Raw genomic sequence first — 144,179 nt, forward strand, 5'->3', positions numbered from 1 at the left:
TCTATTGGCCAGGAGAGCTGTAACTTCAACTTGTTGCAATTTTAGATGATCCTCTGCCAGCCATTCTTGATTTAGCAAAATGGAAGGAGGAAGAGAAAGGAAAGGCAGAGAATAGCCCTCCTGAATGATCTGCAAGAGCCACGTGTCCGATGTTATGGATGTCCAGTGGCGGAGATGAAGATGGATTCTCCAACCAACTGGAGTGCAGAGTCAGACTAGGAGTGCTTAAACCCACGTGTCTTCCTTCTGAATACATCATGCATCCTGCCCTCTGAGCTTTTGGGGACTATATTAGAGGGGGCTTTTAATTTTTTTAAAGGAAGGTTTCCACAGCCCTAGGTTAGAAAGAGAGTCAACCACTCGGGAGCGTCAGGCCGGGGCCAGGGGCCCGGAACCTTGATTATGCATAGTCAGAGAGACAGTTATTCACTGCTGCGCAGCTAAAAGCACTTTAACATCATGCCTGACAGATTTGGGATTTTTAGAGCTAGGTACTAGCCCTCTAATCTACACTGGTTGTAACTTCGCCAGTTCCATATTTGATGACTGTAATGGCAGCACTGTTTTACATCAACCTGATGCTGATAGTCTCAGCACAATGTTTAACACTGACTGCTGTACCTCTAAGTCATCGAGCGGCTCTGTTCATGTTAGAGAATTTGATTTTTTTTGCATGAACTGCCGGTCTCTTTCAAGACATCAAAAACATCATTTTAATTTTCTATGGGAAAACGCCCCGGAAGCCTTGTTTCTGAGACCTGGATACATGAAGGAGCTCCACCTGACATAATTGTGGCTCTCCTGCCTAACTACACTATAGTCAGGAAATATATACAGGAGAGGATAGGCGGGGGCTTGCCATCATTTATAAAGATAATTTTCATTTCAAAGTTGAACATTTCTTTGCTCCTGCTTGATAAAATGTACGTTTTGCTCTCCCACTTAGGCATATATTTACGCTATCAGGTGTCTTGATCTATCACCACCCTGGGTCTGCTGGAAATTGGTGGACCTCTTTTCTGGACTTAAGAGCTTCCCATCAACTTTACGCTACTTGGTAGTATTTACCTACACTTGGACGACTCCAAGTGCAGCCAGAGTATTTCCTTTATAGATGATTTGGATGTCCTCATCATTGGGCTGCGTAACTCTGCACCCACACATTCAGAAGGCCAACTTTTAGATCTGGTCTAATCCCATGAAATGGAGCTGGTTGCAGATCATCCCCTTCCTGTTACTGTGGTCTGACGGTTTTTCAGTACCCTTTAAGTTTAGCATAGGGCCGGCGCTAGGAATGGACAGTGTGTGCAGCTGCCCAGGGCCTCGCGCATGGCTGCAAGACAGGGGGCCCCCACCGCTTCACTGTGAAAGGCCACACTTTCGCAGATTGCCCATCTGCTCCTGTTGGGCCCCCTCTCCGCACAACCACAATACAATACACATTCAAGGCTGGAGTCGACCTTGCTGATCTCGGTGTGTTGGCATTCCTGGGGGTGCAGAGGTGGGGGGATGGCAGAGCAGCTCGCCAGCATCAGTGTCAGGGTCGGGGGAGCACCTGCGTTAAGTACCGGCCATTCCCTTTCTGCATTTTGTTGCCAGGTGACAGAAGGCCCCTTTGTTTCCAGGACCAGCCGGACACAGGTAAGGGAGGTGGGTGAGGGGAGGAGGGAGCAGGCAGATCAACTGGCTTTTGTTAGCTTAATGTATGTAGAACTGCCAGTGCTAGGGCAGTGTTTTACGAAATGACTCACTGCTTCAAAGGCCATGGGGAGGGGGCCCCCTTTCCCTGGGCCTCTATGCACTATAGAAAGCTGCAAGATCCAGATGTGGGGGCCCCTTTCTCTGGGCCTTGTAGCCAGTACTCCTTTATTTGTTCTCCAGTGATGAATCCAAAAAATAAAAACTGTTGCTGGAAAGGTCGTCTTTTTTCTGACATTTTTCACTTCCAACCTTCAGCATTGGGATGGAGAGAAATAAAAGGTTCAAAATGTAAAAAATAACTAAAGCGAGACAGAGTGGGTCGAAAAAGGGCCAGATTGATTTTATTCACACCCAAAACACATTAGTGCCACTTTACAGATTTTGCCAGTGAAGCACTACTTTTGTTTTCTTGTCTTTCTCTGAACAGCATTGTTTTCTGGGGTTTGGAAGTGCACCATTTCTGGATGTACTGCAGTACCTGCTTGATGGGCGGATTGGAAAACAAAATGCATGCAGAGGCTCTGTATTCACGAATGTGGTCTTTTTGAACTATATTGCTTACGTTTTGTAAGGATATAAGCAATGGACATTGAAACTGGCCCCTTCTGGCCCTGGAGTCATGGCCTTAACTTTTCATGCAAAAGCACTCATTGATTTCTGAATAATAAGTGCAAAAGGGTTAAGGTAACCGTGTTGTTTCCTATTACATTTCACATGCTTTTAATTAATCTTACATTCTTTATGAGTGTTTGCTTTTTCCAGGATGTTGTCACTTTTTTTTTAGGCAACATATTGCTCTTGTCTAGTGCCTAATTTGAATTGGGTCGCCTCCAGGTGTTTATAGCGGGCACAATTGGATTTGTGATTGAAGTCAGTCCGAGTTTCTCCCAGTGGGGCAGTATGGTGTTCAGTGAGGGAGAGGATGTGGCACCATGGTCAGAGCTGCCATATTTGGAACTAGGGAACCAGGGTCAGCCGTCATGACCAGTCCACCAGGCCACTCTCCTAAGATAGGCCCTGAAAGACCTTAGAAGAATGGTGTCTGAGAACCAGCAGGTGGACCATAGCGGTGGCAAGTGTGGGTTAAACTTGAAAGCCTGTCCATTACAACCCTTATTGAAGCTCAACTTGAGTCTTTTGGGCAGGCCTTCGAAGCAGCACACCTTAGTGACTCTGTCATTGAGGTCATAGGACCCTTGAGCAGGAAGGCTCTAGGGTGGTCCGACCTATGAGATCGCACTGAGTGCTGACTTCGGGTGGGGGCATAATGTTTGTGAGTATATTATGTTTCTAAAAGCACTTGTTGCCTCCTTCCTGGCCTCCAACAATTTTGGCCACATTAAAAATGTCATGAATACTCCGATGATTAATGTTCTTCCTAGAGAGAGATGGAGTTTTGTCAAGTGGAACTTTTGACTTCTTTAAAAGGTAGCGCAGAGGGTTAATGTGCCTGCTGTAAAGAACATGTACCATGCAGATCACTAAATCCACATAATTTAAATAGGCCAATGGGTTATTGCTTTTGTCAGAGAGATGCTATTGTTACTTGCAGTTTAGAAGTCAAAATCCTAACATTGAACAATGAGCTATTAACTGTCATATAAGAGCTGCATGCAAACTGCAAGGTATAAATTACAGCGTTATGGTTTTTTCCCCAGTCTTTGACTATCCCAATGTTGCAAAAAGGGATAATTTGGACAGAAATCAATTCTAGTTACTAAATAGAACCCTGAACCATGGTATTACATTCTAAATTCAGAGTTTGTGTTTATCCAGATCAATCACTAATACACCATACTGCCTACTAGTATGATTGTAATGTGACTCCTGGTCCTTTGTCTTATGTAACATTACCTATTGTGATTTACACACCTAGGATTGATTGTCTCCATGTAATGTGTGATATAAAGTTCTTTGACACCCTACACTGCTATCAGTGGTGCTGTAAATCAAATTAAATGCATCTGAGTGAGAATTTGGTTATGGAGACTTGAGTGGCACTGTTAAAGGGTGGTAGTGAGGGAATCCGTGCCAGAGCAAGTCATTGAGGGGCACCAACATTGTCGCACAGAGCTCAACCAGTGCTAAAGACGGCCACTTCTACTTCCTACAGTTCTACCACCAAATCAAAAACGTTGATTTGAAAACCCCTTGAATCTGAAGTTAACCTTCAAGTCAATGTATGATTTAGCAGTGGTCTTGGTTGTTTCAAGTCTTTTTTTATTCATGTACAATCTTTATTTGTTTACAATGGTGTCTTGTAATTTTGTACTATGCGTTGTGTTTTTGCACTTTACATAATTCTGGTGAGTAAAGAGCCCACACACAAAAAAGATTGTCCTACATCTCTTAGCATGTGTATGCGGGATACTGGTGAGAGGATTTATGTTAAACCAAATTACGAAGTATTAATGTCATTCTTAGGTAGCACAATAATGGCAACGAAAGATAAGGGAACCTTTTCAAATTTGCAATTATTTCCATGGTGTGAGAGATTTTCTCTTGTGTCATTTTATATTTTGAATGATCCCGCCCCTCATTACCTCAACAGTATCTCCCCCTTTTATGAGGCAGAACTGGAAATTTAATCTTGCACTCATCTGGAAACAATCAGTTAACGAGGAGTAAATAATATACATTTTTGTGAGAACTGCACCTAGCTTTTCCATCCAATGTGACAAATGTAATCCATTTAATAATTTTAAAATATATGGACTTATTTTATATGTATATTTATCTTTTTGTCCATGTTACTGATATCCACGTTGAGTCTCTTTGGGATGCCAAATAAGATAAATTGTGCTGAGATGTCAATTTCTGTGATGTCACTTCTTGTGATGTTACCAAAGGCGGCTCCTCCACTAGGGCTGAGGAGCGTCACCCTACTGCTTTCTCACAGTGCGAGAAGCAGAAACACAAAATTCCAAAAACTCCCATTTTATGTTCCTGCTTGTCGCACTGCAAGAAAGCAGAAGTGTTTGGTTGGGGGTGGGCTGGTCTGCTTTAGGGCAGGGGAGGGGTCCCTTGCCCACTGCTAAGGGTGCTGACTGTTTGGTACGGCCCTGGGTTAGCATACCACACGGCCCTTAACAACACGACCGATACTCTCTTCTAAATCCAGGAATTGGTCAAAGTTTCAGCCCTGAACCAGAGCCTTAATAGCCCTCAGCCTATTTTAAAACAAGAGGCTGACATGGATCAGGACCTGGTTCACTACTGGCTTATGGAGGTCGTGGCGAAAACTCTACCACCCACTGATACACGCTTTGGCTGGTGTCTTTCCGATTCAATGGACTGCTCAAACAGGAATACAAAAACAGAAAAACAGTGTCAATTGTTGGAAAGGCTCTGGAGAAAGGCTTGTACGGAAGAGGCTAACATTTATTACAAAGTTGCTCCAATTAAATATCATTGGCTCTGCAAATCAGCTCATGCAGCGTTTAACTCTGTTGAGATATAAAGTATCCAAAACGGTCCTAAGACACTTTTTAAGGTAGTGCAGGAACTTTCCAATTCTTACCCCCTGGAATTCTACCTTTCTCAGACCCAATGTGAGGATCTAGCTCACTTCTTCACCTTTATAGTGAATAATATACTGTATATGTCATGTATATTATATACATGACCAACTGGCGAAGGACTGCACAATTGGATAACCTACGACAGAATCTGTTGATGACATTTGCAACCCCATACTAAACTATAACAAGCATTGGCATAGCTAATAGGTCTTGCCTTTGGGACATTATAAGTATTTACTTATGCAGCACAATATCCTTACTGCAACAACATTAACTGTTGCATGGCTAAACACTCATAAGGTCCCAAAGGCGAGACCTATTGGCTATGCCAATGCTTGTTTTTCTTAAGCAAGAAAGACAGCTTTCAGTGCTTCTTCCTTCTTGTGCTTGTTAAATATTGCCACTAGAGGGAAGCATTACTCCACATTTTATTAGGTGACCTGTCACATGCTAGTACTAGTACTGTACAAAACCAGTTTGCTAAATATAAAGTTACAGAGTACTAAGAGTGCAAAATAGAGATATTTCACTTTTTACCCAGCTATAATTTTTTGTTAAATATGGCCCGACATTATCTGCTTCTAATTTCAACTGCTATGCAGTGGCAGAGAAATAATGGAGAGCTACTATTAACATAGTCTCGCCTTCCTTTCTTGAGTGTAACAAATGTAATGTAAAAAATACAGAATACCAGGCCTCTTGACACCCACACACGCCACACTATGTGCTTTCTCTCCCCCCATCTTTGCTGTCCTAAAACTGTGCTCTGTTCTCTCCTGGGCAGCAGTGCTATGCTGACTGAATTCTCAGAGATAAACGTTTCACTTTGTTGCAAATCACCTATATATTGATTTGCTAATATGGTCCACTTTTTTAGCTATCGTTTCAGCTAATGATGGCCCCTTTTATTTTGATTCCTCGTCCTATTTTCTGTCTGGAGTCTGACCCTGCTCACCAGGAGGTGGTATCAATCAATCAGGTATCTTGTGAAGCGCAAATACTCACCCATGAGGGTTGCAAGATGCTGGGGGATGGGGCTGGTAAACCGTCGAAGACAAAGTGGTTCAGTCGAAGAGCCAGGTCTTGAGGTCCTTCCTGAATTGAGGCAGTGAAGGGGATTGCCTGAGGCGGAGAGGCAGGGTGTTCTAGGTCTTTGCTGCGAGGAAGAGAAGGATCGTCCTTGGCTGTTGTCTTGCATATTCGTGGGATGGTGGCCAGGGCTATTTGGGCAGAGCAGAGGTCTCTGGTGGGTGCTTGGAATGTGAGGTGGTAATTGAAGGTGGTAATTGAGTACGCCGGTCCTGTGTTTTGCTGGGCTTTGTAGGTATGTGTGAGGAGCTTGCAGATGATTCTTTTGTTGACTGGGAGCCAGTGGAGGTCTCTCAGGTGGCTGGGGATGTGGCGGGGGAGGTTGAGGATGAGTGTGGCGTAGGTGTTGTGAATGTTCTGCAGTTACTTGAGGAGTTTCTTTGGTGATGCCGGCATACAGTGTTTTGCCGTAGTTGAGTCTGCCGATGATGAGTGCTTGGATGACGGTCTTTCTGGACTCACTTGAAGATCTTTCTTAGCAGGCATAGTGTGTGGAAGCAGGATGATGAGACAGTGTTGATCTAGCAGTTCCTGATGAGCGAGGAGTCCAGGATGATGCTGTTATTTCGTATGTGATCTGTGTTATAATGTACAATCCTCCGCAATTCCTTGCGTGCTCTGAATGAGGCACATGAGGAATTGTGGTTCTATTAGAATAGAGAATGTAGTGTTTACAAGACAGAAATTCTGAACCAGCTACAGGATGGAGTCAGCTATAAGAAGATAAGATGAGACCCTTCAAAGGACCTTGCAGAGGATATACTCACTCTTACCACATATGGCCTTGAAAAGGGGTTTCTGACTAACCTTGAATTCTAGTACCTCAATCAAAAACACCCTCGGCTCCCTACCCTGTACACCCGGACATCACAATCAAGTGTGAAGAAGATCATTTATACACAACTCTATATCGGAAGCCGGCTGAGAGAAACTCCCTTTTAAGATACAACAGTTACCATCCAAGAGGATTTAGAGACAATCTACCCTTCAGACAGTTCTTGCGGATCCGCTGGAATTGTTCTAAAAAAAATGATTACTTTGTCCAAACAGGGGATCTGAGCCTACAACTGCTGGAGAGAGGCTACCCAAGGAAGCTGATAAGAAGAGCACAGAAAAGGGCATGGTATAGACCTCACGAGAATTTACTGACACCCAAAGATCGGGCAGAAGAAACCATACAAAGGATTATATGTGTGACCACTTTTTCAGCCCAAAGTCATGCCATCAAGAAGGTGATCAACGGATACTGGGGCCTGATTTTAGAGGACATAGAACAAACCAACCTCCAGATGCACTCTTATAAGAAAGCCAAAAAGTGTCAAGGACCACATCGTACACTCTGTCCTAGAAACCCCAGAGGCGCCATCTATTCAATCAATGTGGAATCTACCATCTACACTTGGGCACTTCAAGTGCGGACAGTACAAAGCATGCCAAACAACAATCCGAACCAAAGAATTTACGTACAAACACCATGTGATTAATTTGAAGTACTTTACGAATTGCAACTCTACAAATGTCATCTACGGCATCGTATGTCCAAGTGACCTCATATATGTAGGTCAAACGCAACAGAAAGTGAAGGCCCGGATCCTGCAACATTGCAGCCGAATTAGGTGTGGGATCCAGAGGGCACCTTTAGTTGAACAAATTTGAGAACTGCAGACCACAGCCCAGATGAGCTACATTGGGTGGTACTTGAAAAGGCCTTTGGCCATGGGGAGGGAACATTGGAATGATCCTGGATGTAAGGGAATGTACATGGGGGCCCCATCTGGACTCCATCCAGAATGGTTTGAACGAATACGAGGTTAGTAATGCCCAATTAGCATGTCTCACACGAGAGTGACCTTATAGACAACTGAGCACTGATATCTATACATGAGTCTAATGTTAACATTACCTGTGTATTATGCACATCTGATACACTATCTCTTTTCAAATCAAGTACAACACGTGTCCTGAGGCATTTTTTACATATGGCTGAATTCAGATAACCCATGCTCAATGTGTGAACCTGAACTTTTATCTCCACCTAATTTGTATTCTTTTTTGTAAACATATTGAAACTTCTTATCATGAACATGTGGCCATTTATTATTTAACGCTTGAATATGTTGTATATGTAACATGTTGTGGGTTTCTCCATGTTTAGGTTAGTGAACTGTATAGTTAGTTCAACAACGTTAAGAATCTGAGTAGTACAAATGGGCGAAATTCAAATTACAGAATAATGTAATGTTCCTAGGCCATACACCAACACTGTATTTTAATAACACAAAAACATATACAAACCTGCACTCATGGAGTGGCTTTGGCTACGTTGAGCAAAGCGCAAGCAAAGGGGCGCCTAGCAGTGCCAGATATGGAAAGCAGTGCCAGATATGGAAAGTTATTATCTAGCGGGACAGCTCCAACGCTTCACTCAGTGGGTAGCAGGAAGTCTAGATCCGGACAGGAGGGCAACCCATTCACCCCGAATAGAACAGATGTCCTGAGGACTCTCATGGGTACCATCAAGCAGCGCACATTTAAATCCTCTGAACATAGGGTTATAAGGAATTGCTGGGTCAGGTGTCTTCAGAAAACCAAATCTAAACGTCCTTACTCCCCAGAGATGTCAGTGGCGCTATTGGAGACGCTCCCGCACGGGGGTCAGTGGAGAGGGTTGGAGGAATGGGCGCAAGCGGAAGTCACTAAGGTAGGAGACTTTTACGGTGATGGGGAGCTTCTCATTTTCGCAGCCTTCCAAGCAAATTGGGATATTCCAAGGGCCATTTTCTGTTATATAGGGCGGTCACTGGGGCTTTGCGCAGGCACTGGGGCCAGGGGACAACGGAACCTCCAACACACTCTACATGCGAATACATCAGCCTGGCAGGGGGTGTCATTAAAGCGGTCCCATGTATCTATAGAGTCATCCGGAAGGACTCCACAGGGCCACTGGAGAGCCTGAAGGATAAATGGGAGGCAGACATTGGGAGTCCTATAACAGATAAGGACTGGGAGAATACGCTGCTCCGAGCCACAAAGGTGTCCCGCGACGCGAGATTTCAATTAATCAGTTTTTACACTCTGCATAGGGCATATATGACACCTGACAGAATGAACCGCTATTTCAATAGGGAGGATGCGAGCTGCCCCCGCTGCCAGAAGGTAGGGGCTAGTTATATTCACATGATGTGGAGTTGCCTACGGATAGAGGGATATTGGCAAGAAGTGGTTCGGGAGACAGCGCGCGTCACTGAGAAGGAGATCCCATGCACCCCCAGTCATGTGCTGCTCAACCTATTTCCCCATTCCGCTAAAATGAAGGTCACGGCCAGGTTTCAAGATCTGGCATATATACTGGCAAAGTGTGAACTCACTAGCAATTGGAAGGCCTCAGCAGGGCCGGGGGTAGGCAGCTGGAAAAGGGAGCTAGTGAAGTGGGCGAGTTGTGAATATAGAATACTGCTTCGGAATGCAAAGAGGGGAATAGGGCGACTGGAGAGGGCGCAGGCCTGGGTAGGGTTGGTGGACGACCTGAAGCATGAGGACTGGGAGTATGCGCCTAGCACGCCACAGGCAGGATCTCAACCAACTAGCCCTAGGGGATTGAATCAAGGAGAGATTGAGGGAGAGGCATGAGCGGGCCATCTCATCCTAACATCCGTGTGAATGGTGTGATATATACGCACGACACACGCACAGACAGCTCTGACTGAGTCCCAGAGCATGTATACAGCGAGAGACAACTTGGCGGGTCGTTCGGCAGCAGGGGAGGGGGTTTGTGGGGAGGTCATGGGGGGGGGAGGGGAAATGTTAGGTTATCAAAGTTGATGGCATTTACATACCGCTTAGTGCGGCAGGCAGTCATAGAGAGGAAGGAGGTATGGAGGGGAGACATGATACCCGGCTGGCTGGACACTTCGGAGGATCCTGCAGACATTCTATAATTGAATAATATTCTGTATGTATTAAGTATGTATTAAGTATGTATAAAAAATGGCAATAAAGTTTGTTTTTAAAAAAAACCTGCACTCATGTTTTTTTCCGATCTAGGTGCAACACCTGTGTCTGCTATTTATGCCTGGACATGTGCACATTCATTATCTAACGCTTTAATATGTTTAATGAGTAATATGGTGGGAGTTTTCTCAGGTTTATGTATATGAATGATATCATTATTTCAACAACATTAATATTCTTACAAAATGGGCGTAAGAATTCTGAATAATGAACAATGAGACAGTGGGTTAAGACCACAAACCAACACAATATTTAGCAGTACACTGGGGCTGGTAACCACTTTTTTGTGATTGGGCACGTATTTCTACGTACAGTCATACCACTGCTGATTATGTGTGACTCTTGGTGCCCTTTTTTATTTATCGCATCCCTGGGACTTGCACTGCAATAGGTACCATTAATACCTTCCCACGCAGACATAGAATTCTCTTTCACATCCAAGTTAATTTCCTCCCAGTAAGAACAATAATTTAGAAGCCCCCTACAGGGCGCACCTTCTCATAGTCTGTCTTCCCTCACTTCTGCAAATTCCAACATGACAGTGAGCATCTGCAATTTGACACATACGCTTGTGGAATTGACTGGTATACAACAGCGTATTTAAAGAGCAGGATTCAGTCATCCGGTTCCCCTTCACGGACCGAGACGTTTCCTGAGCAAGCGGTAACCTTTCACTGCACTTGTTTAACCTCTGCTATGTGCTCAGCTATTTATAGCCCATTTTCACCTTAATCCAACACATAGTGAGCATCGGTGAGCTGACACGGACGTGCGTTTATTTGTTAGTTTAGTTTATTGGTTTTAAACAGCAGGATCTGGTTCTCGGGTTCCTTTTCACGGACCGTGACATTTGCTGAACAGTGATTAGCCTCACGCTGAGCATGTTTAGCTTCCAGCACGCGCACACTAATTCTTATTTTTAAGGTCTCGCTGAGTCTGCGCATGTGCTCCTCTGCGAGAAATGTTGTAAACGGGGCTTTTAAAAGTGCTACCAGAGGCTGGCCTAAAGCTTGCGTTCAAGAGCGTGTGCACGCGCACAGCAGCAATCTGCCTTTCATGGCTCATTAAGCCTTACAGCATGCTCCTCCACCCCCCCTCGTGCGCGGGCCTCGCTCTGCCTCTCCCACACCACAGAACGTGCCTCACAGCCGGCACTTTCACGCGCACCACTCGCGTTGTTTTTTTTTTATTTCCTTTTTTAGGTCTTGCCTACGCAGCATGCATGCACTGACATAGGATAGAGACCTAATGCCATCGGCACAGCTTTCCCTGGAAAGACGTGCATGCGGTGCATTGCTTGTAATGGCAATGCATGCACGTCTGGCGATTTCCTTGCAGTAGTGCGCTGCGCCATATGGTGGCGCCATATAGTCGCACGCTGCCACAAGGGAATTGCGCAGGCCCCCTCCCCTTCTGCCACGCGCTTGCTCTTTGTTGGCTCGAGACCACCTCAAAAGTAATGACAGGAGACACAGAGATAATCGCAGTATCTCGTTGCTCAAATTTCACAAGTGATTTTTAGCCAGCTGGGTGAAAGAACCAATGTGAAGAGTGCTTTTAACACTTATCAAAGATACTACTACAACCTATGTCCCAAATTAGAAGAAGTTCTCGGTTCCGCGCAGCACTAGTCACTCACACACCCGCCCAGCTTACACTTTAACAACTATCTTGTCTATCGCACAAGCTGCGGTACGTGAACATCTCTCTGCCATGACCATGACTACAAAAACAACAAGTTTAGTTGAAGTTCTTGCCCAAGATTCCCCGAATAACGGCCTACTTACTGTTGGGCAGTCACTTCCGAGGTGGCCGCTTCCTGGGTAGATGGGGGAGGAATTTTTCTCCGCTTTGTGCTCATCTCTTAGGGGGCGGCTGTCAGTTTCAGCTTCTCTAAACCCTCTCTTCCGGGAGAGTCATTTCCAGTTCTAACCCATTGCAGGCTCTAATGTGCTGGTTCTAGCCACTCAGGCCGGTCTATTGTTGTTCCTCACTCAGTCACTCAGTGTAAACTAGCTTTCCTCCCGACTGCCAGGGAAGCAATAGTACGTTGCTCTCGGTCCTCTCAATGCCTCTCAGAGGGCGAGGTGGCTGGCAGCTGCCTTTCTTCCTGCAGCAGTCGCGCGGCTAGAGCGCCTCTCTCAGGATAGTCTGTGGCCGACCTGACGAGGGAGGCTGCAGCGTAATTCGAACCCACACATGAAAGCGCTGGAAAGCCCTGCCAGATCCGCCTTTGTAAATGGCCCCCATTGTCCAGAGGAAGTGTTTGTTTTGGAGCCTCAGTGTCCTAGCCACAGATGCTCTGCTCGTCAGAGTAAAAGGCTCCTTTCTAGTCGCCAGTCTCTGTAAATGCCTGTGGTTCCTGAAGAGATACAGCCCTAGTGTCTTCAGACTCATCAGTAAAAGTAATGTAATGACAATGGTGACTATTTATAGTACAGACCACAAACAGAATTGTGTCTAAGCACTTTGATAGGTGTTGTCAGAGCATCAGTTAAAATTTGCGGAGAGGTAGCAAAATAAAGGCGTGAGGAGGCCAATGGGACGCACAAGAACATGGATGTAGGTAACCCTTTGGGACATTATACATGTTCAGCCATGCAGCAGTTGATGTTGCACCAAGGATATTGTGCTGCATAATTAAATACATATAAGGTCCCAAAGGCGAGACTTATTGGCTATGTCAATGCTTGTTTTATTTCCCACTCCCGGACTTGTTTTACTTGTCACTGCAACTTCTGGTCTCGTTGCTCCATTTCAAATGCAAGCTAACTCAGGTCTTACCGTTCCGCACATGTTCTTGGATGCATGTAACTCGAGCCTAACAAACCACAAACATCTGAGGTTCATTTGCAGCGCTGTAATTGCAAAAATTCGGGAACACTTGAAAATAAAAGACATGATACAATGTGAATTCCTTTAATTTAACTACGGTAAATTATTCTGACCGGCGAATGCACTGCTCAGGAGCTCGAAATGTCACGTTTCTGAGAGGCAGCAAGAAAACAAAATGGTACATACATCTGAGTTAATGGCAGGGCAGACACGGACTTCGCGCAATAAACAGACCACGCAGAGTCAGCGCTAAAGGCCATTTTATTAGACTAGAACTGCGTAATCTGTACATAACAGTAACATCAACATAGTAATAACAACAAACCCCCACTCACACTCCCCTCTCATTCGTTTCACTCGTTCCGCTCCATCACCAAGCCCTAGAAGCTCCAACCATGCCTTATTCTTGCCCCTTCACTTGTCATCCAGCCCACTCCTTGCGTCCTGCCATTCATGCTTCTATCCGCCCTACGAACTCCCCCCACAAGGGATGGGTGTGCCCTCTCTTGACCCCCCTGTCCCTTCAAATCCTGCCTACAGCAGCTCTGGCCTAAACTGGCAACCCAATGGACCGACCCAAACACACCTCCAGCTGCTGGGTGGGTGGGTGGCCTTTTTAGCTCCCTCCCGATGGTGCCAGGCGCAGGAAGAGGAAGTTTCCTTCCTCCCCTGTGCCTAAATACCCACCCTCTCACTCTTCCCCTTCCCCTACCTGGCCTATCCCTGCGCGAATGACCCCGGGGGAAGACTAGTCTGCGACTCTGCTTCCCCCGGGGCCCGGCATCGCGCAATAAACAGACCACGCAGTGTCAGCGTAAAAGGCCATTTTATTAGACCAGAACTGCGTAATCTGTACATAACAGTAACATCAACATAGTAATAACAACAAACCCCCACTCACACTCCCCTCTCATTCGTTTCACTCATTCTGCTCCATCACCAAGCCCTAGAAGCTCCAACCATGCCTTATTCTTGCACCTCAATCACTTGTCATCCAGCCCACTCCTTGCGTCCTGCCATTCACGCTTCTATCCGCCCTACGAACTCCCCCCCCAAGGGATGGGTGTGCCCGCTCTTGACCCCCCTGTCCCTTCAAATCCTGCCAACCAGTGAACCCCCTGTAGGGCGGTTCACTGCCCCACCCCCCTTCCAGGTCCGCCAGTCCGCAACACACACTCCCGCATTCACTCCCTGCGACACCAGATAGCCTCATTCCACAACTTGCTCACCACATCTCTCATCTCCATCATGTAATACGCATTGCCCAGCTGGGACAAGTGCACCTCATCGTCCCTGAAAACCAAAGGCTCCTCCAGTCGTATCCCACCATGTGCAATAACCTTAATGTCTTTGTCACCACAGTAGAATCTCATTGCCCTATTGAGCTTCCTTCGTGCTTTCTCGATGGCCCCATGCTTCATAGCCCCTCTCCACACTTTCCTGGGGACCAACTCAGTCCAGGCAATGCAGGTCCCTGCAAGCCTCGCTTTCAAAACCTCCAGGTCCCGTTGCATGAGTTGTAAAAGTGCCAATCCGGACAGTTGCACCAGGTCATTCTCCCCCAGATGAATGATCAACAAATCAGGACATCCCCTCTGTGGGATCATCTTCGCGAGCCAGGGCAGTAATGCCCCCCATCGCATGCCACTTTTGCCCCACCATTGTACCTCGTGCAAGTGTCCTTTCAGTCCCAGGTTACGTCCGTAAACCTTCTGCTCCGCATATTTGGATGCCCAATGCACGAAGGAGTGCCCAACAATCCAAGTCACCGTCTTACCGCCCGGTCCACCCACGCAACCACGAAGAAAAAGATGTTTGAACAAGAAAAACAGTCTGAATCAACCAACATCCTGCCTGGGGCCAACCTACTTCCTCACATACCTCTCACAACAGCGCGACTTCCATCGCCCAAGTCTCCTAATCCTATCCCAGGACCAACCCAACCTGGCCGCCGCTGTCGCAGCCCCAATCCGGAAAGAGTGGGTCCCAAAACCAGCCTCATCCATGCCCAACCGCCTCAAAGCCTTGCGCAAAACAGCCAACAACTGGCCCGCCGTCACTCTCGCGCCAGATGCATGACAAAAAATCTCCCCACAACGCACACTCCCCGTCCCCAGGAAAGTTCGCCATTCCAACACTGGGCAAACCGCCCCGCCCGACTCATTCAACCACACCCACTTGCCCCTGCCCAACTGATCAGTCTTGGAGCACCGCAGCCAAATACCCAAGCGCCCCCCATCTACTCGAACCTCCTCAAACAACCTGCCAGCCCCTCTCCTCGTACCCAAAAGCTCAGACACCCAAAATGCCCCGAAAAACATCCACACCATACACAAGCGAAAAAGACCCACCTCAACCAGGTCATAACAACATTCCGGCAACACCCCAACGAGCCGAACCAACAACTCAAACGTCACCGCCTCCCTCAGCCTACCCCCCCCCCACTCCCTCGCTCCCTGCCCCAGCCCCGCAACATTCTGCTCAGTATCACATCCTTGGTTGGGTCAAAGCCCAGGAACAAAACACAGTAGAAAGATATCCCCGCCAATTTACCAGATATCGTAGCCGCAGTCAAACCCCGATCTATGCAATCCAACACATAACCTCTCAGCCCTTGTTCCACACCCACAACGCCAGTCACCGTCCAGCCCATGAAAGCACTAAATTCAGACCATGCCAAACGATAAGTCCTCCTCGTGGTCACAGCCAGAGAACCCTCCACCAGTCCAATCATCCTCATTCCCCCAAGGCCCAGATGCCGGCCGGCAGCTCGGTCTTGCATGTATCCGCTCCCGGTGCCAGGTGTCGAAACCGCTGCCACTGCGAACGAGACAAAGCATCCGCAATGTCATTATTCGCCCCAGGGACATGCTTAGCCCGAAACACCACATTCAACCGCAGACACGCCAACATGAACCTCCGCAACAGCCGCAACACTCTCAGGTCCCTTGCCCTCTGATGATTCACAAGCTCCACCACCGTCATATTGTCTACGTGGAAGAGCACAGACCTGTTTCGAAATTCCTCCCCCCACACCACCAGCGCCACCAGCAAAGGGAAGAACTCCAAGAAGGCAATGCTCCTGCCCTGTTTGATCCAGGAGGCCGACCAGCTCTCCGCACACCACCTGCCATCCCAGAAGACACCAAACCCTGCTGACCCAGCCGCGTCAGAGAAAATTTGGCATTGCCAGACCGCCCTCTCCTCGTCAAATTCCAAAGACACACCGTTGAAGTCCTGCAAGAAAGTAATCCACGTCCTCAAGTCCGTCCTCACTCCCATGGAAATCCTGACCCTGTGATGTGGAAGCACTGCCCCCGACATGGCCTTGCCGAGCCGCCTGCAGAACGTCCGCCCTGCCCGCACTACCCTACACGCAAAGTTAAGGAAACCCAGAAGTTTCTGCACTGCCCGCAAAGGAATCCGCAGTTACCCCACAGCCCACTCCAGACATGCCAGGATCTCCGTCACTTTGGCCGCAGGAAGGCGCGCCAGCCACTGCACTGAGTCCAGTTCAATCCCCAGGAAGGTGAGGCAATAGCTGGGACCAGCCGTCTTCCCGGGGGCCAGAGGCACCCCAAACTGAAAGGCCATCTCCTGGAATAGCGACAGGGCCCTGCCGCAATCCCCGGTATCCGACCTCCCCAGGAAGAGGAAATCATCCAAGTAGTGGGTGACTTCACGACACCCACTAACACGCACCATGACCCACTGCAGAAAAGTGCTGAACAGCTCGAACAGAGCGCAGGAGATGGCGCACCCCATGGGCAAAACCTTGTCCACGTAGATGGCCCCCCCAAACTGCATGCCCAAGAGTGGAAAATCCGCCGGGTGAATAGGCAGTAAACGGAAAGCAGACTTGATGTCACACTTCGCCAATTCCGCTCCCGTCCCACACACCCTCACCAGGCGGATCGCATCGTCTACCGACGCGTAGAGCACTCTAGAATCTTCCACTGCAATAAAATCATTCACTGACTGGCCCTCCGGCCATGACAGATGGTGAATCATCCTGAACTCCCCCTCCTCCTTCTTCTGCACCACCCCCAATCGGGATATGATCAGGTCCTGCAACGGCCAGTCAGTAAACGGGCCAGCCACCCTTCCTTCCTCTACCTCCTTCGTCAACTTAGCAGACACTACACCCGGCAATTCTTTAGCGGATCTCAAATTCTCGGCCCAATGGCGCTCCCTAGGACCCTGGTAGCCCACCCTAAAGCCCTCAGTGAAACCCCAGAAAAGCCGCGCCGCAGCCTCCTGATCCGGGTAGCACGAGAGCCACGGGGCCATCGCCTCCACCCTAACCGGTGTAGGCGCCCTTCGGTCCAGGGTGGCCCCGCCCTCTGGCGTTCCTCCATTGCCCCGAGGGTGTGCTGAGCGTGAGGCACTGCGTAAGGGCATGCTTCCCGCCGCACTTCGAGCACTCGTGTATGAATTTACAGGGATACCGGGAACAATACCCCTTATTGTAGCTCCAACAGGCCCCCGTGGAATAACCCCCCGGCTTGGACTGCTGCCCTGAGACAATGGTGCTGGGCACTGTTCCACCCTCTGCCCCGCCTTGGGCGGTACGCGGCGGAAAAGACCGATACACCACCGGTAGGCCACTGGCCGTGTGTGTGGACGCAGTGGAGTGTGAAGACGCCATCCACTGAACCCAGAGTTTCTGATCCACCTCCCCCCAACTCTTCTCGGGATTCGCGCTAACCCTAGCTCGAAACTCCTCATCATAGCTTAGCCAGGCAAAACCCCCGAACTGCATCTGGGCCTTGCAAATGATATCCATGTATTTGAAAAGCGCGATCGCCCTGTCCAAATACTTCTGGCAATAAACACTGGCATAGATCAAGAACGCCGACGTCCAGTTCTCCATTGTCACCGGCACCCTAGGGCGCCTCGTCAGATCCCACTCTTCCTCCTTAGACCCCTCCTTAGCCTGCACCTCCCTGTGTAGCAACTTAAAGACATCCACAAACTCATGTTTCCAGATCCGATCCTTGAGCTTCTCCGAAAGATGTGACCCCAAAGGCATCGCCAGCCCCATATATGGTAGCTTCTTAGGAACCTCCACTCCCTTCGCCTCCTTACCATCCCCCTTGTCCGTCTGCACCCCCAACGTCACCAACTTACCATCCACCTTCTTACCATCCTCGGGTGGACCGCCCGATGGCTTCTCGGCCTCCCGCACCGAACCATCACCCACTCCCACCGACCTGCAAGTCCTCTTCCGCCCCTCCCCCCCCCGGGGAACGTCTTCCCAGGCCGCCCACCAGGCTCCCTCACCTGTGAGTGCCGTGGTCTGCTCCCGGGGCCGTCCTCTGGACTCCGTCACCTGGACCGCCGCCGTCCCAGCCTTGGTCTTCGTCGCCGCCTTGTCCTGCAAGACACCAAGGTCGCTATTGTCCGCAGCACCTCCTAAGCCTTCCAAGTCATCCTGCACCTCCCCGTCCTCCAGCTCATCACTCTCCGCACCATAATCCAACTCAAGCTCCACACACAAATTGTCCACCTCCTTCACCGCTCGCTTCACACCTTTCTGCACACCTCCCCGCCCACGCACACCAGCCTCCACACGCGCTGCAGGAGCCCAAGCCCTCGGTGGAGGGACAGCTGCCGCGGACTGCCCTACTGCTTCCGTCCTGTGTCTTGGAGCCGTCTTGCACCCCGCCAGTCACCCCCGGGCTCTGCTGACAGCCGCCGGCTTGGATCCCCTCTCACCCCTCAGGTCGCTCCAACCTGAGTGGGCCCCAGCACCATCGGGCCTCAAAGCCGTCCTGGCCGTCCCTACTCCTGCCATACTCCCCCTGAGGGGGTATCCTGCACTGCCTTCCTTGCCCTGACCCTCCTTAACTCTTCCTCCCTCTCCGCTTCCCTTTCCTCCTCAGAGGTCGGGGTGGGAGGGCCCTCAACCTCATGACCCACCCTGGCTCTGGTCTCCTCGGCCCACCTGACCTCTTGAATCTGCTGCAGGATCCTCTCACCCCAGGCCCTGTCTTCCCAGGAAGTGGCGCCCCAGATCTGGGGGGGGGAGGGGGCGGGCAGTAGCCAAAAAATTCAGCCCACGGGGGGAAGAAAGCCACCTGCGGAAAACCAGGAACCCAGCCAGGCCCCCCCATGGAAACCAGGGTGGGGAGCCCACCCCGGCCCCCCAGGTCCCCCGCCGCCACCTGCCTTGCTGGGGCAGGGGTGCCAGCCCTAGAGCTGGTAGACAGGTCGATGGGGGCCTCCTTCTCCAGCCCGCCTGCTTCCCTCGTGATGTCCCCAGTCAAGCCATCCCCAGGAGCAGTGAGAGCCGACTGCCCGGCAAGCCCTGGGGCCCCCCTCCCCACCCAGGGCTCCCTTTAGCTCCAGAGCAGGCCCAGAAATGCTGCCTGCCTGCCCCTCCCCCTGCACAGCGCCGGCCGGCACCTGCAAAGGCCCTTGGGGCGGAAGCGCGGGGGGCGCGGCCCTCGCGGCCGCCCCCGAGGCCCCAGGCAAAAACTCGATCGGAGGGTAGGCCCACAGGGGCAGGCTCCTGCGTTTCCCGCCCCTCGCTGGGTCCCCGGGCGCTCCGCCCCCCCTCGGATCGCCATCATGGCCTGCAGCGTCGGGCTCGTCTTCCTGGCAGGCCACCACTGCGGCCTTAACCCCGGCCGAGGCAGCGCGTGTGCCCCTGGTGGGCCACACCCACGCCTGACCTAGGACCCCCGGCTGAAGCAGGTCCTCCCGCCCGGCCCTTGCTAGCAGTAACAAGACCTCCTGGACCTCTTCAGGCGACACCCCCGACATCTTGCCAAATGCCACGCTACTGGCGGAATAGAGCTGAACCGGCTGCCGTGAAACAGCCCCCGACGCCGATCGGCCTGACCCAGAAACCTGCAAACTATGCTAAACTAGTGAAAAAACACAGCCCTAAACTAACCTTCCTTTTTAGCTCCCTCCCGATGGTGCCAGGCGCAGGAACAGGAAGTTTCCTTCCTCCCCTGCGCCTAAATACCCACCCCCTAACTCCTCCCCTTCCCCTACCTGGCCTATCCCTGCGCCAATGACCCCGTCGGAAGACTAGTCTGCAACTCTGCTTCCCCCCGGGCCGGCAGAACTCGCCCGCCTTCCGTGGCCCGGAGCTTGAAGAGAGGCCCAGCTGCCTGCAAGTTCTTGAAACCAATTTCGTGTTCTTGAAACCAATTTCAGGACACAACCAATCCGCCTCAAGTTGACAACCTACTCCTTTCAAATACAAGGACCGCCAACCTTAGTCTCACCCAGGAAGCAAAAGTGCCTCTCTCCAAAAACACAGCAGAAACGAAAACAACCAAACGAAAGTCTGCCTTTTTCGGTGAAGGTTTTTGTAATTAGCAGGACCGCCAGGCACACAGAGGACTATTTGTATCAAAAACCTGATAAAGCCACATGAACGGGTAAAACTGGAAATTCGGACTCGCGACTGCCGGAACAAGAAACGGGCGCCATGGGAAGGGTCTGCTGACATTCGGAAGCCTGCGTCGTTATATAGTATGCATATAGAGAAGCTTCAGAGTTTGGTCAGCTTTGATCCAGTGCTTAATTTGAGTCGGTGGTCTCTGTTGCTCAGTGTCAGCCAGCACTTAATTGTCGGGACAGGCTGTACTGACAGTCCACCACATGGCGACACTGCCTGTCAGATTTTGAGTTAAGTACAACAGTATTTAAAAAGTCAATCTAGATTAAAAATGAATACCATCTGTCGCTCTTACCTTTTAGTTGTGGGTGGCCTGTGATAGTTTGAGTTGCTACACGTCAAGCAGTGCCATGGTTAATACTTGTATTGGTTCTGTCACGTGCAGCGCTGGTAGGGGCAGTGAGTGGTGCACACTGCAGAGAGCTCTTCTGAGGGGGACTCTGGCACTTACTTTTTTTTTTTTTTTTACTAATTAAGCACAGCATTGATCACTCATTCACGTGGGCAGGCTCAGGATATACTTATTTGAATTTTTAAAAGATTAACAGCCTGATTCATCAAAGACCCGTTTTGTGAGTCTATAATAGCAAATCATAAGGAATCGCTATCACAGACTCGCAAAACGGGATTCATGTAGGAATCGCAAAATACAATGCGATTCCTACATATTCCTTACTTGAGATTAGCAAGTTGCTAATCACAAATAAGGAATAACTCTTCATTCATTCCTATGGGCCAAAAGGCAAATAAGGCAAATAAGATAGCGAATTAAAGGGTGCCAGGGGTGTCCAAAGGACACCCTGTAGCACCCCTTAAATGCAAATTTAAACAGGTGTTGCGCACACACATGTCCAAAAGTTTTCGCTATTTACCACGAGGTTTGACCTCGCGGTAAATAGCGGGCCGAAATTGCGAATTTGCTATTTAAAAATGGATGATGAATTGCATTTAAGGAATCTCAAATAGAGATTCCTTAAATGTAATTCCTCGCAAAATAGCGAAATCGCTATTACCGATTTTTGCAGTTAGGATGATGAATCCCAAATGCAAAAATCGCACTCGCAAAGGACCAAATTCTCAGAATCTGGCCCTTTGCGAGCGCAATTCAGCTTTATGAATCAGGCTGTAAGAGATTCACAGGTACCGCAGATGAGTTTCTAATCCAGAACCGCTGGAGGGCGCTGTGTTGAAGTGTGCTTCCCATCCAGGTCAGTTCTTTTGTGAATGATCCAAAAGCACACAAGGTAGTGGCGGTCAAACTAGTCGCACTTCAAAGCATATTTGTTAGATACAGGTATTGTCAGATTAAGCGTCAAATAGGTGTAACTATACACCGAAGAGTCTAATAGGTGTCAATCGGAGTAAGATACCCCACTACCTAGGGCATCATTAGTTACAAAACACAGAGTGAATTGTACAGTAATATACACAGAGCAATTACCCTGGCACTCTAGTCATTTACTATGGTTTAACAAAAATAGTCATTGGAAATAAAACCAACACTACAATGATGAGTGAAACTTTCTAACACAGGAATTATGTATAGAGACAGATATTCTTCATTTCTTTCAGGTGTTTATTCGCAAGTAGGTATCAAAGAAAAATAATTCTTCCTCACTAATACCACAACCAAATTTTTAAACATTCACAAAAAACAAAATTAGATTTTGTGATGTATTCTTTGTTTCATTCCCTAGTCAGACAAAGTAAGAAAACAGCCAACGCGTGTTTCGTCACCACCGTGACTTCCTCAAGGCTGCAGAGATAAACATATATACATACAGCAGTTGGCACGTGTGTTAGACATTTGTTTATCCACATTGTACTTTCTTATATTAGCTAAACACTGTCCATATAGATGCCACAAATCGTGATGCAACGGTAAATAAAAAGAAAGAAGAGAACTCAGGCCAGAAATAAGTCAAATGCAAAGCATATTACACAACAGATGTATTGTGTCAAAACACAAACACAGTTATGTGTAGCGATACTTATCTAAACACGTTCTATTGTGAAAAAATCATCTCAGTGAAAATACCAGATTTAAAAGGGAAGTCAAGAGAAAAGAAAGAAGAACCACCTGTGAGTCAGAAAAGAGTAATCCTCATAATTTAGTGCACCCCAAGAAAAGGAAATATAACGTGAAGAACAGAAAAAAAGTTTTGGGGGCTATTAACCTTATGATGTATAATCTGCGAGCCCTAAGATCAACTTGTTTGGCTCTGCTATCCCAGAGATTGCTAAGGATTCTTGGTCCCGATTCGCAAATAAACAACAGATGACAAAACTAGAACAGAAGAACAATATAAAATAACAATTAAGATCAGAGTAAAATTGGTGTCCAAAGACCCTTTCTGAAATGCGTTCGGAATTAAATACATATTTTAAGAAATCTCACTTGTAGTGGCTGATAAAGATTCCCACGTCTTTTAATACGTTCCGGGCATCAATGGCATAAATTGCACATCTATTTCCAGCACCGGAAAAACCTGATAATTATAAATGTTTACGGTCAAAAGTTTAATATGGTAACAACACCATAGTCTCTAGAATGTTAATTTCCCTGTAATTTAAACAATTTACACGAGTCCCATTCAAAGATACTTGGCCCGGCTGGCGTTGAAACAAAGTATATATGTTACTCAAAAGAGTCGTTTGGACAAAGATCCTGGTCGATAAAGTATCTAAAATACACTAGGTATCATACATAGAAAGTAATTGTTCCACTACCAAAGTTTCCTTAATATATTCATTAATAAGAATAGTGCACGTAAAATATCTAAAAACAAAGTCACGCTTTTATTTTTTTTAAAACGACACTTACTGACAGCAACGAAAAAGTCTATTTTTGCAGAGTCTTCACACACATTAGTGTCCTCGACCTTGAATTGTCATGACCAAGCTCCTACAAAATTACATTTTGCCATTATTTTTGAAGTTCTCTACTCTCCAAACGAATACTACTGGTAACCTTAATGTTCTCAGTATTACTGCATCTTGGAATAAATGCTTCTCTTTTCATCTTCAGTTGGCACAGGAGCTGATCCAGAATTGGTAGTGAGCAGAACTACACAATGAAAACTCAATCCTTCCTTGAAGGACAAGGATTAATTGGGTGTTCTTTGCTGCAAGTCTACGGACTGGGGTACAAGCCCACACCTCATCCCCTGAGTAGGCAGGACTTGGACAGCTCTGCCTCGCTACCCTGAGAGAGTCAAGTTCTACAACAGGCTATTTGGTTCACAGTAGATGGAAGATTGCAGATGTACTACTTAAGACCGACCCACATCCTTCCCAAATAAAAGCCCATTTTAACCTTACTCACCAAAACATCAAAAACAGCCCCTCATTAATAAAGCACCAAAGCTCAGACTTAGGTCAGTCCGTTTCAAAAGGCCAGGAGGAAAAAAAGTTATAACAAATACACAATTCTAGTGTTTATTTCCAGGGAGGCATGGAATATCATCATTTTGTTGGCTCACATGGAAGTTTGAAGGGAGAAGAGGAAAACAAAGAAACAAGCGGAAAGAACCAACAGAATCAGGCACAAAAAAACCCTACATTCCCAGCCCAAAGAAGCAGCACAGCGGAGTGCACTCAAGAAGAATCATTCACAGATCTATATCAAGTCAAGTCAAAAAGGCTTTATTTCGATAAAAATTATCATAAAAGCTTCACTTAAAATACATAAATTCATTTAAGAAGCTTATCTATATCAGTATGGCCAGAGTCATCACACAGTGCCCCACTCTTAGAGTCAACCTTCACCTGGATTAAACTTTTCCAGAAATGCCACAAGTGAACCGACTTGCACAAACATTTGTTTCTCAATGTGATCCATCACACTATGGACAAGCCCACAGATTCGGAGACACCCTGTGCCTCGGATTTGCATGCAAATTCCTGCAGACTGCAGTGCCCTCTTACTGGCCAAGGTGTTTGCATTAGAATCAGAGAAGAACCATCACCACTCATCAAATACCACAATTTTCCTCTTTGTATAACCCAATCTATCCAGTCCATTGAACTGCTGACCGTCTACCACCCTACCTCATTCCAAGGTGTCTAAACTTTTGGGGATTATTTTAAGACCTTCAGAATTATGTCTTTTAAATCCTCTTGCTTCCCATTAAGTAAATATGACCGATCATCAGATGGAATACCCACTGGTACACCTGGCCTCCCTGCAAGTTGTCAAGCACTTATTACCTTTCATCCAGCTTCAACAGAGTGTCAGCCTCTTTGCTGGATTGGACTTCGTGCTACTGGGACCTTTGCTCTTGGACTCCTGGTTCTGGGCTGCTGACCTGCTTCTACACCACTGCTCGCCGGGTCCCGCTTCGCAGGGGAAGCCGCCGGGGAATCTGTGGAGCTGCTGTGCTGACAAAGGAGTGTTGGGGCATCTGCTCAGGGCTGTGAGCGTTCTGCAGGGACAACATCTCCCAGGAGTCCCTGCCTGGCCAATTTAGATCACTTGGCCCACTCTCCCTGTTAACCCCGCCCCCTGTGCACAGATTGTGTAAAAGAGACTCCCTGCCTCTCACGTGTGGGACCCTTTGCTGGATTGGACTTCGTGCTACTGGGACCTTTGCTCTTGGACTCCTGATTCTGGGCTGCTGACCTACTTCTACACCACTGCTCGCCGGACCCGCTTCGCAGGGGAAGCCGCCGGGGAATCTGCGGAGCTGCTGTGCTGACAGAGGAGTGTTGGGGCATCTGCTCAGGGCTGCGAGCGTTCTGCAGGGACTACATCTCCCAGGAGTCCCTGCATGGCCAATTTAGATCACCTGACCCGCTCTCCCTGTTAGCCCTGCCCCCTGTACACAGATCGTGTAAAAGAGACTCCCTGCCTCTCACCTGTGGGACCCTTTGCTGGATTGGACTTTGTGCTACTGGGACCTTTGCTCTTGGACTCCTGGTTCTGGGCTGCTGACCAGCTTCTACACCACTGCTCGCAGGGGAAGCCGCCGGGGAATCTTTGGAGCTGCTGTGCTGACAGAGGAGTGTTGGGGCATCTGCTCAGGGCTGCGAGCGTTCTGCAGGGACTACATCTCCCAGGAGTACCTGCCTGGCCAATTTAGATCACCTGGCCCGCTCTCCCTGTTAGCCCCGCCCCCTGTGCATCACACCTAACCTATAATAGTGGTGTCAACTTCCGCTGCGCGGGAGCGTCCCGGGAGAAGCCCGGGACAAGGGCGGGACCGTCTGTGGCCGTCAGGGGCCGAAGGAGGCCAGGCTGGGCCTACCCTCTAACATTGTGCCTTTATTTTACATGATATAGTCGGTTATCAGGAAATACCTGGTGTTTGCATATATATTATTGTTAATCCTATAGTTCCTTGACTGTGAAGTATGTCTTTGAACTCAAACCCAACTGCTCTGATCCCCACTCAGGCCGAGGCGGGCCAGTTATCCTGGGCCCTTTAGACAAATATTTCAGTAGGGCAACCCAAGATATTGACAAAGAAATAGCTTTGGCCGAGAGGCGCGCCGAGCGTAGGTTATCCATTGAACTCCTTAAAATTCCCTTAGAGAAAAGGCCACCCCAAGACCCTACTAAGGATGGAGTTGTTTCGGTTAGTCCTGCATCTAATACAAATGTCCCTTCGGCGATGGGATTGGCTGAGACATTATCTTCCACTCCAGTTCTGCTTCTCGAGTTGGAAAGGTTAATGAGGTCTCTCCTGAACCCTATCGAGGAACGAGTTAAAAAACTAGCTGATCGATTAGATCATTTTGAGCAGGCAATCCTAGATAACTTCTTTTCTACCAAACCCCTAATCAAGTCCCATCCCAGGACTGGGGGAAGTACCAACTCTTTGAAACCAAATGTCCAGGCCAATGGTGTGTCCATTGTAGTGCCCTCTCCGCCTATAGTTAGCATTGCTAGCAAGCCTCAGTCGAAGGGCAAAACCCCTAAGACTAACTCAGTTTTGTTGGACCGCCCAAGTAGTAATACTAGCAAACAAACCAAGCTGCCTGATACCATGGCTATGGGTAACAAGGAGAGTTCTAAAAATGGTAATCCTGTCTTTAATGGTTCGCAGCCTTTACCAAGTAGCTTAAAACCCCATTCTGGTGTCCCAGTTAGGGGTAACAAAGACAGTTCCAATATCAAAAACACTGCATTGAGTTGTTCCCAGCCACTACCAAGCATCTCAACAACATGTCCTGCTGCTCCTGATATAAGCCGGCATATTACCTCCCGGTGAGAGCTCCGCGTAGGATACCTCCCATGAATCTCACCCCGGACTCTTACCCCTATGTGGTTGTCCTCACTAATGTACCACCTCTGTTGGCCAGGCAAAGAGAATCCTTCCAGATGCTAAAGAACAAGGTAATGCACTGGTTGAAGACAAATAGACCATTGCCCGGGGAAGTGGATGGGCTGATTATTGGAGTGAGAAGAACAGATTGGATAGGTTGCACTCCTAAGAACCTGGGGGGGGAGTGTATAGTTGTTAACTTTCACGATCCAAGGTGAAGGACTGGGTTCTTTGGACCCAGCGGTGCCAGGGCACAACACCTGAAACCTTCGTGGGTAACCTGCTCCGGCGTACAAGTCACAGAGACACGGGACACTTCCTTCGGCGTCAAAGAGTCAAGGTTTATTTACTGCAGGGAACACAGAAGTCACAAGAAGTACATCGAGTGTAGTTCGGGGAGACTGCTTCAAATTGTATTTGTGGATCGCTCCTTTTATACAGTTTCTACCCATAGGATAACATGATACACAATAGTTTACAACCTGGTTCCCACAAGTCGCTCTCAGAGGGGTCGCTTAGATCACTTTGAAACACACAAGATCCGGAACATAAGTGCGGAAACATTTGGCGGTTCCCAACTGTAAAAACCCATCTTCCCACCATTAGCAAATTCCAATCAGCAGTAAAGTAGATCGAAACAGGAACGAAGACAGGTGCAGAGGAAGACGGAGACAGTGGGGAGATCGGAAAGGGTGTAAAAGGGGAGTGTCGAGAAGCACGAGATACAGGCATCAAAGGGACGTGCCTAATGAGATGCACGGCTGAGACAATAAGCCCGTGCGGCAAGATGAGCCTCGAGCGGCGCCATCTGCCTTACAGTAGCATCCCCCTCGTCATAAAGACACTTTCAAAGAACATGTGTCTTCCGCAAATATCTTGGGAGTCCCAGGGTCGCGAAGCGGACAGCGTCCGTTCGCTGGCTACTTGAGGGCAAGAGACAAAATGGATGCCGTATCTAAGATGGAACCCGTGGGTACAGATGACAAACCCACATAACAAACGAACGGTTTAAGTTAGCACAGCGAAACTGCGCACACTTGCTAAACTCGTCATTTGCGGTTCATAGATACTAGACTCGACCATATTCGTGTGAGTCGAAAACACCACTTACAATTGTCACGGAACCTCAGACGCTCCTTTTGCCCTCATGTAGGCAAGCACTAGTCGGAATCATACTCGATATTCATCAGACCATCAAGATGTCGTTGTAGCATAGCTCTGTCCAACCGAGTCCCCTTGGTAACAGATGGTTGTCTCATACACGTTGTAGCACAGAGGCCACATAAGGCAGGACCACACTGCACACAAAGGCAACACGTGAACAGGAACACTACCACAACCCCGATGATCGTCAGAATCTTCCAACCCCAAGTCGACACCAGGCCCCAAAACCAACCAAGTAGCGTCCAATCCCCTACATCCACGTGTATGGATTCGGAGATCTTGTGCAACTTCGAGATGGCTTGATAGACAGTAGGAGCATTATCTGGAATGAAAATGCAACAGCTCGAATGGATCACTTTACATACCCCACCGCGATCTGCTAAGACAACATCTAAAACCATACGGTTTTGTAATGTCATAAGTCTCTCCGCCTGAAGTTCTGTGGTGATATTACCAAGGGCACTGGCAGTAATGTTAGCTGTCGATTCTACCACTCGAGTCAAATGTCTCAGGTTCCTACTATTAACCATAGGTCCCCAAAACGGGAGGAAACCCTTGAAAAAGTCTCCTGCCTCTTGACCGGCAGTATCCTCTTCATTAATTACGCCTCGTACAACTCTAGTCTTGTGGTAATCGGCATCTACAGTAAACGTCGGAGGCAACAGATTTGCAACAAAACATGAGCCCATGAAGTCTGCGGGCAACCATGTGTATGCACGATCATGACAGATGAAGTACGTACCCTTGGTAGCCAGAAGCACAGGGATCGGGGACATTGACAGAACGTAACTTTCAGTGCAAGCACTTACTCCAAGTGAGGCTTGCGAGCCACGACCCACAAGACAAAGATTACCAGTGTGGGGTACGACCCATATTGGAGACGAGCTTTTAAGCTGCTTTTCATTAGTGAACGTACTATATTCCCCTCTATTCGGTGCCCTATAGGCTTGTACCTCTGCCTTAGGGATGAGATAAGCATCATGGATCTCATCTTCCAAATCCTGTATTGTCATCGATACCACCCACTGCCATGAGGTAGGACCCGGTTTGGGGGAACGTTCTGGAGAGGGGTGGAAACCTAGTGCGCTTCGAAGCATTGTTTGGTATGCTCGAGCTGACCCTTGGGAACTATACGGTAACACCAGATATGGAATTCCCTTACCCGTAGTATGTGGCATCAACCCACACACCCAACAATTAGTAGTGTTAACCACTAACTGATGCTGATGGAGGAGCTGGATAAAGGAATTGTTGCGGAATTCTACACGTCTAGCCTGTTCGTGTTCTGGTAACATATGAAAGGAATGAGGAGAAGCAGTAGAAGTAATGTTAGGGTAAGGAATAGGAGTAGGAGTAGGAAGTAAGAAGTAAGACATAGTGTAATACACCCCACCCGCCAAAAATGCAGAAGCAGTTAAAAACAGTACAAACAATTGGGATACAAAACATTTAGTACGACTAAGTTTCTGCAGCTTGACTCTATACGCCTGCGTTCCTTCCAAATCATTCAGCTTTGAAAATGCCATTTCCCTATGACCGTCCGCAACGTTTCTTGACGCACTTCGTTCTGTGCAGCAATAGTCAATTCCCAGGAGTTCCTAGGAACCGACGGCCTTTAACCTAGCGTCAAGACCTACTGTCCAGAAGGAAGTACGCGCGCGGCCCTACGGCCCTCAATACACAATATGTATTTATTTAGCACAAATAATTCAGCTGTGGAAGGAAAAAGATACAAGAAAAAATCTTGATATATGTACAAAACAATTTTCAGTGATACGAATTGTTCACAGTTGATCAGGGGAAACGAAGATATTGCAGTTATCAATTTCAGCAAAGCAAGGAAAAAATTTATTTGTCCTTAGTATGAGAACGCAAAGAATATCGATGTTTCCCAGGACGTGTCTGCTCGTCAAACAAAGGATCTGTCGAAGAGACAGCGTCCTGCTGATCAGTTCGTTGGTCTGGTCTTGAGTCTCTTGCTGACAATGTTCCAACAATGGCTTTCTGCTGCACTGAGTGTTCACCAACAAGTTGTGCGTCACTGAAAGGTACAAACGCCGGCAATGTCGCTGCTTCTGTTGACGCAATGCCTTTCCTCACCCACGGGTCTGCCGGCAAAGGAATAGGGACTCGCTTACAATGGGTAGCATGTACCCAGTTCTTCCGTCCCTCAAGACGAACGGCAGTCCTCGTGGCCAAAAGCACCTGGTGAGGTCCAACAAAGCGGGGGTCCAGATTCTTCTTGCGCGAAAAATTTCGGGTGACAACCCAATCACCAGGCTGGAGCTGGTGGCCTGGACCCTCCGTCTGCGTCGGCAAGGCGTCGTAAACCTGTTGATGAATTAACCTCAGTTTAGCAGTCAAGTCATGTAAGTAGTCAATCAACATCGGGTACTCAAGATCAACGAATATACCTGGCCTAGGAACCCCCCACACATTCGCAGGACGGCCGAACACTATTTCATAGGGACTAAGCCCTATTCGGGAGTGTACAGTCGCCCTAGTTGACAGTAATGCTAGAGGCAAAGCGTCAGGCCACGAAAGTCCAGTCGTAGCCTGGATCTTCGCTAATTTCAGTTTAAGGGTGCCATTGTACCCTTCAACCAATCCAGCTGACTGGGGATGATTGGCGCTGTGGAATTTCTGATTAATTCCAAGGCCCTTACACACACTCCTCATCACACTTCCAACAAACTCACTTCCGTTATCTGACCACACGACTCTAGGCATTCCATACCGAGGAAAGTATTCCTTCAGTAGGATTTTCGCAGTAGACAAGGCAGTATTATCTTTGAGGGGATAGGCCTCGATCCATCGGGAGAATGCGCAAACCACAACCAAAACGTATTTCAGGTTATTGCATCGCTCCATATGGATGAAGTCCAATTGGATCACCTCAAAGGGATACGAAGGAGGAGCAAAACTGCCAGGGGGAGTTGGGGTTCCTTTGCCAGGATTGTACATTATACACACCATACAATTCTTCACCAAACGTTCAGCACACTTAGTAATTCCATCATTCTTCCACACATCAGCCAACAACTTGCAAATACCTTTCGCGCTAATATGTGCTAACCCATGTGCCATTTGCACAACGGCCAGTACATACGCATCAGGCAACATCCATCTTTTCTGATCTGACAAATCAATCCAGCAACCATTCACATCCAACCTTCCCGTACTTTCTTTCCACTTCATCTTTTCAGTGTCGGTGGCCTCATTCTGAATTGCTTTCACACTCTCTATAGTATTCTCACACATACTTGATTCTGTAGGCCACCTAACCGAATTCGTCACATACATTCGAGTGCTAAGGTTCCGGGCAGTCTCCTTAGCAATCTCATCTGCAAACGCATTACCACGACCAACATCATCCGTCACCTTACGATGCGCACTACATTTAACAATTGCAACTTGAGCAGGCAAAGTCAATGCATCCAAAAGATCGTTCACAAGCTGGCCATGCTGTATTTTCGTGCCATGTGACGTCAAGAAACCACGTTCTCGCCACAATCGTCCGAAACTATGCGCTACACCGAAAGCATACTGACTATCGGTGTACACATTCACGCGTTTACCTTTTGCTAATACACATGCTCTAGTAAGAGCGATCAGCTCTGCAGCTTGGGCAGAATTCTGACTCAATCTCGCAGTCTCAACAACAGTATTCAATGTCACCACAGCATAAGCAGTAGTCACATCACCATTCGGCAATTTAAAACATGACCCATCCACATACAGGATGCCATCCGGGTCTTCCAATGGGGTGTTTTTAAGGTCCACACGACCTTTTGTTTCCTCCTCTGTACGCAAGTAGCAGTCATGTTCTGCTACTACATCTGACTCTGCACTAATTGGTAACAAAGTTGCCGGATTTAGGACATTACAACGTTTTATCTGAATGTGGCTTGCCAAGAGCGTCAATTCGTACCCAGATAACCTCGCACTCGTCAAGTGCTGAGTTTTCGTACGGTTCAAAAGAGTATCGACTGCATGCGGAACCATCACCGTAAGCATATTATCCATGACCAATCCTGCTGATTGTCGGATGGAGACCGCAGCTGCCGCAGTTGCTCTCAAACAACTCGGCAATGCTCTAGCTACTGGGTCTAAGGTCGAGGAAAAATATGCACATGGACGTTGCTTACCACCAAAAGGTTGCGTTAAGACGCTTAAAGCACAACCTTCCCTCTCGTGAACATATAACGTGAACGGCTTACTGTAATCAGGGGTACCTAACACAGGGGCCGAACACAATGAATCACGTAATTCAGAAAAACGTTTCTGACATTCTTCCGTCCATGGTAAAGGAATCGAAACATCCTTGCACGTAAGAGCCACCAATGGTTTCGCTAGCAATGAAAAATTAGGAATCCACTGCCTGCAGTACGATGTGATACCTAGAAAGGCACGCACATCTCTTTGGGTTTGTGGCACAGCCATGCGCGCAATCGCTGCAATTCTCTCTGGGGTCAATCTCCTTCCCTCCTTTGACAATAAGTGACCTAGATAGGTTACTTCTTGACAACAATATTGGAGTTTAGAAGGTGACACCTTGTGATTCAACTCACAGAGATGTTGCAGCAACGACACTGTAGCAATTTTGCAAATGTCCTGAGTATCAGCAGCCACCAATAAGTCGTCGACGTATTGGATTAAAGCCGCACCAACCGGCAACCTAAACGCATCTAGTTGACCCTTCAAAGCTTGACTGTAAATCGATGGACTTTCACAGTAGCCCTGAGGAGCGCGTTTGAACCGGAAGCTACGTCCACCAAGAGAGAAACCGAAAAGGTCCCTGCTCTCTTCGGCAATCGGGATGCTGAAAAACGCATTTTTTCAAATCAATCACCGAAAACCATGAAGCCGTAGCTGGAATCAGAGTCAGTAGCGCCGTAATGTCAGGCACAACAGGGAATTGAGGAACCACAATTTTATTCACCTCCCGTAAATCAATAACAAAACGATAAACAGGCGGTTTGGTAGGATCAGTACGTTTAAGAATGGGCAGTACAGGACTATTGCACACGTTTCCCCGAGTTTCTTCAATGACATCTTTCTCGATCAAATCATAGATGATCGCTAACAAAGCTCGTTCACCATCCAGGGAGATACGATATTGGGGAATACGTGGTAATCGCACATTCGATTTCAACTGAACAACATAAGGGGAGATATCAAGTAGGCCCACGTCGTTTGGACCCGTCGCCCACAAAGATGCAGGAAGAGAACTCAATTCCGGTGGAAGCTTATCGAGGGACAAGTACATGGGAGAGACTACTTTCTCTCCGAACGTAAGCTTTATACCCGCAGGAGAACAATACAAAGTCGCATACAAGCGTTTAAGCAAATCCAGACCCAAAAGATTTTCACCACAACCAGTGGTTAAAATCAACGGAGCTTCGAGCTCACGAGGCCCAATTTTAAGGGGCAAAGGGCGCGAAACTGGATTGCTAACGGGGGCGCCAGAGAATCCAACAGATACATTTGTTAAGCCAGACAAAGGTGCGCCAGGGAGTTTCGAATGCATGATAGAACTTTTCGCTGCACCAGTGTCCAACAGAAAAGGCTCAACGACGCCCGATGTAGCAACTGCGACGTAAGGCCCTCTCTGATCAACCGGAACTGATACCACTCCCTCTCCTTGTCTTCGGCTGTCCTAGTAATTACTATCGTCAGTTCCCTGATCGACGTAATAATCGTCTACATTGTACTGCGCAGATCGTCCTTGCAATGATCCACGTTGGTCGAAACAATTATTAGAATTTAACGAGTTATCAGAACAGTCGTTCTGAGCACCACGACCTCTACCACGTGATGCGTGCTGTGCACCACCACGACCTCCTCTAGACGAATTACCACCACTACGGTCATTTAAAGCAGGACAATTAAATTTAATGTGTCCCTCCTGTCTACAATAAGCACATTGGTTGTACCCCAACGAAGATCTCTGAAAAGATGAATCAGTACGCGGCTGCGATCGATTCGATTGCAACTGCGATCTATTCTGCTGAGGCGCATTCTGATTAGAACGCGGCGGATATACTTGTTGTAACAACACTTTAGTTTTCAGCTCTTTCGTCTTTTTATCGGCACGGTCATTTTCCTCCTTTTCTCTATTTTCGTAATATTGTGCCGTAGCCAGAATCTGAGCTGAGGTAGAAACGGCCCACGCACTTTCTGAATTCTTCAATTTATTGCACAAGTCGGGCAATAAGTTCGATACAAATTTATCCACAAACAGCCTTTGTCCACCCTCAGTACCCATATCCTGCCCACTATGATCGACGAATGTTTCCTCGAACCTCGTAAAGAAGTCTGAAACACTCTCATCTTTCTTCTGCTTACAGGCTGACAACTTGTCCCAATTTACCCTCATAGCTGGCATAAGCGTTTTCATTAACGTAATGATTCGCTGGGGAAGAAGTTCAATCAACTGATCGGGTTTAGTAGCAGCCACTTGTCCAGCGTCTGCCGCTGTAATGGCAGCCCAATCACCACCTAATTCATTCGCGTGATCTTGGTGACGAATCTTGGCCCATACCGGTTGCGGTACGACATTGCCAAACAACATGTCGATATCGGCCAGATTCATTATCGTAGCGTCTACGAGCTGCGATAATTCTTTGTAATACCCCGCAGGATTTTTGCGAGGATCAGGCAAAGTTTGTTTCACCTGAAGCACTTCCGATCGTTTCCAAGGGAGGTGTATCCACACTCTCTGGAAATGTGCTGGTATTGGAGCATTAGCATTAGTATTATCAGCGGGTACCCAAACTGGCGGAACTTCTCGCATAGGATATTGGCCAGACCCATCTCGTTGTTCAATGTCCTCAACGAACAATGCATGAGGAATAGGAGCAGGACGAAGAGATAGCAACCGTTCAATAGCACGTCGGACATTAGTATCGACTATCAGTCCAGTTGCGAACTGAAGCCGAAGATTAGACAGGGCGGTCAGCACCTCGTCAGGCGCAACAGCCGCTATCTGATCATGTAAGAACTTGCACATTTCATCAAACACATATCTCTGAGTAGGTATGTTGAATTGATCAAACGTTTCGAGGACAACACGAGGTGGATTTCTAACAGGGTTTATCATCCAACCCATCGCCATATTGTATAGCGCAACACGTTCTCTATTACCAGGAAGCTGGCTACGTCTCTGTGGACCATCAGAACCAGCAGACCCAAAAACAGGTCCGAGCGACTGAAAGAAGTTTGTCGCAAGGGGAGAATCACGATTACGAGTAGAGGGAGAAGAGTAAGACACAGGACTAACAAGAGAAGGAGTAGAGACATTAGCAACAACAGGGGTTAACAACACAGGAGCAGTAGCGTGAGTAGGAGTATGTGGAAGCGGAGGAGCAGTAGGAATAGACACAGGCACAGGAGCAGGAACAGTCGGAAGAGCAAGTGCAGGTTGAGGAACTGGTGGAACAGGTACGGCAGGGACCACAGGAGCTGCGGTACCCTGTACGTACGGAGGTGGCGACTTCATAAGATAGGACATTAAAGAATCCTCAACTGCCTCTTCCTTCTTATCCGACTCCGTAGACAAAACAGGATAGCATTTGTCTATGGACATACGCTGTAATCTCTCAAACACTTCCTTATCCTTATCCTCCTTATCACGCTGAAACTGCTCAGCTTTCTTCACTATAGTAGCAACAGTATCTCGCTGACTACGTTTATTTTGTCTGATCTCTTTCTGTCGGGCTTCTTTGCGCCAGAACCGAAAGGCATCAAACATGGCCGGCCTAGATTTACGTTCGAACAACTTTATTTCCAAATTATCTAAGATCGACGCTTCGAAGCTACCGTGAGGTGGCCAACGAAGATCGCCGTCTTTCTTTGTATATTTGATCCAATAATCGTTAAAAGCAATCGGGCCTAGCCCATGTTTGCTATATAAGTCATATGTAGGAGTTCCAACCGGAGGTATCGGACACGAGTCCTCCAGCAGGGAATCCGCACCACAAGGTCTAAAGCAACTGAACAAAGTACTGCGACCAGGCATCTTGCACACTAGCCGAGTTTCACAAACTTCAAGGGTTACGGGATTTCGGGATTTACCAAGTCCCAGCAAAGAACTAAACCCTCGGTCTTTGGCGGCTGCAGTCGTCAAACAAATACAACAACAACAAAGTACGCTAGCAAAGTGTCACCGACAAAAACACTCACACAGCGTGTACAACAAAGACACCCGCTAAAGTGTCTACAACAAAAACACTCGCTAAAGTGTTTACAACAAAGAACTCTGGGAGCGACCCACAAATACTTAACTCAAAGATCAATGGCGTCCTCAGGAAGGCCCGTCAATCGTCTCGCTATACCAAGGTCTACGCCAGGCGCCAAAACAGGTCTACAGTCAGGGTAGCAGTCCGTCGCAGCCGTTAGGAGGCGGGAATCTTCGCGGGAAAAGTCTTCGGGCCACTTATTTCGACAACAGGATCGATGAAGCGGGGTGCACCTTCCCTCGGAGATTTCACACGAAGTTCCTCACGATCGTCAGGCTTGGACCGGTACCACTGATGCAGCCCCACGTTGGGCGCCAACTGAAGGACTGGGTTCTTTGGACCCAGCGGTGCCAGGGCACAACACCTGAAACCTTCGTGGGTAACCTGCTCCGGCGTACAAGTCACAGAGACACGGGACACTTCCTTCGGCGTCAAAGAGTCAAGGTTTATTTACTGCAGGGAACACAGAAGTCACAAGAAGTACATCGAGTGTAGTTCGGGGAGACTGCTTCAAATTGTATTTGTGGATCGCTCCTTTTATACAGTTTCTACCCATAGGATAACATGATACACAATAGTTTACAACCTGGTTCCCACAAGTCGCTCTCAGAGGGGTCGCTTAGATCACTTTGAAACACACAAGATCCGGAACATAAGTGCGGAAACATTTGGCGGTTCCCAACTGTAAAAACCCATCTTCCCACCATTAGCAAATTCCAATCAGCAGTAAAGTAGATCGAAACAGGAACGAAGACAGGTGCAGAGGAAGACGGAGACAGTGGGGAGATCGGAAAGGGTGTAAAAGGGGAGTGTCGAGAAGCACGAGATACAGGCATCAAAGGGACGTGCCTAATGAGATGCACGGCTGAGACAATAAGCCCGTGCGGCAAGATGAGCCTCGAGCGGCGCCATCTGCCTTACAGTAGCATCCCCCTCGTCATAAAGACACTTTCAAAGAACATGTGTCTTCCGCAAATATCTTGGGAGTCCCAGGGTCGCGAAGCGGACAGCGTCCGTTCGCTGGCTACTTGAGGGCAAGAGACAAAATGGATGCCGTATCTAAGATGGAACCCGTGGGTACAGATGACAAACCCACATAACAAACGAACGGTTTAAGTTAGCACAGCGAAACTGCGCACACTTGCTAAACTCGTCATTTGCGGTTCATAGATACTAGACTCGACCATATTCGTGTGAGTCGAAAACACCACTTACAATTGTCACGGAACCTCAGAGGGTGGCACGTTTGATTACGAAGCAAAATTGGGGCCCAAGTAGTGGTGGAATTGGTGTTGTTGATCTTACATTTTTTTACCCAAGACAAACAGGTATACAATTTGGAATGATCAGTGAACCAGGTTGTTTTAATAATTTCCCCTCCCAAGGGTTTGCACCTTTTACTATACCCTCTCAACGGGGCAACTTCCATAACGGATTAAGGTATAATCAGTTTGAAGTAATGAATGATCTAGGGTGGAGCTATTGACCAAGTTCCGATTACTGCCAGAACAACAGGGAAAGTATGTCCCGTAGGGAGATATGTGGGAAACCTGTGTTAACTGTTTTGTCCAAAAATGTGGTATCAAATGAAATGAGAACTTGTGGGGAGACTATGATTTTGGATGAAACTTGTGGGGAGTGTATTCCTACTTCCGGGGACTCCGAAAGAGAGGTATCAATTATATTAAGTACCGTGGACACCCAGGAGGTTGATCATAGCATGGAGGATACCACCCGAAGGAGGGGGGATGGGCGAAATGGAACTAGGGTGTACTGTACAGGAGAGTTATCTATGGACAGCCCCGGGAAGCTCCTCTCATGGAACATCGCGGGGCTGAACAGTAAGCTGACGTCCCAAAATTGGATTGATTTCATTAATGGTTTCGATCTCTGTTTATTCCAGGAGACGTGGGCTTGCGACCCTATATTTCTTCCTGGTTATTTAAATTTTTTAATTCCAGCCATTAGAGGTTCTAGGGGCCCACCGATTGGAGGCCTGACTATTTGGGTTAGGCAATGCTTTCAGTTGACAATCAAAGGGGTGGATCTGGGTTGTAAAGACATCCAAATGTTAAGAATAACCTCAGAAAAGCCTGGAGGGATAGATTTGTATAACATTTATGCCAGGGGTAGTACCATTGCGAGCTCTCCAATTTTAGAGGCACTGTCCACTTCCCTGGAATCTCAGTCTTTGGGTAACAAAGTTGTAGTAGCTGGTGACCTAAATAGGACCTTTGAACCATTGGATAGTTCGGACGATCCCCTAGGGCATGAAGAAGATACACAGTGGGGTGTTCCGACTTTACATCTGGTTCCTGTCAAGCGATGGACGAAAGATATATTACAACTAAATGCCATCTAATTGGAACATGGTTTGAGAGCCCTAAATGGGAGAACGAAGGGCGACAGGGAAGGTGCTTGTACATTCGACAATGGTCATGGTCAAACTCGGATAGATTATGTCCTTTGCAGCCTTAACTTGTGGCAGTTGGTATGTGACATGAAAATTGAGGGTAGACTAGAAAGTGATCATAATCCCCTCTGTGTGTCTCATGATTGGTGGATGGCCACACCAAGGAACCCCCAATTAAGTAATGGCCTAATGCCTACTATGGCCAATGACATGCGCAGACTTAACTGGCCGAGGGCACTAGCGAATGCAGAGGCTATGAACTTCATAAGTTCTGAAGTGGATACTGCAATCGCTGCTATGGAGGCTGCAAATCCTGTAACCTCAGGTTCAAGGGAAATAACGGACATACATAACAAGCTCTTTTCCACTCTAAAACCGCATTTTTTGAGGTCCAGTAATACAAAAAGGAAAAAACAACCTAAACCAGCTAGTTGGCCAGGCTAAGCTTGGTATGTGCAACTAGGAATAGGGATAAGGTAGCGATTGGTGAGGCCAGGAAGCACTATAAGGCTTGTGTATTACTGGCAAAAAAAAACATGAGTTGAAAACTACTGGGCTGAGCTAAAGGAGACCGCAGGGGCGAAGGATTCCAGGTTGTTCTAGAATATTGTCAAGTGGGGTAGAGGAGGACTTCCAAACAAACCTGATAACAATGTCGCAGAGGGTGCCTGGGTGGATTATTTTGAACCACAGTACTCTGAGTCAACGGAGTTTAATGACGTGAAGGTAGTTTCAGCTGTCTTCCCTACAGGGAATTTATTTTCCATCAAAGAAACTGAAGCTACAATAGGCGCTGCCAAAGGGGGAAGGGCCCCGGGTTTAGACGGAATACCCTCTGATGTTTTTATAAATGACAAGGCGAGGTGGGCTAGGTATATATTTCTCCTAGGAAATGCAATTGCAAAGGGAACAGTAGTCCCGGAACTATGGAAGGGAGCAACTATTATACCCATATATAAAAAAGGAGATTGGTCCCTTTCGGCCAATTATAGGCCGATAAGCTTGATTGCCACTATCCAAAAAGTAGTGGGGAGAATGGTGGTAAACAGGCTAATGGACTGGGTAGATGAGGAAAATGCCCTGTCCCCATATCAGGCTGGATTCCGGCGGGCAACAAGCACCGTCGATCAGGTGTTTCGTTTTGCTCTGCTGCAGTGGGGGACGGTGGTGCTTGGTGAGGGCAGCCTGTATGTCGCTTTTGTTGACTTGCGGGCTGCCTTTGACCTGGTTCCAAGGAGAAAGCTCTGGGCAGTCCTGAGTCATATAGGCCTTCCAGGTCAGTTTCTCACCCTGATAATGAGGCTACATGAATGTAACTTCGCCAAAGTCCAGTGGGGCACGAATGGCGAATCATCTGCCGATTTCCCAATTGGATGTGGAGTACGACAGGGGTGTGCTATGGCCCCCCAGCTTTTTTCCCTTTTTATTAACGGAATTGTGGCTAGGATGCTGGATGCCAGTGTCGAGGCACCTTCGTTGGCGGGCGTCAGGGTTCCGATCCTGATGTTCGCCGATGATACGTTGGTTTTATCTAAAACACCGGCAGGCTTGCAGCGAGCCCTAAACATCTTTGATCTCTTCTGTGGGGAACATGGCCTGGAAGTTAACGTGGGTAAGACCAAGCTGATGGCCTTCTCATCTAAGCCTAGACCCCGGCCCAAAATACCTTTGAATAACTGTGAGTTAGAGGCTGTTTCTGTATTTACATATCTAGGGGTACGGATAGCAAATAATCTAAAATGGTCCCAGCATGTTGAAATGGCGGTATTGAGGCACCAACAGAATTCGGGGGTACTCCGGGTGGAACACAAAAAGTCAAAATCAAAGCCCATAAAACCAGTCCTAGCAGTATATGACGCTAAGGCTATTGGGTCTGCTCTATATGGGGCAGAGTTATGGGGCTTTGATAGGCTTCTCCCTCTACAGATATCGGAGAATAGGTTCCTAAGGGGAATCACAGGTCTAGCCCAGAGTACACCACTGATCCCGCTTGGTCTTGATCTAGGGAGAAGATTAGTTAGTGACTGAGCGCGATTGCGCCCGATCCTTTACTGGAGACGCCTCTGGACTACCCCGGAGATAAGGCACTACGCAGAGGCGTTCCTTGCCATAATCAAAGCTGACATCTTCCACAAAATAGTGTGGTTAAAAAATCTTAGAGCGGCTTTAGGGGACCTCGGACGCTCTAAACTATGGGACAATCCATCTGGAGAACCCTTTCCAAGTAAAAATACAATCAAAAGTGTATATTGGGATTGGATAGATGGTAAACTTTGGAGTAGAACGAGGTCAGATACAATGGCGGGGCGCTTCCTAGAAATCACACTGTGTCCTATACTGGAACTATATTGGGACAGTATTACAAACCCAGAGGATAGGAAGCTTTTCTTCCAGTTGAGATCAGGTGCCCTCCCTCTGAGATCATTGACGGTGAAGGACTGGGTTCTTTAAGACCCAGCGGTGCCAGGGCACAACACCTGAAACCTTCGTGGGTAACCTGCTCCGGCGTACGAATGACAGAGACACGGGACACTTCCTTCGGCGTCAAAGATTCAAGGTTTATTTGCTGCAGGGAACACAGATATCACGACAAGTACAACTCGTGCAACTTGGGGAGACTGCTTCAAATTGGTTCTGTGGATCGCTCCTTTTATACAGTTCTTACCCATAGGACAACATGGTACACAAAGGTTTACAACCCGGTTCCCACCATTATCCCCCAGAGGGGTCGCTTTGGTCACTTTGATACACATAAGGTCCGGAACATAAGTGCGGAAACATTTGGCGGTTCCCAACTGTAAAAACCCATCTTCCCAACATTAGTGCATTCCAATCGGCAGTAAAACAGATCGAAATAGGAACAAAGACAGGTGCAGAGGAAGACGGAGACAGTGGGGAAATCGGAAAGGGTGTAAAAGGGGAGGTATCGGGAAACACGAGATACAGGCATCAAAGGGACGTGCCTAATGAGATGCACGGCTGAGACAATAAACCGGCACGGCGAGATGAGCCTCGAGCGGGGCCATCTGCCTTACAGTATCATCCCCCTCGTCATAAAGACACTTTCAAAGGACATGTGTCTTCCGCAAATATCTTGGGAGTCCCAGGGTCGCGAAGCGGACAGCGTCCGTTCGCTGGCTACTTGAGGGCAAGAGACAAAATGGATGCCGTATCTAAGATGGAACCCGTGGGTACAGATGAAAAACCCACATAACAAACGAACGGTTTAAGGTAGCACAGCGAAACTGCGCACACTTACTAAACTCGTCATTTGCGGTTCATAGATACCAGACTCGACCATATTCGTGCGAGTCGAAAACACCACTTACAATTGTCACGGAACCTCAGACGCTCCTTTTGCCCTCATGTAGGCAAGCACTAGTCGGAATCATATTCGATATTCATCAGACCATCGAGATGTTGCTGTAGCATAGCTCTGTCCAACCGAGTCCCCTTGGTAACAGGTGGCTGTCTCATACACGTTGTAGCACAAAGGCCACATAAGGCAGGACCGCACTGCACACAAAGGCAACACGTGAACAGGAACACCACAACAACTCCGATGATCATCAGAATCTTCCAACCCCAAGTCGACATCAGGCCCCAAAACCATCCAAGTAGCGTCCAATCCCCTACATCCACGTGTATGGATTCGGAGATCTTATGCAACCTCGAGATGGCTTGATAGACAGTTGGAGCGTTATCTGGAATGAAAATGCAGCAGCTCAAATGGATCACCTTACATACCCCACCTCGATCTGCTAAGATGACATCTAAAACCATACGGTTTTGTAACAGCATAAGTCTATCCGCCTGAAGTTCAGTGGTGATATTACCAAGGGCACTGGCAGTAATATTAGCTGTCGATTCTACCACTCGAGTCAACTGTCTCAGGTTCCTACTATTAACCATAGGTCCCCAAAACGGGAGGAAACCCTTGAAAAAGTCTCCCGCCTCTTGACCGGCAGTATCCTCTTCGCTAATTACGCCTCGCTCAACTCTAGTCTTATGATAATCGGCATCTGCAGTGAACGTCGGAGGCAACAGATTTGCAATGAAGCATGAGCCCATGAAGTCAGCGGGCAACCATGCGTATGCACGATCATAACAGATAAAGTATGTACCCTTGGCAGCCAGAAACACAGGGGACGAGAACATCGGCAGAATGTAATTTTCAGTGCAAGCACTTGCTCCAAGTCGGGCTTGCGATCTTCGGCCACGACCCATGAGAAAAAAATTACCAATGTGGGGTACGACCCATATCGGAGGCGAGCTTTTAAGCTGCTTTTCACTGGTGAACACACTATATTCACCTCTACTTAGGACCCTATAGGCTTGTATCTCTTCTTCGGGAATAAGCGAGGGATCATAGATATCGCTATCTAGGTCCTCTATTGCTATCGACAAAGGTTTTTGATACGAGGTAGGACCAGAGTAGGGAGAACGTGGTTCTCGAATGGGGTGGAAACCCAGTGCGCTTCGAAACATTGTCTGAAATGCTCGAGCAGACCCTTGGGAGCTATACGGTAACACCAGATATGGAATTCCCTTATCCGTAGTATGTGGCATCAACCCACACACCCAACAATTAGTAGTGTTAACCACTAACTGATGCTGATGAAGGAGCTGAATAAAGGAATTGTTGCGGAATTCTACACGTCTAGCCTGTTCGTGTTCGGGTAACATATGAAAGGAATGAGGAGAAACAGTGGAGGTAAGTGTAGGGTCAGGGGTAGGAGTAGGTGTAGCAGAAAGTAAGAAGTAAGACATCGTGTAATACACTCCACCCGCCAATAATGAAGAAGCAGTCAAAAACAATACAAATAGTTGGAATATAAAACATTTGGTACGGCTAAGTTGCGGCAGCTTGAATCTATGAGCCTGAGCTCCTTCCAAATCATTCAGCTTCGAGAATGCCATTCCCTACGACCGTCCGCAACGTTTCTTGACGCACTTCGTTCTGTGTAGCAATAGTCAATCCCTAGGAGTTCCCAGGAACCGACGGCCTTTAACCTAGCGTCAAGACCTGCTATCCAGAAGGAAGTACGCGCGCGGCCCTACGGCCTTTAATGCACAATATATATGCACAACAATGTCTCTCAGCTGTAGAAGCAAAAAGTGTAAGAAAATAAAGCTCAATGAATATATACAAAAATAATTACAATAGTACAAATGTTCAAAACTGATCACGGAAAACGGGATAATGTAGTTGTCAATACAGCAAAGCAGGATCTTTTATTAGTCTTTAGTGCTAGATCGTAAAAAGTATCGAGTTTTCCCAGGACGTGTCTGTTCGTCAAACAAAGGATCCGTTGGAGGGACAGCGTCCTGTTGATCAGCTGAATGTTCTGGTCTTGAGTCCTTTGCTGACAACTGTTCAACAATGTCTCTCTGCTGCACTGGGGATTCTCCGACAGGTTGTGCGTCGCTAAAAGGTACAAACGCCGGCAATCCTTCGGCTTCAGTTGATGCAATGCCTTTCCTCACCCACGAGTCTGCTGGCAACGGGATGGGGACTTTTTTTGTGTGGGTGGCGTGCACCCAATTCTTCCGCCCCTCAAGACGTACCGCAGTTCTCGTGGCAAGGAGGACCTGATAGGGTCCGGTAAACCTCGGGTCCAAGTTTTTCTTGCGCGAAAAGTTCCGCGTCACCACCCAATCTCCGGGCTGGAGCTGGTGGCCTGGACCCTCCGTCTGCGTCGGCAATGCTTCGTGAACCTGTTGGTGAATTAACCTCAGTTTAGCAGTCAAGTCATGAAGATAATCGATCAACATTGGGTACTCAAGATCACAGAAAATACCTGGCCTAGGAACCCCCCACACATTCGCAGGACGACCGAACACTATTTCATAGGGACTAAGCCCTACTCGGGAGTGTACAGTTGCCCTAGTTGACAGTAATGCTAAAGGTAAAGCGTCAGGCCACGAAAGACCAGTCGTAGCCTGGATCTTCGCTAGCTTTAGTTTAAGGGTGCCGTTATACCCTTCAACCAAACCAGCTGACTGGGGATGATTGGCGCTGTGGAATTTCTGATTAATTCCAAGGCCCTTACACACACTCTTCATCACACTACCCACAAACTCACTTCCGTTATCTGACCACACGACTCTAGGCATTCCATACCGAGGAAAATATTCCTTCAGTAGGATTTTCGCAGTAGACAAAGCAGTATTGTCTTTGAGAGGATAAGCCTCGATCCATCGGGAGAATGCGCAAACCACGACTAAAACGTATTTCAGGTTATTGCATCGCTCCATATGGATGAAGTCCAATTGAATTACCTCAAAGGGGCATGAAGGGGGAGCAAAACTGCCAGGAGGAGTTGGGGTTCCTTTGCCAGGATTGTACATCATACACACCATACAATTCTTCACCAGACGTTCAGCACATTTCGTGATACCATCATTCTTCCATACAGGAGACAACAATTTACAAATACCTTTCGTGCTAATATGTGCTAACCCATGCGCCATAGTCACAACAGCCAGCACATACGCATCCGGTAACATCCATCTTTTCTGATCAGACAAATCAATCCAACAACCATTCGCATCCAACCTTCCCGTACTTTCTTTCCACTTCATCTTTTCAGTGTCGGTGGCCTCATTCTGGATTGCTTTCACACTCTCGATAGTGTCCTCACACATACTCGATTCTGTAGGCCACCTAACCGAACTCGTCACATACATTCGAGTGCTAAGGTTCCGGGCAGTCTCCTTAGCAGTCTCATCCGCAAACGCATTACCACGACCAACATCATCCGTCACCTTACGATGCGCACTACATTTAACAATTGCAACTTGCTTAGGCAACGTCAGTGCATCCAAAAGATCATTCACAAGCTGGCCATGCTGAATTTTCGTACCATGCGACGTCAAGAAACCTCTCTCTCTCCACAATCGTCCAAAACTATGTGCGACGCCAAACGCATATTGGCTGTCAGTAAACACATTCACGCGTTTCCCTTTCGCTAACACACATGCTCTAGTAAGAGCAATCAGCTCTGCAGCCTGGGCAGAATTCTGATTTAATCTTGCAGTCTCAACAACAGTATTCAACGTTACAACAGCATAAGCAGTAGTCACATCGCCATTCGGCAATTTAAAACATGACCCATCCACATACAATGTACCATCCGGATCTTCCAATGGGGTGTTTTTAAGGTCCACTCGACCTTTTGTTTCTTCTTCGGTCCTCAAGTAACAATCATGTTCTGCTACTACATCTGACTCTGTGCTAATTGGTAACAAAGTTGCCGGGTTCAGAACATTACAACGTTTTATTTGAATGTGGCTTGCCAACAGCGTCAACTCGTAACCAGACAACCTCGCACTCGTCAAGTGCTGAGTTTTCGTCCGATTTAAAAGAGTATCGACTGCATGCGGAACCATCACCGTAAGCATATTATCCATGACCAATCCTGCTGATTGTCGGATGGAGACCGCAGCTGCCGCCGTTGCTCGTAAACAACTCGGCAATGCTCTAGCTACCGGGTCCAAGGTCGAGGAAAAATATGCACATGGACGTTGCTTACCACCAAAAGGTTGCGTTAAGACACTCAAAGCACAACCTTCTCTCTCGTGAACATATAATGTAAACGGCTTGCTGTAGTCGGGAGTACCCAACACAGGAGCCGAACATAATGAATCACGCAGTTCAGAAAAACTTTTCTGACATTCTTCCGTCCATGGTAAAGGAGTCGAAACATCCTTGCACGTAAAAGCCACTAATGGTTTCGCTAGCAGTGAAAAATTAGGAATCCATTGCCTGCAGTACGACGTGATACCTAGAAAGGCACGCACATCTCTTTGGGTTGTTGGCACAGCCATGCGCGCAATTGCTGCAATTCTCTCTGGGGTCAACCTCCTTCCCTCCTTTGACAATAAGTGACCTAGATAGGTTACTTCTTGACAACAATATTGGAGTTTAGAAGGGGACACCTTATGATTCAGCTCACAGAGATGTTGCAGCAACGACACCGTAGCAATCTTGCAAATGTCCTGAGTATCAGCAGCCACCAATAAGTCGTCGACATATTGGATTAAGGCCGCACCAGCCGGCAACCTAAACGCATCCAGTTGACCCTTCAAGGCTTGGCTGTAAATCGATGGACTTTCACAGTAGCCCTGAGGAGCGCGTTTGAACCGGAAGCTGCGTCCACCAAGAGAGAAACCGAAAAGGTCTCTGCTCTCCTCGGCAATCGGGATGCTGAAAAACGCATTTTTCAAATCAATCACCAAAAACCATGATGCAGAAGCTGGAATCAGAGTCAGTAGCACCGTGATGTCAGGCACAACAGGGAATTGAGGAACCACAATTTTATTCACCTCCCGTAAATCGATAACAAAGCGATAAACAGGCGGTTTTGAAGGATCAGTACGTTTTAGAATGGGCAGTACAGGACTATTGCACACGTTTCCCTGAGTCTCTTCAATAACATCTTTCTCGATCAAATCATAGATGATCGCTAACAGTGCTCGTTCACCATCAAGGGAGATACGGTATTGGGGAATACGTGGCAATCGTACATTAGATTTCAACTGAACAACATATGGTGAGATATCAAGTAGGCCCACATCGTTGGGACCCGTTGCCCACAAAGACGCAGGAAGAGAACTCAATTCCGGTGGGAGCTTATCGAGGGACAAGTACATGGGAGAGACAACCCTCTCTCCCAACGTAAGCTTTACACCCGCAGGAGAACAATACAAAGTCGCATACAAACGTTTAAGCAAATCCAGGCCCAAAAGATTTTCGCCACAACCCGTGGTTAGAATCAACGGAGCTTCTAGCTCACGTGGCCCAATTTTAAGGGGCAAAGGGCACGAAACTGGATTGCGAACAGGGGCGCCAGAGAATCCAACGGAAACATTTGTTAAGCCAGACAAAGGTGCGCCAGGGAGTTTCGAATGCTTAATGGAACTTTTCGCTGCACCAGTGTCCAACAGAAAAGGCTCAACGACGCCCGATGTAGCAACTGCGACGTAAGGCCCTCTCTGATCAACCGGAACTGATACCACTCCCTCTCCTTGTCTTTGGCTGTCCTAGTAATTACTGTCGTCAGTTCCCTGATCGACGTAATAATCATCTACATTGTACTGCGCAGATCGTCCTTGCGACGATCCACGGTGATCAAAACAATTATCGGAATTCGATGAGTTATCTGAACGTTCGTTCTGAGCACCACGACCTCTACCACGTGGTGCCTGCTGCGAACCACCACGACCTCCTCTAGATGAGTTACCACTATTACGTTCGTTTAGAACAGGACAATTGAATTTAATGTGACCTTCTTGTCTACAATAAGCACATTGATTGTATCCTAACGAGGATCTTTGGGAAGAGGAGTCATTACGAGTTTGGGATCGGTTCGATTGCGGCTGCGATCTATTTTGTTGCGAATTATTCTGATTCGAACGTGGAGGATACGCTTGCTGAAGCAGCACTTTAGTTTTTAGCTCTTTCGTCTTTTTATCAACACGGTCGCTCTCTTCTTTCTCCCTATTCTCATAATATTGTGCCGTAGCCAATATCTGAGCTGAGGTAGAAACGGCCCATGCACTTTCTGAATTCTTTAATTTATTGCTCAAATCGGGCAATAAGTTCGAAACAAATTTATCCACAAACAGCCTTTGACCACCCTCAGTGCTCATATCCTGACCACTATGGTCGATGAATGCCTCCTCGAACCTCGTAAAGAAGTCGGAAACGCTCTCGTCCTTCTTTTGTTTACAAGCTGACAATTTGTCCCAATTTACCCTCATAGCTGGCATAAGAGTTTTCATTAGCGTTATAATTCTTTGAGGAAGGTCAATAATCAACTGATCGGGTTTAGTAGCAGCCGCTTGTCCGGCATCTGCCGCTACAATGGCAGCCCAAGCACCACCTAGTTCATTCGGATGGTTTTCATGACGAATCTTAGCCCATACCGGTTGCGGTACAACATTGCCAAACAACATATCGATATCGGCAAGATTCATTACCGTAGCATCTACGAGCTGCGATAATTCTTTGTAATACCCTGTAGGATTTTTGCGTGGGTCAGGCAAAGATTGCTTCACCTGCAATACTTCCGAGCGTTTCCATGGGAGATGTATCCATACTCTCTGGAAATGCGCCAATACCGGAGGAGCAGCATTAGGATTAGCTGGTATCCAAACCGGTGGAACTTCTCGCATAGGAAATTGACCAGACTCGTCTGGCTGTCTTTCAATATCCTCAACAAACAAGGCTTGAGGTATAGGAGTGGGACGAAAAGATAACAATCGTTCAACGGCTCGTCGAACGTTGGTATCCACTATCAGTCCAGCCGAAAACTGAAGCTGTAGATCAGACAAAACGGTCAGCACCTCGTCAGGTGCGTCGGCCGATATCTGATCACGAAGGACCTTGCACATTTCCTCGAACACAAATCTCTGGGTTGGTATATTGAACTGACAAAACGTGTCGAGTACAACACGGGGTGGATTTCTAAGGGGGTGCGTCATCCAACCCATCGCCATATTATATAGCGAGGCACGTTCCCTATTACCAGGAAGCTGACTACGTCTCTGAGGACCATCTGAACCAGCGGACCCAAGAACAGGTCCGAGCGAATGAAAGAAGCTAGCCGCAAGAGGAGAATTACGACTACGAGTAGAGGGAGAAGTATAGGACACAGGACTAACAAGTGAAGGAGTAGAAACAGAAACAACAGCAGGGGTTAACAAAGCAGGAGCAGTAGCGGGAGCAGGAGTATGTGGGAGCTGAGGAGCAGTAGGAATAGAAACAGACGAAGGAGCAGGAACAGTCGGAAGAACGGGTGCAGGTTGAGGAACAGGCAAAGGAAGAATAGGTGCAGGAACAGGTACAGGGGGAATCACAGGGGCTGTGGTACCCTGTACGTACGGAGGTGGCGATTTCATAAGATAAGACATTAAAGGATCCTCAACTGCCTCATCCTTCTTTTCCGGCTCCGTAGGCAAAGCAGGATAGCATTTATCTATAGTCATACGCTGTAATCTGTCAAACACTTCCTTTTCCCTAACCTCCTTATCATGCTGAAACTGCTCTGCTTTCTTTACAATGGTACCAGCACTATCTCTCTGATTTCGTTTAGTCTGTCTGATTTCTTTCTGTCGGGCTTCTTTACGCCACAACCGAAAGGCATCAAACATGGCCGGCCTTGACTTTTTCGCGAACAATTTAACCTCTAGATTATCTAAGATCGGGGCCTCGAAGCTACCATGTGGTGGCCAGCGAAGGTCACCATCTTTCTTCGTATATTTGATCCAGTATTCATTAAAAGTAATCGGGCCTAGCCCATGCTTGCTGTACAGTTCATAAGTGGGAGTTCCAACCGGAGGTATCGGACACGAGTCCTCCAGTCGGGAATCCGTACCACAAGGTCTGGAACAACTAAACAAAGTACTGCGACCAGGCATCTTGCACACTAGCCGAGTTTCACAAACTTCAAGGGTTACGGGATTTACCAAGTCCCAGCAAAGAAACAAAACCCTCGGTTTTTGGCGGCGCAGTCGTCAAACAACACAACAAAGTACGCTAGCAAAGTGTCACCGACAAAAACACTCACACAGCGTTAACAACAAAAACACTCGCTAAAGTGTCAACAACCAAGAACTCTGGGAGCGACCCACAAATACTTAACTCAAAAATCGATGGCGTCTCCAGGAAGGCCCGTCAATCGTCTCGCTATACCAAGGTCTACGCCAGGCGCCAAAACAGGTCTACAGTCAGGGCAGCAGTCCGTCGCAGCCGTCAGGAGGCGGGAATCTTCGCGGGAAAAGTCTTCGGGCCACTTATTTCGACAACAGGATCGATGAAGCGGAGTGCACCTTCCCTCGGAGATTTCACACGAAGTTCCTCACGATCGTCGGGCTTGGACCGGTACCACTGATGCAGCCCCACGTTGGGCGCCAACTGAAGGACTGGGTTCTTTAAGACCCAGCGGTGCCAGGGCACAACACCTGAAACCTTCGTGGGTAACCTGCTCCGGCGTACGAATGACAGAGACACGGGACACTTCCTTCGGCGTCAAAGATTCAAGGTTTATTTGCTGCAGGGAACACAGATATCACGACAAGTACAACTCGTGCAACTTGGGGAGACTGCTTCAAATTGGTTCTGTGGATCGCTCCTTTTATGCAGTTCTTACCCATAGGACAACATGGTACACAAAGGTTTACAACCCGGTTCCCACCATTATCCCCCAGAGGGGTCGCTTTGGTCACTTTGATACACATAAGGTCCGGAACATAAGTGCGGAAACATTTGGCGGTTCCCAACTGTAAAAACCCATCTTCCCAACATTAGTGCATTCCAATCGGCAGTAAAACAGATCGAAATAGGAACAAAGACAGGTGCAGAGGAAGACGGAGACAGTGGGGAAATCGGAAAGGGTGTAAAAGGGGAGGTATCGGGAAACACGAGATACAGGCATCAAAGGGACGTGCCTAATGAGATGCACGGCTGAGACAATAAACCGGCACGGCGAGATGAGCCTCGAGCGGGGCCATCTGCCTTACAGTATCATCCCCCTCGTCATAAAGACACTTTCAAAGGACATGTGTCTTCCGCAAATATCTTGGGAGTCCCAGGGTCGCGAAGCGGACAGCGACAAAATGGATGCCGTATCTAAGATGGAACCCGTGGGTACAGATGAAAAACCCACATAACAAACGAACGGTTTAAGGTAGCACAGCGAAACTGCGCACACTTACTAAACTCGTCATTTGCGGTTCATAGATACCAGACTCGACCATATTCGTGCGAGTCGAAAACACCACTTACAATTGTCACGGAACCTCAACGGGTAGGTGGAGGAGTGTAACTACCTCGTCCTGCCCGGTTTGTGATGCAATTAAGGAAAGCACAGGTCACTTTTTATTCGTGTGCAAAGCTTATGCCACCCCGAGAAGAGTTTGGCTAACTCCTGGCTGCAGAAACCTAGGGACATCCAGGGGTGTTGAGGCACTACGAATCATTTGTACCACCACTGATATGCCTATCATTTTAGGAACAGCAAAGTATCTGGGGTGGGCTTGGTCTATTAGACGGAGGACAATCTCTTCCAATGTAACATAATTAGGGTATCAAGGGATATTTGTGCAAATGTGCAAATGTATACTAAATAATTTCTTTTATTGCTCATGTATGTATAAATGTTTTAAATAGTCTTTATAAACAAGGAAAATTTTATTATTATGTATTTTAAATGTATGTTTGTGATTTTATGAGTATATTCCTCGAATAAAGCCTTGAAATCGCCTAAATCGCCTAATACCTTTCATCCATATTCAACAGAGTGTCAGCCTCTGCCAGACTGAAGTATCTCTAGTCACTGACCCCCATCATCTGTTTCTTTATCTTGCCCCTCCAATGCCTGCAGATTATTTTCCATCCCATCCTCCTGCTGATCAATATTCAAAACACAACAGACAGGCCTTCCAGATTATTTTTGACATCCCAAGCTGCTCCTTCCATTGTGGCATTTTTCCCGCAAGTCAGAATCAAGAGAATTCATTGAGAGATGCAGTGTTCCGTCACTGTGTGTCATCTCCAAGTCATCTGGATAGGCAAGTTTTTTTGGCCAGTCTATCACATCGCACCTCATGGTGTACCAACTTCTTCTTTACCCTTCATTGTATGAGCCATGGCTGCTGGAAAAGAGCGCTTTCAATATGATGGAACACAAATCCAGTTGGTCTTCCTCAATCCAGGGCCCTTCCTTGAACCAATAGGAAAGGCATTTTGGCATGCACACCAGAAAATCACTTTAGTAGTGGAGCACACGCAGGGACATGATACCATACAAATTACTGACATATGGCTCGAGACCTGAATGAAAATCAGGGCCTCTAGTCACAGGGGAAAGCAGTGCGTCAATGGCTTGCTCCCACCGGAGTCTGTGGTCTCTCTATGGTGCTGCTTAAACGACAGCCACACAGACGAGGTCATTACTATACGCTCATCTCACTAGCAAGCAAAATACATCTAATGCAGCTCTCATTTCGGGGCAGTCACCAGTGGAGAAATCAGCAGCAACTTCTCTGGTCTCGGTGGTAAGTTTGTGGTGGACTTTACATTTTTTTAGCCCCAGGGACCACTCTACCTGTTCCCTTTGTATCCCCAACAGGGGTGGTGATTTAAATACCAGGAATGTTCAAACCAGAAGCGAAATGAGGACTTGATAAGGAGCTCCAACGGATCATGGCCATCCTTGCACCGTCCCAGCTCTGACTCCCACTTTCAGTTTTAATTATGTCATTTGAAAATGATTGTTCCCACAAAAACGGTGAGCCCTACCAGCTCCAACCTACTACCCACTCTAACCCCAACTAGTTAACTGGGGTAAGTTAAGGAAAACGTTTATTCTAAAGATACTTGCTTTCCATATGCACTTAGTGTGTTACAGACCAACCTAACATGAACAAGAAGAACAAAACAATCTATTTTTTGTTAAACTCTCCAAATCTAATAGGATTATAATTATTTTGTACAATATACTGTTCTAACAAAAGTATCAATGACTGCTAACTAGTAAATGCGTATAGTTTGATCTGGAAACACTTTCTTTTACTCAAGATGCAGCCATTGTGAATAGAAAAGCACTTTTTGGGTAAGAGGCCTTACGTGAAGTTAATAAATGCAAGTTATGGCCTTACACAGCCATGCTTTCTCAAAGTTACCTGCAACGATAAGACTACTACTTAAGGTGACCCAGTAATGTGAACTAATCAAGAAATGTAGCAGTAAGTCCAGGCAGCGATGTTTCTTAAGCTTCACGACTTTTCATTTTTGTTCCGATTTTAGGAAAACTCATAGGCCTTTGTATTTTTTGTGCCTGCTATTCCATATAATCAGTATTTTCCTGATATTATCTTTACATATCGATTTTCATTAGCTATCCACCCTTAGTAAGCCAATGGATAGTAGAGGAAACCAGGCACCCCTTGACACAAATAAAAATGAAACCATAAACTTTACAAACAACTTGTGGAGGGAGAATAAAAAATGTAACGGAGTAGATACCAGGAATAATTGCAATCAAACCGCTGTCGATACTAACTCCCCTAGAAATATTAAATCTGTAAAACAGGGGAAGGAAACAGGTAATCTTGGTATGGTCCAAAATAAAGATATATGTACTTTGATGTTTTGGAATGTGGCAGGTTTATAACTGAAAACTACCAATGCCTCCTGGGAAACTGTTATAAATGGCCTCAACATCTTGGCCGTGCAAGAAACTTGGGCTATACATCCCATACACCTAAACTGCTATAAAACATTTTGCACCCCGGCAGTAGGTGGTGCCTATGGGAGACCTAAGGGGGGCTTAATCACGTACCTCTCGAATTGTTTAATCTATGAGAAGGTACGCTTTTATTCTAGATGTAATTTCTACCATAAATTAGCGATAGATACTAAAACAGGATTGAGCTTCGTCATTATAAATTTCTATAATAATATCCCAGGTAATATGACTCGGGATATTTTGAAAATGTTAGCTAATGACCTACAATGTGAAATAGACAGCAAGGAGAAGGAAGTAATGATTTTATGGGGGGGTGATTTTAATTGTCCATTATGTAAAAAGGGCCAAAAAGGCATTTGTGGTTTAATATTAGAGCAGGACATTAACCTCACACATTTTAATCATACTCAAACTGGGGATTTATTGAATGAATTATTATTTGACTATGATTTGGGTTTTGTAAATGAAATGACTCACCAACCAACGCCATTTGTACCCTACTACTATTGACTTTAGCCTCTGCTCAAATGGTTACGGTCATAAGAAAAGTAGTTTTAAAATTTTGGATGCACCAATGAGCGACCACTTACCTCAAATCCTCTAAATTGAGAACCCTTTCTCGGCACGATGAAACGATCCGACTCTAGCGCCGGCTGTGCCAGATGTGGCGCTAGGGAGGCAAACCGGGTATACACTCAAGTGGAACAAGGTGGTAGAGGAAGAATTTAAAAAATGTTTGGTAAATACATGTGCCGATAGTTTTAAAATTTGCCTAGACGAGGACTCCGATAGTGAACGCATAATAGAGCCCTTTAACATGATTGCATCCACTATCAAAGAAAATCTGAAATTAGCGTTAAGGAATGGGTCTAAGAATACTACAAGATGGTTCTACAGGACTTGCACCAAGACCCTTACAGATCTTAAACATGCAATTCACCAGGTGCCCGAGACACTGCTCAAATAAGAAATCTAAGGAAATGTTACAATCAGGCACTGACAAATAGGAAGAATGCCATTAAAAGGGTGGCATGGGAAGAACTATGTGCAGCCTCACAATCCAAAGATACATCTGCCTTCTGGAGGGTGGTAAGTGCCCCCCTACCTTATGAAAACACCAAAGCTCGCTTGGAAATCGTGATCAATGAGGAGGATTGGGTTGCACGTTTTTCCACTCTTTATATATCCATCGATGATATTGTAGATACAGGCTTAAACTCAATACATGAATGAAATGAAATGAAAATTAAACTTATATAGCGCGTAACTACCCAGAGTCCTCGCAGCGCTTTAGCTAGAACCATTCAGGCGGCAGGGCAGGAGAAAGAAGACGAGGCACAAAAACTGATGGTAACTTTACCCGAGGTCTTAACGAGTTTGGAAGCCACAAAGGGCAGTAAGGCGGCTGGTCCAGACGGGATCCCGGCAGATTTGTATAAAGCTAATAGCGAAATCTGGGGCCCAATGCTTGTACAACTTTTTAATGCTGCCCTAGAAAGGGGACTGAGTCCATCTTGGCTTACATCAATCATTGTACCTATTTACAAGAAGGGAGACAAACAACATTGTGCTTGTTATAGGCCAATATCCCTTCTTGATTCGTCAATAAAGATCCTTGGTAGAGTCATTTTAGCCAAATTACGAAACTGGGCAGAGGAGTTTGGGGTAATAAGCGACCTACAATTCGGATTTCAAAAGGGCATACGAACAACCGAGCAGGGCCTAAATTTATTTATCATCCAGAAGAAATATACTATGATAAAAAGGAAGCGTTTGTATTTTACGTTTGTTGATCTTACATCGGCTTTCGACTGCGTGTCCCATTTTAAATTATGGGACTTGATGTCAAGGCTGGGCGTAGAAAAGCCGATAATTCGATTCCTAAGGGAGTTGTATTCAGGAGCCACTGCTATCGTACGCTATGGAAAAGGGGGGGAATGCAGTAGGTCTTTTGGGATAGGGCGTGGCGTACGCCAGGGGTGCGTTTTGGCCCCCTTTCTATTCCTTTTCTACATAAATGGCCTTGAAAGTTGTCTGTTGCAAGAGTGTGGGGATATGCCCACGGTTGGAAAAAGATCTATCCCTGCACTCTTGTATGAAGACGACGCTGTTTTAATGGCCCGTACCCCCATGGCCCTGCAAAAACTGATAACATCTTTTAACAGGTTTATGCTCAGCTTTGATTTAAAAATAAACTGTAGCAAGACTTTTTCAATGAACTGTGGCACACGCACCAAGAAGCAAATGAAAACTATGTATATAAATAACGCTCCTTTAGAAAGAATATCGTCCTTCCCTTATCTAGGAGTCATGATCCACGAGACTGGCTCTTGGTCAAGTGCGGTGAAGGCAAGAATGCTCCTGTTCTCTAAGACAAAAATGGCCCTAAAGAGTTTCATAAGAAAACTGGGGAAAAAAACGATTAGGGAAATTTTAACTATTTATAATTCAACTTGTGTATCGGTGGCATTGTATGGAGCAGGGCTCTGGGGTTATTCCCATATAAAATCACTCCAAACAGTTGAAAATAAATGTATTTCGGCACATCCTGTCAATACCAGAAGGTACAGCAACTTTTATTTGCCATGCTGAGCTGGGGCTGTCGTATATTTCAGACACAATTAGAATACAGCCCATTCTTCTGTGGCACAGGGTATGGACTGTAAATGAATGTGTATTAAATCGCGCCATACTCCAGGATGTGTTAAAACTTGGAAAAGTAAATGGACTTGAATGGTTAAATTACATCAGAATGTTCCTGATGGAAATTAACCGTTCACAATATTATGATTATCCAGCTACTTCTCCAGCTAGCTGGAGAAGTGTGGCTCAATGGTTAGAGCGGCAGACCTTGATGCAGAGCACTGGCCAGGGACCGGGGTTCGATTCCCGCCTCGGCGGGATCGGGCTTAAATTCCTCTGACCGGATATTCTCGCCTCAGTGCCGATTCTAAGCATGGGTCCCACGCTGCAACTCTGGGCAATAGCTTGCTTAGTCTCCACAAAGGCCCCTTGATACACAAGGGATGCCTGGTTTCACCATGGGATGCCCAGGAGTGGACACCCCACAAGGAAAAGCCAGGAGGGGTTCCCTTGTGGTAGGAGTACAAGCGCCGGGATGCCTCCGGGTCACTGTTCGCGCTATACAAATACGCCACATTTACATTTACATTTACTATGGTACACATTCCTAGAAAAACATTGAAAAAACTGTGCATGGAGTATTTGAGTGAAAAAAGACTGTTAGAAGAAACTAAGAAAAAGACTGTTTCTTCACATCAGCTAATTTTAACCAGAGACAAATTACAGCCATATCTAACCCTCCTTATGCCTAATTATGATAGATTTCTCTTAACATGTTTCAGACTTAACATTGTTTTTAGATTATTTACTTTTCCTGAAATGAACTCTTGGTCAAATGAACTGCCTGTATGCCCTTGTGATGAATTATCTGTACAATCTAATATTCATGTTTTATTTTTTTGTAAATTTTATACTCTGCCTCGTAGGAAATTTATTGTCCCTATCTTAGAAGAGATTAACTTGCGCAGATGTCACCCAGCTTTTTTAGAATTGCAAAAAATTGATACTGTTTTTACTGTTGGCTCATTATCTGAGTTTTTTAAACAAGTTTCTAAATATCGGAAATCAATTTGTTTAAATGAAATTTAATACTGTACATATTATGGAATACATGAAGTCCAATAACTTCTCCTTTCACAAACAGCTGCTTTATTAATCATTGTAAATGTATTTTTTTAATCTGTTGCTTTTATGGTTATTGATTTTTAACCGAATAAAGTACTTTTTGAACTTTGAACATTAGCTATTAATATTTATCTTGTTGTAATTACAAGTGAACCATTTTTATGCTACTCCTCTGCTTTCCTCACCTAATGAGCTACTGTTCTCTTTGGGTGAGTCCAGAGGTGAGGTGTGCTGTTTTTTTCCTGTGGTTCTCAGCACTCCCACTGTTGACAGTATTTCTCTCTTTGCTGAGTCTTTCAGTTTATGCTTTTGGCCTTCTACTGTTAGTAATATCAATGGGTTCTATGTTGTAACATTTTCCCTTTCTAATTTGCAGTTCTTACTTGAGAAGTAATATCAATATCCTGATATATATTTATGTGTTAAAAAATTCTTGTATAAAAGTATGGAGAGGGTTTTTTTTTAATACTGCACCTATACATCGTAATTCAACAACAGGGTTGACTGGGAGGTGTAGATGGGCGGGCCCGAATTTTAATCCACAGTCATTCATGTCCTAAAACATGAATGAATTCAAACTGACAGAATCTCTTGGGGAAATGGAGATAACGAGTAGAAGATCAAAAAATGGTCTCTATTATATTCACCAGTCACATGCCCACACCTGTGATACCAATGGAATAATTCCCCCAAAGGCACAGTAAATTACCAATAGGTCTCAGTTTTGGAATCTTATAAGTCTTTAGTTATGCAGCACAATATCCTTGGTGCAACAACATCAACTGTTGCATGGCTAAACACTTGCCCCTAGATTCATCAGCGGCATGTTTTGCGAGTCTATAATAGCGATTAATAAGGAATCGCTATTACAGACTCGCAAAACGGGATTCATGTAGGAATCGCAATATTCATTGCGATTCCTACAGCTTCCTTATTTGCGATTAGCTAATTGCTAATCGCAAATAAGGAATAACTCTCCATTCATTTCTATGGGCCTAAAGGCCTAATTCGCATTTTGAGTTTGCGATTTCAAGGGTGCAGGGTGGCCAAAGGACACCCTGTTGCACCCCTGAAATGATATTGGATGCTGGTGTTACGCACACACATGTCCCAAGGACATGTGTGTGTGTAACATACAACTTAGAAAAATGCACTTAAGTGCATTTTTCTACGTTTCTGCTATTTACCAGGAGGTTTGACTTCGCGGTAAATAGCGGCCACAAATTGCGAATTCGCAATTTTTAAATGTGTCATGAATTGCATTTAAGGAATCTCAAATAGAGATTCCTTATATGCAATTCCTCGCAAATTTGGGATTTCTATAATAGCGATTTTTGCATTTGGGATGATGAATCCCAAATGCAAAAATTGCGCTCGCAAAGGGCCAGATTCTCAGAATCTGGCCTTTTGCGAGCCGATTTTCCGTTGATGAATCTGGCCGTTATAAGGTACCAAAGGCGAGACCAATTGGCTATGCCAATGCTTGTTAGCTTTAGCTTGGAGTCGGTTTAACCAACCGGAACCTCTACCCTTCATTTGCAATATAGAGACGATTGGATACGGAGCATTCTTTGCCCAGCGCAGTGAATACAAGAGAATTGAACTAATTTTAAGGCCCAGCAGATTAATCCGAAATGGCCTTTTTTCACTCTTTCATGGATCAGTATCCTCCCAAGTAAGTGTATTGATTAGGCCCACCATAATCATTTACTACATAGGTAGACCTTTAATCATATTCTGAACCTGCACATTACTTTTTCAGGTGATTGCTCTTGCTCACCAGTTTGGAGCCTACGCGCCCACACTCTCCCCTTCAGGCCCAATTCATGGGCTACTCATGGTAATTTTTTTTTTTAGGCCTAGGCCCTTTTAGTATTAATTCACTTCCTATATGGGAACTCCTAGTTTTTAAATGTTTTTATACTGTATCTACAGGTAACCAACCCCTCACACTCCCTCTCCTACACTCCTGTCCTGAGGAAAACCCCGGCGTAAGGGACGCAACAATAACCTACAATTCTTCAGGGGTCGAAACTTCGACATCCACCACATTAGCAAGTTTGACCAACAGCGATTTATAACTGTGAATCTGTTTTAAACTATGGCTATCTAACGTTTGGATATATTGTGAATAACTTGGCTGTAAACATGAGCCCTCTGGTTTTTTAAATATCTGATTTTGTGAATCGCATGCTGTTTCACTCACTCCCTCATCCTCACCTCAATCACAATATCCTCACCCCTCTTTTTTATCCTGGGGCACTGATTTAAACTGTGTCAGCAAATGTTTTGAACTACTGTTTGTTCAGTGTGATTAAACAGCACTGTACATCAAGCATACCACTGTTCTTTCATTCTTCTTTTTAAATTTTGTGTAACTTTTTGGTTCTTTTATGTGCATTAATCTGTTGACTGGGACCACTGTTCCCATGTACTGCCATGTAAAGGCTGGGGGGACCTGCTTTGGGGGCTTGTTGCGGGCCCTCGGGGAGGGGGTGGGGGCTGTACTTCTACATGTCCATGCACAAGGTGGCAGGCACTGCACGGTGCCTGCCATGTTGTGCATTGAAATGCACAACATGGCATTTTACCATTGTGGCAGGTGCTGCAGCCGGCAGTACCCACCACAATATTAAAATGCCAGGTGCGACTGCTGCAGTGGCAGTCACATCATGATCAGGCATGCGGGACCGCCTCATGGCAGGCGGGCGGTCCCGTTCCTGATAAGATGATGGGCGGACGCAGGTCAGCCCGCCATCCTTATAGTCCCCCTACTGTCTTGGCGCAACCTTCATCTTGGATCCAGTGTATTTATAGTCATATGTGTTATATGTGCTCCACGCACACCCTCTGTGCACACCAGTAAAGTACTGAAGTATGAAATCCATGTCCCGCATAGACGGGCGAAGGAACTGGTGTTACAGGACTAGGCATACCAATTAAAAAATTAAGAATCTAGGATCTTACCACTAGGGCTGGGTCTACTCAGAGACTGAAGTATGTAGCTATCTATAGTATTGTTTATAAAAGGAATAATAATAACAATAATAAAAACATTTATAAAGCGCTTGGTTACACCAACTGCTGTGTCCCGCTCTAGGAGCTGCTACAGTGAGATCAGTAAGGAAAGGTGATGAGAGGGTGACAAAACCAAGTCGTAGGCGCAGTTGAGCGTCCATGAGCTCACTGTCAGAAGAGCCAAGTTTTCAGTCCTTTCTGGAAGACAGTTTCAGATGGCTCAGCTTGGAGAGTAGAAGGTAATGTGTTCCAGCTGCCAAGTAGCCGAAAGAGCGCTCACCTATTCTTGCTCTTTAAATTTTTGGAACTTTGAGCAGGTGCGCCCTCGTTGGTCTCAGATGACTTGTCGGATTATAAGGGGTGGGAACATCATTTAGGTAACTCAGTCCCTTACCGTGCAATATCCTGGGCAGAAGCAGAGGGCTTCAAAAAGAATTATTTTGTTAATGGGCAGCCAGTGTAGGGCATTAATGGCTTTTGCCGAGGATGCTCTCTTCGGCATATCAAGAACTAGCCTGGCTGCAGCATTCTAAATTCGTTGCAGCCTGTGTAGGCTTTTTTTCGTTGCTCCAAGGTGTAGGACGTTTCTGTAGTCCAACTGAGCTGTAACGAGAGTGTGGACGAAGGTTTTCCTGGCTGAATCTTGAGAGCATCTTGAGAGTCCCACAACATTTCCCTTTGACTATCCTAGTATGGGTTGCGCATGAAAGTTTGGGGTCAAGCCAGATTACTAGATTTTTAACTTCTTCTTTGGGAGTGGGTGTGGGACCCAGGATCTGAGGCCACAATGCTGAGCTCCAGATGGAGAGGTGATTTCCGACCACCATGACCACAGTTGTAGTGATGTTCAGCTTCAAGCAGTTGTTAGACATCCAAGAAGTGAGGTCGTTTCAGGCAGGAGGAAAACTGGGTCGCAGTGTGCTCTGAGTTTTGAGATAGAGTTACAATTTCTTTCTTAAACATAATTTATTGGTTTTACAAACATCAACACCACAAATGTTTTGTAGAAACAGTGTAAATAACATATAGTTATAGCATGTTAATGGTCGAAGGACCTTCTTGCAGTTATATTCAGGAGGTTCATTCCTTTAAACAAACAAGAACCCTCCCCCCTCCCTGACATTATCAACTAACCAAACCCCGCCAGAGACTCACTATTGCGTTATCATGTCCTGATATTACCAACCAAGATTCAATATGCTTCTTGCTGTCTGAGATCTAAGTTACAATACTGCTAGGAGTGGCCCAGTTAGGTTCTCATGGGGCCTGTTATTGGTTGGCGTCACAATGCCTTCAAAAAGTCTAAAGCTATTATCTTTCAACGCAATGATTGTTCGGCAGCTATAAATTGTTCCAACAGTGAATCCCATTCCAGTAAAATCGGGTTCATCCTAAGCCCTTTCTAATCTTCTCTTCTTATCTCCATGCTTTCAGCCCTCCCCCATCGCACCACCTCACCATGCCACGTTAATGCCGCTGGGGGCTGGACAGACTTACAACGCATTGTGATTGCCTGCTTCACTAGAAACCCAGATAGGCAAACCTAGCCTGAGTTTCACTTTTTACTGATGCCCAATATGTAGTATTCCACTGTATCTTTCCCCAACCCTGGTGTCACCTCATTAATGAGTTTATAGACTGTTGCCCAGAAGGGGGTCAGTCTAGGGCATGTCAATATAATGTGAAGCAGCCCAGCCGGTTGTATGTGGCATCTGAGGCAGTCATCTGCTGTGCCCAGAAACATTTTGCTCAATCTATGTGGAGTCAAATATGCCCTATGTACTGTCATGTACTGAATTAGGTTAAATTTAGGATTACGCAAAACTTTCTTGGGGTATTCCAATATTTTCACCTATTCCTTATCTGATATATCATGTCCGGTATCTACAGACCATTTATTTTTAAGCTCCTGTAGTGAGCCTGCTGCATGTGTCCGGATACTGCTATAGAAAGGGGGCATAATATCTGCTGGATTTCGACCAGGTTTCAGCAGTGATGAAACCAAAGCCTGTATCGTAGTGGGGGTTAAAAAACTTGTCTCTAGTGCTGCATGGTATAATTCTTCGAGGTGTAGGATCAGCTGTGCTGAAAATGTTTTGTAGAACTCCAAAGGCAGGCAGTCAAGCCCTGGGGTCTTATTGCGTCGGAGGTCTTTTAATGCTGATCAAATTTCAGCTTTTTTTATGGGCTTAGCAAGTTCCTTCTTTTTTGCATCAGTGAATTGAGGGAACTTCAGGCCACCGAGGAAGCCAGTCAGTTCCCCCTCCTGTAAATCCGCAGGTGCAGTATATAATGCTGCATTATAGTCTCTAAATGACCTGTTGATGTCAGCTTGAGTAGTTACTGTGAATCCCTCTGGTTTATGTAGCTCGTGTATAGGGATAGATAATGGCGTGTCTTGTATACTTCTTACAAGCAATGTCCCCGCCCTATCTGCTTGTAGATGTTTTTGGCATTATGCCTTTCCCCCTTCACCAGAGCTGTTGGCTGGCTCGTCTGTGGGCCCCATTGAGCCTATTTTTTCGTCCACCTCGCACACATTAACAACCAGTTCACCTACAGTGCAGGTGATTACTGCCCAAGCGAGTGTGCCCATTTCGTCCCCCACCTCGCCCTTAACAACAACTGGTTTATTTCTAGGGCAGGTGACTACCGCCCAGTTAAGTGTGTCCGCTCAAATTGATAAAACTAAACCAAGTATTAAAAGGAAAAGAAGTGCTGCCCCGAAGAAGTGTACTCTTTCCAAACACCCGAAAAAAATAAGGAAGGTTGGAGTAGCCCTGCGCCCTTCTAGTGAGCCTATTGGGGCTGCCCCTGGTGGGGAAGACCCAACTAAGGATGGAGTTGTTTCGGTTAGTCCTGCATCTAATACGAATGTCCCTTCGGCGATGGGATTGGCTGAGACATTATTTTCTGCTCCAGTTCTGCTTCTCGTGTTGGAAAGGTTGATGAGGTCTCTCCTGAACCCTATTGAGGAACGAGTTAAACAACTAGCTGATCGATTAGATCATTTTGAGCAGTCAATCCTAGATAACTTCTTTTCTACCAAAGCCCTAATCAAGTCCCATCCCAGGACTGGGGGAAGTACCAACTCTTTGAAACCAAATGTCCAGGCCAATGGTGTGTCCATTGTAGTGCCCTCTCCGCCTATAGTTAGCATTGCTAGCAAGACTGAGTCGAAGGGCCAAACCCCTAAGACTAACTCAGTTTTGTTGGACCGCCCAAGTAGTAATACTAGCAAACAAACCAAGCTGCCTGATACCATGGCTATGGGTAACAAGGAGAGTTCTAAAAATGGTAATCCTGTCTTTAATGGTTCGCAGCCTTTACCAAGTAGCTTAAAACCCCATTCTGGTGTCCCAGTTAGGGGTAACAAAGACAGTTCCAATATCAAAAACACTGCATTGAGTTGTTCCCAGCCACTACCAAGCATCTCAACAACATGTCCTGCTGCTCCTGATATAAGCCGGCCTATTACCTCCCGGTGAGAGCTCCGCGTAGGATACCTCCCATGAATCTCACCCCGGACTCTTACCCCTATGTGGTTGTCCTCACTAATGTACCACCTCTGTTGGCCGGGCAAAGAGAATCCTTCCAGATGCTAAAGAACAAGGTAATGCACTGGTTGAAGGCAAATAGACCATTGCCCCAGGGAAGTGGACGGGCTGTTTATTGGAGTGAGAAGAACAGATTGGATAGGTTGCACTCCTAAGAACCTGGGGGGGGGAGTGTATAGTTGTTAACTTTCAAGATCCTAGGGTGGCACGTTTGATTACGAAGCAAAATTGGGGCCCAAGTAGTGGTGGAATTGGTGTTGTTGATCTTAAATTTTTTTACCCAAGACCAACAGGTATACAATTTTAAATGATTAGTGAACCAGGTTGTTTTAATAATTTCCCCTCCTAAGGGTTTGCACCTTTTACTGTACCCTCTCAACGGGGCAACTTCCATAACGGATTAATGTATAATCAGTTTGAAGTAATGAATGATCTAGGGTGGAGCTATTGACCAAGTTCCGATTACTGCCAGAACAACAGGGAAAGTATGTCCCGTAGGGAGATATGTGGGAAACCTGTGTTAACTGTTTTGTCCAAAAATGTGGTATCAAATGAAATGAGAACTTGTGGGGAGACTATGATTTTAGATGAAACTTGTGGGGAGTGTATTCCTACTTCCGGGGACTCCGAAAGAGAGGTATCAATTATATTGAATGTCTGACTAAATATCGAAATCAAAAATATCGACATACAAAAATATCGGAACAAAAATATCGAAGTCAAAAATATCGGAATCCTATCCCTAACAAGGTAAGTACAAAAATATCGAAAAAATAATATCGTAGTACAAAAATATCGAAATTAAAAATATTGTTTTTTTTAAATGTATTAATAATAATGTTAAAATAATTATAAAATACATATAATGTTACAAATATTAAATAAAAATATTAAAACATAATTAAAAAATTAAAACTAATACATATACATTTAAAATAAATTAAAAACGTAATAATTTAATGTAATTTTATATTTTGTAATTTCATTTAATTGATTTAATTTAAATTTATTTAATTTTTACCCTGTACGACTGTACCCCAAAAACCCAAAACTGACCCAGAACCCTAAAAATACCCCTTTACCCAAATACTGAAAACTGACACTGAACCCTAAAAATACCCCTTTACCCAAAAACTGAAAACTGACCCTGAACCCTATAAATACCCCTTTACCCATGAACTGAAAACTGACCCATAACCCTAAAAATACCCCTTTACCCAAAAACTGAAAACTGACCCTGAACCCTAAAAATACCCCTTTAGCCATGAACTGAAAACTGACCCAGAACCCTAAAAATACCCCTTTACCCAAAAACTGAAAACTGACCCTGAACCCTAAAAATACCCCTTTACCCATGAACTGAAAACTGACCCTGAACCCTAAAAATACCCCTGTACCCATGAACTGAAAACTGACCCTGAACCCTAAAAATACCCCTGTACCCAAAATTAATTTATATTATTTAATTACCAATTAATTATTAATTAACAATAACAATAAAGTAAATATATTAGCACATTTGCTGTAATTAATTTAATTTAATAATTAATATTATTTTGCACAATTAATTAATTAAGAATAACAATAAAATATATATATAAAAATTACTATAATTAATTTAATTAAATAATTAATAATAATTAATTACCAACTAATTAATAATTATAAATATGAAAAAAATTATAATAATTAATTAACTAATTAATAGAAATTAATTACCAATTAATTAATTAAAATATGTACAAACATATATCAATTAATTAAATATTATTAAATTACTTCCCACCCTATTCCCCTATAAACCCATAACCCGCTACAGAACATATTTATCAATTAATAAATTAATTAAAAATAATTTAAAATTAATTCTCAATTAACTAATTAATAATTCCTACTAATTAATAATTAATTTAACATAATTAAATTACTTCCCACCCTATTCCCCTATAAACCCACAACCCGCTACAGTAGTAAAAGACAATATTTAATAAAATAACATTAAAAATAAATAATAAAACATAATAAATACAATATAATATACACTAAATTTATTTAAAAATTGATATTAGTAACATCAAAGTTATTAATTTCGATATTATTAACATCGATATTTACAACTTCGATATTACTGATATCATACCAATATCGATATTTAGACTGTCGATATTACTTACCTTCGATATTTTTGTATATCGATATTTAAACTTCGATATTTTTGCATATCGATATTTAAAAATCGATATTTTGTCTGTGTACCAATTATATTAAGTACTGTGGACACCCAGGAGGTTGATCATAGCATGGAGATTACCACCCGAGGGAGGGGATGGGCGAAATGGAACTAGGGTGCCCTGCACAGGAGAGTTATCTATGGACAGCCCCGGGAAGCTCCTCTCATGGAACATCGCGGGGCTGAACAGTAAGCTGACGTCCCAAAATGGGATTGATTTCATTAATGGTTTCGATCTCTGTTTATTCCAGGAGACGTGGGCTTGCGACCCTATATTTCTTCCTGGTTATTTAAATTTTTCAATTCCAGCCATTAGAGGTTCTAGGGGCCGACCGATGGGAGGCCTGACTATTTGGGTTAGGCAATGCCTTCAGTTGACAATCAAAGGGGTGGATCTGGGTTGTAAAGACATCCAAATGTTAAGAATAACCTCAGAAAAGCGTGGAGGGATAGATTTGTATAACATTTATGCCAGGGGTAGTACCATTGCGAGCTCTCCTATTTTAGAGGCACTGTCCACTTCCCTGGAATCTCAGTCTTTGGGTAACAAAGTTGTAGTAGCTGGTGACCTAAATAGGACCTTTGAACCATTGGATAGTTCGGACGATCCCCTAGGGCATGAAGAAGATACACAGTGGGGTGTTCCGACTTTACATCTGGTTCCTGTCAAGCGATGGACGAAAGATATATTACAACTGAATGCCATCTGCTTGGAACATGGTTTGAGAGCCCTAAATGGGAGGACGAAGGGCGACAGGGAAGGTGCTTGTACATTCGACAATGGTCAAGGTCAAACTTGGATAGATTATGTCCTTTGCAGCCTTAACTTGTGGCAGTTGGTATGTGACATGAAAATTGAGGGTAGACTAGAAAGTGACCATAATCCCCTCTGTGTGTCTCATGATTGGTGGATGGCCACACCAAGGAACCCCCAATTAAGTAATGGCCTAATGCCTACTATGGCCAATGACATGCGCAGACTTAACTGGCCGAGGGTACTAGCGAATGCAGAGGCTATGAACTTTTTAAGTTCTGAAGTGGATACTTCAATCGCTGCTATGGAGGCTGCAAATCCTGTAACCTCAGGTTCAAGGGAAATAACGGACATACATAACAAGCTCTTTTCCACTCTAAAACCGCATTTTTTGAGGTCCAGTAATACAAACAGGAAAAAACCACCTAAACCAGCTAGTTGGCCAGGCTAAGTTTGGGGTGTGCAATTAGGAATAGGGATAAGGTAGCGATTGGTGAGGCCAGGAAGCACTATAAGGCTTGTGTATTACTGGCAAAAAAAACATGGGATGAAAACCACTGGGCTGAGCAAAAGGAGACCGCAGGGGCGAAGGATTCCAGGTTGTTCTGGAATATTGTCAAGTGGGGTAGAGGAGGACTTCCAAACAAACCTGATAACAATGTCGCAGAGGGTGCCTGGGTGGATTATTTTGAACCGCAGTACGCTGAGTCAACGGAGTTTAATGACGTGAAGGTAGTTTCAGCTGTCTTCCCTACAGGGAATTTATTTTCCATCAAAGAAACTGAAGCTAGGGGAAGGGCCCCGGGTTTAGACGGAATACCCTCTGATGTTTTTATAAATGACAAGGCGAGGTGGGCTAGGTATATATTTCTCCTATGAAATGCAATTTCAAAGGGAACAGTAGTCCCGGCATTATGGAAGGGAGCAACTATTATACCCATATATAAAAAAGGAGATCGGTCCCTTCCGGCCAATTATAGGCCGATAAGCTTGATTGCCACTATCCAAAAAGTGGTGGGGAGAATGGTGGTAAACAGGCTAATGGACTGGGTAGATGAGGAAAATGCCCTGTCCCCATATCAGGCTGGATTCCGGCGGGCAACAAGCACCGTCGATCAGGTGTTTCGTTTTGCTCTGCTGCAGTGGGGGACGGTGGTGCTTGGTGAGGGCAGCCTGTATGTCGCTTTTGTTGACTTGCGGGCTGCCTTCGACCTGGTCCCAAGGAGAAAGCTCTGGGCAGTCCTGAGTGATATAGGCCTTCCAGCTGAGTTGCTCACCCTGATAATGAGGCTACATGAATGTAACTTCGCCAAAGTCCAGTGGGGCACGAATGGCGAATCATCTGCCGATTTCCCAATTGGATGTGGAGTACGACAGGGGTGTGCTATGGCCCCCCTGCTTTTTTCCCTTTTTATTAACGGAATTGTGGCTAGGATGCTGGATGCCAGTTTCGACGCACCTTCGTTGGCGGGCGTCAGGGTTCCGATCCTGATGTTCGCCGATGATACGTTGGTTTTATCTAAAACACCGGCAGGCTTGCAGCGAGCCCTAAACATCTTTGATCTCTTCTGTGGGGAACATGGCCTGGAAGTTAACGTGGGTAAGACCAAGCTGATGGCCTTCTCATCTAAGCGTAGACCCCGACCCAAAATACTTTTGAATAACTGTGAGTTAGAGGCTGTTTCTGTATTTACATATCTAGGGGTACGGATAGCAAATAATCTAAAATGGTCCCAGCATGTTGAAATGGCGGTATTGAGGCACCAACAGATTTCGGGGGTACTCCGGGTGGAACACAAAAAGTCAAAATCAAAGCCCATAAAACCAGTCCTAGCAGTATATGACGCTAAGGCTATTGGGTCTGCTCTATATGGGGCAGAGTTATGAGGCTTTGATAGGCTTCTCCCTCTACAGATATCGGAGAATAGGTTCCTAAGGGGAATCACAGGTCTCCCCCAGAGTACACCACTGATCCCGCTTGGTCTTGATCTAGGGAGAAGATCAGTTAGTGACCAAGCGCGATTGCGCCCGATCCTTTACTGGGGACGCCGCTGGACTACCCCGGAGATAAGGCACTACGCAGAGGGGTTCCTTGCCATAATCAAAGCTGACATCTTCCACAAAATAGTGTGGTTAAAAAATCTTAGAGCGGCTTTAGGGGACCTCGGACTCTCTAAACTATGGGGCAATCCATCTGGAGAACCCTTTCCAAGTAAAAATACAATCAAAAGTGTATATTGGGATTGGATAAATGGTAAACTTTGGAGTAGAACGAGGTCAGATACAATAGCGGGGCGCTTCCTAGAAATCAAACTGTGTCCTATACTGGAACTATATTGGGACAGTATTACAAACCCAGAGGATAGGAAGCTTTTCTTCCAGTTGAGATCAGGTGCCCTCCCTCTGAGATCATTGACGGGTAAGTGGAAGAGTGTAACTACCTCGTCCTGCCCGGTTTGTGATGCAATTAAGGAAAGCACAGGTGACTTTTTATTCGTGTGCAAAGCTTATGCCACCCTCGAGAAGAGTTTGGCTCACTCCTGGCTGCAGAAACCTAGGGACATCCAGGGGTGTTGAGGAACTACGAATCATTTATACCCCACTGATATGCCTATCATTTTAGGAACAGCAAAGTATCTGGGGTGGGCTTGGTCTATTAGACGGAGGACAATCTCTTCCAATGTAACATAATTAGGGTATCAAGGGATATTTGTGCAAATGTGCAAATGAATAGTAAATAATTTCTTTTATTGCTCATGTATGTATAAATGTTTTAAATAGTCTTTATAAACAAGGAAAATTTTATTATTATGTATTTTAAATGTATGTTTGTGCTTTTATGAGTATATTCCTCGAATAAAGCCTTGAAATCGCTTAAATCGCCTAATACCTTTCATCCAGCTTCAACAGAGTGTCAGCCTCTGCCAGACTGAAGTATCTCTAGTCACTGACCCCCATCATCTGTTTCTTTATCTTGCCCCTCCAATGCCTGCAGAATATTTTCCATCCCATCCTCCTGCTGATCAACATTCAAAACACAACAGACAGGCCTTCCAGATTATTTTTGACATCCCAAGCTGCTCCTTCCATTGTGGCATTTTTCCCGCAAGTCAGAATCAAGAGAATTCATTGAGATATGCAGTGTTCCGTCACTGTGTGTCATCTCCAAGTCATCTGGATAGGCAAGTTTTTTTGGCCAGTCTTTCACATCGCACCTCATGGTGTACCAACTTCTTTTTTACCCTTCATTGTCTGAGCCAAGGCTGCTGGAAAAGTGCGCTTTCAATATGATGGAACACAAATCCAGTTGGTCTTCCTAAATCCAGGGCCCTTCCTTGAACCAATAGGAAAGGCATTTTGGCATGCACACCAGAAAATCACTTTAGTAGTGGAGCACACGCAGGGACATGATACCATACAAATTACTGACATATGGCTCGAGACCTGAATGAAAATCAGGGCTTCTAGTCACAGGGGAAAGCAGTGCGTCAATGGCTTGCTCCCACCGGAGTCTGTGGTCTCTCTATGGTGCTGCTTAACACTATGGCTGCTAAGGCAATTCCCCTCCTGTGCTGGGAATTGCCATTTTGCTGGTGTCATGACGAGCTCAGCTCGTCATGAGCACAGCTCCAGGCTACCTCATGACGAGCTGAGCTCGTCATGAGCATGGAAGGGGTTAAACGACAGCCACACAGACCAGGTCATTACTATACGCTGATCTCACTAGCAAGAAAAATACATCTAATGCAGCTCTCATTTCGGGGCAGTCACCAGTGGAGAAATCAGCAACAACTTCTCTGGTTTCGGTAGTAAGTTTGTGGTGGACTTTACATTTTTTTAGCCCCAGGGACCACTCTACCTGTTCCCTTTGTGTCCCCAACAGGGGTGGTGATTTAAATACCAGGAACGTTCAAACCAGAAGCGAAACGAGGACTTGATAAGGAGCTCCAATGGATCATGGCCATCCTTGCACCGCCCCAGCTTTGACTCCCACTTTCAGTTTTAATTATGTCATTTGAAAATGATTGTTCCCACAAAAACGGTGAGCCCTACCAGCTCCAACCTACTACCCACTCTAACCCCAAATAGTTAACTGGGGTAAGTTAAGGAAAACGTTTATTCTAAAGATACTTGCTTTCCATATGCACTTAGTGTGTTACAGACCAACCTAACATGAACAAGAAGAACAAAACAATCTATTTTTTGTTACACTCTCCAAATCTAATAGGATTATAATTATTTTGTACAATATACTGTTCTAACAAAAGTATCAATGACTGCTAACTAGGAAATGCGTATAGTTTGATCTGGAAACACTTTCTTTTACTAAAGATGCAGCCATTGTGAATAGAAAAGCACTTTTTGGGGAAGAGGCCTTACGTGAAGTTAATAAATGCAAGTTATGGCCTTATACAGCCATGCTTTCTCAAAGTTACCTGCAACGATAAGACTACTACTTAAGGTGACCCAGTAATGTGAACTAATCAAGAAATGTAGCAGGAAGTCCAGGCAGCGATGTTTCTTAAGCTTCACGACTTTTCATTTGTGTTCCGATTTTAGGACAACTCATAGGCCTTTGTATTTTTTGTGCCTGCTATTCCATATTATTCAGTATTTTCCTGATATTATCTTTACATATCGATTTTCATTAGCTATCCACCCTTAGTAAGCCAATGGATAGTAGAGGAAACCAGGCACCCCTTGACACAAATAAAAATGAAACCACAAACTTTACAAACAACTTGTGGAGGGAGAATAAAAAATGTAACGGAGTAGATACCAGGAATAATGGCAATCAAACCGCTGTAGATACTAACACCCCTAGAAATATTAAATCTGTAAAACAGGGGAAGAAAACAGGTAATCTTGGTATGGTCCAAAATAAAGATATATGTACTTTGATGTTTTGGAATGTGGCAGGTTTATAACTGAAAACTACCAATCCCTCCTGGGAAACTGTTATAAATGGCCTGGACATCTTGGCCGTGCAAGAAATTTGGGCTATAGATCCCATACACCTAAACGGCTATAAAACATTTTGCACCCCAACAGTAGGTGGCGCCTATGGGAGACCTAAAGGGGGCTTAATCACGTACCTCTCGAATTGTTTAATCTATGAGAAGGTACGCTTTTATTCTAGATGTAATTTCTACCATAAATTAGCGATAGATACTAAAACAGAATTGCGCTTCGTCATTATAAATTTCTATAATAATATCCCAGGTAATTTGACTCGGGATATTTTGAAAATGTTAGCTAATGACCTACAATGTGAAATAGACAGCAAAGAGAAGGAAGTAATGATTTTATGGGGGGGGGGGGGGTGATTTTAATTGTCCATTATGTAAAAAGGGCCAAAAAGGCATTAATATTAGAGCAGGACATTAACCTCACACATTTTAATCATACTCAAACTGGGGATTTATTGAATGAATTATTATTTGACTATGATTTGGGTTTTGTAAATGAAATGACTCACCAACCAACGCCATTTGTACCAACATTCATTGGGAGGGTAGCGTCTACTACTATTGACTTTAGCCTCTGCTCAAATGGTTACGGTCATAAGATAGGTAGTTTTAAAATTTTGGATGCACCAATGAGCGACCACTTACCTCAAATACTCGAAATCGAGAACCCTTTCTTGGCACGATGAAACGATCCGACTCTAGCGCCGGCTGTGCCAGATGTGGCGCTAGGGAGGCAAACCGGGTATACACTCAAGTGGAGCAAGGTGGTAGAGGAAGAATTTAAAAAATGTTTGGTAAATACATGTACCGATAGTTTCAAAATTTGCCTAGACGAGGACTCCGATAGTGAACGCATAATAGAGCACTTTAACATGATTGCATCCACTATCAAAGAAAATCTGAAATTAGCGTTAATAAATGGGTCTAAGAATACTACAAGATGGTTCGACAGAACTTGCACCAAGACCCTTACAGATCTTAAACATGCAATTTACCAGGTGCCCGAGACACTGCTCACATAAGAAATCTAAGGAAATGTTACAATCAGGCACTGACAAATAGGAAGAATGCCATTAAAAGGGTGCATGGGAAGAACTATGTGCAGCCTCACAATCCAAAGATACATCTGCCTTCTGGAGGGTGGTAAATGCCCCCCTACCTTATGAAAACACCAAAGCTCGCTTGGAAATCGTGATCAATGAGGAGGATTGGGTTGTACATTTTTCACTCTTTATATGTCCATAGATGATATTGTAGATACAGGATTAAACTCAATACATGAATGAAATGAAATGAAATGAAAATTAAACTTATATAGCGCGTAACTACCCTGAGGCCTCGCAGCGCTTTAGCTAGAACCATTCAGGCGGCAGGGCAGGAGAAAGAAGACGAGGCACAAAAACTGATGGTAACTTTACCCGAGGTCTTAACGAGTTTGGAAGCCACAAAGGGCAGTAAGGCGGCTGGTCCAGACGGGATCATGGCAGATTTGTATAAAGCTAATAGCGAAATCTGGGGCCCAATGCTTGTACAACTTTTTAATGCTGCCCTAGAAAGGGGACTGAGTCCATCTTGGCTTACAACAATCATTGTACCTATTTACAAGAAGGGAGACAGACAACATCGTGCTTGTTATAGGCCAATATCCCTTCTTGATTCGTCAATAAAGATCCTTGGTGGAGTCATTTTAGCCAAATTACAAAACTGGGCAGAGGAGTTTGGGGTAATAAGCGACCTACAATTCGGATTTCAAAAGGGCATAGGAACAACTGAGCAGGGCCTAAATTTATTTATCATCCAGTAGAAATATACTATGATAAAAAGGGAGCGTTTGTATTTTACGTTTGTTGATCTTACATCGTCTTTCGACTGCGTGTCCCATTTTAAATTATGGGACTTGATGTCAAGGCTGGGCGTAGAAAAGCCGATAATTTGATTCCTAAGGGAGTTGTATTCAGGAGCCACTGCTATCGTACGCTATGGAAAAGGGGGGGAATGCAGTAGGTCTTTTGGGATAGGGCGTGGCGTACGCCAGGGGTGCGTTTTGGCCCCCTTTCTATTCCTTATCTACATAAATGTCCTTGAAAGTTGTCTGTTGCAAGAGTGTGGGGATATGCCCAAGGTTGGAAAAAGATCTATCCCTGCACTCTTGTATGAAGACGACGCTGTTTTAATGGCCCGTACCCCCATGGCCCTGCAAAAACCGATAACATATTTTAACAGGTTTATGCTCAGCTTGGATTTAAAAATAAACTGTAGCAAGACTTTTTCAATGAACTGTGGCACACGCACCAAGAAGCAAATGAAAACGATGTATATAAATAACGCTCCTTTAGAAAGAATATCTTCCTTCCCTTATCTAGGAGTCTTGATCCACGAGACTGGCTCTTGGTCAAGTGCGGTGAAGGCAAGAATGCTCCTGTTCTCTAAGACAATAATGGCCCTAAAGAGTTTCATAAGAAAACTGGGGGAAAAAACGATTAGGGAAATTTTAACTATTTATAATTCAACGTGTGTATCGGTGGCATTGTATGGAGCAGGGCTCTGGGGTTATTCCATTATAAAATCACTCCAAACAGTTGAAAATAAATTTATTACGGCACATCCTGTCAATACCAGAAAGTACAGCAACTTTTATTTGCCATGCTGAGCTGGGGCTGCCGTATATTTCAGACACAATTAGAATACAGCCCATTCTTCTGTGGCACAGGGTATGGACTGTAAATGAATGTGTATTAAATCGCGCCATACTCCAGGATGTGTTAAAACTTGGAAAAGTAAATAGACTTGAATGGTTAAATTACATCAGAATGTTCCTGATGGAAATTAACCGTTCACAATATTATGATGATCCAGCTACTATGGTACACATTCCTAGAAACACATTGAAAAAACTGTGCATGGAGTATTTGAGTGAAAAAAGACTGTTAGAAGAAACTAAGAAAAAGACTGTTTCTTCACATCAGTTAATTTTAACCAGAGACAAATTACAGCCATATCTAACCCTCACTATGCCTAATCATGATAGATTTCTCTTAACATGTTTCAGACTTAACATTGTTTTTAGATTATTTACTTTTCCTGAAATGAACTCTTGGTCAAATGAACTGCCTGCATGCCCTTGTGATGAATTATCTGTACAATCTAATATTCATGTTTTATTTTTTTGTAAATTTTATGCTCTGCCTCGTAGGAAATTTATTGTCCCTATCTTAGAAGAGATTAACTTGCGCAGATGTCGCCCAGCTTTTTTAGAATTGCAAAAAATGAATTCTGTTTTTACTGTTGCCTCATTATCTGAGTTTTTTAAACAGGTTTCTAAATATCGGAAATCAATTTGTTTAAATGAAACTTAATACTGTACATATTACGGAATACATGAAGTCCGATAACTTCTCCTTTCGCAAACAGCTGCTTTATTAATCATTGTAAATGTATTTTTTTAATCTGTTGCTTTTATGGTTATTGATTTTTAACCGAATAAAGTACTTTCTGAACTTTGAACTTTGAACATTAGCTATTAATATTTATCTTGTTGTAATTACAAGTGAACAATTTTTTATGCTACTCCTCTGCTTTCCTCACCTAATGAGCTACTGTTCTCTTTGGGCGAGTCCAGAGGTGAGGTGTGCTGTTTTTTTCCTGTGGTTCTCAGCACTCCCACTGTTGACTGTATTTCTCTCTTTGCTGAGTCTTTCAGTTTATGCTATTGGTCTTCTACTGTTAGTAATATCAATGGGTTCTTTGTTGTAACATTTTCCCTTTCTAATTTGCAGTTCTTACTTGAGAAGTAATATCAATATCCTGATATATATTTATGTGTTAAAAAATTCTTGTATAAAAGTATGGAGAGGGTTTTTTTTAATACTGCACCTATACATCGTAATTCAACAACAGGGTTGACTGGGAGGTGTAGATGGGCGGGCCCGAATTTTAATCCACATTCAATCATGTCCTAAAACATGAATGAATTCAAACTGACAGAATCTCTTGGGGAAATGGAGATAACGAGTAGAAGATCAAAAAATGGTCTCTATTATATTCACCAGTCACATGCCCACACCTGTGATACCAATGGAATAATTCACCCAAAGGCAAAGTAAATTACCAATAGGTCTCAGTTTTGGAATCTTATAAATCTTTAGTTATGCAGCACAATATCCTTGGTGCAACAAAATTAACTGTTGCATGGCTAAACACTTGCCCCTAGATTCATCATCGGCATGTTTTGCGAGTCTGTAATATCGATTAATAAGGAATCGCTATTACAGACTCGCAAAACGGGATTCATGTAGGAATCACAATATTCATTGCGATTCCTACAGCTTCCTTATTTGCGATTAGCTATTTGCTCAGGGGTCGAAACTTCGACATCCACCACATTAGCAAGTTTGACCAACAGCGATTTATAACTGTGAATCTGTTTTAAACTATGGCTATCTAACGTTTGGATATATTGTGAATAACTTGGCTGTAAACATGAGCCCTCTGGTTTTTTAAATATCTGATTTTGTGAATCACATGCTGTTTCACTCACTCCCTCATCCTCACCTCAATCACAATATCCTCACCCCTCTTTTTTATCCTGGGGCACTGATTTAAACTGTGTCAGCAAATGTTTTGAACTACTGTTTGTTCAGTGTGATTAAACAGCACTGTACATCAAGCATACCACTGTTCTTTCATTCTTCTTTTTAAATTTTGTGTAACTTTTTGGTTCTTTTATGTGCATTAATCTGTTGACTGGGACCACTGTTCCCATGTACTGCCATGTAAAGGCTGGGGGGACCTGCTTTGGGGGCTTGTTGCGGGCCCTCGGGGAGGGGGTGGGGGCTGTACTTCTACATGTCCATGCACAAGGTGGCAGGCACTGCACGGTGCCTGCCATGTTGTGCATTGAAATGCCCAACATGGCATTTTACCATTGTGGCAGGTGCTGCAGCCGGTAGTACCCACCACAATATTAAAATGCCAGGTGCGACTGCTGCAGTGGCAGTCACATCATGATCAGGCATGCGGGACCGCCTCATGGCAGGCGGGCGGTCCCGTTCCTGATAAGATGATGGGCGGACTCAGGTCAGCCCGCCATCTTTATAGTCCCCCTACTGTCTTGGCGCAACCTTCATCTTGGATCCAGTGTATTTATAGTCATATGTGTTGTATGTGCTCCACGCACACCCTCTGTGCACACCAGTAAAGTACAGAAGTATGAAATCCATGTCCCGCATAGACGGGCGAAGGAACTGGTGTTACAGGACTAGGCATACCAATTAAAAAATTAAGAATCTAGGTTCTTACCACTAGGGCTGGGTCTACTCAGAGACTGAAGTATGTAGCTATCTATAGTATTGTTTATAAAAGGAATAATAATAACAATAATAAAAACATTTATAAAGCGCTTGGTTACACCAACTGCTGTGTCCCGCTCTAGGAGCTGCTACAGTGAGATCAGTAAGGAAAGGTGATGAGAGGGTGACAAAACCAAGTCGTAGGCGCAGTTGAGCGTCCATGAGCTCACTGTCAGAAGAGCCAAGTTTTCAGTCCTTTCTGGAAGACAGTTTCAGATGGCTCAGCTTGGAGAGTAGAAGGTAATGTGTTCCAGCTGCCAAGTAGCCGAAAGAGCGTGCACCTATTCTTGCTCTTTAAATTTTTGGAACATTGAGCAGGTGCGCCCTCGTTGGTCTCAGATGACTTGTCGGATTATAAGGGGTGGGAACATCATTTAGGTAACTCAGTCCCTTACCGTGCCATATCCTGGGCAGAAGCAGAGGGCTTCAAAAAGAATTATTTTGTTAATGGGCAGCCAGTGTAGGGCATTAATGGCTTTTGCCGAGAATGCTCTCTTTGGCAGATTAAGAACTAGCCTGGCTGCAGCATTCTGAATTCGTTGCAGCCTGTGTAGGCTTTTTTTCGTTGCTCCAAGGTATAGGACGTTTCCGTAGTCCAACTGAGCTGTAACGAGAGTGTGGACGAAGGTTTTCCTGGCTGAATCTTGAGAGCATCTTGAGAGTCCCACAACATTTCCCTTTGACCATCCTAGTATGGGTTGCGCATGAAAGTTTGGGGTCAAGCCAGATTACTAGATTTTTAACTTCCTCTTTGGGAGTGGGTGTGAGACCCAGGATCTGAGGCCACAATGCTGAGCTCCAGATGGAGAGGTGATTTCCGACCACCATGACCACAGTTGTAGTGATGTTCAGCTTCAAGCAGTTGTTAGACATCCAAGAAGTGAGGTCGTTTCAGGCAGGAGGAAAACTGGGTCGCAGTGTGCTCTGAGTTTTGAGATAGAGTTACAATTTCTTTCTTAAACATAATTTATTGGTTTTACAAACATCAACACCACAAATGTTTTGTAGAAACAGTGTAAATAACATATAGTTATAGCATGTTAATGGTCGAAGGACCTTCTTGCAGTTATATTCAGGAGGTTCATTCCTTTAAACAAACAAGAACCCTCCCCCCTCCCTGACATTATCAACTAACCAAACCCCGCCAGAGACTCACTATTGCGTTATCATGTCCTGATATTACCAACCAAGATTCAATATGCTTCTTGCTGTCTGAGATCTAAGTTACAATACTAATAGGAGTGGCCCAGTTAGGTTCTCATGGGGCCTGTTATTGGTTGACGTCACAATGCCTTCAAAAAGTCTAAAGCTATTATCTTTCAACGCAATGATTGTTCGGCAGCTATAAATTGTTCCAACAGTGAATCCCATTCCAGTAAAATCGGGTTCATCCTAAGCCCTTTCTTATCTTCTCTTCTTATCTCCATGCTTTCAGCCCTCCCCCATCGCACCACCTCACCATGCCACGTTAATGCCGCTGGGGGCTGGACAGACTTACAACGCATTGTGATTGCCTGCTTCACTAGAAAACCAGACAGGCAAACCTAGCCTGAGTTCCTTGTGAGTTTCGCTTTTTACTGATGCCCAATATGTAGTATTCCACTGTATCTTTCCCCAACCCTGGTGTCACCTCATTAATGAGTTTATAGACTGTTGCCCAGAAGGGTGTCAGTCTAGGGCATGTCAATATAATGTGAAGCAGCCCAGCCGGTTGTATGTGGCATCTGGGGCAGTCATCTGCTGTGCCCAGAAACATTTTGCTCAATCTATGTGGAGTCAAATATGCCCTATGTACTGTCATGTACTGAATTAGGTTAAATTTAGGATTACGCAAAACTTTCTTGGGGTATTCCAATATTTTCACCTATTCCTTATCTGATATATCATGTCCAGTATCTACAGACCATTTATTTTTAAGCTCCTGTAGTGAGACTGCTGCATGTGTCCGGATACTGCTATAGAAAGGGGGCATAATATCTGCTGGATTTCGACCAGGTTTCAGCAGTGATGAAACCAAAGCCTGTATCGTAGTGGGGGTTAAAAAACTTGTCTCTAGTGCTGCGTGGTATAATTCTTCGAGGTGTAGGATCAGCTGTGCTGAAAATGTTTTGTAGAACTCCAAAGGCAGGCAGTCAAGCCCTGGGGTCTTATTGCGTCGGAGGTCTTTTAATGCTGATCAAATTTCAGCTTTTTTTATGGGTTTAGCAAGTTCCTTCTTTTTTGCATCAGTGAATTGAGGGATCTTCAGGCCACCGAGGAAGCCAGTCAGTTCCCCCTCCTGTAAATCCGCAGGTTCAGTATATAATGCTGCATTATAGTCTCTAAATGACCTGTTGATGTCAGCTTGAGTAGTTACTGTGAATCCCTCTGGTTTATGTAGCTCGTGTATAGGGATAGATAATGGCGTGTCTTGTATACTTCTTACAAGCAATGTCCCCGCCCTATCTGCTTGTACATGTTTTTGGCCTAATGCCTTTCCCCCTTCACCAGAGCTGTTGGCTGGCTCGTCTGTGGGCCCCATTGAGCCTATTTTTTCGTCCACCTCGCACACATTAACAACCAGTTCACCTACAGTGCAGGTGATTACTGCCCAAGCGAGTGTGCCCATTTCGTCCCCCACCTCGCCCTTAACAACAACTGGTTTATTTCTAGAGCAGGTGACTACCGCCCAGTTAAGTGTGTCCGCTCAAATTGATAAAACTAAACCAAGTATTAAAAGGAAAAGAAGTGCTGCCCCGAAGAAGTGTACTCTTTCCAAACACCCGAAAAAAATAAGGAAGGTTGGAGTAGCCCTGCACCCTTCTAGTGAGCCTATTGGGACTGCCCCTGGTGGGGAAGACCCAACTAAGGATGGAGTTGTTTCGGTTAGTCCTGCATCTAATACGAATGTCCCTTCGGCGATGGGATTGGCTGAGACATTATCTTCTGCTCCAGTTCTGCTTCTCGTGTTGGAAAGGTTGATGAGGTCTCTCCTGAACCCTATTGAGGAACGAGTTAAACAACTAGCTGATCGATTAGATCATTTTGAGCAGTCAATCCTAGATAACTTCTTTTCTACCAAAGCCCTAATCAAGTCCCATCCCAGGACTGGGGGAAGTACCAACTCTTTGAAACCAAATGTCCAGGCCAATGGTGTGTCCATTGTAGTGCCCTCTCCGCCTATAGTTAGCATTGCTAGCAAGCCTGAGTCGAAGGGCCAAACCCCTAAGACTAACTCAGTTTTGTTGGACCGCCCAAGTAGTAATACTAGCAAACAAACCAAGCTGCCTGATACCATGGCTATGGGTAACAAGGAGAGTTCTAAAAATGGTAATCCTGTCTTTAATGGTTCGCAGCCTTTACCAAGTAGCTTAAAACCCCATTCTGGTGTCCCAGTTAGGGGTAACAAAGACAGTTCCAATATCAAAAACACTGCATTGAGTTGTTCCCAGCCACTACCAAGCATCTCAACAACATGTCCTGCTGCTCCTGATATAAGCCGGCCTATTACCTTCCGGTGAGAGCTCCGCGTAGGATACCTCCCATGAATCTCACCCCGGACTCTTACCCCTATGTGGTTGTCCTCACTAATGTACCACCTCTGTTGGCCGGGCAAAGAGAATCCTTCCAGATGCTAAAGAACAAGGTAATGCACTGGTTGAAGGCAAATAGACCATTGCCCCAGGGAAGTGGACGGGCTGATTATTGGAGTGAGAAGAACAGATTGGATAGGTTGCACTCCTAAGAACCTGGGGGGGGAGTGTATAGTTGTTAACTTTCAAGATCCTAGGGTGGCACGTTTGATTACGAAGCAAAATTGGGGCCCAAGTAGTGGTGGAATTGGTGTTGTTGATCTTACATTTTTTTACCCAAGACCAACAGGTATACAATTTTGAATGATTAGTGAACCAGGTTGTTTTAATAATTTCCCCTCCTAAGGGTTTGCACCTTTTACTGTACCCTCTCAACGGGGCAACTTCCATAACGGATTAATGTATAATCAGTTTGAAGTAATGAATGATCTAGGGTGGAGCTATTGACCAAGTTCCGATTACTGCCAGAACAACAGGGAAAGTATGTCCCGTAGGGAGATATGTGGGAAACCTGTGTTAACTGTTTTGTCCAAAAATGTGGTATCAAATGAAATGAGAACTTGTGGGGAGACTATGATTTTCGATGAAACTTGTGGGGAGTGTATTCCTACTTCCGGGGACTCCGAAAGAGAGGTATCAATTATATTGAATGTCTGACTAAATATCGAAATCAAAAATATCGACATACAAAAATATCGGAACAAAAGTATCGAAGTCAAAAATATCGGAATCCTATCCCTAACAAGGTAAGTACAAAAATATCGAAAAACATAATATCGTAGTACAAAAATATCGAAATTAAAAATATCGTTTTTTTAAATGTATTAATAATAATGTTAAAATAATTATAAAATACATATAATGTTACAAATATTAAATAAAAATATTAAAACATAATTAAAAAATTAAAACGAATACATATACATTTAAAATAAATTAAAAACGTAATAATTTAATGTAATTTTATATTTTGTAATTTCATTTAATTGATTTAATTTAAATTTATTTAATTTTTACCCTGTACGACTGTACCCCAAAAACCCCAAACTGACCCAGAACCCTAAAAATACCCCTTTACCCAAATACTGAAAACTGACACTGAACCCTAAAAATACCCCTTTACCCAAAAACTGAAAACTGACCCTGAACCCTATAAATACCCCTTTACCCATGAACTGAAAACTGACCCATAACCCTAAAAATACCCCTTTACCAAAAACTGAAAACTGACCCTGAACCCTAAAAATACCCCTTTAGCCATGAACTGAAAACTGACCCAGAACCCTAAAAATACCCCTTTACCCAAAAACTGAAAACTGACCCTGAACCCTAAAAATACCCCTTTACCCAAAAACTGAAAACTGACCCTGAACCCTAAAAATACCCCTTTACCCATGAACTGAAAACTGACCCTGAACCCTAAAAATACCCCTTTACCCATGAACTGAAAACTGACCCTGAACCCTAAAAATACCCCTGTACCCATGAACTGAAAACTGACCCTGAACCCTAAAAATACCCCTGTACCCAAAATTAATTTATATTATTTAATTACCAATTAATTATTAATTAACAATAACAATAAAGTAAATATATTAGCACATTTGCTTTAATTAATTTAATTTAATAATTAATATTATTTTGCACAATTAATTAATTAAGAATAACAATAAATTATATATATAAAAATTACTATAATTAATTTAATTAAATAATTAATAATAATTAATTGCCAACTAATTAATAATTATAAATATGAAAAAAAATTATAATAATTAATTAACTAATTAATAGAAATTAATTACCAATTAATTAATTAAAATATGTACAAACATATATCAATTAATTAATTATTATTAAATTACTTCCCACCCTATTCCCCTATAAACCCATAACCCGCTACAGAACATATTTATCAATTAATAAATTAATTAAAAATAATTTAAAATTAATTCTCAATTAATTAATTAATAATTCCTACTAATTAATAATTAATTTAACATAATTAAATTACTTCCCACCCTATTCCCCTATAAACCCACAACCCGCTACAGTAGTAAAAGACAATATTTAATAAAATAACATTAAAAATAAATAATAAAACATAATAAATACAATATAATATACACTAAATTTATTTAAAAATTGATATTAGTAACATCAAAGTTATTAATTTCGATATTATTAACATCGATATTTACAACTTCGATATTACTGATATCATACCAATATCGATATTTAGACTGTCGATATTACTTACCTTCGATATTTTTGTATATCGATATTTAAACTTCGATATTTTTGCATATCGATATTTAAAAATCGATATTTTGTCTGTGTACCAATTATATTAAGTACTGTGGACACCCAGGAGGTTGATCATAGCATGGAGATTACCACCCGAGGGAGGGGATGGGCGAAATGGAACTAGGGTGCCCTGCACAGGAGAGTTATCTATGGACAGCCCCGGGAAGCTCCTCTCATGGAACATCGCGGGGCCGAACAGTAAGCTGACGTCCCAAAATTGGATTGATTTCATTAATGGTTTCGATCTCTGTTTATTCCAGGAGACGTGGGCTTGCGACCCTATATTTCTTCCTGGTTATTTAAATTTTTCAATTCCAGCCATTAGAGGTTCTAGGGGCCGACCGATGGGAGGCCTGACTATTTGGGTTAGGCAATGCCTTCAGTTGACAATCAAAGGGGTGGATCTGGGTTGTAAAGACATCCAAATGTTAAGAATAACCTCAGAAAAGCGTGGAGGGATAGATTTGTATAACATTTATGCCAGGGGTAGTACCATTGCGAGCTCTCCTATTTTAGAGGCACTGTCCACTTCCCTGGAATCTCAGTCTTTGGGTAACAAAGTTGTAGTAGCTGGTGACCTAAATAGGACCTTTGAACCATTGGATAGTTCGGACGATCCCCTAGGGCATGAAGAAGATACACAGTGGGGTGTTCCGACTTTACATCTGGTTCCTGTCAAGCGATGGACGAAAGATATATTACAACTGAATGCCATCTGCTTGGAACATGGTTTGAGAGCCCTAAATGGGAGGACGAAGGGCGACAGGGAAGGTGCTTGTACATTCGACAATGGTCAAGGTCAAACTTGGATAGATTATGTCCTTTGCAGCCTTAACTTGTGGCAGTTGGTATGTGACATGAAAATTGAGGTTAGACTAGAAAGTGACCATAATCCCCTCTGTGTGTCTCATGATTGGTGGATGGCCACACCAAGGAACCCCCAATTAAGTAATGGCCTAATGCCTACTATGGCCAATGACATGCGCAGACTTAACTGGCCGAGGGTACTAGCGAATGCAGAGGCTATGAACTTTTTAAGTTCTGAAGTGGATACTTCAATCGCTGCTATGGAGGCTGCAAATCCTGTAACCTCAGGTTCAAGGGAAATAACGGACATACATAACAAGCTCTTTTCCACTCTAAAACCGCATTTTTTGAGGTCCAGTAATACAAACAGGAAAAAACCACCTAAACCAGCTAGTTGGCCAGGCTAAGCTTGGGGTGTGCAATTAGGAATAGGGATAAGGTAGCGATTGGTGAGGCCAGGAAGCACTATAAGGCTTGTGTAATACTGGCAAAAAAAACATGGGATGAAAACCACTGGGCTGAGCAAAAGGAGACCGCAGGGGCGAAGGATTCCAGGTTGTTCTGGAATATTGTCAAGTGGGGTAGAGGAGGACTTCCAAACAAACCTGATAACAATGTCGCAGAGGGTGCCTGGGTGGATTATTTTGAACCGCAGTACGCTGAGTCAACGGAGTTTAATGACGTGAAGGTAGTTTCAGCTGTCTTCCCTACAGGGAATTTATTTTCCATCAAAGAAACTGAAGCTAGGGGAAGGGCCCCGGGTTTAGACGGAATACCCTCTGATGTTTTTATAAATGACAAGGCGAGGTGGGCTAGGCATATATTTCTCCTATGAAATGCAATTTCAAAGGGAACAGTAGTCCCGGCATTATGGAAGGGAGCAACTATTACACCCATATATAAAAAAGGAGATCGGTCCCTTCCGGCCAATTATAGGCCGATAAGCTTGATTGCCACTATCCAAAAAGTGGTGGGGAGAATGGTGGTAAACAGGCTAATGGACTGGGTAGATGAGGAAAATGCCCTGTCCCCATATCAGGCTGGATTCCGGCGGGCAACAAGCACCGTCGATCAGGTGTTTCGTTTTGCTCTGCTGCAGTGGGGGACGGTGGTGCTTGGTGAGGGCAGCCTGTATGTCGCTTTTGTTGACTTGCGGGCTGCCTTCGACCTGGTCCCAAGGAGAAAGCTCTGGGCAGTCCTGAGTGATATAGGCCTTCCAGCTGAGCTGCTCACCCTGATAATGAGGCTACATGAATGTAACTTCGCCAAAGTCCAGTGGGGCACGAATGGCGAATCATCTGCCGATTTCCCAATTGGATGTGGAGTACGACAGGGGTGTGCTATGGCCCCCCTGCTTTTTACCCTTTTTATTAACGGAATTGTGGCTAGGATGCTGGATGCCAGTTTCGATGCACCTTCGTTGGCGGGCGTCAGGGTTCCGATCCTGAAGTTCGCCGATGATACGTTGGTTTTATCTAAAACACCGGCAGGCTTGCAGCGAGCCCTAAACATCTTTGATCTCTCCCGTTGGGAACATGGCCTGGAAGTTAACGTGGGTAAGACCAAGCTGATGGCCTTCTCATCTAAGCGTAGACCCCGGCCCAAAATACTTTTGAATAACTGTGAGTTAGAGGCTGTTTCTGTATTTACATATCTAGGGGTACGGATAGCAAATAATCTAAAATGGTCCCAGCATGTTGAAATGGCGGTATTGAGGCACCAACAGATTTCGGGGGTACTCCGGGTGGAACACAAAAAGTCAAAATCAAAGCCCATAAAACCAGTCCTAGCAGTATATGACGCTAAGGCTATTGGGTCTGCTCTATATGGGGCAGAGTTATGAGGCTTTGATAGGCTTCTCCCTCTACAGATATCGGAGAATAGGTTCCTAAGGGGAATCAAAGGTCTCCCCCAGAGTACACCACTGATCCCGCTTGGTCTTGATCTAGGGAGAAGATCAGTTAGTGACCAAGCACAATTGCGCCCGATCCTTTACTAGGGACGCCGCTGGACTACCCCGGAGATAAGGCACTACGCAGAGGGGTTCCTTGCCATAATCAAAGCTGACATCTTCCACAAAATAGTGTGGTTAAAAAATCTTAGAGCGGCTTTAGGGGACCTCGGACTCTCTAAACTATGGGGCAATCCATCTGGAGAACCCTTTCCAAGTAAAAATACAATCAAAAGTGTATATTGGGATTGGATAAATGGTAAACTTTGGAGTAGAACGAGGTCAGATACAATAGCGGGGCGCTTCCTAGAAATCAAACTGTGTCCTATACTGGAACTATATTGGGACAGTATTACAAACCCAGAGGATAGGAAGCTTTTCTTCCAGTTGAGATCAGGTGCCCTCCCTCTGAGATCATTGACGGGTAAGTGGAAGAGTGTAACTACCTCGTCCTGCCCGGTTTGTGATGCAATTAAGGAAAGCACAGGTGACTTTTTATTCGTGTGCAAAGCTTATGCCACCCTCGAGAAGAGTTTGGCTCACTCCTGGCTGCAGAAACCTAGGGACATCCAGGGGTGTTGAGGCACTACGAATCATTTATACCCCACTGATATGCCTATCATTTTAGGAACAGCAAAGTATCTGGGGTGGGCTTGGTCTATTAGACGGAGGACAATCTCTTCCAATGTAACATAATTAGGGTATCAAGGGATATTTGTGCAAATGTGCAAATGAATAGTAAATAATTTCTTTTATTGCTCATGTATGTATAAATGTTTTAAATAGTCTTTATAAACAAGGAAAATGTTATTATTATGTATTTTAAATGTATGTTTGTGCTTTTATGAGTATATTCCTCGAATAAAGCCTTGAAATCGCTTAAATCGCCTAATACCTTTCATCCAGCTTCAACAGAGTGTCAGCCTCTTCCAGACTGAAGTATCTCTAGTCACTGACCCCCATCATCTGTTTCTTTATCTTGCCCCTCCAATGCCTGCAGAATATTTTCCATCCCATCCTCCTGCTGATCAACATTCAAAACACAACAGACAGGCCTTCCAGATTATTTTTGACATCCCAAGCTGCTCCTTCCATTGTGGCATTTTTCCCGCAAGTCAGAATCAAGAGAATTCATTGAGATATGCAGTGTTCCGTCACTGTGTGTCATCTCCAAGTCATCTGGATAGGCAAGTTTTTTTGGCCAGTCTTTCACATCGCACCTCATGGTGTACCAACTTCTTTTTTACCCTTCATTGTCTGAGCCAAGGCTGCTGGAAAAGAGCGCTTTCAATATGATGGAACACAAATCCATTTGGTCTTCCTCAATCCAGGGCCCTTCTTTGAACCAATAGGAAAGGCATTTTGGCATGCACACCAGAAAATCACTTTAGTAGTGGAGCACACGCAGGGACATGATACCATACAAATTACTGACATATGGCTCGAGACCTGAATGAAAATCAGGGCTTCTAGTCACAGGGGAAAGCATTGCGTCAATGGCTTGCTCCCACCGGAGTCTGTGGTCTCTCTATGGTGCTGCTTAACACTATGGCTGCTAAGGCAATTCCCCTCCTGTGCTGGGAATTGCCATTTTGCTGGTGTCATGACGAGCTCAGCTCGTCATGAGCACAGCTCCAGGCTACCTCATGACGAGCTGAGCTCGTCATGAGCATGGAAGGGGTTAAACGACAGCCACACAGACCAGGTTATTACTATACGCTGATCTCACTAGCAAGCAAAATACATCTAATGCAGCTCTCATTTCGGGGCAGTCACCAGTGGAGAAATCAGCAGCAACTTCTCTGGTTTCAGTAGTAAGTTTGTGGTGGACTTTACATTTTTTTAGCCCCAGGGACCACTCTACCTGTTCCCTTTGTGTCCCCAACAGGGGTGGTGATTTAAATACCAGGAACGTTCAAACCAGAAGCGAAACGAGGACTTGATAAGGAGCTCCAATGGATCATGGCCATCCTTGCACCGCCCCAGCTTTGACTCCCACTTTCAGTTTTAATTATGTCATTTGAAAATGATTGTTCCCACAAAAACGGTGAGCCCTACCAGCTCCAACCTACTACCCACTCTAACCCCAAATAGTTAACTGGGGTAAGTTAAGGAAAACGTTTATTCTAAAGATACTTGCTTTCCATATGCACTTAGTGTGTTACAGACCAACCTAACATGAACAAGAAGAACAAAACAATCTATTTTTTGTTAAACTCTCCAAATCTAATAGGATTATAATTATTTTGTACAATATACTGTTCTAACAAAAGTATCAATGACTGCTAACTAGGAAATGCGTATAGTTTGATCTGGAAACACTTTCTTTTACTCAAGATGCAGCCATTGTGAATAGAAAAGCACTTTTTGGGGAAGAGGCCTTACGTGAAGTTAATAAATGCAAGTTATGGCCTTACACAGCCATGCTTTCTCAAAGTTACCTGCAACGATAAGACTACTACTTAAGGTGACCCAGTAATGTGAACTAATCAAGAAATGTAGCAGGAAGTCCAGGCAGCGATGTTTCTTAAGCTTCACAACTTTTCATTTGTGTTCCGATTTTAGGACAACTCATAGGCCTTTGTATTTTTTGTGCCTGCTATTCCATATTATTCAGTATTTTCCTGATATTATCTTTACATATCGATTTTCATTAGCTATCCACCCTTAGTAAGCCAATGGATAGTAGAGGAAACCAGGCACCCCTTGACACAAATAAAAATGAAACCACAAACTTTACAAACAACTTGTGGAGGGAGAATAAAAAATGTAACGGAGTAGATACCAGGAATAATGGCAATCAAACCGCTGTAGATACTAACACCCCTAGAAATATTAAATCTGTAAAACAGGGGAAGAAAACAGGTAATCTTGGTATGGTCCAAAATAAAGATATATGTACTTTGATGTTTTGGAATGTGGCAGGTTTATAACTGAAAACTACCAATCCCTCCTGGGAAACTGTTATGAATGGCCTGGACATCTTGGCCGTGCAAGAAATTTGGGCTATAGATCCCATACACCTAAACGGCTATAAAACATTTTGCACCCCAACAGTAGGTGGCGCCTATGGGAGACCTAAAGGGGGCTTAATCACGTACCTCTCGAATTGTTTAATCTATGAGAAGGTACGCTTTTATTCTAGATGTAATTTCTACCATAAATTAGCGATAGATACTAAAACAGGATTGCGCTTCGTCATTATAAATTTCTATAATAATATCCCAGGTAATTTGACTCGGGATATTTTGAAAATGTTAGCTAATGACCTACAATGTGAAATAGACAGCAAAGAGAAGGAAGTAATGATTTTATGGGGGGGGGGGGGGGTGATTTTAATTGTCCATTATGTAAAAAGGGCCAAAAAGGCATTTGTGGTTTAATATTAGAGCAGGACATTAACCTCACACATTTTAATCATACTCAAACTGGGGATTTATTGAATGAATTATTATTTGACTATGATTTGGGTTTTGTAAATGAAATGACTCACCAACCAACGCCATTTGTACCAACATTCATTGGGAGGGGAGCGTCTACTACTATTGACTTTAGCCTCTGCTCAAATGGTTACGGTCATAAGATAGGTAGTTTTAAAATTTTGGATGCACCAATGAGCGACCACTTACCTCAAATACTCGAAATCGAGAACCCTTTCTTGGCACGATGAAACGATCCGACTCTAGCGCCGGCTGTGCCAGATGTGGCGCTAGGGAGGCAAACCGGGTATACACTCAAGTGGAGCAAGGTGGTAGAGGAAGAATTTAAAAAATGTTTGGTAAATACATGTACCAATAGTTTTAAAATTTGCCTAGACGAGGACTCCGATAGTGAACGCATAATAGAGCACTTTAACATGATTGCATCCACTATCAAAGAAAATCTGAAATTAGCGTTAATAAATGGGTCTAAGAATACTACAAGATGGTTCGACAGAACTTGCACCAAGACCCTTACAGATCTTACACATGCAATTTACCAGGTGCCCGAGACACTGCTCACATAAGAAATCTAAGGAAATGTTACAATCAGGCACTGACAAATAGGAAGAATGCCATTAAAAGGGTGGCATGGGAAGAACTATGTGCAGCCTCACAATCCAAAGATACATCTGCCTTCTGGAGGGTGGTAAATGCCCCCCTACCTTATGAAAACACCAAAGCTCGCTTGGAAATTGTGATCAATGAGGAGGATTGGGTTGTACATTTTTCAATCTTTATATGTCCATAGATGATATTGTAGATACAGGCTTAAACTCAATACATGAATGAAATGAAATGAAATGAAAATTAAACTTAAATAGCTCGTAACTACCCTGAGGCCTCGCAGCGCTTTAGCTAGAACCATTCAGGCGGCAGGGCAGGAGAAAGAAGACGAGGCACAAAAACTGATGGTAACTTTACCCGAGGTCTTAACGAGTTTGGAAGCCACAAAGGGCAGTAAGGCGGCTGGTCCAGACGGGATCCCAGCAGATTTGTATAAAGCTAATAGCGAAATCTGGGGCCCAATGCTTGAACAACTTTTTAATGCTGCCCTAGAAAGGGGACTGAGTCCATCTTGGCTTACATCAATCATTGTACCTATTTACAAGAAGGGAGACAGACAACATTGTGCTTGTTGTAGGCCAATATCCCTTCTTGATTCGTCAATAAAGATCCTTGGTAGAGTCATTTTAGCCAAATTACAAAACTGGGCAGAGGAGTTTGGGGTAATAAGCGACCTACAATTCGGATTTCAAAAGGGCACCCACTCTAACCCCAACTAGTTAACTGGGGTAAGTTAAGGAAAACGTTTATTCTAAAGATACTTGCTTTCCATATGCACTTAGTGTGTTACAGACCAACCTAACATGAACAAGAAGAGCAAAACAATCTATTTTTTGTTAAACTCTCCAAATCTAATAGGATTATAATTATTTTGTACAATATACTGTTCTAACAAAAGTATCAATGACTGCTAACTAGGAAATGCGTATAGTTTGATCTGGAAACACTTTCTTTTACTCAAGATGCAGCCATTGTGAATAGAAAAGCACTTTTTGGGGAAGAGGCCTTACGTGAAGTTAATAAATGCAAGTTATGGCCTTACACAGCCATGCTTTTTCAAAGTTACCTGCAACGATAAGACTACTACTTAAGGTGACCCAGTAATGTGAACTAATCAAGAAATGTAGCAGTAAGTCCAGGCAGCGATGTTTCTTAAGCTTCACGACTTTTCATTTGTGTTCCGATTTTAGGACAACTCATAGGCCTTTGTATTTTTTGTGCCTGCTATTCCATATTATTCAGTATTTTCCTGATATTATCTTTACATATCGATTTTCATTAGCTATCCACCCTTAGTAAGCCAATGGATAGTAGAGGAAACCAGGCACCCCTTGACACAAATAAAAATGAAACCACAAACTTTACAAACAACTTGTGGAGGGAGAATAAAAAATGTAACGGAGTAGATACCAGGAATAATGGCAATCAAACCGCTGTAGATACTAACACCCCTAGAAATATTAAATCTGTAAAACAGGGGAAGAAAACAGGTAATCTTGGTATGGTCCAAAATAAAGATATATGTACTTTGATGTTTTGGAATGTGGCAGGTTTATAACTGAAAACTACCAATCCCTCCTGGGAAACTGTTATAAATGGCCTGGACATCTTGGCCGTGCAAGAAACTTGGGATATAGATCCCATACACCTAAACGGCTATAAAACATTTTGCACCCCAACAGTAGGTGGCGCCTATGGGAGACCTAAGGGGGGCTTAATCACGTACATCTCGAATTGTTTAATCTATGAGAAGGTACGCTTTTATTCTAGATGTAATTTCTACCATAAATTAGCGATAGATACTAAAACAGGATTGCGCTTCGTCATTATAAATTTCTATAATAATATCCCAGGTAATTTGACTCGGGATATTTTGAAAATGTTAGCTAATGACCTACAATGTGAAATAGACAGCAAAGAGAAGGAAGTAATGATTTAATGGGGAGGGGGGGGGTGATTTTAATTGTCCATTATGTAAAAAGGGCCAAAAGGGCATTTGTGGTTTAATATTAGAGCAGGACATTAACCTCACACATTTTAATCATACTCAAACTGGGGATTTATTGAATGAATTATTATTTGACTATGATTTGGGTTTTGTAAATGAAATGACTCACCAACCAACGCCATTTGTACCAACATTCATTGGGAGGGGAGCGTCTACTACTATTGACTTTAGCCTCCGCTCAAATGGTTACGGTCATAAGATAGGTAGTTTTAAAATTTTGGATGCACCAATGAGCGACCACTTACCTCAAATACTCGAAATCGAGAACCCTTTCTTGGCACGACGAAACGATCCGACTCTAGCGCCGGCTGTGCCAGAAGTGGCGCTAGGGAGGCAAACCGGGTATACACTCAAGTGGAACAAGGTGGTAGAGGAAGAATTTAAAAAATGTTTGGTAAATACATGTACCGATAGTTTTAAAATTTGCCTAGACGAGGACTCCGATAGTGAACGCATAATAGAGCACTTTAACATGATTGCATCCACTATCAAAGAAAATCTGAAATTAGCGTTAATGAATGGGTCTAAGAATACTACAAGATGGTTCGACAGAACTTGCACCAAGACCCTTACAGATCTTAAACATGCAATTTACCAGGTGCCCGAGACACTGCTCACATAAGAAATCTAAGGAAATGTTACAATCAGGCACTGACAAATAGGAAGAATAAAGATATATGTACTTTGATGTTTTGGAATGTGGCAGGTTTATAACTGAAAACAACCAATCCCTCCTGGGAAACTGTTATAAATGGCCTGGACATCTTGGCCGTGCAAGAAACTTGGGATATAGATCCCATACACCTAAACGGCTATAAAACATTTTGCACCCCAACAGTAGGTGGCGCCTATGGGAGACCTAAGGGGGGCTTAATCACGTACCTCTCGAATTGTTTAATCTATGAGAAGGTACGCTTTTATTCTAGATGTAATTTCTACCATAAATTAGCGATAGATACTAAAACAGGATTGCGCTTCGTCATTATAAATTTCTATAATAATATCCCAGGTAATTTGACTCGGGATATTTTGAAAATGTTAGCTAATGACCTACAATGTGAAATAGACAGCAAAGAGAAGGAAGTAATGATTTTATGGGGGGGGGGGGTGATTTTAATTGTCCATTATGTAAAAAGGGCCAAAAAGGCATTTGTGGTTTAATATTAGAGCAGGACATTAACCTCACACATTTTAATCATACTCAAACTGGGGATTTATTGAATGAATTATTATTTGACTATGATTTGGGTTTTGTAAATGAAATGACTCACCAACCAACGCCATTTGTACCAACATTCATTGGGAGGGGAGCGTCTACTACTATTGACTTTAGCCTCCGCTCAAATGGTTACGGTCATAAGATAGGTAGTTTTAAAATTTTGGATGCACCAATGAGCGACCACTTACCTCAAATACTCGAAATCCAGAACCCTTTCTTGGCACGACGAAACGATCCGACTCTAGCGCCGGCTGTGCCAGATGTGGCGCTAGGGAGGCAAACCGGGTATACACTCAAGTGGAACAAGGTGGTAGAGGAAGAATTTAAAAAATGTTTGGTAAATACATGTACCGATAGTTTTAAAATTTGCCTAGACGAGGACTCCGATAGTGAACGCATAATAGAGCACTTTAACATGATTGCATCCACTATCAAAGAAAATCTGAAATTAGCGTTAATGAATGGGTCTAAGAATACTACAAGATGGTTCGACAGAACTTGCACCAAGACCCTTACAGATCTTAAACATGCAATTTACCAGGTGCCCGAGACACTGCTCACATAAGAAATCTAAGGAAATGTTACAATCAGGCACTGACAAATAGGAAGAATGCCATTAAAAGGGTGGCATGGGAAGAACTATGTGCAGCCTCACAATCCAAAGATACATCTGCCTTCTGGAGGGTGGTAAATGCCCCCCTACCTTATGAAAACACCAAAGCTCGCTTGGGAATCGTGATCAATGAGGAGGATTGGGTTGTACATTTTTCACTCTTTATATGTCCATAGATGATATTGTAGATACAGGATTAAACTCAATACATGAATGAAATGAAATGAAATGAAAATTAAACTTATATAGCGCGTAACTACCCTGAGGCCTCGCAGCGCTTTAGCTAGAACCATTCAGGCGGCAGGGCAGGAGAAAGAAGACGAGGCACAAAAACTGATGGTAACTTTACCCGAGGTCTTAACGAGTTTGGAAGCCACAAAGGGCAGTAAGGCGGCTGGTCCAGACGGGATCATGGCAGATTTGTATAAAGCTAATAGCGAAATCTGGGGCCCAATGCTTGTACAACTTTTTAATGCTGCCCTAGAAAGGGGACTGAGTCCATCTTGGCTTACATCAATCATTGTACCTATTTACAAGAAGGGAGACAGACAACATTGTGCTTGTTATAGGCCAATATCCCTTCTTGATTCGTCAATAAAGATCCTTGGTAGAGTCATTTTAGCCAAATTACAAAACTGGGCAGTGGAGTTTGGGGTAATAAGCGACCTACAATTCGGATTTCAAAAGGGCATAGGAACAACTGAGCAGGGCCTAAATTTATTTATCATCCAGTAGAAATATACTATGATAAAAAGGGAGCGTTTGTATTTTACGTTTGTTGATCTTACATCGTCTTTCGACTGCGTGTCCCATTTTAAATTATGGGACTTGATGTCAAGGCTGGGCGTAGAAAAGCCGATAATTTGATTCCTAAGGGAGTTGTATTCAGGAGCCACTGCTATCGTACGCTATGGAAAAGGGGGGGAATGCAGTAGGTCTTTTGGGATAGGGCGTGGCGTACGCCAGGGGTGCGTTTTGGCCCCCTTTCTATTCCTTATCTACATAAATGGCCTTGAAAGTTGTCTGTTGCAAGAGTGTGGGGATATGCCCAAGGTTGGAAAAAGATCTATCCCTGCACTCTTGTATGAAGACGACGCTGTTTTAATGGCCCGTACCCCCATGGCCCTGCAAAAACTGATAACATATTTTAACAGGTTTATGCTCAGCTTGGATTTAAAAATAAACTGTAGCAAGACTTTTTCAATGAACTGTGGCACACGCACCAAGAAGCAAATGAAAACGATGTATATAAATAACGCTCCTTTAGAAAGAATATCTTCCTTCCCTTATCTAGGAGTCTTGATCCACGAGACTGGCTCTTGGTCAAGTGCGGTGAAGGCAAGAACGCTCCTGTTCTCTAAGACAATAATGGCCCTAAAGAGTTTCATAAGAAAACTGGGGGAAAAAACGATTAGGGAAATTTTAACTATTTATAATTCAACGTGTGTATCGGTGGCATTGTATGGAGCAGGGCTCTGGGGTTATTCCAATATAAAATCACTCCAAACAGTTGAAAATAAATTTATTACGGCACATCCTGTCAATACCAGAAAGTACAGCAACTTTTATTTGCCATGCTGAGCTGGGGCTGCCGTATATTTCAGACACAATTAGAATACAGCCCATTCTTCTGTGGCACAGGGTATGGACTGTAAATGAATGTGTATTAAATCGCGCCATACTCCAGGATGTGTTAAAACTTGGAAAAGTAAATGGACTTGAATGGTTAAATTACATCAGAATGTTCCTGATGGAAATTAACCGTTCACAATATTATGATGATCCAGCTACTATGGTACACATTCCTAGAAACACATTGAAAAAACTGTGCATGGAGTATTTGAGTGAAAAAAGACTGTTAGAAGAAACTAAGAAAAAGACTGTTTCTTCACAGCAGCTAATTTTAACCAGAGACAAATTACAGCCATATCTAACCCTCCCTATGCCTAATTATGATAGATTCCTCTTAACATGTTTCAGACTTAACATTGTTTTTAGATTATTTACTTTTCCTGAAATGAACTCTTGGTCAAATGAACTGCCTGCATGCCCTTGTGATGAATTATCTGTACAATCTAATATTCATGTTTTATTTTTTTGTAAATTTTATACTCTGCCTCGTAGGAAATTTATTGTCCCTATCTTAGAAGAGATTAACTTGCGCAGATGTCACCCAGCTTTTTTAGAATTGCAAAAAATGAATACTGTTTTTACTGTTGCCTCATTATCTGAGTTTTTTAAACAGGTTTCTAAATATCGGAAATCAATTTGTTTAAATGAAACTTAATACTGTACATATTACGGAATACATGAAGTCCGATAACTTCTCCTTTCACAAACAGCTGCTTTATTAATCATTGTAAATGTATTTTTTTAATCTGTTGCTTTTATGGTTATTGATTTTTAACCGAATAAAGTACTTTTTGAACTTTGAACTTTGAACATTAGCTATTAATATTTATCTTGTTGTAATTACAAGTGAACAATTTTTTATGCTACTCCTCTGCTTTCCTCACCTAATGAGCTACTGTTCTCTTTGGGCGAGTCCAGAGGTGAGGTGTGCTGTTTTTTTCCTGTGGTTCTCAGCACTCCCACTGTTGACTGTATTTCTCTCTTTGCTGAGTCTTTCAGTTTATGCTATTGGCCTTCTACTGTTAGTAATATCAATGGGTTCTTTGTTGTAACATTTTCCCTTTCTAATTTGCAGTTCTTACTTGAGAAGTAATATCAATATCCTGATATATATTTATGTGTTAAAAAATTCTTGTATAAAAGTATGGAGATGGTTTTTTTTAATACTGCACCTATACATCGTAATTCAACAACAGGGTTGACTGGGAGGTGTAGATGGGCGGGCCCGAATTTTAATCCACATTCATTCATGTCCTAAAACATGAATGAATTCAAACTGACAGAATCTCTTGGGGAAATGGAGATAACGAGTAGAAGATCAAAAAATGGTCTCTATTATATTCACCAGTCACATGCCCACACCTGTGATACCAATGGAATAATTCACCCAAAGGCACAGTAAATTACCAATAGGTCTCAGTTTTGGAATCTTATAAGTCTTTAGTTATGCAGCACAATATCCTTGGTGCAACAACATTAACTGTTGCATGGCTAAACACTTGCCCCTAGATTTATCATCGGCATGTTTTGCGAATCTGTAATATCGATTAATAAGGAATCGCTATTACAGACTCGCAAAACGGGATTCATGTAGGAATCACAATATTCATTGCGATTCCTACAGCTTCCTTATTTGCGATTAGCTAATTGCTCAGGGGTCGAAACTTCGACATCCACCACATTAGCAAGTTTTACCAACAGCGATTTATAACTGTGAATCTGTTTTAAACTATGGCTATCTAACGTTTGGATATATTGTGAATAACTTGGCTGTAAACATGAGCCCTCTGGTTTTTTAAATATCTGATTTTGTGAATCACATGCTGTTTTACTCACTCCCTCATCCTCACCTCAATCACAATATCCTCACCCCTCCTTTTTTATCCTGGGGCACTGCTTTAAACTGTGTTAGCAAATGTTTTGAACTACTGTTTGTTCAGTGTGATTAAACAGCACTGTACATCAAGCATACCACTGTTCTTTCATTCTTCTTTTTAAATTTTGTGTAACTTTTTGGTTCTTTTATGTGCATTAATCTGTTGACTGGGACCACTGTTCCCATGTACTGCCATGAAAAGGCTGGGGGGATCTGCTTTGGGGGCTTGTTGCGGGCCCTCGGGGAGGGGGTGGGGGCTGTACTTCTACATGTCCATGCACAAGGTGGCAGGCACTACACGGTTCCTGCCATGTTGTGCATTGAAATGCACAACATGGCATTTTACCATTGTGGCAGGTGCTGCAGCCAGCAGTACCCACCATAATATTAAAATGCCAGGTGCGACTGCTGCAGTGGCGGTCACATCATGATCAGGCATGCAGGACCGCCTCATGGCAGGCGGGCGGTCCCGTTCCTGATAAGATGATGGGCGGACTCAGGTCAGCCCGCCATCCTTATAGTCCCCCTACTGTCTTGGCGCAACCTTCATTTTGGATCCAGTGTATTTATAGTCATATGTGTTATATGTGCTCCACGCACACCCTCTGTGCACACCAGTAAAGTACAGAAGTATGAAATCCATGTCCCGCATAGACGGGCGAAGGAACTAGTGTTACAGGACTAGGCATACCAATTAAAAAATTAAGAATCTATTTTCTTACCACTAGGGTTGGGTCTACTCAGAGACTGAAGTATGTAGCTATCTATAGTATTGTTTATAAAAGGAATAATAATAATAACAATAATAAAAACATTTATAAAGCGCTTGGTTACACCAACTGCTGTGACCCGCTCTAGGAGCTGCTACAGTGAGATCAGTAAGGAAGGGGGATGAGAGGGTGATAAAACCAAGTCGTAGGCACAGTTGAGCGTCCATGAGCTCACTGTCAGAAGAGCTAAGTTTTCAGTCCTTTCTGGAAGACAGTTTCTGATGGCTCAGCTTGGAGAGTAGAAGGTAATGTGTTCCAGCTGCCAAGTAGCCGAAAGAGCGCGCACCTATTCTTGCTCTTTGAATTTTTGGAACTTTGAGCAGGTGCGCCTTCGTTGGTCTCAGATGACTTGTCGGATTATAAGGGGTGGGAACATCATTTAGGTAACTCAGTCCCTTACCGTGCAATATCCTGGGCAGAAGCACAGGGTTTTAAAAAGAATTATTTTGTTAATGGGCAGCCAGTGTAGGGCATTAATGGCTTTTGCCGAGGATGCTCTCTTCGGCAGATTAAGAACTAGCCTGGCTGCAGCATTCTGAATTCGTTGCAGCCTGTGTAGGCTTTTTTTCGTTGCTCCAAGGTATGGGACGTTACCGTAGTCCAACTGAGCTGTAACGAGAGTGTGGACGAAGGTTTTCCTGGCTGAATCTTGAGAGCATCTTGAGAGTCCCACAACATTTCCCTGTGACCTTCCTAGTATGGGTTGCGCATGAAAGTTTGGGGTCAAGCCAGATTACTAGATTTTTAACTCCCTCTTTGGGAGTGGGTGTGGGACCAGGGATCTGAGGCCACAATGCTGAGCTCCAGATGGAGAGGTGATTTCCGACCACCATGACCACAGTTGTAGTGATGTTCAGCTTCAAGCAGTTGTTAGACATCCAAGAAGTGAGGTCGTTTCAGGCAGGAGGAAAACTGGGTCGCAGTGTGCTCTGAGTTTTGAGATAGAGTTACAATTTCTTTCTTAAACATAATTTATTGGTTTTACAAACATCAACACCACAAATGTTTTGTAGAAACAGTGTAAATAACATATAGTATAGCATGTTAATGGTCGAAGGACCTTCTTGCAGTTATATTCAGGAGGTTCATTCCTTTAAACAAACAAGAACCCTCCCCCCTCCCTGACATTATCAACTAACCAAACCCCACCAGAGACTCACTATTGCGTTATCATGTCCTGATATTACCAACCAAGATTCAATATAACTATATATAAATAACAATAACAATAACAATATGCTTCTTGCTGTCTGAGATCTAAGTTACAATACTGCTAGGAGTGGCCCAGTTAGGTTCTCATGGGGCCTGTTATTGGTTGACGTCACAATGCCGTCCAAAATGTCTAAAGCTATTATCTTTCAATGCAATGATTGTTCAGCAGCTATAAATTATTCCAACAGTGAATCCCATTCCAGTAAAATCGGGTTCATCCTAAGCCCTTTCTTATCTTCTCTTCTTATCTCCATGCTTTCAGCCCGCCCCCATCGCACCACCTCACCATGCCACGTTAATGCCGCTGGGGGCTGGACAGACTTACAACGCATTGTGATTGCCTGCTTCACTATAAAACCAGATAGGCAAACCTAGCCTGATTTCCTTGTGATTTCCCTTTTTACTGATGCCCAATATGTAGTATTCCACTGTATCTTTCCCCAACCCTGGAGTTTATAGACTGTTGCCCAGAAGGGTGTCAGTCTAGGGCATGTCCATATCATGTGAAGCAGCCCAGCCGGTTGTATGTGGCATCTGGGGCAGTCATCTGCTGTGCCCAGAAACATTTTGCTCAATCTATGTGGAGTCAAATATGCCCAATGTACTGTCATGTACTGAATTAGGTTAAATTTAGGATTACGCAAAACTTTCTTGGGGTATTCAATATTTTCACCTATTCCTTAAATGATACATCATGTCCGGTATCTACAGACCATTTATTTTTAAGCTCCTGTAGTGAGACTGCTGCATGTGTCCGGATACTGCTATACAGCTATTTGGTTAGGTGTCCTCTATTACCCATGAGAAATACCATGTGGACGAGTTTATGTGTATGGGGTTCCATGCCATCAGGAGACCAAGTGTTTCTCACACATCTACTGATACCAGCATGAAGGATATGTAGTGAATTAGGAACTCCTTGTTCTCTTACAAAAAAAATGTAAGTCTCGGGCACACATAAACAAGGTGTCAATCAAGTGACAACGTAAGTAATCCCAAAGAAGTGTCAATGTTCATCTCCAGTGTATTGATTTTTGTTTTTATCATTCAAACGGACAAACGAAAACCAGTCAACACGTGTTTCGTCACCAATGGGAGTAATCCCACGACTTCCTCAGTGCTGTCATGTAACGATATTAGTCTTGGTATGAATGCTTTGCTGGTGATAATTCCAACCCGGCTGGTGAGGGTGTTGTAAGGTGGGAGTGACCGATATCTAACATCCTATGCATGATCTGTAGATAGCAGAGTAATCTTGGTGTGAACGAGATACCGGTGATAATTCTAACCCGGCTGCTGTCATACTGCTTTTAAATAAAAGAGTCCAAGGAATATACCAGTACAGTTATGTCCAAATTTACGGTACTCCAGTCAGAAAGTAACATATGAAAAAATGGCTGCAGACTTCTAGTAGGCCGTAAGGATCTGTCGGCAGGATCCTACAGCGAATAAGCTGTGATATCTGAAGGCAAGATCTACAGCGAGTAAGCTGTGGTATCCCAAAGTAGTATCAATGGACGTAAACGCACAAAGTAGGGCGTGCTGGGAATGTCAGGTACACAAAATGTAATCAGTGTTACTTCAGCGGATACACTGAGGTTGTTTCTGACGTTAACAAGGGGCGCACAGGCACTGCCGGAGCTACGGATGGCATGGAGAGTCGTCCAGTGGTACGCTGTAGCGGTGCACTGTGTGTGCGAGGAGTTTCCCAGGTATCGGCCTTAACAAACGAGTTGTGATCCATAAACATGTTATCTGTACACAGTATTCCTACTGTATTAACACCTTCATTCTATCAATTTCGCCAGGCACCTATTAGAGATTATCCCATATAGTGTGGGAATCCCCAGCAACAGGATATTTGGAGCGTATGGGTTCTGTCCCTTGATATATTGGATAGGTTTCTTCCAGTGGGATAGAGCTACTTTCAGCAAAGATTGTGAAGAGGGTTTTGCTTTTTGGTAGCAGCAGTGTGTGCAATGCGCCCTTGCCCCAAGCAGCTCACGACATGTCTATCTCCTGTAAGTGGAGCCCAGCCAACCAGTAAGAAAGCCACTGCAGCTGGTAAGCATAGCATTATGCCCGGAAATCTGGAACACCCAAGCCCCCTCGATCAGTACCTAGTTGTAGTTTAGGAAGACCCACTCTCCTTCTGCCTTTAGCCCAAATTAACTCAGTTAACATTGTGTTAAACATTTTAAATATGTATGTAAATTTTTAAAATAAAAAAGCTATCTAGGGAGCATCACCATTTTAGAAATAGCTATTTTTTCTGCTGCTTAGATTGGTAAAGAGATCCAGAATGTGATTTGCATTTTTAGTGTCTTGAATGGTCGTCCCAGGCTACCTTACAACATGTCCTGTGGTTCCCTGTACATTTGTATACCTAAGTATTTAAATGTGGTTGGTGTGACAGTGAATGACCAATGCCCAAACTGAACTTGATCTAAACGGGCAGTATCTCTAAAATAGTAAGAGTAGGATTTGGATTCATTTATGGTAAGGCCAGAAAGTGTTCGAAAGGGCTTAAGCACCATAGGAAGGGGCTCATTGGGTCCTCGCAGATTGTTGAGGAAAATCATAATGTAATCTGCATAAGCGGATAGTATATGGGCTGTGTTCCCAAGCTTAATGCCTCTATCCTTTGCTATTGCCAGCCGCTTAGTAGCTAGCGGTTCGAGCGCCATCACGAACTGTAGGGGCGATAAAGGGCACCCTTGCCTTGTGCCCCTGGTCGCCGCGTAGAGCCGCCAAATATTGGTCCTGTACAGTTGCCGCCGTAGGATCCGTATATCACAGTTTAACCCAGTGTATGTATTCCTGCGTTATACCAAATAACAAGAGGGCACGCAACATATAATTCCAATGCAGAGTGTCAAACGCCTGTCGCAGATCTAGCGAGATACAACCTGCCTCAGCGGCCCCATCAGGCAGTAGAGTTTGCCTGGGCGGTAAATCCCGTTCAGCTCACGGAATTTGCGGAATTTGGGCAATTTCGCATTCGCGGAGCTCGCGAAATTACCCAAAATTCTGCGTTCCGTGACTTCGCTGTATTTTTTTGCTTGTTTGCGTTCTCAAAATGCGTCTTCGCAAGATATCGCAAACAGGAAAAAAGCATTGCTAACACGCAATTCCGCATGTTGGCGGAATTTCTGCGTGTTCACAGAGATTTTGTTACCGTTTCGCGGTACTTTGCGTAGCATGACTACGCAAATTCTGGCCACCCCTACAGTAGAGTAAGTATAAGATGTAATCGTCTCTAGTATTTAGTGAAGTACGCCTGCCTGGGACAAAGCGACACAGATAAATATGTATCAGTTTCAGTAGATGAATGAATAATCTACAGGCCAGTATTTTACTGAGGATTTTATAATCTGTATTTTGTAGAGAAAAGTGGCATAATATCTGCTGGATTTCGACCAGGTTTCAGCAGTGATGAAACCAAAGCCTGTATCGTAGTGGGGGTTAAAAAACTTGACTCCAGTGCTGCGTGGTATAATTCTTCGAGGTGTAGGATCAGCTGTGCTGAAAATGTTTTGTAGAACTCCAAAGGCAGGCAGTCAATCCCTGGGGTCTTATTGCGTCGGAGGTCTTTTAATGCTGATCACATTTCAGCTTTTTTTATGGGCTTAGTAAGTTCCTTCTTTTTTGCATCAGTGAATTGAGTGAACTTTAGGCCACCGAGGAAGCCAGTCAGTTCCCCCTCTGTAAATCCGCAGGTGCGGTATATAATGCTACATTATAGTCTCTAAATGACCTGTTGATGTCAGCTTGAGTAGTTACTGTGAATCCCTCTGGTTTATGTAGCTCGTGTATAGGGATAGATAATGGCGTGTCTTGTATAATTCTTACAAGCAATGTCCCCGCCCTATCTGCTTCTACATGTTTTTGGGTATAGGTAGGGCAATCAATTGTTCTCAGTTGCTCTAAGAGTTTGGCATGTTTTATACATACTTCCTGCGGTGCTTCTTTATCTGATACTGCAGCGCATTCCAGCCCTCCCAGTCGGTCTTCTAGGTCCTGCATTTCTCTATCCACTATAGCCCGAATTCCTACTTGAGTACAAATAGCCACCCCACGGATAACATTGTTGAACGCCTCCCATTCCACCACTCTTTGCGTTTTCATTAAAGTAATGTTCTAAGGCAGTGGAGAGAGCAGTGCGAAAGACAGGGTCCTCCAAGGAAACTGGCTGTAGTCTCCATATCGGTACTGAATTAAGGATCCTGCCCAATTCCAGCATTAACTCCAAAGGATTATGATCAGATAATGTCTTTCCAAGATAGGTAGCATGTGCCACAATTCTGAGTAAAGGTGTAGAGCAGAACACCTTTTCCTTGCGTATATGCAACATATGTGTTGGGGAATAAAATGATGGCTTGTCAGGTTGTGTACTCGCCATGCATGCGAATGCCTATACTGTCGCCCAGCTCGATAGTGCTTCGGAATGCATCTTACTACTAGCTTCCGTTATTGGTGGGTGTGAATGGTCCAGGTCTATATTTAAAACAGTGTTAAAATCTCCTCCCACAACCCAGGAGTAGCCTTCCCAGTCTGCCAGCACTGTGTTTAGTGAAGTTAAAAATGTATCCTGGTCTGTATTGGGGGCACATATGCTTCAGAGATCATTGGTTCCCCATCTAATGTACTGCGAAGAAGAACATATCTGCCATTTGTATCTATTTTTTGTTCTGCAACTATGAATGGGGTGCCACTCCTAATCCAAACAGCCACCCACCTCGCAAATGCAGAGTAAGATGTACAGAACAATTGCTCCCGGCACTCTTTCTGTAACTTAACTGCTTCACTATGTGTAAGGTGCGTTTCCTGCATTAGTACAATGTGGGTCTTTCGTCTGTTCAGCTGTGCATAGATTCTGTGTTGCTTATGCACGACCCCATCTCCCTAAATTTTCAGGTAAAAATGTTGTATTTCCCAGCAGTAGACATAGTACAAATTATGTTGATGTAGTTGATATACGAGTTACTTACCTTCGGTAAGGATGTATCTGGTAGAGACGATTCTAGCCGCTGATTCCTTAATGAAGAATTATCCCCAGGCGTGAGACTGTATCCGGAAAACTTTTTGCCACAACATCCCTGCGTGCCAGGGAGACGGCACCACGTGACTCCTCGCTGACGTTGTCCGCGTTCGTGACATCAGCGAGGATACATAAGTCCCACCCCGTTGCGCCTACGTCAGATTTCTTCGGAGAACGTTTCCGCACCGCAACGCGGAGCCATCACAAACAAAAACTGTGAGAATACTGGATCAGTATGCAAAAATATTAGCTAAAAAGGAAGGGAAGAAACGAATGGTGAGGAACAGCACCATCCAGAATAGTGCCAGGCACTATGGCACCAAAATTCATGGAAGGAAAGAACAGAGCACATCTACTGCGAAGCAATCCTGCAAACAAATACAACAGCCTCCTTGGAGGCAGAAAGCATGTGAAAAATTGCACAGCAGATGAGAAGTCTGCAACCACAGCCCAGAACAGAGAAGGGCACCAAGGCCAGAACAGAAGAGTAACGACAATTCACCCCCAGACAACACCAGCAGGGAGAAACATCTACTGAAAAGAGCTAAGGGTCGAGACCCAGCCAATAGACCACAACACCAAGGACTGCAGAGGAGTCAGATGTGCAAGCAACAAAAGGAAGAAAGGCACGAGCAGACCCCACACTGGAGACCAGGGTACAGGGGCGCAGAAGCACCCATGAAATCATCAACCAATCACCAGAAAGCAAGAAATGGGCAAACAACAAGATGAGCATCCCCCTAGGGAGGGAGCAAGAAACGGCACTCGCAGAAGACAACCACCGGGCGGCAGGCAAGTGCCGAAGACCAAACGAAGGGTCCTCGCAGAACAGGGAGGAAGGGTGGGTCATGACAGAATCTGCGGCTAGAATCGTCTCTACCAGATACATCCTTGCCGAAGGTAAGTAACTCGTACATCTGATAGAGACCACTAGCTGCTGATTCCTTAACGTAGAATAGATACCCTAGCCATACCCCAGGGGGAGGAGTTCCCTCCTGGAACACCAGATAGAGGACCAGGCTGAAACAGCAGACAAGAGGGCTCAAACACCGCAGCACAACACAGTAAATGGCAAAGCCACGCCAAAGTAAAGACCAAGAAACCACACCAGTGGAATACAGCGACACCAGAAAAAGTGAGGAACCTGCAAGGGGAGTACACACCCTCCCAGTGTAAGACAGAGCTATACAATAGCTACAAGTACCCCACTTAGGGTATGACACATCCCAAATAAAGTATGGGAACCACTCTTAGGGAAAAAAATCCTTCATCAGAGAACAAGAACATAAGACCTGTGGCAGAAACCACAGACGGCTTAGAAATCAGCCAAAAAGTACTGAACCAGCAGCAAAATGAAGAGAGGGGCTGACCAAAGGACCCGGAAGGCACAGCAAACCACACAGAAAGTGTAATCGTCACTCCAAACACCAGATTTCAGGATCAACAAACCAGCCTACGAGGAGAAGGGGGCGGAGCCCCGCAAGAAGATGCTGAATGGAGGAGTCCGCATGAGTGTTAAACAGAAGGATCCCAACAAAGGCAGGTCAACCAGATTCTCCCTAATATTTTCAGGAAAAACAGCATCCCGCAACCAAGCATGGCGACGGATAGCCACAGAAGTGGCCATAGTATGGCCAACAGCATCGTCAACATCCAAGTCAGCACGAAGAATAAACGTGGCCAACTCCCTACCATTCAACACATGGTGCCGCAAATCAACAGGGGCACCCTCATGGGAGAGATGAGAAAGAAGGGACTCCACAGATTCCCACAGGCTCGAAGTTGCCCTAGCCAACACACACAGAGTGTTGAGCGCCTGCAAGTCAGCACTGGAGGAAGCAAAGACATTACGCCCCCATGAATCCCACCACCGGGCCTCCCGAGATGGAGTGAACAACACCACAGGCAAGGACAGAAAAGCTGTAGAAGAGAGCCTTGAGTAGTGGAAGGAAATGCAGACTGGGTCATGCGGAGCAGGACGGTGGCAATGCAGGAGCGGCTGAGTCACCGGATCACCCGTGGCAGAACGCCCCCAAGCCCCCAGAAGGGAATTGTGGAGCGACGCTTCAAAAGGAAGGAACAGCTCCCATCCACCAGACCCTGGTGGAGAACTTCCAAAATGTTATCTGTAGGAAATGGAGTCTGCAAAATGCCAGCCGCCGTGAAAATCGCCCGAACAAAGGCAACACTGGCCTCTGTAGGGCGCAGCGGAGAAGAAAGTAATTCCTCCGTGGGCGACGACTGCATACTGAGCCGCCCGTCCCCAAGGCAAGGGGGAAGCGGCCAGCCCCGGAATAGTTGGGGGTCCACAGATGAGTGGGGAACCTGAGGGGCCCCATGGGAAGGTAGAAAATCCAGCCGCGGATGGAAGGGTCCACGGATTTAGGCCGTGGGGACGGCGCGGAGCCCTCCCTGGAAGATGGCGGTGAAAAGGCAAAAATGGGGAGCCCTGTCTCCGGGGAGGAAGACACCAACAGATGACAGACCTCTGCAGAGGAAGGAACCTCAGGAGACGAATCAAGGACCCGACGCCAACATAGCACCTTGGAATCCACCACAGGCGCCTGTTCGACGTTGATAGGCGCCGGAGTGGGCACTTGCAGCGCCGAGTCGACCTCTGCCACCACGTGCTCCCCAGGAGAATGGGGCGGGTCGACACCTGTATGGCTAAGGAGCAGTGCTGGCTCGGCCTCAGACAGGATTGCCGCCCCATCGAGGACCGAGAGGGACTCGGGAAAGCACCCCAGGTCCCAGCCTCCACCCGCGACTCCTCCAGAGGATAGCTCCCGGTGCCAAAACGAGGCGAGGCAGCCGCCTGCTCAGAGGACCAGGGGGGACTCAGAGGCAAACCCGCAGTCCAGGAGATATCCTGCAACACCACAGGGAGCCCCGTAGGGATTTGCGGCTCAGCAGGGACACCAGGCACTGAAGAGGGGAGCACCGAAAGACTTCACCTCGACGACACCACCCTCCTGCGACCTGAAGCCGAAATCTTTGGCGCAGGGCCCAGAGCAGCCAGTGACTCCACGGAAGTCCCCGTGCGGGGCAAGGGATCCACAGATGTCTCAGGAGGTGGAGGAGGGGCGAAAAAGCCTGCAAAGCCGCAACATAGGCTGTCATTTGGGCCTTAGTTGCCCCAATGCTGGAAAACAGCAGGTAGAAAGACAACAGGCAGGGGCGCACATCACAAGGGGAACCGGCATCCTCTTCTGAAGGAGGACAGGGCCTCAGAGACAAGCTACCAATTGGCAAACAACGCCTTTGGGGCCGAGGCGAGGGACGATGTCGCAGATGGAACCGGCGGCTCCTTGCTTCCGAGGTAGGGAACGGACGCTGGGAGGATACCGACCTGGACAAGCGGCGGCAACTTCATCCGGCGCTTCCGCCCTGACTTAGGCTTAAGGTGCTGATAAGCATCGCAATCCGTCGGGTCGCGGTGCTTGCCCAGGCACCACATGCAAATCGGGTAAGGGTCCGTCGCTGACGTGCACAAGAGGTACACGTTTTGAAGCCTGAAGCCATTTACACACTGTTCCACAACGCCAAAGCGTAAAAGAAAAAGAAGCCCTGAAACAAGTCAGGACACTGTTGCGTGCTTATCTAGGATCCTGATCGATGCTGTGACCTTATGCCCCTATTCGGCTATAAATCCATTTATTCCCTATATTGGCATAACCGTTCGAGTGCAATATTCAGTAACTCATCTCTGGCCTCACACGAACAGAGCCACATTCCAGAATAGCTTTCTCTGCCACTTCCTTTGCAACCAATTAGTGCAATGACAGAGCAGAAGTCACTATCTGAGATTCCTAGATTAACACTCTGAGTTCTTCAACAAGATAAAAACTCAGCAAACCTGGAAATCCCCGCTTGCTGTGTTTTGATTAGTAATAGAACTCTAATGAACACTGATAGACGATCACTTCCTAGTGACATCTATATTGACGTCTTATGTCCTGCAAACTTACGTCAAACAAGGCACCTTTCATGTATAAATACTACCAACGTGGCCTTAAGCAAGTCCCCTGTTGCCCGTCGCCAGAAGCTGCTGTTATGCTGAAGATATCATAGCTGCTATCGCTACTGCTATCGCTGCTAACTAGCGAACAATGGTGTGGTGAACTTAGGAGCTGAACAGCCGTCCCCCTGCAAGAGCCCAGCAGATGCAAGCTGCCCGCGGACGCTGTCCCCCCTCCTTCTCCTCCTCGACGTGCTGAAGAAGAGACGCTGCCTTTCTGCTGCCGAGAAATCTAGCTCCAGCGTTTCTGGTCTACCCTTGCGGGTGACTGGGATATCGAGCCCTGAGGGAGATACCAGACCTCCATCATTCTATTCCAGAGGTATGGTGTTGACTAAACCCTTGAAAGAGAATTCTTGAAGCAAACCTTGGCAAAACCAACTTAACTTAGAGCTACTTACTTACTCCCCTCCCAAGTATTAGGCTTAGGTCAGGTACACTGGGGTAGGCGTAGTTAGAAGCACCAGTTGAGTATTTTAGCCTAATGTATATATGGATGAATATATGTTTTGATACTTTTAAACCATTGTATGGCTAAGAAATCATATCAATGCTTTTACAGTATTATTTCGCAATACTTATCTTACTGTACGTACTTTTTATAATAACAAGTCTTGCAATTGTGGCAATACATTTCTCTTGTACGAGAAGAAAGACTGTTCAATAAATGTTAACCCTTTATTGACAAACGCCCGTCTCTCTATTCTCTACATCTTGTGAAAGTAAACTGCACCAACCTGACTGAGTAAAATAACTGTCTATTGTTTCACACGACCCTAGAGATTGACTCTTGATCTGAGGAGCAAAGTTGTCATGTTGCACGGTTGTTGGAAAACTGAATCCCTTCTTGTCTGTGCCAGGGAAGCTGATCACTTCCTATTTCAGTCAAGAAAGTTTCCAGTGACCTCTGAGCTAGTTGGTAACAAACCCAATTAAGTTTAGCATAGTCAGCAGAGGCCTGGAAGATCCACACTTCTACGTCGATACTACTGTTTATGTTATTCCAATGCGCAGGGCCTATTGGGAAAATAGGAACTACGCTACATGGCGCCCAACGTTTGGTAAGGCGATAAACTAACGCAAGACGTTAGAGTAACTCAGTCGTGCATATTTCACACAGACCCCTTTCTCCCGTAAATACTCCAATAGACGTCTGGAGTGGGTGAAAGGTTAAAATCCGCCCGAACTCAGTAGGAAGAGATTCCTATGTAAAGCTCTGGTTTATTCAACGTTGAAGGATACCGTGTTCCAAAATATTGCGCACGTAATCTTTGTCTCCTTGGAGACCTACTCTGCAAAACCTGCATTTATAAAATGTCAGACAGTGAAGAAGAAAGGGAAGCAGCTAGGCTGGCAGCCCAACTAATAGAGGAAGACTCGAGTCTCCTACAGACAGACCCGGATGCTATCGACATCCCGGTCCATTTAAGAAAATCTATAACGTTAAAACTTATAGAAAACGGACTGACACCACAAGGTGGTACAGTAATTTTCGTGATAGAGGCACACGAATATCGGCAGACAGAGGTATTCTATTCATGGATAAACTTTCCAGCGGCAAACGCTAGAACTAAAGAGTTTCACTATTACAAAATAGAGAAACCTCCGGAAGAGTAAGCTCCTTTCGAGGAGACTGAAATCCCACTAAAATTCCAAGAGCACCTGCTCTGGTTTAATGGCGCCCTAAAACATAATGATCATATTACCAGGCTCGGTCCACTAGGTAGACCAGGAGCAACGTGGCCGGTTCTAGCCAGCTACACACCACATCCGGACATTGCAAAAATGTCAAAGGAAGAGCTGTTAGTACAGCTAAAAACATTAATAAAAATACATAGGCAATTAGTCCAATATGTAATACGGACTGCAACAGTCCAACCAGCTGTTAATGTACCACAGCTGACTCCTCATCAGGGGAACACTAATAAAATCACACCACAGAACATACAGTCATGTCTTGGTAAAACACCCGTAAAACGGGAACAAATTCCTTTCTGGTTAGCACAGAAAATCACTCAAATAGAGGCAGTATTTCCGGATAATACCCCTATTGAGAAACACAGAATCTTGACCATCTGCCTTCCTATGGGAATCGCACCACACGTGGAGGACTGCGACACTTGGGGTACAGTCTTTGCTTCCATTTACACGAAAACACACGGTGTTCCGTCTATGGCGGTAATACCAGAAGTGCTAAAACAGATTCAAAATGAATACGGTCCAGAGCCCGCTTTAAATCTTGGTATGAAATTACTGAAAGACTTCAAGCAGGTCTCGGCTATATTATTAGCCAACATAAAGGGAGAAGCAGCATCTGTGGCGATCCACCAGAAGTTGAAGGAAACAGATATAACAGATCAGCCAGTTGAGCTTGCCAGAATCATAGAAAAATGCTATGAAGAATTAGGTAGAGACAGTTTGGGTGGGAAACCAGTAAAGCCCCAACTGCTCGAAAATCCTGAAAAATTATTTATTAAAAATAATTTAAACACTCCTAAAAAGAGCTGGGATGGAAATAAACAACCCACTCCCAAGGAAAAAGTTTTCCAGTCCAGAGGAAGGTCTCCTTGATGGAGGGAAAGAACTCCGACTCGAGAACACCAGTCTCCCCAGAGGGAGCCCTCTGAGAAAAGATATAACCTTGGAAATAGGGATAATCTGAAAAAACCTGATAGATATCAAAGTATTGATACACGTCCCTCTCGATCTTTTTCGCAGAAATCAGAAAGAAGAGGACGGTCAGACCCAGGATAGCACACCAAGTCCAAAGACAAGGAACCTGCTCAGAGTAAAAAATCTCAATTTCCAAAAAAGAAGGTAGACAGTATTAGAGTAATCAACCATGCCGAGAATACTGAGGACACAGTTGAAAAACGGGGAGTGGGCATTGACAATGTTGGACAGTGCAGCAGAAATCAGTATAGCCCGCAAGATCCTGATGAGTCATCTGGAGACAGTGGACACGAATGAATACATTCAGGTTGAAACTGCCGACACCAGACTTAGCGAGCCCCATAAAATATACGAAATAACATTGCATATAGAGGGTGATAAGACTAGGAAAATAAGAGGTCTATTTTGGGATAAACTCTCAAAAGGCTATGATATTCTGTTAGCTGAAAAAGATTGGCCCCCAGAGTTTGTCAGGGAGTGCCCTCGTGGCGAAGAAGTGATTATGCCTGCCTTCTCGAATCACATTCCGATTCATAAAAAATATACTTATGCAAGGAAATGGGCAGTAGCCCAGGCTCCGGCATTATATAAAAATCATGTAGGATGGGATGAGGACTCACCTCCTCACAAAATCCAATTAAAAAGTGAACCAACTGCCCAACGGCAGTATCCCATTAAGGAAGAAGCTAAAAAACAAGTCAGGGAGATCTTAGATCAACTTGAATACCAGGGGGTGATTGAAACATGCACCTCTCAAATGAACAATTCTTTGTTTCCTGTCTCCAAACCAGACAATTCATATTGTCTAGTTTTGGACTACAGACACCTTAATACATGTTGCAAAACTTTTGCAGAACAAAACTCGCATAGTGCAGCCCTAATGAATAACATAGTTAGGAAAAAATATAAAACGACATTAGACATATCTAATGGTTTCTTTTGTCAAAACATTGCACCAGAAAGCAGATACTTGACCGCTTTCTCAGCATTTGGGTCGCAGAAAAATTCTGTCGACTCCCACAGGGGTTCAAGAACAGCCCAGGACTATTCTCAGCTAGAGTAACAGAGTCACTACAAATATATGATGATGAGGCATTATCTTATGTAGATGATATTTATCTCACAGACGACGACTTGGATACTCACTTGAAAAGAGTGAACACCATTATACTTGGGTTCGCAGCAGAGGGTTACAAATTCAACTTTAAAAAGTCTCGAATTACCCATCTGACAGTACTATTCTTAGGGTACGAATTATCAAGTGAAGGAAAAAGCCTACCGGACAACTTCTTAGAGAAGTGCGCTGTACTCCAGGCTCCAAAAACGCTGAAGAATTTACAATCCATACTAGGTTTTCTGAATTTCGGAAGAACATACATTCTAAATTACGCAGAGAGGGTTAAACCTCTTTACGAACTAATTAAACCTGATTTTAAACAAATCACCTGGACTCAAAAACACACAGAAATTTTGAGATCACTGCAAACAGACATGTTAGCTAAAACAAAATTAGATACACGTGACAACACACGCGGTCTTGTAATCCGAGTCATCCCAGGAAGATGCAGATTCACGTACCTGACCTCTAATGAGGGAGAAAAGGTACCAATTTCAATTAAATCTCACTTGTACACACAAGCAGAAAAAACATTCAGTCACACAGAAAGAACTGTGAAAGCAGTGCAAATTGCATTAGCAAATGAACGAGAATTAGCACATGGTAAACAGATTAATATCCTCACAGCGGAATCCTCCTTCGAGGCGCTATTCAGCCCAGTAAACCTGCCTACAGTGTCACTGGATCCGAAATGGATACAGTGTGTAGATTCTCTAGAAGCGGAAGATGTGAAATACTATTTCGCCCCGCAATTCGAAGAACTGAATGAGTTAGAATATGAAGAAGAATATCCTCTTCCAATCGAAATTCTACCTCTCCCACAGTACGCCTGTATAATCTATACAGATAGATTTGTACAGCATTTTAACGTAGAGAGCACATCCTACGATGCAGCCTGTGCGATTGTTAAAGGTCGTTGGCTGTGCGGTAGATTCAGACCGAAAGTAACAAAAACTGAATCAGTAAGAAACTGTTCGGCTCAGAGAGCTGAAATCAGATCTTTAAAGATGGCGCTAGAAAATGCAGAACGTGAATTCCCGACACTTATCGTGTGCGATTCTCATTTATGCGTCAACTCTTACAATAATAAACTGCAGAGTTGGATTGAAAACGATTACAAAGATGACACAGGTGCCACAATAAAGCATAAATTGCTCTAAAAACAGGTAGCTCTTTTACATAAAGAACTACAAAAGACTCACGTGATACACGCACAGAGTCTTCAGCGTGATGGCGTTCACGTTGCAGGGAATTCATTGGCTAACACAGCTACAGCGGAAGCAACTAAACCGGCTTCCGTAGCCACAAAAAAGCGTACAGAAAAATACATAGACGGGGAAACCATGCTGGCAGTAAAAACGACCGTAAAAGGCGACTGTGCAGCACTGCCCGTGAACTATCCACTCAATTATGCATACGTAATCGATTCAAACTCCGTTCCTTTTGCTCGAATCCCTGGAGTGGGGGATAGGGTAATTCCAAACATGAACAGGAGAATATTATTAATAGCAGACACACACATGGTTGAAGGTCCAAGGCACATTCAGATGAGGGAATCTCTGACTGAATTGCAATCAGTATACTGGTGGCCGGGGATGAGCATGCAACATCAGATATATGTAAAGAACTGTCCGGACTGTGATAGGGATCGCAGTAATGAACCGGTCCTGCCTGTTGCACAGTTACCATTTATAGAAAGGGTAATGATGTCCACAAGCCATTCAGCGTCCTATTAATCAGTTAAGACTAAACACACTTAAAAAATGAGGCCTCCAGCGCTCGGCTGACGCTAGAACGGTTATAAAAGATCTCCGAGTCTTTATCGGCACATACGCAATTACCACGTTCCATTCTGACCAGGGTCCTGCTTTCAGCTCTCGAGCTTGTAAGGAGGCCATGGCCAGCATGGGAATTGGGTTGCAGTATTCTTGTCCGTCGCACCCCGAAGGTAATAGTGTGCTTGAAAGAAAAAACCGGGACATAAAGCGATCTATAACAGCGAAGGTATTAGGTTCAGGCGCTGGGTGGGTCAAACATTTAATAAGTGTCCAGTCCAGTCTTAACAATTTGCCAAGAAAATCTCTAAAAGGTTTCAGCTCATACGAGCTATTGTTCGGAATTAGAATGAGAATTCAGGGCTTAGATAGTCAGGTGTCAGTGGTACAAGAAAAAACAACAGACTTTGACATCAAAGATCGTTTGGCTGTTTTACAGGAACTGAATGAAACAAGAAAATCCTTAAGCAACATAAAGTTAAAGCAACAGCCAGATACCACTGACGAAGCACCACAAGCAACAGCCCCAGCAAGGCCTGTCTGGATTCCAAAGATTGGGGATCTAGTCAGAAAAAAAATCGCAGTGAAGAAGGAATTTGGGCCTTCTTACAGAAAAGCAGTACCTGTCTTGGCAGTCGCCGGAACAAGATCAGTAGTACTACCGCCCCTTGCTGGTAAAAAGGAGAACAGAGTCGTGTCTATCGACCTGGTAAAACCACAACCATGTGGCCTATAATCAACAGTAGGCCCAGTGGACTCCCAAGAAACAACAGAATTCCCAAACTTGCAACAATCCAAGAGGTTAAAACTGAAAGACTAATCACATTCGATCAGCCTGCAGTGCACAGAGAAGGACTATGCAATAATGCCATGGAACTCGTGCCTCTTGAGACACAGATTGAAACAGTTCGTCAAGAAACACCAGTCTACAACAATGTGGCATCAGAAAGTGCTACCGAAAGACAGATTGAAAGAACAATCCCAACAATTGACAGAACTGCCTCTGGTTATTTCATCAACTTCGACAACTTCTCTGAAGATCAAAACGACCCCGAAGTGATGCCAGAAACAAAAAAGTATTCTAAAGAAAATACAACAGGACTCCTTCAACAAATCAAAGAATTATATCTGGATTCACCGTTGATTGAGCATTGGATTATTTCAGGGGTATTCATACTCCTACTATGCCTAATTTTAGTTTTAATTTTAGGAAAGTTTATTACAATTGAATGGACACAGCAAGTCAGAACATCAACCTAGTCCTCAAACCACACAGATCATCCCACGTGAAGAAAAGAGGGCTGTCAACAGTAAATGTCACAGTCATTCCAATACCTGGTGGGGTAGTATGGGAGAAAACTGACTATGAGATCTATGGTCTGGTCGAGATCCTGAAGTATCCTCATCAACTGAAGGTTTCCTTAAGTGACTTTGTAAAACATAGTACATTCTCTGATGATTGGGACTTTAACAGTATTAATGACATGATGTCTGATTTAGTAATGTCAGCTAGATTTACAGAACATGATTATTTACAAGGTTCATCTAGTTATGAACAGTTATTCTGTTTTAAACATTATGGCGATCATTATTTGCATAAATCTGCACAGCCTAGAAATGTTTTTAAGTATAATCAATGGGAACATTGTGCTACACCACCTAAAAGCAGTTCTAAAGCTTTTTTTGAGAAATTCAAATACTTCTTAGGGTTTAACACCAGTGATGCAGAAACGTTTTATTACAAACTGTTAGATAAAACAGGAATGAAAACAATGCTGACAAACACTAAATTAATATATTCAGAAGCATTTTATGACAAAATGATGACATTTGGTTTTGATTATTGGAAAAATAACATTGAAACAAAAACCATTTGGGGTACAAAAGATTGGCAGGTACAAGGCCTTGAAGCACTATTCAGAACCTGCATGATACCAGAACAAATGATGTTTTTAAATGATACAATTCACCAAACATCTTGTCTTGGCCTAGCTAAGATCAAAGAACTTAACAAACCGTCTATTCCGAAGCCAATACCTGATAATGCAACAACAGATATTGAGATAGACGTAACTAAAATTTTACATTTTAACAGAACACATCCTGATTGGAAAAAGTGGTTAATCTGGCCTACTGACACAAACAACTGTGAAGATAGATTCCTGAACAAAACACAGGGGTTAAAAATGACCAGACAAGACCCTAGATACTCCCAGAGACAACATCCAGGGATAGTAACAACATACAGTGTAGGGAAACTCTGCCTCGAATGGCTAGGAACATCCACACTGGCTGAAATTAAGCAACACTTGTCTTTACTAAAAGATGGTGCTGATTTACGCGATTTCATTCTTGAACCACGCAAACAGCGTCAAAAACGTTTCATAGCGGCCAGCATCTATGCTGCATACAACGAGGCTTGGAAAGTCACACAAATTGAAACAGCAGAGAAAATACAAGAAATTGATCGTATTAATTTGGAAAAATCACTTTCTGTAGTGGACAATGGGTTAATGACTCTGTCCTCCAGAATATATTCGTTGGACAATATTGTATCTTCTGCCTTTGACATAATAGACAGACACTTGCTAATGTTACAGCATGGCCATCTCAATTACGTTCTATTGTTCAATTGGGCTGGACGCTGCAAAATCTTCGTTCAGGCTATGTGGCTTGGCGTTTAATCAACACAACGTCATTATTTTCCATTTTTAACCTTACTGATAAACAAATCAGTTTGGCACAGAAAGGAGCAGACTAAACAATCCTGAGCATCGAAAAACTTGAGAGATTACCATTGACAATGTCAGAGAGTCCTGTCATTGAATGGATAATACACGGAATTATCACAATTCCGATAACAACTTTCCGTTTTAAAAAGTGCCTTGAATACATACCTACTGGCCAGTATGAACGATTGGGCAAAGGTTATGTAAAATCAGAATGGAAATTACCATACACACATTCATGCTATAGTGACAGCGACAAAAATGTATTTCTTAGTGGTGAAAATTGTAAACATTCACTAAGCGGTATACTTTTGTGCCAGGGTATTAATTTACACGGAGCCTGTGAAGGTAATTCTAACAACCTTTCATGCCACCAGCTAGTCACACCTGCAACTCAGATAGAGCCCTTCTTTATGCAACTTGCTAACAGGAGTTACATTCTTAGAACGGATCACAGATGTTGTGGCCTTGTGCCAGGGAAAAGTTATCTAGTAAGTGTAACATCCATGGTCAAATGCTGTATGCAAGCATTGTTCCCGAGCGGGCTTGCAGACACAGAGACTCCCATCTGGCCTCGTCCGAATCTCTATTCTATACCAATTGATACTTTAAGCAAAATGAAGTCTGTGCTTTTACAGACAACAGTGCCCATAACCTCATCAAAAGGGACGTATGATCTTCTAGTTGCAAGGACAGCTACGGAGGTTCATGACCTTTTATCAACAAATTGCCCCGTGCATTTCGTAGAAATGCTTAGCCAACTCCTTAACATGTCTAGTGCCACAGGCATCCCAGGCATATTTAAGACGATTTTTACGGGACTGCTAACACCATTTCAAGCAATTTTGGGAATCGTTCCAAATTTTGTCCACTCTGTTTTTGGCGGCATACCCCTATTTTTGGGACTTGTAGCAGGGATTTTATTTTTTACCCTCCTGCTTCGTTATGGCAAGCCACAGCTCAGACATGACTCCTATGGGAATGGAAGAGACAATCCTAGTAATCCGCTACGGGGACAGAATAACTAGAGTCCTTGGATTGGCAGGCTGAGAGATCTAAACATGACCTGGTTCCTTTCATTCAGACCTATATGGCAGAACTGTATCTTACCGGTACTTCGATGTATGCTATGCGGAGATGAGTGCGTGTTGGACATCTGTCTTTCACTTCCATCAGCAGTACCAATGGACGTCGATACTTTACTCAGTCCGATAACGGCTCACGCATTGTGTTGTCCCCAGCGGCTACCAATCCTGATGACGGCATTCGTTGAGACTCCTGTGCTACGACTAGGTGGTAACAGTGGAGCAAGTGACAAAAGCAGCATCAACCAGGTACGACCTTCTGTGAGCATTGCTGATCCTGACTATGATGACAGCAATCATTCTCACACTTGCCAAGTTACAGCACTATCGAATTTGGTCGAACTGTCACCTGATTTTGTAGACCAATTCTTTGAGAGCCTGTCTGATATGATGTTCTCACCCGAACAGAAATAATAACTTTGGAGAAGCATTCCGACACACAGCGTTCCCATGAACTCTGAATTCGGCCTTCAGTTTTGAACAACAAAAACTGCTAAAAGCGTTGGAACTCTAATTTCCCCGTTCAAGCAATAATTCTTTTGAATTGAACACTTTTTAATATTCACCCTTTTTGGCTCGAACAATTCTTTGCTTAAAGTAAAAACTATTCTTAGAGAACAGAAGCTTCAACTTCTATTTCTAAACACATCTAGAGAGGTGGAGAAGTGTGGCTCAGGGGTTAGAGGCAGCAGACCCAGAAGCTGAGATCGGCCCTGGACCAGGGTTCAATTCCCCGCCCCGACGGGGGTTGGGCTCAATAATTCCACGGACTCGATAATTCTCACTCCGGTGCCTACTCGACTCACGGGTTCACACTCTGCGACTCTGGGCAATAGCTTGCTTAATCTCCACAACAGCCCCTCGCGGCGGGATGCCTGGCTTTCACCTTGTGGATACCCTGCCGGGGTATCTCACAGGGAAATACCAGGACGGGTTCCCTAAGCAAGCGCATAGAAGTGGGCGATTTGCGCTATATAAATACATTTACATTTACATAATAACTTTACCCCAGCCTCTAGCACATTTTATTGCAATGCATTTATATGTGATGATTTATCTCGCCCTTCTTCTGTTTCTGAGATATTTCATGTGTAATTCTTTTTGCATAATCGTTCATTGATTTCATATGCTATAATTTTTGAATGATTTCTATGCTTCAAAAAACGTACAGTACCTACATTTTCACGTATTATAAATACGCCTATTTCAAATGCATTTATGTATTTTGGGGTGGGCAATGTTACACATGCATCTTATTGCTCTAGTTTTAGTAATTTGATGGACATGAATTCGTGGAGTGGGTGTTGCGTGCTTATCTAGGATCCTGATCGATACTGTGACCTTATGCCCCTATTCGGCTATAAATCCATTTATTCCCTATAACCGTTCGAGTGCAATATTCAGTAACTCATCTCTGGCCTCACACGGTACAGAGCCACATTCCAGAATAGCTTTCTCTGCCACTTCCTTTGCAACCAATTAGTGCAATGACAGAGCAGAAGTCACTATCTGAGATTCCTAGATTAACACTCTGAGTTCTTCAACAAGATAAAAACTCAGCAAACCTGGAAATACCCGCTTGCTGTGTTTTGATTAGTAATAGAACTCTAATAAGCACTGATAGACGATCTCTTCCTAGTGACATCTATATTGACGTCTTATGTCCAGCAAACTTACGTCAAACAAGGCACCTTTCAGGTATAAATACTACCAACGTGGCCTTAAGCAAGTCCCCTGTTGCCCGTCGCCTGAAGCTGCTGTTATGCTGAAGATATCATAGCTGCTATCGCTACTGCTATCGCTGCTAACTAGCGAACGATGGTGTGGTGAACTTAGGAGCTGAACAGCCGTCCCCCTGCAAGAGCCCAGCAGATGCAAGCTGCCCGCGGACGCTGTCCCCCCTCCTTCTCCTCCTCGACACGCTGAAGAAGAGACGCTGCCTTTCTCCTGCCGAGAAATCCAGCTCCAGCGTTTCTGGTCTACCCTTGCGGGTGACTGGGATATCGAGCCCTGAGGGAGATACCAGACCTCCATCATTCTATTCCAGAGGTATGGTGTTGACTAAACCCTTGAGAGAGAATTCTTGAAGCAAACCTTGGCAAAACCAACTTAACTTAGAGCTACTTACTTACTCCCCTCCCAAGTATTAGGCTTAGGTCAGGTACACTGGGGTAGGCGTAGTTAGAAGCACCAGTTGAGTATTTTAGCCTAATGTACATATGAATGTATATATGTTTTATTACTTTTAAACCATTGTATGGCTAAGAAACTATATCAATGCTTTTACAGTATTCTTTTGCAATACTTATCTTACTGTACGTACTTTTTATAATAACAAGTCTTGCAATTGTGGCAATACATTTCTCTTGTGGAGTGGTGTGTCTCCCCAGCGGTATACAGCGCCGGGACGCCCCTTTGCTGGGGCAGCGGTGCGCTTTACAAGTATACGACATTTAACATTTAACGACATTTGTACGAGAAGACAGACTGTTCAATAAATGTTAACCCTTTATTGACAAACGCCCGTCTCTCTATTCTCTACATATTGTGAAAGTAAACTGCACCAAACTGACTGAGTAAAATAACTGTCTATTGTTTCACACGACCCTAGAGATTGACTCTTGATCTGAGGAGCAAAGTTGTCATGTTGCACGGTTGTTGGAAAACTGAATCCCTTCTTGTCTGTGCCAGGGAAGCTGATCACTTCCTATTTCAGTCAAGTAAGTTTTCAGTGACCTCTGAGCTAGTTGGTAACAAACCCAATTAAGTTTAGCATAGTCAGCAGAGGCCTGGAAGATCCGCACTTCTCGTCGATACTACTGTTTATGTTATTCCAATGCGCAGGGCCTATTGGGAAAATAGGAACTACGCTACAACACGATCTGGATGCGCGTTGCAAGCAGAAAAGAGAAAAAAATGATTTAAGCACGCCGGTGTTGGGACTTATGTATCCTTGCAGACGTCACGAACGCGGGCGACGTCAAGGCGGAGTCACGTGGTGCTGTACCCATGGCGCGCAGGGATGCTATGGCAAAAAGTTTTTGGGATCCAGTCTCACGTCTGGGGATAATTTTGCGTTAAGGAGTCTGCGGCTAGTAGTCTCCATCAGATGTAACATATTTAAAGAATGCAGTCTTGGTGACAACAAATAAATAGGTAGTGAGTGAGTCTGGTTGAACTAACAACAACCCATCCGCAATACTAGGTTCCCGGTAAACCAGCAGAGGACTCAACTACGATATTGATAAGAACCATAAAGTCTAACAATCTAGACAAACTAGCAGTTGCAATGGGGGGGAGTGCTAACCATGGTCAGTAGGAAGCCCAAGGGTGCAATACACTGGAGTAGTCACACAGCCAGCCTGCCAGGTCCCCAACACGGACCATGTTCAAACTGTGTCATAAGTACATTCCTATTATTAAACAGTTATAAAAAACTAGCAATATATCCCCCGACTCCTGTACAGACAAACCAATTACTTCAGCCCAAGTAGTCGTTTATTGTCTGTGGGGTGACAGAGGGAAAGAGGGATAGGCTACTTTTGGAGTCAGAGTGCACAGTGGTGTCTTCTGAGAAATCATGCGATTCGACTGTTGAGTGTGCATCTTGGTCGTCCAACACCGTAGCTACCTTTATGGGAGATTTTTGTCCCTTGGTAATTTGTTCCCGTGAAGGACTCATTGTGTCATCTAATTAAGGCAGTTTCTTACGGTCGTTTTTCCCGTGGATAGTCTTCTATGCTTTGTGTGATGATGGCCTAGGAGTTTGGGATTAACTCTGTGAGGGACCCGGCGTCAGTGCATCCTGCATCAATTCTTCTGCCTCAGCTGGGGTATCGAATAAATGGGATTTGGTACACTGTCAAAATATCGAGTCCTACTTGTTGACCTACACAAATATCGTGTTGCAAATATCGAAGGTACAGAATTTCGATTTCAAGAATATCGTTGGACAGAATATCGACCCTAAGGTAAGTCATATCTAATTTATTTATATCGATGTAAGTAATATCGAAGTTAGTAATATCAATAGCATATGTATCAATGTAACTAATTTGATGTTACTAATATCGATATTTGTATTATTTTTATGTTTTTAATTATGTATGTGTAATATGTTTTTGTTAAGTATTTTAATTTTTTTAAATTATATGTGTATTATTTTTATATATTATTAATGTTATTTTAAAGTCAATTTTATGTTTTAGTACAGGAGTGGGTTGTGGATTTATAGGGGAATAGGGTGGGAAGTAATTTAAATATACAAAATGAATTATTCATTTTTAGGAATTATAAATTAATTTTAATTAATGTATTATTTTATTCCTGTAGCAGGTTGTGAGTTTATAGGGAAATTGATTGGGAAGTTATTTAATTGTAATAAATTAATGATTTTTTTATTTTTATGGATAAGTATTTTTTGATTAATTATTAATTGACAATTAATTATTTTAATTGGTTAATTAATTATTAATTGACAATTAATTATATTAATTTATAAATTAATTATTAATTGGCAATTACTTTTTTTAATTGATAAATAATTATTTAATTGGTATGTAATGTTATTTTTAAGTACATTTTATGTTTTAGTACCGGAGCGGGTTGTGTGTTTATAGGGTAATAGGGTGGGAAGTATTTTAAATATACAAAATTAATTATTAATTTATAGGAATTATAAATTATTTTTTATTAATTTTGTTTCTATTTCTGTAGTGGGTTGTGGGTTTATAGGGGAATTGGGTGGTAAGTAATTTAATTGTAATTAATTATTGATTTATAATTTTTTTGTTATGGATAAATAATTTATTTTAAATTAATTATTATTTAATAATTAATTATATCAATTGATCATTTATTTTTTAATTGTTAATTAATGTTTTTAATTGTTAACACATTTTTTAAATTGGTAATTCTTGTTTGTAATTGGGAAATAATTTTTTTAAATGGTAATTCATTTTTAATAGGTAAGTAATTGTGTTAATTGGAATTCATATTTTTAATGGGTAATTATTTCTTAATAATTGGAAAATATTTGCAATTAATTGGTAATACATTTTTTATAAAAAAGTATTTTTTGGTATATTGTTTAATAATTTTTAATTGTGAATTAATTTTAAATCATATTTTTATGTGATTAACTTTTTTAATTCTTTAATATTTAATATTTGGTGAGTAATATTTAATAATTAAAATGTATTGGTATTTGTTGATAATTTATTGTTAATTAATTATTCAAAAGTAATTGCTTTTAATAATTATTAATTGTTTGTAAATGATGTAGATTTATTCAAAAATGTAATTATACATTATTTCAAATATTAAAATGATTTATAAGTATGTTAAATTTAAATTGTACACTATCACACGTTTTCCCTACTGTTGCACCCTTTGGGGTTTGAATAGTAATTTTTTCCCCTACTCTATCCAACGCTTTCCCTACTGTTGCACCCTTAGGAGTTGAAATAGTAATTTTTACCCCTACCTTATCCAACGTTTTCTGTTCTGTTACACCCTCTGGAGTTGGAATAGTCATTTTTATCCCTACGCTATCCAACGCTTTCCCTACTGTTGCACCCTTTGGAGTTGGAACAGTAATTTTTACCCTTACGCTATCAAACGCTTTCCCTACTGTTGCACCCTCTGGAGTTGGAATGGTAATTTTTACCCTTACGCTATCCAACGCTTTCCCTTCTGTTGCACTCACTGGAGTGGGAATAGTAATTTTTACCCACCTGCTATTCAACGTTTTCTCTACTGTTGCACTCTGTGGAGTGGAAATAGTAATTTTTACCCCTACGCTATCCAACGCTTTCCCTACTGTTGCACCCTCTGGAGTTGGAATAGTAATTTTAACCCCTACGCTATCAAACGCTTTCTCTACTGTTACACCCTCTGGAGTTGGAATAGTAATTTTTATCCCTATGCTATCCAACGCGTTCCCTACTGTTGCACCCTTTGGAGTTGGAATAGTAATTTTTACCCTTACGCTATCCAACGCTTTCTATACTGTTGCACCTTCTGGAGTTGAAATGTAATTTTTACCCTTACGCTATCCAATGCTTTCCCTACTGTTGCACTCACTGGAGTGGGAATAGTAATTTTTACCCACCCACTATCCAACGTTTTCCCTACTGTTGCACTCACTGGAGTGGGAATAGTAATTTTTACCCACCCGCTATCCAACGTTTTCCCTACTGTTGCACTCTCTGGAGTGGGAATAGTAATTTTTCCCCCTACGCTATCCAATCCTTTCCCTACTGTTGCATCCTCTGGAGTTGGAATAGTAATTTTTACCCTTACGCTATCCAACGCTTTCCCTACTGTTGCACCCTCTGGAGTTGGAATAGTAATTTTTACCCCTACGCTATCCAACGCTTTCCCTACTGTTGCACCCTTTGGAGTTGGAACAGTAATTTTTACCCTTACGCTATCAAACGCACTCTGGAGTTGGAATAGTAATTTTTATCCCTACGCTATCCAATGCTTTCCCTACTGTTGCACCCTTTGGAGTTGGAATAGTAATTTTTACCCTTACGCTATACAACGCTTTCCCAAATGTTGCATCCTCTGGAGTTGGAATAGTAATTTTTACCCTTACACTATCCAACGCTTTCTTACTCTTGCATCCTCTGGAGTTGGAATAGTAATTTTTACCCTTACGCTATCTAACGCTTTCCCTACTGTTTCACTCACTGGAGTGGGAATAGTAATTTATACCCACCCGCTATCCAATGCTTTCCCTACTGTTGCACTCTCTGGAGTGGGAATAGTAATTTTTATCCCTATGCTATTTAATGCTTTCCCCACTGTTTAATTGTGTGGAATAGGAACAGTAATTTTACATTCTACGCTATCCAATGTTTTCATTAATGTAGCTTTTTTGGGACTTTATATAGTATTTTTATGTATTTATGTATTTAATATTTTTTGTAATATTTTAGATAATGTTGTATTTAATTAACTTTTAAAACATTGAAAGTATATTTAATTTTTTTAATTTATTAAATATAATAAATTATTTTTATTTATGTTATTATTTTATGTGTGTAAATACATTTTTAATTTATGGTATTTGTTGTTAATTTATAATTAATTAAAATAATTAATAAATATTGTTATTAAGTAAGTATATATTATATAGTGTATGTTTATTTTTATTTAAGGTTTTATTATTAAATATGTATAATTTATTAATTTTATACATTATTAAATATGTTTAAAATTGTTTAATTTATTTCTAAGTATTATTTACTTTATTTAACTTTTTTTACAGAAAAAAAAATAATATTTTTAATTGCGATATTTTTAACATCGATATTTTAGTTTCAATTTTTTTGTACTTACCATGTTGTAGATAGGGTGTCGATATACTTGCCTTCGATATTCCAGCGTCGATGTTGCTGTAGGTCGATATTCTGTCCGTCGATATTCTGTCAGAGATTCATGGGATTTTTGATCAGGAATCACTCTCAGCCTTGCCGGGAAGAAGAGAGCATATTTTAGATTATGGCCTCTGAGCTGCATTTTAACTTCTTGGAACAGTACTCTTTGTACCGCCAATGTGAAATCTGTGTATAGTGATACTTTTTTGTTCTCAAATTGCTTTTTCGCGGGCTGTATGAAGCCAAATATCACGATCTTTAAAATGTGGGGGTGGGGGAGGTCGGACTGGTATCCTATGTGTTCTCTCCACACTGAAGAGCTCAGTGAGGCCATCCGGTGCAATCACATTTCTGAACCATTGTTCTATATATTGGGTGGGGTTTGACCCCTCACTTTGTTCCGGCAATCCCACAATTCGTACATTGTTGTGGCGGGCCTACCTTTGGCATCATCCACTCTGTCCCGTAGGTCAGAGAGTTCCCGTTGTAAGTGTTTAAGCTGTTCTGAGTGGTACTTGTTTTGAGGCATAATCACTGTGAGGTACAACTTGTTGTTATGGACCATATCTGCCAGTTTGCTATGATCGGCTTTTAAAACGCGAGACCAGTCGCAATTGTACTCACTTGCCGTTCATTTGCCTGTCTGGTGTCGCACACCTCCTGAAGGATCAGGTCCAATTGTCAATTGGATTATCCACATTAGGGGTATATAATCTGGGTCAGAGGCACTGTTTGCATCCTCCTAATCTGTGTGGTCATGCTATCCTGACGTTAGGAGGTCTGTTTGCTTCCCTCTGGTATGCCCCATCATAGATTGCTGGTTTTGCGCACTTCGTGTGGTGTAGTATGCGGTGTCTTTCTGCAGGTCATGTTGTATCCACCCCACTCTAAACTGCAACATTTTATTAAGTTCAGTGTTAGTCTGCCTTTAACAGCACTCCATGCATGTCGCACTGCTTCCAGTTACAGCACTAGTCACAGGTACTCTACTTATTCCAGTAAAGCCCACTTAGATGTAATGAGCCACGCATGGCTGAGAAGGCATATCAAAACACACAAGCCCCGATCACAGAGTCCTGGATGAATGCTTTGTACTGCTCTTTCAGGCACTGTACTCACTATTTGTTTCCATATCAGCACAGGGAGGGAGGGGGTCAAGAATCTGTTCTGTTCTCTAAGTAGCGGGCCCAAAAGCGATTCAGTGTTATTACTAAGATCCCGGGCCCGGATTCATATTTTACTCAGTCGCCTAAGTTGATCAGATGCCCCATTGGGTCTCTGCATAGCCAGTCGCACTTATTCTTGCCCCCTGTTTGACTTCACGTCAGCCCAAATTGACGATACTGGTCACGATGTACAGTGGAAGGGAGGCACCAAAGTATGAAAAAGCCAGAGGGGGCATTCACGTCGTCTGCGTCAGCCTTTCCCCTGCTGCAGTTGGTACTTGTTCCATTAAGTCAGGGAAGTTGGACTTTTGTGAGCCCGGTCTCCTCCCACGTAGTAATCAGTAAGCAAGGACTCTCTATCTCTGCCGATCCGTGCCCCCTGCCTTCGGTGAAGCAAGCGTTATGTCCTGCAAGCCCCTTTGGTTTCAATATTCCCTTGCAGGCTTGCTACCGCTCCCGTGAACCTCTGCTCTCGCTGCAGCCGTCTGTGATTTAATGCTGCGCAGTGCAGCCTCCGCCATTGATTGCGCAGTGTAGTTCATCAGGGTCTCCTCTTCTGCTCCGTTCCATGCCCCCAGTCCATGGTAGTCAAGGCAGTCGCTCCGGCAGTCCCAATCAGAGCTGGTAGGTCTTTACAGGTCTGGTATGACTCCGCTATATTTCCACCATCTTTGTAGTCTTCTCCGACACTGTACTGCATAGTGCAGCCTCCGCCCTTCCCTTGACTCGGGCCACGGTGCAGGGAAAGCCATCTGGAGATTTAGCTTTCGCTCAGAACCTGCAGTGTATATTTCCTCTTACGGGCAGGGCATTAAGTTACCGGGGGTAAGCCAGGTTACAGCAAGGGTCAAATGACACCAGACCCAGAGGCGTAGCTATAGCTTGTGGCGCCCGGGGCTATCCTTCAGAGTGCTGCCCCCCTGGGAGGGTGCTCGGGAAAAAGGACGGCGAGCACCTGAAAGAGGTCCGAGAGACACGTAGTATCGCCGCTAATAGTTACCTTGATCATGCACATACATGACACGGGCCAGGTCTAGACAGCCCCTCTCCCCAAAATAGTGCCGCCTGCGGCAGACCGCCCCCACCTAGCTAAGCTCACACTCACTCTTCTCTCCATCCATCCTTATCTCATCCAGCTATTCATCCCACACGTTAACACGTCAAAACAATATGAAAAGCATCCTTTTTCTTCCTCAAGACCCTACTGAATATAAACCTTACATAAATTCCCAGGATTAAGATCTCCACATATTATCCAGCATAGTGACAGAAATAGAAGAATCCAGTGGACTGTATGTAGGCCTTGCTCTGTTACTCAAGTGCAAAACCCAGCGTGTACAAAAGACAGCAGTAAGGCTTCTTCTACATCTTACAGCCAACAGAGCTTAGTAACGTTGTATGTCACTCCTCCAATGGCCCCCAGTTTCTCAGAGGATTTTCTTCGAAGGGCTTGGCATAGTCCACAAAATCACCTACTGAGCTTAAATGAGACGTGAATGTCCCTGCCCAAAACCTAGGGTCAGTATCTAGACACCTCCCCTTTCCACAAGAGGGGAAATGACTGAACACCCTTCTCACTCCAAGCAGCTAATACCATGAGACATGTTTCCTAGATTCATTTACAACTTTTTAGAATACCTAAGATTTAGGAATGATCTTAAATAAGGCACTTTCCCACATCCACTAAACAATACTCAAATACTAGTGCAATGCTATCTTATCCTTTATGGCTGCTTACTAAGTTCCCACTCCTGTCCACCTAGGGACTTTAGATTCCATCAACCAGCCTACAATCACCTAGTACCCCTATGCATCATATATCAAAGTCCAACAACAAATCATGATTGAATCACCATATCCATCTATCTTCTTTTACTTATTTTGCTATCTTTAATTTCTTTCCCATATTGTCTCATGAGGCTGAGCTCGTGCTTTTGCTTATATTACGCTCCTGTAGAACCTGTATATCATTACCGGTTGCAAAGTTGCCTCTGTTTGGTCTTATTTTGTTTAGAAAATAATTTCAATAAAAATCTTGGAATAAACAAATAGCCTTTGCTGAGCAATAGACTGCCATTAGTGAATGGATAAACACTTCTGATACCGCCCACATTCTGCTCACCGCACAGTGTACACCAGCTGAATTACTCATCAAAGACTACAAACAACTCTCACTTGCCTCCTATAGAGACTTTTTGAATCCTTTACACAGCACACATCACACACTAAACCTCAACTACATACATCTCCCTTTTCAACAAAGACAGGCCTTCTCCTGAATAACGCAGACACACCCACTACTTCACGTGACATGGCTTTCAGACCTATTGGTCTTTCTCAAAACCAAAACCGTCAATGACTGCAAGTACACACTGGTAAAAAACATGAATAAGCTCACGGTTTGACTCACACATTACACACCAACTCCAACTTTCTCGGGCATGATTAATTTCAGGTTCAGCAGCAGCAGCGGTCCGGTCGCAAGAACACATTTTTTTAAATGATTCCTCGGTGTGCATAGCTGCCAAGATATCAGATTGCCATGTGTGACATTTTCAGGATTTGAATGTTATTATTAGTGACATTTGAAGGAGTATGAGTGACACTTTCTCGTGAGTAAAATGAAGCAATGAAGACAAGGGAAACATAAATATCACAAATTACAACCATTTGTGTAATGAGACACAATACTAGCTCCTGAGTAATTCAATTCAATTCAAAAATCTTTATTCGATTGTAGATTTTACAATCATAAAAGTACAATTTTTAAGTACGCATTTAAAAACCCTGCTGCCCTCTGTTGCAGGGGGTGAAATGTCTAGTAGGTATTACTGCACAGTGTGAGGCGGACATCAATGAAGTTTGAATGGGAGCATCTGAAGGCCGTGAAAGGCCTAGCATTAGAAAGCGCTAATGTACACACTCCAAAAGAGCGACAAAGAGGCGGAAATGCGTGGATTGAGACACATTGGGACATAGATACAGTAACAGACGCGTATTTACAGACACTGGGATGTAGAGAAATAGTCATGAGCGCATAAAGACACGGGCAGACTGTCACTACAATTTAATTCAGACACAGGTTGGAAAGGTACAGGGACTCACACCAAAAGGTAGGGACGCGTTAATGGGGCTTAAAAGTATGGGTGAATTGGCACAGACTATTACAAACACAATGCAGAAAGATAGAAACAAACTTAGAGAAACTGAAAGAGACCGAAAACGGGATAAAAGGCTTAATAAATTAATGTGGCCTTGAGGGGGTAGTGAAAAGTGAGGACATGATGCCAAAAGGAACTGCATGACTATGGATTACCCAGACCCAGTAACACGTGCCGTTTTTTAATCATCACGAGGCAGGACTTCTTCCTAGGCTAATGTTTACCGAAAGTCACCAGTCAATTATGCTACAAAAAGTCACAAATCAATACACTGTTTACTAGTGACATCACACAGCCAAACTCTTCACAAAGTCCGAGAATGAGATAGCAAGTCTTAAAGCAGTCAGATGAATCGCTTACCTAACTGGAAAAGGGAGTTCCAACTGCTGATAACACTGCAGCTGCTGGAAATTGTTTAGTGAAGGCAGTGGGGCATGTAATCAGCAGCCCCTTTCTTACTTACACTCCCTCTGCCGTGTCTCGACCTCTCTCCTCGGGCTCGACTCTGTGTCCATGAGGCCTCAGCACCTTAAGCTGATATGCTTCCCAGGGGCCTTATTTATGGAGGACTTGCGCCACTTTTACGTGACTTTTAAAATGGGAAAAAGACACGCACCGGTGGCGCAAGGCCTTCATAAATAAGGCCCCAGATCTTTAGGCCTTAGCATAACACAATGCGTGCACGGACGGCTATGAGGTAATTGGACCTGCACAACATTCAGTTACTCCATCTGCCCGGGCCTAAAAACTGGTGCTACCTTAAGTGTTTCTTCGGATCAGGCGCGCACTGTATAAAAGTGTAAGAATGGGCACCACAAAATATCACAGTTATTAAGTGTTGTCAAAACACGAAATCTGTAAACTGCTGCGTATTCCGAGCGCATATAATACAGTGAAAACTGTAAGTGAAACAGTTTAAAAGATTTTCTAGCGCTGCAGCAGCCCATGGTGTTAATCAAATCTCGGGTGGGTGGCTGGTTCTTACTTCGAGTCTTAACCTGACCCGCCTCGTTAATCCGGGGCTGCCTGCTGTTGTCCAGTGACAGACACTGACTGTCCTGGGCGGACTCTGCAACCGCGGTCCCAAGCTCCATGTGAGCGCCTCGACAAATAATAATTGAATTCACCACTGCACTACTTGATGGCGGCCCGGCCAAGTTGTGAAGATGCAGCAGGGAGTGTTTTGCGAGCTCTCAGGCGCCATGCTGAGTGACGCTGCCAGGCCTTCCAACGAGGTAATACAGCGCAGCGCTGCTTAGCCTAGGGCACTAATGAGTGTCATAAATCCGACGCGGACAGCATACAGAGTGACTGCCCGGAACGCCGTGTGCGGTGCGCTCATTGCTGCCACAACGACTTCCTCCTGGCACTCGCTTTACGCATCGGGCAACAGGAAGTCATATGACGCGCTGCTGCGCAGCCACGCGCTCGCACTTCAAGCGGCAGCCACAGCACTGGCCTGTTGTGGCGGCCTTTATTATTTATTTGAGGACACTCACTGACAGTAGTGTCCTCAAATAAATGATAAAGGCCGCCGCAACGGGCTAGTGCTGCGGCCGTCGCCCACAAAGTAGTGCCGCCTGGGGCGGATTGCCCCCACCGCACCCCCCTAGCTACGGGCATAGGTATTGTCAGAATAAAGGGCCCTGGTCCGGAGCTCGGCTACGACACGTCCTCCATGCCTGACGGTTAGCCATGCCCCCCAAGAAATAGAGTTACAATAAACTGCATTGTAAAGATGCGGAGGAGGCAGTATTAGTTTAAAGTAAGGATTTATTAAAGTCAAATCCAAGGACCCACTGGATCACCAGCAAAAGTGTTTAGATCAGATCAGCTCCAACCCCTACTCTGATCTAGAACACAGGTAATACAACATTCCCCATTACATGAATAACATTCCAATGACACCAAGCAATTCTAAATGAGACTTCACAAATAAGGCAAAGAGTGAAAGAATAATATTACCATATGTACCTTTTCCACAGATAATCAAACAAAATAAAAGAAAACAAAATAAAAAGGAAATAAACAAAACAAAACTAATCCAGAACATAATCGTCAAACTTTTTAGGCAACTTAACACATCTTATAAGAGAAACATGTGAATCTGGAACAGAAGAGGAAGTACCAGCATCAACGTCAGAAGCAGAAATATCCAAAACAGGATCAAGCTCTGAACCAGGAGCAATACCAAGACCATCACCAGAAGAAACAAACTGTTCTTTAGATGAAGGACTATGGCAGGAATCATCAAACCAGAGATCCTCATCTTCCTTTTCATCAAAAAACTTCTCTTGGCCAGGTTTAAGAACAACAACAGACCTTTTACACCACCACCCTCTGCCCTTGACAAAAACAGTAGAATCAGAAACTTTCTCCACAATAAAGGGTTTACTGCATTTGGACATACCTTTGAATGTGTGAGAAGGACTAACAATCCTAACCCAATTACCAATATTTATAATCTTACCCTTACAACGATGAAAAACATCAGATAAGACTTCCCTGACAAACGTGCAGAAGTGATGTTATCTCTAGCTTTGGAGACAGAAGAATCAAAACTCTCTGTCAAATTACTTTTGTTTCTCAATTGAGGCAAAAATAAAGATTTCGCTTGTCTGCCTCTCATAAGACAAAAAGGAGAAACCCCAGTGCTAGAGTTAGGAGTCAAATGATAACTCCAAATTTTGTCTTTCAAAAAGTCAAAAACATCCAGATTACTCTCCAAAGCAGCTTGGATCCCCTCTTTAAAAAATCTGTTGGCCCTCTCAACCTGACCATCGGAGCGTGGACTTTAAAGAGGAGCCCTCTTAGCAGACACACCAAACTTTTTGAGGAACATTTCCATTTTGTTTGAGATGAACTGAACACCATTGTCAGACCTGATGGAAATGGGAGCCCCTTCAATCCTGAAAACATGGTCCAGGGAACTAATAACCGCATCAGTACTAGGATGCTCTACAAAAGAATAATGTAACCACTTTGAAAAGTCATCAATGAGAACAATCAAAAACCTACTCTCTCTGCCAAGACAATCATAAGGTCCTGAAAAATCAATGGAAAGTCTTTCCCAAGGACCCGTAGGAGCTTCACAAATAGACAAAGGTTCAGTAGAAACCTTCCAGTGCTTGTCAGACCTAACGCACACTGCACAGTTATCGATAAATTTGTCAACAGAAGTATCTAAAACAGGCCACCAATAGTGACACTTGAGTAATCTCTTTGTACCTGAAACACCAGGATGCCCAGAATGCGCTAAACTGATAATCTTCTCCCTGAGACTACTTGGAGGAACAAACAACTCATTTCTTAACAATATCCCTTTTTCAATAGATAGCTCATTCGCCACCTGAGCAAAATTTCTAAGTGAAGATTCAATACTTTTAACAGAAGGCCATCCATTAACAACATAAGACTTAACTTTGATTATTAAATTATCTCTACTAACATGATCATTCCACTCATTCTCATCAATACCAAAATTTCTTTATTCCACAGCATCCAAAGCAGCCACAACACACTCATGCTGATCCGTGACCTCATCACAAGAATCATTCAAAGGAGGCAACCGGGATAAACAGTCTGCAGCAAAATTCTTCCCACCTGGAATATGTTGAATCTCAAAGTTAAACTCTTGCAGTCTCGCTATTAACCGAACCAACCTGGAAGATGCTCTACCACTCCTCACGCCATCCATCATGTAGACCAACGGCTTATGGTCCGTCACCAAAACGAAAGGCCTTTCCCACAAAAAATTCTTCAACTTCTCCACAGCCCATACACAGGCCAAAGCCTCCTTCTCTATCGTGCTATAATGGACTTCAGCACCTTTAATGGCTCTCGAAATAAAATAAATAACTCTCTCCTTGCCATTAATGCTTGCATCCACAGTTACAAAAGACCTCCCTTCAGGATCAAAAGTTTTAAGGCCAGGAGCATTAGCAATAAGCTTGATCACACCCTGAAAAGCTGAATCATGAACATCCGTCCAAATAAATCTTGAACCTTTCTTCAATAGTTGTCTAAGTGGTTCAACAACCAAAGCATACCCTTTAACAAATTTCACATAGTATTCACTTAACCCAAGAAAAGAGCGTAAAGCATCCTTGTCCTGAGTCTTGCTGGCATTTTCAAGATTGCTAATAATATCTTTTTTAGGGAAAATCCCTTCCTGGGTAATCTTATGACCTAAATAGTCAATTTCCCTAAAAAGAAATGTACATTTCTCCTTGCTCACCGTCATACCTTTGCCGCTTAGAATCTTCAAAACTTTTTCCAAGGTGACAATATGCTCATCAATCGACTTTGCAAAGATTAAGATGTCGTCTTGAAAAGACTGAACACCATCAATTTCACTAAAAAGGTTCTCAATAAGCTTTTGGAAAACACTGGCAGCATCCGCAAAAATCTAAATAACCCAAACGGAGTTATAAACACCATCAGATCTCTAGAATTTTGATCCAGAGTAACTTGATGATAAGCAGCCTGCAAGTCAATAATAGAAAAAAAATTCGCACCATTAACAGCAGCCAACATTTCTTGTATCCTAGGCAAAGGATAAGTTTCCACCACAATGTTTTTATTGAGAGATCGGAGATCTACACACAGCCTAATTTCTTGATTCTTTTTAAGAGCAATAACGATAGCCAAAACCCATTCCAAGCTATCAGTAGGTTCTATGATACCTTGAGAACAGAGACCATCCAAATGTGATTTGAGCTTGTCCCTCACACCCGAAGGTACCATAAAAATTTTATGTTGGACAGGCAAAGCTCCTTTTTTAAATTCAATTCTGTGAGAGAAACCTTTGACCTCACCCACAACATCCTCAAAAACATTTTTGTACTTATCCAAAATGGAGGACAAAGGATACTCCCAAGAAGCATTGTTGATAGGCATCTCCCTCAATTGAATAGGATGATCAGATCCTGGACATAGATTAATACCAAGTTTACCAAAATCATACCACCCAACAATATTTTTCCCATCAATTGCAACATAAATTTTAGTAAAAATGATACGGGTCTCAAATTTTAGCGAATCTTCAAAGAAACCTAACATTTTGATGTCAAAATTACCAAAAGCTTTAGGGTTAATATCAGATTTAGTAAGTTTGACACCTTTCCATTTTTGATAAAAGAATACATCTGATAAGATAGTCACAGGCGAACCAGAGTCAGACATAGCTTCAAAGGCAATTTTGCCAACATGAACTATCCCTAAAGGTGCTTTGAATGGAAGAGAAATATTGCTTATGTGACAATCAAAGGATTCATCATAAATAGCAATGATCAAATTCTCCAAATCCTCATCAACATAGGAAACATTACTTACAGCAGAACTAGATTTACCACCCTTCTTTTGGATCCTACAAGAAGATGCAAGATGGCCAATTTTACCACATTTGGTACACTTTCTTTTAAGAGCAGGACAAACTGGACAGTTCCCCAAATGTGCCTTTGACCCACACCTATAGCAACTTAAAACTCTATTAGTTTGAAAATTACCCTTACTATGCATTTGTACTGCACAAACAGAGGTGTCATTAGTACTCTTGTTTTCATTAGCAGTAATAATCTTGGAAGACTCAATTGATCTTTCAATCCCTTTGGCCAAATCAATAACCTCTGCCAAAGTAGGATTGCGACAAGCTAGGAGTCGCTCTTGCACTTTTTTAGCTGCGCAATTAAACACAAATTGATCCCTTAAAGCAGTATCAACATAGGCACCAAATTCGCAGTTTGCAGCTAACACCCTCAGAGCTGCTATGTAATCCTCAACAGATTCATCTGCGAGCTGTTTTCTCTTATGAAAAGAATGCCTTTCAATCATAACGTTAGGCTCATCTTCAAATTGTTTTTCAAGTCTCGCAACAGCTTCAACAAAAACATTCCATCCATCACCTCCTTCAACTGGTGGTGCAATGGGTATAAGGTTCTTGAAAATCTCAATGGCAGCTGTTCCCAAATAACTGAAAAGAATGGCCTTCTTTCTCTCCGCAGAAAACTTAGTACCATCAATAGCAACAATGTAATTTTCAACTGTGTCGAACCTTTTTTCCACTTAGTTTTGGTTTCCCTGGAATTTGTAAAAATATAGAAGGTTGATTGCAGATTTGAGATGCTGCCATTTCAAACACTTAAATAAACAAATGAATAAAACAGCAATGTTATATGTGTGCAAATCACAGTAGTAAGAAAATAGCAAAATGCACTTCTCAATAAAAATAAAGTGTGCACATCACTGAAGTAAAAGAACTGTTTTCAAATTGTGTGCACATCACAGTAGTAATAACTGTAACTAGCACAAGTGAATATCACTGAAGTAATGAAAGAAACGTAGAACACTCCAGCTTTCCACACCTGCACTTGTTGCAAAGTACACTTAATGAATTACAAACTTGAAATAAAAGTAAGCGAATCACTGAATTCGCCGGTAAAATTCTTCAAAAGTAGAAGTAGACATCAGGTTGCCGCTTTAAAACGTTGCGAACAATGTCATTATACTGTATAAATGAAGCCGATGAAAGAAAACAGCTGATAGTCGAAAATAAATAAAATGGCCGCTACGTTGCGTGATGCGCTGCGTTTCAGTGATGCGTGTCAAACCCAAAATGGCAGCGACGTTGCATGCTCAATGCGCTGTGTTTCAGCAAAACAACGCGTCCCAGAAGTCCGTTGTGAATCACGGACGTCATCAAATTGAAAGGTGCAGGAGCGCGATGAGATCAACTGCCACAGAGACACTTAGCGAAAAGCGACTCGAAATCCACAAATTATTTTAAATTGACAGTACCTTAGGGTTTCCAAGAAAGCATCACTTTCAATAGCTTCACGAACAGCACCTGAACAGGATTGCAGCGTAAGTCCGTTTCTTTTAAATAAATTCGTCGAAGGTTTAAAAGACGCTTAAGATCACAGTGGGTCCAATATTTTTTAAAAGAACCTCGTCGCCATTGTAAAGATGCGGAGGAGGCAGTATTAGTTTAAAGTAAGGATTTATTAAAGTCAAATCCAAGGACCAACTGGATCACCACCAAAAGCGTCTAGATCAGATCAGCTCCAACCGCTTCTCTGATCTAGAACACAGGTAATACAACATTCCCCATTACATGAATAACATTCCAATGACACCAAGCAATTCTAAATGTGACTTCACAGATAAGGCAAAGAGTGAAAGAATAATATTACCACATGCATGTCATCAACACATGACACTATGGCGACCTTGTGTTTTTCCACGATCTCCGCCAGGGGTTGAATGTATAGATTAAAAAGAGTTGGGCTCAGATTTGAATGCTTTTTGACATGTGTGGGATTTGTGCTACCTGAAAGCTGCGCTCCTGTGGAAAGAGGTCACCCATTTAAGGGCAGCTCCCCTGAGCCCACCTAACCAGAGTCGCTGCAAAAGCAGTTTGTGGGATACCGTGTCAAAGGTGCGTTGAGGTCCAGCAGGACCAACGGTACAGTCTGCCCGTCATCAGCCTGCCTGCGTAATGTCTCTCTGGCGTGGACTAACGCTGACTCCGTGGAGTACATGGCTCTATAGCTTGATTGCATTGAATGGAGTAAGTTGTGCTTGTTTATATGAGCAGCCTATTGCGTATTTACCGTCTTCTTTGCTATTTTAGAGAAATAAGGCAAGAGTGAGATGGGACGCACGTTATCCAACGATCCCGGATCTGGTGATGGCTTCTTCTTAAGTTGAAGGACAATAGCTTGCTTCCAGTTGCTCGGAACCTCACCACAGTGGATAAATAACTCCAGCAGTTATTGAACACAGTGTAATATGGCGTCTAGTTCTTCCCTCATAATTTTGGGCACGGCTGGATCCATTGGTGATCCGGATTTATTACTGAGGGCCACTCTCTCAGGTCTTCCAACGTCGGGAGTGAAAACTCCAAATGTTGGTTGATCTTCAGCGTTATGATTCTCCCCGATTGAATGGGATTACCTTTCGGACCTCACCTGGAAAGGAATCACATATTTTTGTTACATTCATAGCAAAGTATTCGGCAACCTGATTGCACGACTCTGGAGAGCCCCTGATGGCAACTATAGTTCTCTCTAAAGTAGAGAGGTCTTTAAGAATGCAAACATCTCTCTCGGAGAGTTATCCGCCTACTCTATTCTGACATTATAGTAGGCAGCGCACATTTTCTTTATGAGTGAGTAGTCTTCTTTTGTGCTAGCTTGTAAGCACTCTTTTTTATCATTGGAGAAATCTTTCCTCCATTGACGCTCTAAATGTTTTCAGGATTTTTTTACCAATCTTAATTCTTCATTAAACCAAGGTGCTGATTTGGTTTGTCTCTGACGGGGTCTTAGTGGTCCATGGAGCAGCTACATTCAGTGCTTTCGTAATCCATTTGTCTATTGCTGGACTCGCAACAGTAATGTCTCCTCCCCATAGGGGTTGTTTCTGCAGTAGCGCATAGGTAAAGCTCTCTGCATTAAATCTGGTCCGTTTCTGCATGGACAAGTGTTTCTTGTTCTATGTGCACACTGGTGTTTATATACTGAAATCGAAAACGCCACCAGATAGTGGTCCGACCATGGAACTGCCATTGGGGCTTCAGCCACCAACTCTTGTCAGTTGGAAAAAATGGGGTCTAATAAGTGACCCAATTGATGAGTCGGAAGTGTGGAGTTCTAGCTGCAAGGCTGCTAGGTCTTGCACTAAGGATTTTGCTTCACTCTGAATGGGGTCATCATGATGTAGGTTTAGGTCACCCAGAATCATTAAATTGTTATAGCGCAGAACCAGCTGCATTATGGTTTCCACAAGACTGGAATTAAAATTATTTACCGGTCTTGGGGGACAGTTGATCAGAAATCCATTCAACCTGACATTGTTCGTTGTTTATATTGTGAATAAAGCTGCTTTGCAGTTTTCAATATTAGTGGCTTCTAAGGTGCATTCTAAGGCTATTTTATAAATGATGGCTATTCCTCCTCCGCATTTAATAGAGCTGTGATGTCTGAGAATGCCATAGTCATGTGGGAGAGCTTGAACTATTTCAGGGGGGGAAGCCTAGTGCAGCCATGGTTCCGTGAGGAACAGGGCATCGGGTTGGTTATCCATGATGAGATCATGAATTTCGAGCTTGGGTTTGCCTAGTGATCTGCAATTAATCAGTATAAACTTTAACTTTGGCTCTGTCCTGGCTCATGCTTCCCATGTTCCTGATTTAAACGAGCAATGTGTGCAGGCCAATATGTGTCCGCCTCTGTGAATAAGGAGTGTTTGCTTTGTGCTAGAAGTAGGGGTTCTACATACATTAACTGCTCCGCAGAGAATCTAAAAGGCTGGTTGCTCTTAAAATGGGTAGGGGTCCTGGACTCTTGTCCCGGATGGGCGCAGTCGGGCTTGCCGTAGGCGCGCCTTTGGCGAGACTGCTGTGCACCCGGTTTTGTCTGGCCATTTATTGCCGAGTATTTTGCAGCACTGGAGCGCAAACCTCCAGGGAAGGCGACCGGACGGGAAGTGTGTCCGCGCCTACAGGAACCTTCCCTTTGCTCTTTCTACACTAGAACGGAAAAGACGGCGGTGGAACACAGAGTCAAGGGAGCTCCTTAGAGGAGAGTGACCCCACAAATGAGGACAAATATTCAGCATCACCTAGGGCTGTATCCTCTCAAATGTAGCAGTACTATTTATGTCTAATCAGTAAAATGAGATCGGGAAACGTGCACAGTTAAAAACAAGTACAAGAATAAAATAATGAAAGAAACACTAACATGAAATTCGGTTGGGTAGCCACCTTAACATTACTAGCCTGTAGGTATGCGCAGCTACGTGCCCGGTCTTGTCTGGCCATTTATGGCAGAGTATTTTGCAGCACCGGAGTGGTTGGGTACCACGTAAACTACCTGTAGTTATGCTCAGCGTTCTTCAATGCAGTCTCTTATCATCTAGGAAGTTATTTGTTTTATAGCTACAGTTTTTTTCTGAACTTTAACTGCCATATTACATTTTATATATGATTTACCTGACAGAGAAAAATGGTCCAACTCGGGTTATTTAGACCTTGGAAGACCTGTGGAAAACTAAGGTTTTTCTAAGAAGGCTCTCATAAGGATATCTATATTGCCTACATCCTAGTCTTAAGCCTAAATACTGTAAGTATTGAATAAAGTATTTGCCAAAACCCTGGAGAACAGGGAGCCAAGACTTCTTCTGTGGCTACAGAAGAATAAGGGGGTCATTATGATTGCGGTTTTTCCGCATCCTCGGGGCCGGCGGAAGCCACCGCCGGCCCCGAGGATGCGGAAAAACTGCAGCGAACTGACCAAAGACCCACCGCAACATTAGGATGGCTGGTGGGTCCTGGTTTCTGTCCGCAGCTTTTCCGCCGCGGTCAGATTACAACTGCGGCGGAAAAGCTCTAATATGGGGACGGTGTCTCTCAGACATGGTCCGCCATATTAGGATGGGCTATTAATTATGCTTTTCCGCGGCGGTTTTCCGCTGTGGAAAAGCATACGGAACTTCACTGCGGGGGCCCGTTGCGGGCCCCCTAGGTGAAGGGGGGGTGGGGGTGCACATGGGGGGTACCTATGGTACCCCCCTGCATGTGCATGCAGAAAGCGGCAGGCACTGCGCGGTGCCTGCCTCTTTCTGCATGCACATGCAATGACTGCATTTTTAACATTGCCGCGGGTGCAGCTTGAAGCCGCACCCGCCGCAATGTTAAAAATAGAGGATGTGACCGCCAGGGTGGCGGTCACATCCTAATTGCACAGGAGGGAACTCCACATGCCATGCGGAGGTTCCCTCCTGCTCTGGGGTCTTTGGTGAGCATGAGCCTGGAATGTCATCTCCAAACATCATTTGAACAGCCACCTAAAATGTTGGCAATAGGGAAAGAAAAAAGAGATGACTGCAGGAGTACAGGACACAGATCTAGCCATATATCATCTCCAGGGTCATCTAAAATGAGGAAAACAGTGTAAGAATATTCTACTGCTTTTGATATTGCTTTGGCCTCAACAGATGCCTCAGAATATGTTCATAGATCTCACACATCAACAACAAAATGGTCAAAGAGACCATGGTAAGAGGTACTGTTACCGTATATGCCAACGTCTCTTACCACCACTATATCAGTGGCATTATTGTCATCTAGATGGGTATCGATACCTCCTTTGTCAACGAGACAGTCTATAACCATACAAGTAACAAAACAGTTGACGTCTCCTTCGTCTGCAAGTCAATCAATGACTGCCCATCATCAAGTCCGTCGTCACCCATTTTGTCAGCAAAACTGTTTAGGACCACACTGTCATCGACTCATTTTTACATTTGGAATTTTTTTTATCCCAAGTGCATAAATCGTTTGCCCAGGGACTCTTATCCGAGAAGCTTCACACAATAAGATGCCACAATTGTATATTGCCAATCTCTGAGCCAGTCCCTAGGATATACATCATTGGATGAGCCAGTCTTTAAAATTGGCAATGACAAAACAGAACACTCGCTCTTCAGGTCTGTGGCTTTAACCTTGAGTTCTCCATTCCATTTGATCCTATTTGAGTTTATTATACTCAAATGATCCTTTTTTTTAAAGTTTACTAGGGATAAACAGGTCACTATCCATTCTTTTGATAATTTGGAAAGCATTTCCACCGAATTGGGTAAGGAATAATTTCCGAGCGATTAGTATTCAGGGAGTCCTACTGATTACGATGAGTCTGGATGCTTACGGACTCGGTTTGGTCACACTCCCACGGACTTGAATAGGAGCCTGTGTTCCGAACGAGAACACAGGGTCCCATTGAAAAAAGTGGTGGATAGGGAAGACCTTGCACCCTGTGGCGGGCACCCCATGGTGCCTGTCACAGTGTGCATATTTGAGAAGGGGGATCCTTGGGGTAAACCCGCAGGCACCATCCGTTGGCCTACGGGTGACCTGCTACGAACCCCCAAATTCCAATTCCAACATCAGTTTTGTCTCAGCCAACCGATACAGAACGGCTGTCCGAATCGATCATTGTACCCACTTGTTCGGAAACCATTTCCATTGGGCTGTAGGATTCAGCTCCGAACGACTCGGGCTGCCTGAATCCTGTTCGGAATGTATTCGGACAGCTCGGATGGCTTCTTTGCATTGTATTTGGTCACACGGATAAGGAGATCGATTTGCAGATTCCGAATCCTGTTCGGAGCCTTTTCTTACAACATAGTAATCGGCCCCATAGTTGTGAGACCTGGCATCTTTGGAATGGTTTACCCAAGACATTTTCCCTTCAGACCTCCTGTTTTTGCTGACTTTGCTTTTTCTGGACTTAGGACTCTGCACACTTTACTAATGCTGGCCAGAGTGAAAGTGCTTGTGCTCTTTCCCTAAAATAGGGTAACATTGGATTGTACCCAATTGGCATATTTACTTATAAGTGATTGTGCTACCCACTTAAGTAGTCCTTCAAACATGTCTTAGGCCTGCCATTGCAGAGCATGTGTGTGCAGTTTTGACATGCCATGTCGTTGTGGGAAAATAAACATTAAGCCAAACCCAAACTTTCCTTTTTAATACATATAAGTTACCCCTAAGGTAGGCCCTATATAGCTCCAAGGGCAGGATGCAGTGTATTTAAAAAGTGGGACGTGTACTGAAAAAATCTTCAATTAATGTTTCACTACTGTAGGAAGCTGGCTCTGTATATCATATACTAAAGTGAGGTATAGTGTGCACAGAGTCCAGTGGAAACCAAGAGGTAGGCAGAAGTAAAGCGCTCTCTCTAACTATAAAAACTCATAAAAACAGAGAAAACCACGTACTACACAAATCAAATTAATCAGGCTAAAAACTCCTCAGGGAAATTATTCCAAGTAGTAACATACCTGTCTAACCCACTTGCACCTCTGTCAGAAGGATCACAAGCCTTCTCTGATGCATTGGCCAATTTCTTCGAGGACAAAGTTAGAGCCATTTTTAACACGTTCACACCCGACGTAGCGCTCACTTCCTCGCACACTATCGCTGATAGTGGCCCTATATTTGCAGCTTTCGAACCTACCACCTGTGAATTCATCCAACCCTTGATCGCTCGAACCAAATCCGGTTCACCTCTAGATCCATGCCCTCCAGGCATTCTCAACCTCATCCCGGAAGTTATTGCCCCACCTCTAACTACCATCTGCAATGCAATGTTTGCATCTGGTGTCTACCCCTCGGTTTGGAAAAAAGCCATAATCAAACCGCTACTGAAAAAACCCAGTCTAGACCCTCTCCTTCCTGCAAGCTACAGGCCCATTGCCTGCTTCCCATTCCCCGCAAAGATCTTTGAAAAGATCATGAATTCCCAGCTGTCAAACTATATTCACCACAACAATCTACTGGATGACACCCAATCTGGGTTTCGACAGGGCCACGGAACAGAGACGGCACTGCTAAAAGCAGCAGATGAGATCAGGCCCACGATGGATAACGGAGGAGCCGCAGTCCTGATACTCCTGGATCTATCTGCGGCCTTCGACACGGTCGACCATGCCACCTTGATCGACCGTGTCGAGGCCATAGGAATAACAGACAAAGCAAAAAACCTCCTGGCCTCCTTTCTGTCAAACCGCCCGCAAACTGTGAAACTAGGCAATTTCACATCCCAGACCTTCTCCCTGCCATGTGGAGTACCGCAGGGATCCTCGCTAAGTCCGACACTATTCAACATCTATGTGTCGGACCTGGCGAGGGTCATAAAATCCTGCGGAATCTCCCTCACTACCTATGCTGACGACACCCAACTGGTGCTGTCGATATACAATGATGGAATCTCGGTGGCAGCCAATTTCCAAACGGGAATGAAGGCAAGAAGCTCCTGGATGTCATCCAACTGTCTTAAACTCAATTCTGATAAGACAGAAGTGATGACATTCGGGAGGCTACAACCTACCTGGTCCCCACAATGGTGGCCCCACCAGATGGGACAACCCCCAGAACCTGTGACGAAGGTACGCAACCTGGGTGTTATCTTCGATAATAAGCTGTCATTCCAGCAACATGCCAATGCGGTGGTTTCTTCTTCCTTCCACATACTAAAAAGTATAAAAAAATTAATTCCATATCTTCCTCCACATGCAGGCAAAACACTGGTCAGTACATTAGTATTCTCCAAAACTGACTACTGCAATGCACTGCTACTCAACGCGCAACAAAAGGTCCTCAACAAACTGCAAACAGTGCAAAATGCAGCAGCCAGGACACTGCTATCCATCCCTAAATTTGCATCAGTCTCCCCCTACATCCGACAGCTACACTGGCTACCGGTGAGGAGCCGAATCAAATTCAAAGCTTTATGCATAGCATATAATGCTATTCACAATCACGGCCCTCTATTCCTAAAAAAAGCCTTCTGACCGCTTGAGCACACAAGAGCCCTACGGTCATCCTCAGCGCACTTACTCATGGTCCCCCGTACAAGAAGGGCCAACTGGGGTGACAAACGCTTCTCCGTGGCCACGGCTAAACTGTGGAACACACTTCCTTTATACATCAAGTGTGCTCCGACCCTTCTCAACTTT

Source organism: Lissotriton vulgaris, chromosome 7 (genome assembly GCF_964263255.1).
Source record: "Lissotriton vulgaris chromosome 7, aLisVul1.2, whole genome shotgun sequence".
NCBI lineage: Eukaryota > Metazoa > Chordata > Amphibia > Caudata > Salamandridae > Lissotriton > Lissotriton vulgaris.